At 44.7% G+C, this 144,179-nt stretch overlaps 2 protein-coding genes and 1 long non-coding RNA gene across 4 annotated transcripts; all 3 read left to right on the forward strand.

Annotated features, from left to right (window-relative positions):
• Window positions 1-1,670: 1,670 nt before the first annotated feature.
• Window positions 1,671-66,156, forward strand: LOC143768888 (uncharacterized). The gene is made up of 3 exons (XR_013214099.1): window positions 1,671-1,760; window positions 64,347-64,473; window positions 64,576-66,156. It is a non-coding gene; the product is annotated as an uncharacterized LOC143768888 (long non-coding RNA).
• Window positions 66,157-109,729: 43,573 nt separating this feature from the next.
• Window positions 109,730-112,726, forward strand: LOC143768886 (zinc finger MYM-type protein 1-like). Of its 2 annotated transcripts, none has more exons than XM_077257504.1 (2): window positions 109,730-112,492; window positions 112,577-112,726. In XM_077257504.1, exon 1 carries the CDS (start codon window positions 109,845-109,847, stop codon window positions 111,582-111,584), a length of 1,740 nt encoding a protein of 579 aa, XP_077113619.1. In that variant the 5' UTR covers window positions 109,730-109,844; the 3' UTR covers window positions 111,585-112,492; window positions 112,577-112,726. The 2 variants fall into 2 exon arrangements, with proteins under 2 accessions (XP_077113619.1, XP_077113620.1); XM_077257505.1 differs by having other exon boundaries at window positions 109,730-112,488.
• Window positions 112,727-114,302: 1,576 nt separating this feature from the next.
• On the forward strand, window positions 114,303-119,386 carry LOC143764618 (transcription factor HES-5-like). Its single transcript, XM_077250379.1, has 3 exons — window positions 114,303-114,510; window positions 114,905-115,085; window positions 117,591-119,386. The coding sequence occupies exons 1-3, from the start codon at window positions 114,442-114,444 to the stop codon at window positions 117,818-117,820; spliced, it is 480 nt and encodes a 159-aa protein (XP_077106494.1). The 5' UTR covers window positions 114,303-114,441; the 3' UTR covers window positions 117,821-119,386.
• Window positions 119,387-144,179: the final 24,793 nt, after the last annotated feature.

The raw sequence follows: 144,179 nt of genomic DNA on the forward strand, positions 1-144,179 counted from the left end.
CTAAGTGGCTACCAAGTGGCTGAAGTGGCTACCAAGGTGCCGTGCCGAATGTGCTAAAGTGGCTACCAAGTGGCCAAAGTGGCTACCAAGTGGCTGAAGTGGCTACCGAGGTGCCGTGCCAAAGTGGATACCAAGTGGCCACAGTGGCTACCGAGGGGCTTTGTGCACCAAAATGCCTACCAAGGATTCCTGCATGCCAAAATGGCTACCAAGGGGCCAAAGTGGCTAACAAGGGGCCCCGCACATCAAAGTGGCTACCAAGGGGCCAAAATGGCTACCCAGGGGCAGGGCCCTGCATGCCAGACTTGCTCCTGAGGTTCGTTGGCACCAAAGTGGTTTCTGAGGGGCCCTGGGAACCAGACTGTCTCCTGAGGGGGCCCGCACAACAAAGTGGGTCTTGGACTTCACATACTAAAGTGGCCCCTGAGAGGCCTTGCATGCCAGACTGGCTCCTGAAAGGCCCCGACATCATAGTGGCTGTTGAGGGGCCACACCATGCCAAAGTGGCTTGTGAGGGGCTACACTATGCAGTCACTCTGGCTTTTACCAACCTAAGATGATTCGCACCACAAGAATGTCCACAAAATATTTCCATGAAAATGCGATATGCGCCTTTGTCCATTTTTATTTTTCAGGGGTACAGCTGCAATTAAATGGTTGCTATCATTACTAAGGTCCCCATCACACTGAACGAGCATCCGATCCATAACGTTTCAGCGATACACCGCTGTGACGGCGGCAATTGCTGCGTGTGACGGTAGGCTACAACATCGCAAGGGGCATTCCCGAGCATGGCAGATCCCAGTCCCGGCCGTTTTCATCGCTGGGGTGTTATGCATCATACACTCCCAGTGAAGAAAATTGTTTACTGTGACCGCTGCGCTTGCAACGCTGCGATGTCGGGTTAGGCTACTTTCACACTAGCGTTAACTGCATTCCGTCACAAAGCGTCGTTTTGCCGAAAAAACGCATCCTGCAAAAGTGTTTGCAGGATGCGTTTTTTCACCATTGATTAACATGAAGCGACGCATTGTGACGGATTGCCACACGTCGCACCCATCGTGCGACGGATGCGTCGTGCAGTGGCGGACAGTCGGGAGCAAAAAACGCTACATGTAACGTTTTTTGCTCACGACGGTCCGCTTTTTCCGACCGCGCATGCGCGGCCGGAACTCCGCCCCCACCTCCCCGCACTTCCCTGCACCTCACAATGGGGCAGCGGATGCGCTGGAAAAATGCATCCGCTGCCCCCGTTGTGCGGCGGAGACAACGCTAGCGTCGGGAACGTCGGCCCGACGCACAGCGACGGGCCGAGCCCGACGCTAGTGTGAAAGTAGCCTAAGCGACGTTGCAGCGTCGCAATCGTCAGCGGTATCATTCCGTGTGATGGGACCTTAAGGACTTACTAGTCCACTAATTGTACAATTTTATTGAGTAAATAGGGACCACTGCACTGCTATAAGAAATGTATGTGACAAGGTTCCCTGATTTCTATAAAAAATGTTAGTGGCCTAATTAATGAAAATTGCCTCAGAATAAAACCATTTTGGTTGTCCATAGCAACCAGAGGTCAGCTTTCATATTTGAAACTGCTGAGGTAAAATGAAAGCTGACCTCTGATTGGTTGTCGGGGCAACTACAGCTGTCTGTCAGGCAGTTTCACTGTTTGAGGCCTGTTCTTCCTAATCTGCTAGTCACCTTCTAATTTCTGTGTTCGGTGAACAACATAAAGCAGAATTTCTGAAGGAATTTCCACTGAGGTAAATCTGCCCCATAATCTGCCCCTAAGTGTGTATTCACACGTGTGAGAGGAGCAGTTAACAATTCGCTGCCATTTTTTTCTCACAGCAAATTTTGCCATACAGTATTATGTAAGGGCTGGGAGCCAAAAAATAGGGCATGTCATTGTTTCTTTCCCGCAGCCCTAAAATACAGTATTTCACCTATGTTATTAATTTCCATGGGGGGGAACTATGCCCTGCTTATTCCAGCAGATTTGCTACAGGTTTTGTGGCAATAAGGTCGTTTCACACAGGAGATTCTTTGGCGCGAATATTGCCGGACATTTTAGCTCTACAAATCACAACCTATTATTATCAATGGCCGTATTCACATGGCCACATGACATCACATGGCCACATGTGAATATGCCCATTAATAACAATGGGTCATGATTTTTAGCGAGAAAATTGTCCGTAATTCTCATGCCAAAAAATCGCCCCTGTGAAACGGCCCTAATGCTGTGGATTTGCTGCGTGTCTGCAAAAATTTTGCAGTCTGCAGTAAATTTGGGAAAACATCCATAGGTCTCAGACATACAGCAGAGTTTGATCATTGATTTTTCAATGACGTTTGGAGGTGAAAACCAGGAATGAAACTCAAAGACAAAATTTATACTAGAAAGATTTGCAGCAATTTTGTATTTTGCACCTACTCCTGATGCTTTTCTAGGGCTTTTCATGGCCCCTGCAAAAATGCCCAGCCAGATGTATTTGCAAGTGATTTTCAAGGCTCCCATAGGTTATAATGGGCAATTTCCCAGCACTAACGCGCTTAAACGGGCTTAAGCACATTAGTGATTGTGATACTTGGTCGACTTTTTGCTTGCAACCTTCATTTGACTTTGCAACTTTTGACACTAATCCCATGATTTGACAGGTGTCGCACTGCCCATTGAAATCAACGAGAGAAGGGGGAAAAAAATCACCAGCAGTCGCACAACCCCTGGCATGTTTTTGGCAATTTTTTTTTTTTCCCATTCATTTGAATGAAGTGTTTTTGCAGGCAATTTTGCACTCTCTATAGGAGATAATGGGTGATTTGTCAACGCTAAACGCTGGATAATAGCTCATGTTGCTATAATTTAAGCACTTTAAAAAAAAAAAAAGTACCTTTTAAGGCTAGTTTCACATTTGCGTTTAAAAACGCGTTTTTAACGCAAACGCAGGTGGTGAAAAAATGCATGTAAACGCGTGCAAACGCTGCGTTTTTTAGACGCATGCGTTTTTGCATGCTGTAAAAAAAACGCGTTTACATGCGTTTTTTCCTGCGTTTGCGTTTTTGAAACGCATGCTGAGAAGTGTGTGACAGCTGCCAATCATCAAAATCAACAAGAAAACCCACTATAAATAGAAATAGCTAGGGTTAGGATCCCTAGGGTTAGGGGTAGGGTTTGGATCCCTTTATCACCTTGATGGTGGGGGGTGGCTTATCAGGGTTAGGGGTAGGGATAGGATCCCTAGGGTTAGGGTTAGGATCCCTAGGGTTAGGGTTATGGGTAGGGTTAGGATCCCTAGGATTAGGGGTAGGGTTAGGATCCCTTTATCTCCTTGATGGTGGGGGGTGGCTTATCAGTGTGTATTCTTGTTTTTTTCTATAAAAACGCATGCGTTTTAAATGCAAACAAACGCATGTGCTTAAAGGGCCTCTGTCACCCCCCTCCAGCCGTTATAAACTAAAAGAGCCACCTTGTGCAGCAGTAATGCTGCATTCTAACAAGGTGGCTCTTTTAGTTTTTGGTTCAAGTATTCCCAAAATAAAGCGTTTTGAAACTTATCCAAAATACCTGTCTTTAGCCAGGGAGGTGGGTCCTCACTCCCCATCTTGAACCGCTACTCTGCCGTCACTCAAATCTTCAGGGGCTTTCGGCACCGCCCCTCCGTGCTTTTTTCGCTTCAAAACCGGTGCCTGCGATGTGTTTAAGCTCTGGCCGTCTGACGTCCTAGCCAGGCTTGCAGACTGGGCCTGTGCGGGCAGTGCGGCCACCCTGCTACTGAATCCCCACCCCGCAGTGTGTTATGCATTATGCACAGAGCAGGGCTGGGATTCCTAAGCACGGCACAGGCACAGTCCGGAACCTGGCATCTGAGCTGACGGCCAATGCTCAATGCGCCTGCCCCAGGCAGAAGAGCACAGCGCAGGCGCCGGATTTCAGAGGTAAACATCGCTGAGGGGGCGGCGACAAGCGCCCCAGAAGAGATGACTGACGGCAGTTGGGCGCTTCAAAGAGGGGGGTTCAGACCCGCCTCCCTGGATAAAGACAGGTATGTTGGATAAGTTTCAAAACGCTTTATTTTGGGAATACTTGAACCAAAAACTAAAAGAGCCACCTTGTTAGAATGCAGCATTACTGCTGCACAAGGTGGCTCTTTTAGTTTATAACGGCTGGAGGGGGGTGACAGTGGCCCTTTAAAAACGCATGCGTTTACATAGACAGCAATACGTTTTTTTGCCGCAAAAAAAGCATGCGTTTTTTTGCGGCAAAAAAACGCCTCTAGAAATTACATGTTGAAAAAAACGCCTCTAGAAATTACTACATGTTGCATTTCTGCAAAAAAACGCAAGCATAGAAACGACGCATGCGTCGTCAAACGTGGCAAAACGCATGCAAAAAAACGCATGCGTTTTTAATGTTAAGTATAGAAAAAAAAAAGCATGCGTTTTTTTGCGGTAAAACGCAGCGGCAAAAAACGCAAATGTGAAACCAGCCTAACACATGCTTTTCTGGCACATAGAGTTCTATGTAGCAATGCTCACGTTTTTCAGGCACTATATGTGATTAAAAAAGGTGCGAGTTTAAAAAAGTTCACGTTGGGGGACTTTCGGGAGGCGGAGTCTGACGATGGCCGCGTTTTAACAGAGCTCCTGGACCGAGGGCGTTTTACAAGCGGTTAAACGCCAAACTAACCCACGAAAAGGCCAGGATAAGGACCGGACAAGGGTCAGCAATCGCGGGTCCAGCTCTCCGGTCCCCCCGAAGTCACAAGGCGCAGACAGCGCTGCAGGCAGCGCCGCACATAACCTACGGCCAGAGGCTAGAAGCGGGAGAAGGAGCCGGTGGGGGAAGGGCGAGCCGAGCGCCCCATCAGTAAGCCGAACAGACTCACCGGATTGCTTCAGGAGGAAGGTGAGAGGCATCGCTGAAAGTCCGCAACATCCCCGGCCCACAGGTGACAAAAGCGGTGAAGGAAGAAGACGGCGTGGGAGGAGGCGGTCAGACGCCATCTTGCCGGAAAGCGCACCAGGCCTCACTTCGCAGGCTGCGCCACACCGGAGGCCAGGAGCAGGAGAAGGAGCCGAACTGTAACTGCTGCTGGAGGAAGGTGAGCGGCGTCGGAGAGAGACTGCGGCATCCCTGCCCCCAGGTGGCAGCAGCGGAAACAGAGGGAGAAGGTGTGGGAGCAGGAGGCGGTCCGGCGCTATCTTGCAGGGAAGCGCGGCGGGCATTGGTAAGTCTCTGCCAGGCGGATTGTACAGCCACTCAGACCTAGACCTGCACCGGTTCTGATCACTGCTACATACTGGCTGGAGATTGCTACAACTTTAAGAAGGGCACCATAAATTCTTTTGGCACAGTAACTACGGGAGGTTGATGGGAAGGCCCACCTAGAGTGGAGGATGGCAGCAAAGCTGTAATAATTCATAAGACTCCTCAATTTATCTTCAGATGTAGTTGACACATCTAGCGATATCACTGACAACTACACTTAAACTTCAGGCATCTATCTCATCATGGACAAATTTGTGGGTAAAAATGCCAATCCTGGCAGAAGTTCCACACGTAACCAGGCAGGCACATCTCCTAAATCACAAAACGCTGATGTTAAAACAGAGAACCCACAGTCTATTGCAAATGCTATCATAGAACGGTTAATGCCTGAGATTGACAACCGGTTAGCAGCTTTCCAAACTTCTTTGGACACAATTGTCTCACAAGTCAATACTCAGGGAGCGCGCATAGCAGAAGCTGAACAAAGAATCTCAGATTTAGAGGACTCTGCTAAAGCCCTTAAGGACAAACTGGATGGCAAAGAAAAGGACATCTCAGACCTTCTGGACAAGGTGGATGACCTTGAAAATAGGTCTCGACGCAATAACTTGAGACTCATAGGTCTCCCAGAATCTATCCTCCCCTCGGAGTTGGTCAAAATAACATCAGAATGGCTACCAAAATCTCTTGGGTTCTACCGACGTCTGGTGCAATGGCCATTGAGAGAGCACACAGGTTGGGACCCCCGAGGGGAGGGGAAGGTGACAGATCAAGACCAGTCATCTTTAAAGTCCTGGACTTTCAAGATAAAGTTTGCATTTTGTCAGCATACAGAAAACAACGTTCCCTGTTATATGAGAATCACAAACTACTCTTGTTTCAGGATTATTCAGCCTCCCTGGCTGCTAGACGCAAAGCTTTCAACCCTGCCTGCAAACTCTTGGTGGATAAAAACATTCGCTTTGGCTTGCAGTATCCTTCAATTTTGCACTTTGGTATGGCGGGGAAAAATTTGTCCTTCAGCGACCCAGAAAGGGCTTTGAAATTTCTTTTGGAAGAATCCCGGGCACATACTAACTCTGACAACACCTGAACGAGTAGAGCTGCTCCAACTTGTCATTCTTCAGTGATGTCGTGTTAATGTTGATATTCCTTTGCCCTTAGGCGGCATGTTTATTTTCTATGTAGTGCTCACTCTGTGGTTGAGCACATTTGTTACAGTTATAAAGTTTAAATGGTGTGAGGGTATGGGTGGGGGGGAGAGTCTCTGCATGCGCAAACATAATACTCTGGTCCTGGGAGATCTCACGCTCACTCGCTGGGATGGGTGGGGGTCTCACTCACAGTATTTGTACATAGGTTATATGGTCGTTCGCAAAGGTGTGGGTTGATGGCTGATCAGGTCAGCTCTAAAGATGCTACGATCCGCTCCCTACAATGGTGCTCGTGGAATGTTAATGGGTTAAATACTCCAATTAAGAGGAAAAAGGTTTTAAATTTTTTACAAAAACAAAATTTCCACGTCATTTTCCTACAGGAAACACATTGGATTAAAAATAATCACCCCTCTCTGCTTAGCAGGAAATATACGCTCTGCGCCGAGGCTTCATACTCAAAAAAACAGCGAGGTGTAGCCATAGTAATACACAATGGCCTTAAATATGAGATACTTGATACACTGGAAGACCCACAGGGTAGATTTCTCTTGGTCAATATCGTGATTGAGGGAATGCATTTCAGCCTGGTCAATATCTATGCCCCTAATGCGCCTGAGGCACAGTTTCAAGTTAAATTGTTGGAGAGCTTACCAGGGTGGGATACATCTCGGTTGGTCATAGGTGGGGACTTTAACGAGGTGGCAGACGTTTCCATGGACAGATCTAGATCTAATGTTGCTCATCGACTGGTACAGGGAAATGGCATTCACTGTCAGACCACCTTGACCTAGTCAACATATGGAGAATGCAACATCCCTTGAAAAGGGACTATTCTCACTACTCCCATGTACACGACTCCCACGCTAGGATTGACTGTTGGTTATTGCACTCGTCACTAATACCCCTAATAATACAGACAAATATACAAGATATTCATATATCGGATCATGCCCCAGTAACATTCAATTCTAAACTAACAACCCCAATACATCAAGAGAGGAGGTGGCGTTTCCCTTCATACCTCTATCAATCGGATAATTTTAAAAAGCATCTGCAGATGTCATGGGAGGTCTATAAGAATGACAATCGCACTCATTGTGAAGACGAACACTTGTTTTGGATGGCCTCTAAGGCCATGTTAAGGGGTCAGGTTATCTCCTATGTTAGTCATAAAAGAAAAGATATAATGAAAAGGTTGGTGGATACACAAAAATCACTAACCCAAGCTTACAAAGATTTTAAACTAAACAACATTCCACCGACAAGGGAATAGTTCTTGAGGGCTAAGGAGGAGGCGGATGCTCTGGCACATGAGACGGCCATGCTCAATTTGGACTACCAAAAACATAAATATTTTAAATGGGGCAACAAGCCGGGGAGGGTGCTGGCTTCCCTTACACGTCCATACAGAAAGGCGACGAAAATACATAAAATACAACAACGCAACGGTCACATTCTAACAAACAACGAGGAGATAGCAAATGAATTTAGATCATTCTTTAGCGAGTTGTGTAGATCAGAGTCGGGGGGGGGGGGGGGAAGGCGAGCGAGGAGGTCCTCAGGGATCACCTGGCCCCGACACTCACAGAGGATGAGAGAGAGGCCATCGATTCCCCCATAACACCCTCGGAGATTTTACAGGTCATAAATAAACTTAAACTGTCCAAAGCACCGGGCCTAGATGGTTTCAGCAACGAGCACTATAAAATTCTGGGGGCCTGCCAGGCTTCTCACCTGTGTGAGTCGTATAACAATATAGTTAAATATGGCCACCTTCCTGATCGGTTCAATGAGGCGGTTGTCATTGTTCTTCCAAAGCCAGGCAAAGATCACATGCAGGTTGAGAGCTATAGACCAATATCATTACTTAATTCGGACTTTAAGATCTTTTCAAAAATTCTGGCTGACAGAGTACAAAGAATCATCCCAAATTTAATTTCATCACAGCAAACTGGATTCATACATGGGAAATCCATTACATACAACATCAGAACGGCTCTGGGAGCCATATCCTACAGCAGAGCACAAACACATGAAAACTATCGTGGTTAGCCTAGATGCCAATAAAGCGTTCGATAGGGTGGCGTGGGGTTACCTATATGATCTGCTATCATTTAGAGAATTTGTCTCGTGGTTCTGTGAGGCAGTCAAATCAATTTATAAAAACCCGATATCTAGGATATCTGTAAATAACACTCTATTTAGGCCCTTTGAAATCCAACGGGGGACGCGTCAGGGTTGCCCTTTGTCTCCCCTCTTGTTTAATTTAGCATTAGATCCATTCCTGAGGACGCTGCAGAATGAGGTGACAATTGAAGGGGTGAGAGTGGGAGCTGCATCTATAAAGATCTCAGCCTTTGCTGATGAAGTTCTTTTATTCATTGCCAACCCAACTCAGGCAATCCCGACTATCATGAATATTTTAGAGAAATTTAGCAATTGCTCTGGTTTTAAGGTCAACTATGGTAAATCCGAGGCCCTGGTGGTTTTCAGGTCTGGGAGGTTGGATGATCCCTTGTTTCCATTTCATTGGAGCCAGGAATCTATTAAATATTTGGGGATACGGTTGCCTGCGAACCCATCTATTCTATATAGAGTCAATTATAAACCACTAATCTCCTCCATAATTAGTCTCCTCCATTCGTGGAAACATTTCACACTATCATTCTCCGGTAGATGTCATTTAATTAAAATGATAGTGTTCCCTAAATTGCTATATGCCTTTCAGACGTTGCCCCTTCTCCTGTCTAGAACAGATCTTGGTTTATTGAACTCAAATTTTCGTAAATTTATCTGGGGGGTTGGAGGTAGAACGCGCATAGGCCTTGTAAAATTGCAAGCGACAAGGGCAGAGGGTGGAATCAATTTTCCCGACTTGGGAAGATATAACTTGGCAGCTAATTTTAGATATGCCATTGATTGGATAAGGGGTATCTCTCATTTCGCTAATGTCGGCCTGGAACAACAATTCTACCCACATATCTTGTTGTCGGCTTTGTTACATCTGAATGGGGAGGATCTTCCAACGGAGATACAGGAACACCCGTCATTGTGGCAAACGATACTGACTTGGAGACGCTGTAGAAGGATTTGTAAACTAAGGACTGATCTATCCCCATTTCAACCTTTCCTGGACAACCTGGGATTCTTGAGGGGCACTGCACCATCTTTCTATAAACACCTAGCCTCCCAGGGTTGTAGACAAGTAATAGATCTACTAGATCTTAATTTCTCGGTGTTAGCCTTTGAAACAGTTTTGCTAACAGTAGTTCCATAAGCCTTCCACTTCCGGATGATGCTCCCAACAGTGGAGACAGGTAGGCCCAACTCCTTGGAAAGGGTTTTGTACCCCTTGCCAGCCTTGTGACCCTCCACGGTCTTGTCTCTGATGGCCTTGGAATGCTCCTATTGTCTTTCCCATGTTGACCATGTTTGAGTGCTGTTCACAAGTTTGGGGAGGGTCTTAAATAGTCAGAAAAGGCTGGAAAAAGAGATAATTAATCTAAACATGTGAAGCTCATTGTTCTTTGTGCCTGAACTACTTCTTAATACTTTAGGGGAACCAAACAGAATTCTGGTGGGTTGAGGGTTTGAATAATAAATGACCCTCTGAAAATACTTTTCCCAATTTTAAAAAAAAAAATAAACAAAGAAATAACATTCTTTTTTGCTGCAGTGCATTTCACACTTCCAGGCTGATCTACAGTCCAAATGTCACAATGCCAAGTTAATTCCAAATGTGTAAACCTGCTAAATCTGCAGGGGGTTGAATACTACTTGTAGGCACTATATATATATATATATATATATATATATAATGTCATTGAGACATATATATATATACTGTATTTATATTTAATTCAGCGCGAGATAGCTTAAAAGCCGGTAATTCAATTGCCGGCTTTTGCTATCTCCTTCCCAAACCCGACAGGATATGAGACATGGTTTACATACAGTAAACCATCTCATATCCCTTTTTTTTTGCATATTCCACACTACTAATGTTGGTAGTGTGTATGTGCAAAATTTGGGCCCTCTAGCTATTAAATTAAAGGGTTAAATCGCGGAAAAAATTGGTGTGGGCTCCCGCGCAATTCTCTCCGCCAGAGTGGTAAAGCCAGTGACTGAGGGCAGATATTAATAGCCTAGAGAGGGTCCATGATTATTGCCCCCCCGGCTAAAAACATCTGCCCCCAGCCACCCCAGTAAAGGCACATCTGGAAGATGTGCCTATTCTGGCACTTGGCCACTCTCTTCCCACTCCCGTGTAGCTGTGGGATATGGGGTAATGAAGGGTTAATGTCACCTTGCTATTGTAAGGTGACGTTAAGCCAGGTTAATAATGGAGAGGCGTCAATTATGACACCTATCCATTATTAATCCAATAGTAAGAAATGGTTAATAAAATGCTTTCTATTCATTCCCCGGGGTTTTACAGCCACAAGCACTGCATTAGCAGAGCTCCTGGGTGTAAAATGATTTAACCCCTTCAGATGGATTTACATCGTGGGACGTGACCAGAACGACGGAAGGTATGGGATATTGTTGATTTTTTATTTTTCCTCTTTTACAGAACGAGGGGGTCTTTAGGTGGATTAACCCCTTAATCCCGTATGACGTACTATCCCGTCAAGGTGACCCGGGACTTCATTCCCGGTGACGGGATAGTACGTCATACGCGATCGGCCGCGCTCACGGGGGGAGCGCGGCCGATCGCGGCCGGGTGTCAGCTGACTATCGCAGCTGACATCCGGCACTATGTGCCAGGAGCGGTCACGGACCGCCCCCGGCACATTAACCCCCGGCACACCGCGATCAAACATGATCGCGATGTGCCGGCGGTGCAGGGAAGCATCGCGCAGGGAGAGGGCTCCCTGCGGGCTTCCCTGAGCCCCCCGCAGCAACGCGATGTGATCGCGTTGCTGCGAGGGTCTTACCTCCCTCCCTGCCTGCTCCAGACCCGGATCCAAGATGGCCGCGGATCCGGGTCCTGCAGGGAGGGAGGTGGCTTCACAGAAGCCTGCTCAGAGCAGGCACTGTGAAGCAGCCTGCACTTCTCTCAGATCGGTGATCTGTCAGAGTGCTATGCAAACTGGCAGATCACCGATCTGTATTGTCCCCCCCTGGGGCAAAGTAAAAAAAAAAAATGTCCAAATGTGTAAAAAAAAATAAAAAAAAATATTCGAAAATAATGAAAAAAAAATATATATATTATTCCCATAAATACATTTCTTTATCTAAATAATAAAAAAAAACAATAAAAGTACACATATTTAGTATCGCCGCGTCCGTAACGACCCGACCTATAAAACTGGCCCACTAGTTAACCCCTTCAGTAAACACCGTAAGGAAAAAAAAAAAAAAACGAGGCAAAAAACAACGCTTTATTATCATACCGCTGAACAAAAAGTGGAATAACACACGATCAAAAAGACAGATATAAATAACCATGGTACCGCTGAAAGCGTCATCTTGTCCCGCAAATAACGAGCCGCCATACAGCATGATCAGCAAAAAAATTAAAAAGTTATAGTCCTGAGAATAAAGCGATGCAAAAATAATTATTTTTTCCATAAAATAGTTTTTATCGTATAAAAGCGCCAAAACCTAAAAAAATAATATAAATGAGATATCGCTGTAATCGTACTGACCCGAAGAATAAAACTGCTTGATCAATTTTACCAAACGCGGAACGGTATAAACGCCTCCCCCAAAAGAAATTCATGAATAGCTGGTTTTTCGTCATTCTGCCTCACAAAAATCGGAATAAAAAGCGATCAAAAAATGTGACGTGCCCAAAAATGTTACCAATAAAAACGTCAACTCGTCCCTCAAAAAACAAGACCTCACATGACTCTGTGGACCAAAATATGGAAAATTTATAGCTCTCAAAATGTGGTAACGCAAAAAATATTTTTTGCAATAAAAAGCGTCTTTCAGTGTGTGACGGCTGCCAATCATAAAAATCCGCTAAAAAACTCGCTATAAAAGTAAATCAAACCCCCCTTCATCACCCCCAAAGTTAGGGAAAAATAAAAAAAATGTATTTTTTTCCATTTTCCCATTAGGGCTAGGGTTAGTGCTAGGGTTAGGGCTAGGGTTAGGGCTAGGGTTAGGGCTAGGGTTGGGGCTAGGGTTAAGGCTACAGTTAGGGTTGGGGCTAAAGTTAGGGTTAGGGTTGGGGCTAAAGTTACGGTTAGGGTTTGGATTACATCTACGGTTGGGAATAGGGTTGGGATTAGAGTTAGGGGTGTCAGGGTTAGAGGTGTGGTTAGGGTTACTGTTGGGATTAGGGGTGTGTTTGGATTAGGGTTTCAGTTATAATTGGGGGGTTTCCAATTCATACGGCCAGAGGCTAGAAGCGGGAGAAGGAGCCGGTGGGGGAAGGGCGAGCCGAGCGCCCCATCAGTAAGCCGAACAGACTCACCGGATTGCTTCAGGAGGAAGGTGAGAGGCATCGCTGAAAGTCCGCAACATCCCCGGCCCACAGGTGACAAAAGCGGTGAAGGAAGAAGACGGCGTGGGAGGAGGCGGTCAGACGCCATCTTGCCGGAAAGCGCACCAGGCCTCACTTCGCAGGCTGCGCCACACCGGAGGCCAGGAGCAGGAGAAGGAGCCGAACTGTAACTGCTGCTGGAGGAAGGTGAGCGGCGTCGGAGAGAGACTGCGGCATCCCTGCCCCCAGGTGGCAGCAGCGGAAACAGAGGGAGAAGGTGTGGGAGCAGGAGGCGGTCCGGCGCTATCTTGCAGGGAAGCGCGGCGGGCATTGGTAAGTCTCTGCCAGGCGGATTGTACAGCCACTCAGACCTAGACCTGCACCGGTTCTGATCACTGCTACATACTGGCTGGAGATTGCTACAACTTTAAGAAGGGCACCATAAATTCTTTTGGCACAGTAACTACGGGAGGTTGATGGGAAGGCCCACCTAGAGTGGAGGATGGCAGCAAAGCTGTAATAATTCATAAGACTCCTCAATTTATCTTCAGATGTAGTTGACACATCTAGCGATATCACTGACAACTACACTTAAACTTCAGGCATCTATCTCATCATGGACAAATTTGTGGGTAAAAATGCCAATCCTGGCAGAAGTTCCACACGTAACCAGGCAGGCACATCTCCTAAATCACAAAACGCTGATGTTAAAACAGAGAACCCACAGTCTATTGCAAATGCTATCATAGAACGGTTAATGCCTGAGATTGACAACCGGTTAGCAGCTTTCCAAACTTCTTTGGACACAATTGTCTCACAAGTCAATACTCAGGGAGCGCGCATAGCAGAAGCTGAACAAAGAATCTCAGATTTAGAGGACTCTGCTAAAGCCCTTAAGGACAAACTGGATGGCAAAGAAAAGGACATCTCAGACCTTCTGGACAAGGTGGATGACCTTGAAAATAGGTCTCGACGCAATAACTTGAGACTCATAGGTCTCCCAGAATCTATCCTCCCCTCGGAGTTGGTCAAAATAACATCAGAATGGCTACCAAAATCTCTTGGGTTCTACCGACGTCTGGTGCAATGGCCATTGAGAGAGCACACAGGTTGGGACCCCCGAGGGGAGGGGAAGGTGACAGATCAAGACCAGTCATCTTTAAAGTCCTGGACTTTCAAGATAAAGTTTGCATTTTGTCAGCATACAGAAAACAACGTTCCCTGTTATATGAGAATCACAAACTACTCTTGTTTCAGGATTATTCAGCCTCCCTGGCTGCTAGACGCAAAGCTTTCAACCCTGCCTGCAAACTCTTGGTGGATAAAAACATTCGCTTTGGCTTGCAGTATCCTTCAATTTTGCACTTTGGTATGGCGGGGAAAAATTTGTCCTTCAGCGACCCAGAAAGGGCTTTGAAATTTCTTTTGGAAGAATCCCGGGCACATACTAACTCTGACAACACCTGAACGAGTAGAGCTGCTCCAACTTGTCATTCTTCAGTGATGTCGTGTTAATGTTGATATTCCTTTGCCCTTAGGCGGCATGTTTATTTTCTATGTAGTGCTCACTCTGTGGTTGAGCACATTTGTTACAGTTATAAAGTTTAAATGGTGTGAGGGTATGGGTGGGGGGGAGAGTCTCTGCATGCGCAAACATAATACTCTGGTCCTGGGAGATCTCACGCTCACTCGCTGGGATGGGTGGGGGTCTCACTCACAGTATTTGTACATAGGTTATATGGTCGTTCGCAAAGGTGTGGGTTGATGGCTGATCAGGTCAGCTCTAAAGATGCTACGATCCGCTCCCTACAATGGTGCTCGTGGAATGTTAATGGGTTAAATACTCCAATTAAGAGGAAAAAGGTTTTAAATTTTTTACAAAAACAAAATTTCCACGTCATTTTCCTACAGGAAACACATTGGATTAAAAATAATCACCCCTCTCTGCTTAGCAGGAAATATACGCTCTGCGCCGAGGCTTCATACTCAAAAAAACAGCGAGGTGTAGCCATAGTAATACACAATGGCCTTAAATATGAGATACTTGATACACTGGAAGACCCACAGGGTAGATTTCTCTTGGTCAATATCGTGATTGAGGGAATGCATTTCAGCCTGGTCAATATCTATGCCCCTAATGCGCCTGAGGCACAGTTTCAAGTTAAATTGTTGGAGAGCTTACCAGGGTGGGATACATCTCGGTTGGTCATAGGTGGGGACTTTAACGAGGTGGCAGACGTTTCCATGGACATATCTAGATCTAATGTTGCTCATCGACTGGTACAGGGAAATGGCATTCACTGTCAGACCACCTTGACCTAGTCAACATATGGAGAATGCAACATCCCTTGAAAAGGGACTATTCTCACTACTCCCATGTACACGACTCCCACGCTAGGATTGACTGTTGGTTATTGCACTCGTCACTAATACCCCTAATAATACAGACAAATATACAAGATATTCATATATCGGATCATGCCCCAGTAACATTCAATTCTAAACTAACAACCCCAATACATCAAGAGAGGAGGTGGCGTTTCCCTTCATACCTCTATCAATCGGATAATTTTAAAAAGCATCTGCAGATGTCATGGGAGGTCTATAAGAATGACAATCGCACTCATTGTGAAGACGAACACTTGTTTTGGATGGCCTCTAAGGCCATGTTAAGGGGTCAGGTTATCTCCTATGTTAGTCATAAAAGAAAAGATATAATGAAAAGGTTGGTGGATACACAAAAATCACTAACCCAAGCTTACAAAGATTTTAAACTAAACAACATTCCACCGACAAGGGAATAGTTCTTGAGGGCTAAGGAGGAGGCGGATGCTCTGGCACATGAGACGGCCATGCTCAATTTGGACTACCAAAAACATAAATATTTTAAATGGGGCAACAAGCCGGGGAGGGTGCTGGCTTCCCTTACACGTCCATACAGAAAGGCGACGAAAATACATAAAATACAACAACGCAACGGTCACATTCTAACAAACAACGAGGAGATAGCAAATGAATTTAGATCATTCTTTAGCGAGTTGTGTAGATCAGAGTCGGGGGGGGGGGGGGGGAAGGCGAGCGAGGAGGTCCTCAGGGATCACCTGGCCCCGACACTCACAGAGGATGAGAGAGAGGCCATCGATTCCCCCATAACACCCTCGGAGATTTTACAGGTCATAAATAAACTTAAACTGTCCAAAGCACCGGGCCTAGATGGTTTCAGCAACGAGCACTATAAAATTCTGGGGGCCTGCCAGGCTTCTCACCTGTGTGAGTCGTATAACAATATAGTTAAATATGGCCACCTTCCTGATCGGTTCAATGAGGCGGTTGTCATTGTTCTTCCAAAGCCAGGCAAAGATCACATGCAGGTTGAGAGCTATAGACCAATATCATTACTTAATTCGGACTTTAAGATCTTTTCAAAAATTCTGGCTGACAGAGTACAAAGAATCATCCCAAATTTAATTTCATCACAGCAAACTGGATTCATACATGGGAAATCCATTACATACAACATCAGAACGGCTCTGGGAGCCATATCCTACAGCAGAGCACAAACACATGAAAACTATCGTGGTTAGCCTAGATGCCAATAAAGCGTTCGATAGGGTGGCGTGGGGTTACCTATATGATCTGCTATCATTTAGAGAATTTGTCTCGTGGTTCTGTGAGGCAGTCAAATCAATTTATAAAAACCCGATATCTAGGATATCTGTAAATAACACTCTATTTAGGCCCTTTGAAATCCAACGGGGGACGCGTCAGGGTTGCCCTTTGTCTCCCCTCTTGTTTAATTTAGCATTAGATCCATTCCTGAGGACGCTGCAGAATGAGGTGACAATTGAAGGGGTGAGAGTGGGAGCTGCATCTATAAAGATCTCAGCCTTTGCTGATGAAGTTCTTTTATTCATTGCCAACCCAACTCAGGCAATCCCGACTATCATGAATATTTTAGAGAAATTTAGCAATTGCTCTGGTTTTAAGGTCAACTATGGTAAATCCGAGGCCCTGGTGGTTTTCAGGTCTGGGAGGTTGGATGATCCCTTGTTTCCATTTCATTGGAGCCAGGAATCTATTAAATATTTGGGGATACGGTTGCCTGCGAACCCATCTATTCTATATAGAGTCAATTATAAACCACTAATCTCCTCCATAATTAGTCTCCTCCATTCGTGGAAACATTTCACACTATCATTCTCCGGTAGATGTCATTTAATTAAAATGATAGTGTTCCCTAAATTGCTATATGCCTTTCAGACGTTGCCCCTTCTCCTGTCTAGAACAGATCTTGGTTTATTGAACTCAAATTTTCGTAAATTTATCTGGGGGGTTGGAGGTAGAACGCGCATAGGCCTTGTAAAATTGCAAGCGACAAGGGCAGAGGGTGGAATCAATTTTCCCGACTTGGGAAGATATAACTTGGCAGCTAATTTTAGATATGCCATTGATTGGATAAGGGGTATCTCTCATTTCGCTAATGTCGGCCTGGAACAACAATTCTACCCACATATCTTGTTGTCGGCTTTGTTACATCTGAATGGGGAGGATCTTCCAACGGAGATACAGGAACACCCGTCATTGTGGCAAACGATACTGACTTGGAGACGCTGTAGAAGGATTTGTAAACTAAGGACTGATCTATCCCCATTTCAACCTTTCCTGGACAACCTGGGATTCTTGAGGGGCACTGCACCATCTTTCTATAAACACCTAGCCTCCCAGGGTTGTAGACAAGTAATAGATCTACTAGATCTTAATTTCTCGGTGTTAGCCTTTGAAACAGTTTTGCTAACAGTAGTTCCATAAGCCTTCCACTTCCGGATGATGCTCCCAACAGTGGAGACAGGTAGGCCCAACTCCTTGGAAAGGGTTTTGTACCCCTTGCCAGCCTTGTGACCCTCCACGGTCTTGTCTCTGATGGCCTTGGAATGCTCCTATTGTCTTTCCCATGTTGACCATGTTTGAGTGCTGTTCACAAGTTTGGGGAGGGTCTTAAATAGTCAGAAAAGGCTGGAAAAAGAGATAATTAATCTAAACATGTGAAGCTCATTGTTCTTTGTGCCTGAACTACTTCTTAATACTTTAGGGGAACCAAACAGAATTCTGGTGGGTTGAGGGTTTGAATAATAAATGACCCTCTGAAAATACTTTTCCCAATTTAAAAAAAAAAAATAAACAAAGAAATAACATTCTTTTTTGCTGCAGTGCATTTCACACTTCCAGGCTGATCTACAGTCCAAATGTCACAATGCCAAGTTAATTCCAAATGTGTAAACCTGCTAAATCTGCAGGGGGTTGAATACTACTTGTAGGCACTATATATATATATATATATATATATATATATATAATGTCATTGAGACATATATATATATACTGTATTTATATTTAATTCAGCGCGAGATAGCTTAAAAGCCGGTAATTCAATTGCCGGCTTTTGCTATCTCCTTCCCAAACCCGACAGGATATGAGACATGGTTTACATACAGTAAACCATCTCATATCCCTTTTTTTTTGCATATTCCACACTACTAATGTTGGTAGTGTGTATGTGCAAAATTTGGGCCCTCTAGCTATTAAATTAAAGGGTTAAATCGCGGAAAAAATTGGTGTGGGCTCCCGCGCAATTCTCTCCGCCAGAGTGGTAAAGCCAGTGACTGAGGGCAGATATTAATAGCCTAGAGAGGGTCCATGATTATTGCCCCCCCGGCTAAAAACATCTGCCCCCAGCCACCCCAGTAAAGGCACATCTGGAAGATGTGCCTATTCTGGCACTTGGCCACTCTCTTCCCACTCCCGTGTAGCTGTGGGATATGGGGTAATGAAGGGTTAATGTCACCTTGCTATTGTAAGGTGACGTTAAGCCAGGTTAATAATGGAGAGGCGTCAATTATGACACCTATCCATTATTAATCCAATAGTAAGAAATGGTTAATAAAATGCTTTCTATTCATTCCCCGGGGTTTTACAGCCACAAGCACTGCATTAGCAGAGCTCCTGGGTGTAAAATGATTTAACCCCTTCAGATGGATTTACATCGTGGGACGTGACCAGAACGACGGAAGGTATGGGATATTGTTGATTTTTTATTTTTCCTCTTTTACAGAACGAGGGGGTCTTTAGGTGGATTAACCCCTTAATCCCGTATGACGTACTATCCCGTCAAGGTGACCCGGGACTTCATTCCCGGTGACGGGATAGTACGTCATACGCGATCGGCCGCGCTCACGGGGGGAGCGCGGCCGATCGCGGCCGGGTGTCAGCTGACTATCGCAGCTGACATCCGGCACTATGTGCCAGGAGCGGTCACGGACCGCCCCCGGCACATTAACCCCCGGCACACCGCGATCAAACATGATCGCGATGTGCCGGCGGTGCAGGGAAGCATCGCGCAGGGAGAGGGCTCCCTGCGGGCTTCCCTGAGCCCCCCGCAGCAACGCGATGTGATCGCGTTGCTGCGAGGGTCTTACCTCCCTCCCTGCCTGCTCCAGACCCGGATCCAAGATGGCCGCGGATCCGGGTCCTGCAGGGAGGGAGGTGGCTTCACAGAAGCCTGCTCAGAGCAGGCACTGTGAAGCAGCCTGCACTTCTCTCAGATCGGTGATCTGTCAGAGTGCTATGCAAACTGGCAGATCACCGATCTGTATTGTCCCCCCCTGGGGCAAAGTAAAAAAAAAAAATGTCCAAATGTGTAAAAAAAAATAAAAAAAAATATTCGAAAATAATGAAAAAAAAATATATATATTATTCCCATAAATACATTTCTTTATCTAAATAATAAAAAAAAACAATAAAAGTACACATATTTAGTATCGCCGCGTCCGTAACGACCCGACCTATAAAACTGGCCCACTAGTTAACCCCTTCAGTAAACACCGTAAGGAAAAAAAAAAAAAAACGAGGCAAAAAACAACGCTTTATTATCATACCGCTGAACAAAAAGTGGAATAACACACGATCAAAAAGACAGATATAAATAACCATGGTACCGCTGAAAGCGTCATCTTGTCCCGCAAATAACGAGCCGCCATACAGCATGATCAGCAAAAAAATTAAAAAGTTATAGTCCTGAGAATAAAGCGATGCAAAAATAATTATTTTTTCCATAAAATAGTTTTTATCGTATAAAAGCGCCAAAACCTAAAAAAATAATATAAATGAGATATCGCTGTAATCGTACTGACCCGAAGAATAAAACTGCTTGATCAATTTTACCAAACGCGGAACGGTATAAACGCCTCCCCCAAAAGAAATTCATGAATAGCTGGTTTTTCGTCATTCTGCCTCACAAAAATCGGAATAAAAAGCGATCAAAAAATGTGACGTGCCCAAAAATGTTACCAATAAAAACGTCAACTCGTCCCTCAAAAAACAAGACCTCACATGACTCTGTGGACCAAAATATGGAAAATTTATAGCTCTCAAAATGTGGTAACGCAAAAAATATTTTTTGCAATAAAAAGCGTCTTTCAGTGTGTGACGGCTGCCAATCATAAAAATCCGCTAAAAAACTCGCTATAAAAGTAAATCAAACCCCCCTTCATCACCCCCAAAGTTAGGGAAAAATAAAAAAAATGTATTTTTTTCCATTTTCCCATTAGGGCTAGGGTTAGTGCTAGGGTTAGGGCTAGGGTTAGGGCTAGGGTTGGGGCTAGGGTTAAGGCTACAGTTAGGGTTGGGGCTAAAGTTAGGGTTAGGGTTGGGGCTAAAGTTACGGTTAGGGTTTGGATTACATCTACGGTTGGGAATAGGGTTGGGATTAGAGTTAGGGGTGTCAGGGTTAGAGGTGTGGTTAGGGTTACTGTTGGGATTAGGGTTAGGGGTGTGTTTGGATTAGGGTTTCAGTTATAATTGGGGGGTTTCCACTGTTTCGGCACATCAGGGGCTCTCCAAACGCGACATGGCGTCCGATCTCAATTCCAGCCAATTCTGCGTTGAAAAAGTAAAACAGTGCTCCTTCCCTTCCGAGCTCTCCCGTGTGCCCAAACAGGGGTTTACCCCAACATATGGGGTATCAGCGTACTCAGGACAAATAGGACAACAACCTTTGGGGTCCAATTTCTCCTGTTACCCCTGGGAAAATACAAAACTGGGGGCTAAAAAATAATTTTTGTGGGAAAAAAAAGGATTTTTTATTTTCACGGCTCTGCGTTATAAACTGTAGTGAAACACTTGGGGGTTCAAAGTTCTTACAACACATCTAGATAAGTTCCTTGGGGGGTCTAGTTTCCAAAATGGGGTCACTTGTGCGGGGCTTCTACTGTTTAGGTACATTAGGGGCTCTGCAAACGCAATGTGACGCCTGCAGACCATTCCATCTAAGTCTGCATTCCAAATGGCGCTCCTTCCCTTCCGAGCCCTCCCATGCATCCAAACGGTGGTTCCCCCCACATATGGGGTATCAGCGCACTCAGGACAAATTGGACAACAACTTTTGGGGTCAAATTTCTCCTGTTACCCTCGGGAAAATACAAAACTGGGGGCTAAAAAATAATTTTTGTGGGAAAAAATTTTGGTTTTATTTTTATGGCTCTGCATTATAAACTTCTGTGAAGCCCTTGGTGGGTCAAAGCGCTCACCACACATCTAGATAAGTTCCTTAGGGGGTCTACTTTCCAACATGGTGTCACTTGTGGGGGGTTTCTACTGTTTAGGGGCTCTGCAAACGCAATGTGACGCCTGCAGACCATTCCATCTAAGTCTGCATTCCAAATGGCGCTCCTTCACTTCCGAGCCCGTCCATGCGTCCAAACGGTGGTTCCCCCCCACATATGGGGTATCAGCGCACTCAGGACAAATTGGACAACAACTTTTGGGGTCCAATTTCTCCTGTTACCCTCGGGAAAATAAAAAACTGGGGGCTAAAAAATAATTTTTGTGGGAAAAAAATTTTTGTTTTATTTTTATGGCTCTGCATTATAAACTTCTGTGAAGCCCTTGGTGGGTCAAAGCGCTCACCACACATCTAGATAAGTTCCTTAGGGGGTCTACTTTCCAACATGGTGTCAATTGTGAGGGGTTTCTACTGTTTAGGTACATTAGGGGCTCTGCAAACGCAATGTGACGCCTGCAGACCATTCCATCTAAGTCTGCATTCCAAATGGCGCTCCTTCCTTTCCGAGCCCTGCCATGCACCCAAACAGTGGTTCTCCCCACATATGGTGTATCATCGCACTCAGGACAACTTGGACAACAAATTTTGGGGTCCAATTTCTCCTGCTACCCTCGGGAAAATGCATTATAAACTTCTGTGAAGCCCTTGGTGGGTCAAAGCGCTCAAAACACATCTAGATAAGTTCCTTAGGGGGTCTACTTTCCAAAATGGTGTCACTTGTGGGGGGTTTCAATGTTTAGGCACATCAGTGGCTCTCCAAACGCAACATGGCGTCCCATCTCAATTCCTGTCAATTTTGCATTGAAAAGTCAAACGGTGATACTTCCCTTCCAAGCTCTCCCATGCGCCCAAACAGTGGTTTACCCCCACATATGGGGTATCAGCGTACTCAGGACAAATTGTACAACAACTTTTGGGGTCCAATTTCTTCTCTTACCCTTGGGAAAATAAAAAATTGGCGGTGAAAAGATAATTTTTGTGAAAAAATATGATTTTTTATTTTTACGGTTCTGCATTATAAACTTCTGTGAAGCACTTGGTGGGTCAAAGTGCTCACCACACCTCTAGATAAGTTCCTTAGGGGGTCTACTTTCCAAAATGGTGTCACTTTTGGGGGGTTTCAATGTTTAGGCACATCAGTGGCTCTCCAAACGCAACATGACGTCCCATCTCAATTCCTGTCAATTTTGCATTGAAAAGTCAAACGGCGCTCCTTCCCTTCCGAAGTCTCCCATGCGCCCAAACAGTGGTTTAACCCCACATATGGGGTATCAGCGTACTCAGGACAAATTGTACAACAACTTTTGGGGTCCAATTTCTTCTCTTACCCTTGGGAAAATAAAAAATTGGGGGCGAAAAATAATTTTTGTGAAAAAATATGATTTTTTATTTTTACGGTTCTGCATTATAAACTTCTGTGAAGCACTTGGTGGGTCAAAGTGCTCACCACACCTCTAGATAAGTTCCTTAGTGGGTCTACTTTCCAAAATGGTGTCACTTGTGGGGGGTTTCAATGTTTAGGCACATCAGGGGCTCCCCAAACGCAACATGGCGTCGCATCTCAATTCCAGTCAATTTTGTATTGAAAAGTCAAATGGCGCTCCTTCGCTTCCGAGCTCTGTCATGCGCCCAAACAGTGGTTTACTCCCACATATGGGGTATCGGCGTACTCAGGACAAATTGTACAACAACTTTTGGGGTCCATTTTCTCCTGTTACCCTTGGTAAAATAAAACAAATTGGAGCTGAAGTAAATTTTTTGTGAAAAAAAGTTAAATGTTCATTTTTATTTAAACATTCCAAAAATTCCTGTGAAGCACCTGAGGGGTTAATAAACTTCTTGAATATGGTTTTGAGCACCTTGAGGGGTGCAGTTTTTGAATGGTGTCACACTTGGGTATTTTCTATCATATAGACCCCTCAAAATGACTTCAAATGAGATGTGGTCCCTAAAAAAAAATGGTGTAAAAATGAGAAATTGCTGGTCAACTTTTAACCCTTATAACTCCCTAACAAAAAAAAATGTTGGTTCCAAAATTGTGCTGATGTAAAGTAGACATGTGGGAAATGTTACTTATTAAGTATTTTGTGTGACATATCTCTGTGATTTAAGGGCATAAAAATTCAAAGTTGGAAAATTGCAAAATTTTCTAAATTTTCGCCAAATTTCCATTTTTTTTGCAAATAAACGCAGGTAATATCAAAGAAATTTTACCACTATCATGAAGTACAATATGTCACGAGAAAACAAGGTCAGAATCGCCAAGACCCGTTGAAGCGTTCCAGAGTTATAACCTCATAAAGGGACAGTGGTCAGAATTGTAAAAATTGGCCCGGTCATTAACGTGCAAACCACCCTCGGGGCTTAAGGGGTTAAGAGTCTAATAAATTATTACAACACCCTGTGTCTTTATTTCATTACTTTGTAATAATGTGTGTGTTTTATTAACCATTTCGTACTATACCTAAGAGTAAAGACCTAGACTACATTTTGAAAGAGGGCATCTTCTTGCACACTAGCATAAAGGAAAAGCTAATTGCTGAAGGGAAGTTTGTCCATGACTATTTAAGTTTTGATGATCTTCCAGACACTGTCTTAATAAGGATACATACAGTGTTAATAAACTTCCCTCACTTTATGGATATTTGAGGGCTCCTCCACCTGATGGTGGTACCGACCTCTTGACACTTTCCGAAAGACTGCAGTGTTTGACATCAAAGGTTAAAAAATATGCATTACTCTTAATGCGCAGTTTAACTATTGCTGTGATGCTGACTTGTGAACATCTAAGTGATATGATTGAAAGACTTCTATTGTTTCATGCATTAATAGAAACATCTGATGACTGCCTATATGAGTTCATGCCAATCAAATATTTCAATCAGGATAAAACTTAACAAATGTAGGAGACGCAGAATAGCAATGACAAAAGCAGAAAAGAAAATATTACAGAAAGAGGCTACCAAGCTTAGAAAGCATAGATCTTATGATAAAAACAAGACAAACAAGTTAAATTACCAAGGAGACAAGTATTTCAATTGTTCTCAACATAGGATTAAAAAAAAGTATATAACAAAGACCACTATTCCCGTGATGCTGACTATAGATTGAGAAAAATATCATATATAAAATTGCGTTACTCCCATGATGCTGACTATAGATTGAGAAAAAATTCATATATAAATGTGCGTTATTCCCATGATGCTGACTATAGATACAAAAAAAAATTATATATACACTCGCGTTATTCCTGTGATGGTGACTACAGATTGAGACAAAAATCATATGTACACTCGCGTTATTCCTGTGGTGCTGACTACAAATTGAGACAAAAATCATATGTACACTTGCGTTATTTATGTGATTCCAACTACAGATTACGACAGATGACATACATAAAACAACATTATCTCAAGGACCCTGAATTTCAATAAAAAAATGGAGTCTATGTGCAATCACGTTATACATCTGACCTTAAATACCAACAGAAAAAGAGACAAAAATACAGTCAAAAAACTTATTTTAAAATGCTTCACAAAATACAATGTGCTTTACACATACAATGCAAATGCAGCGCCCCAGGGTCCTGGTCGTTGCAGTAATGTCATTCTTCCACCAGTGAGTGATGTTACGTCTGAAGGCAATAAAGGAAATCTCTTTACCAGGTATCACAAACCATACAACACACTTCATACTCCAGTCCACCAGGGGGAGCTATGCTCATATTAGGGAACTCTTCACAATTAGGTAAAACTGGTGGTCTGGATAGGAAGTTAGTCAGAAGCTGACTGGGCTTCACCCAGGCAGTACCTGTCAGGCAGACAGAGGGAAAGGAGGAACATCTAATAGCTGCTGACAGGGTGGTCCCTGACAGGGGTGGGATCCTGTCAGAGGCCTAAACAGAAGGCCACGGAGCTGCACCTGCCCGACGTGCGGCAGCATCCTAAGGCTATGTGCACACTTTGTGTGTGACCTCTGCGGGTTCTCCCGCAGCGGATTTGATAAATCTGCAGGGCAAACCCGCTGCGGTTATCCCTGCAGATTTATCACGGTTTGTTCCGCGGTTTCCGCTGCGGAATTACTCCTATACTATTGATGCTGCATATGCAGCAATATGCAGCATCAATAGTAATGTTAAAAATAATAAAAATTGGCTATACTCACCCTCTGACGTCGCGATCTCCTCGGCGCTGCACTCGGCGGTCTGGTTCCAAAGATGCTGTGCCGAGAAGGACCTTCGTGACGTCACGGTCATGTGAAAGCGGCGTCATCACGGTCATGTGACCGTGACGTCACCGCAGGTCCTGTTCGCACAGCAACTGAGACCGGGGACGGCCGCATGCAGCGCTGAGAGGTGAGTATAGCATCATTTTTTATTTTATTTCTTTTTTTTTTACACTATTTATGCTTCCCAGGGCCTGGAGGAGAGTCTCCTCTCCTCCACCCCGGGTAGCAACCGCGCATTATCCGCTTACTTCCCGCAACGTGGGCACAGCCCCATGCGGGAAGTAAGCGGATCAATGCATTCCTATGGGTGCAGAATCGCAGCGATTCTGCACAAAGAAGTGACATGCTGCGGGTTGTAAACCGCTGCGTTTCTGCGCGTTTTTTCCCGCAGCATGTGCACTGCTGTTTGCGGTTTCCATAGGGTTTACATGTTAATGTAAACGCTATGGAAACTGCTGCGGACCCGCAGCATCAAAATCGCCGCGGATCCGCAGTAAAAACCGCAAAGTGTGAACATGGCCTAAGAAAGAGACACGAATAGCGAATTGTATTGTAGAGGGTGAGAAACGAAGTCAAAAGGAGAGGAAACCAGAAGGAGTTCTGCCCTGCAAAAGGCTGCCTCCTTTCTGAGGTGCAGGATCTGGTAGCCGGAACACTGAGGGAGCAACCGTCTCCTTGCCTTGCTCCAGAGACCGGCAGGACAGCTAATTTCAAGTTACTGATCCGCCCTATACTCAGGAGGCACGGTGGCAACTTGTGGGGGCTGGGGCGTGCTAGAGTCCCTGTAAAAAGCCTCAGGCCATCAGTCATACGGGTTTGTTCCTATCCATCTGGGGGACAGAGAGAGAGAGACATAACATCTGGAACACCATCATCAGTTGTGAGGACCTTACCGAGAAGCTCAGCAGGAAGGTACTACAACACCCAGGCGCTAGAGGAAGGCTACAGATTTCCACCTGGATAAGGGGACTCTGGATTTGCCTTCGGACCGGCTGGACTCTGCCTGCCCTGTGATCTGGGGCTCTGGACTGTGGATGCTGAAGCCTTCAGTAGAAAGGTAAAGAGACTGCACCCTTGTGTCCTTCACTGCGCCTCACACCATCCACCATCTACACACTGGGAAGCCCTGGGGATACACTTCACCTGTGGGAAGGTATACCATCTAGCTGCCATAACATCACCCCAGCGGACCCCTTAAAGCAGTGTCGGTCACCCTGACCGAATACCACAGGTGGCGTCACGAACATTTTCCCTTTAAAGACCTTTCCCCCATTTACAACGGACGTCCCTAGGGCCACGGACCGGGTCAGCCACCGTGACCTTCCCCTTATGAACCCAAGGACCCGGTACCGAGTACCCCACTGCCCTACGGGGGCGATCCACAAATATAAGCAGTTAAATCTTCTTCAGATTCAAAGACAATACAAAGCAGTTCAGTCCCATTTAGCTGACACAGATAATGCTGTCATTCAACAAGCTATTAACGCATTTCAGCCGGAAATACAGTCTGGACCTACATTTGCACAAGCTGTCACAGATCCCTGTTTCCCAATCAGGTGAAAGTCTGCAAACATGAAAGTTATAAAAAGAACCCAGTCATGGTATCAAATTGTTTCACAGGGAAATATGTTCATGTTTGCAGCGATGACTGTCAATGTGTTGGATTATGTGTAGTTCCTGAAAGGTTAATAGAATGGATTTGCCATAGCTGTCATGAAAACCTGATGACAGGAAACATTCCCTCCATTGCCATTTTTAATAAGCTAGAATTGGCTCCAATTCCATCTGAGCTTATTAACTTGAAAGACACCTGATAACCCGATATATACCATTCGCAAAAATTATTACTCTTCCTAAAGGACAGCAGAGAGCAATACATGGTTCTGTTGTGTGTGTTCCATCAGAGGTGGAGACAACAGTCAATTCTCTACCTAGGCCTAGTAGTCAGTATCAGCTGATGAAAGTGAAATTGAAAAGACGAATGAATTATAAAGGACATTACCAGTTTTGAACATTAGATATGTGCAAAGTATACTGTCTAAACTGAAAGAAGTCCACTCTGAATATATGAACATAACCATTATAGATAATGCCTCTCACTTTGATCAGTTAGTTAATGACGTAACAAATGAACATGATGGGACAAATAGTAACAACACATTTGATATTGGAGAGGATATTCAACAGGCAATTGATCTAATGGAAACAGACAAATGGAATGACATTGCAGTGAATGATGCAACAAACTGCCGCAGAGAAAGACAATTCCTGAGTTCTCAGAGGAAACCAATGCTCAGGACTCACATGCTTTAGAGCAGGAGGTTAATGAACAGAATGATGCTTGCTACTTAGATACCTGCTTACAGCCGGCTGATTTTGCATGAGAACTTATAACATTTGGTGAGAGTATATTTTGTGTTGCTCCATCGGAAGGACACAAACCAGTGAGTTTTTTTAGGGTGCCAAAACTAGAGGCTATGGCTTTTCCAGTTCAGTTCCCTACTGCTGCTAACACTTTGAGATGAAATGCATAGATTGAGGAAAGTAAGTCCAAGCAGATACTTTAATGTACGGCTCCTTTCTGTGGACAATCGCTTTGCTATGGATTCAAATTATATTTTCTTTGCACAGTTTGTCACTGATATGCATTTAGCAACATTCAGTATGTCTATTCAGCTCCGTAAAGGAAAACCAATGACCAAAGATGGACGTAAAATAAGTTAGAATGCTGCAAGATAAGGCTGAAGTGGAAAGACTGGTAAAGAACAAAGATGCAACAAGATTTATGCAGCCTTATGGAGGCACTCCAGCTTACTGGGAGAAAACCTTAAAAGACCTTTTTGCTATGCTTCGTCAGTTGGGCTCTCCACCTTTCTTCTGTACATTTAGTGCTGCAGAAATGAGATGGCCAGAAGTAATTCAAATTATAAAGGCACAGCAAAATGAGCAAGTGAATTTTTCAGTTATGGATTGGGCCTCAAAATGTGAGGTTTTACGTAGTAACCCTGTTACAACTATGCGTGTGTTTGAAAAACGAGTACGGTAGATGCATTACTGAAGCATCTGCTTTTGTCACCTGCGCAAATTATTGGAGAGGTCACTGACTACTTTTTAAAGTAGAATATCAAGCGAGAGGGTCTCCACATCTTTTGGCTTGGTGTCAGAATGCACCTGTATTTGAAGAAGACCCTGATAAAACTGTATGCGACTTTGTGGATAGATATGTAACATGTCAGCTACCTGATCCGAATGCAGACCCAGAACTTTACAAAATAGTAATGGAAGTACAAACTCACAGTAAAAGACATTCAAAGTCATGTAAGAAAGGGAATAAACTGTAGATTTGGATTTCCTAAGCCACCAGTAGAACATACTTATATAACAAGACCAGTTCCAGCACAGAACAGTGAAGAAAAAGAAGCTGACTTAGACGGTGCTGATGAGTCTTTGATGTCTCCTGAAAATGCAAAAAAGAAACTTAAATTCCTTTGGTAATTATTACATGAAGATGAGGCATCATCTGCAAGTATTCCACAGCTACTTGCACAAGCTAAATTAGCAGGGAGGCATACAAGAACTGTGTCAATTCCTTATCGAGATCCAGTGTGGTAATGATGAAACGACATCTAAAGGATGTCTGGGTGAATGGTTATAACAAGCATTTGTTAAAAGCATGGAATGCTTCAGTACATATTCAGTACATACTGAATCCATACTCCTGTATAATGTATATTTTATCATACATTTCGAAAGCTGAACGTGAAATGAGCGATTACCTTAAAAGGATTGTGGCTGAAACAAAACAAACAAACATGACTGATCGGGATGAAATGAAACAGATCATGCAGGCTTACTCAAAAAACAGAGAGGTCAGTGTTCAAGAAGCTGTTGCTCGTGTATGCAGTCTGAAGCTTAAATCCTGTTCTCGTAGTGTTGTGTTTATACCCACTGATGATAATGCCTTAAAAATGAGTTTGCCCTTGAAGTCTTTAAATGACAAAAGTTCCGAATTCGAAAATGTCTGGATGACAGGATTAACAGAAAAATATAAAAACAGACCAGAACATCAGACTTTGAAACAATGTGCATGGCTGACTTTGTTTCCACTTACAGAATAGTCTACGGTATGCAGAAAAAAGGTAATAATGTCCTGTTACTTCTAAATGGTTCTGGATTCATTCAGAAATGAACAAAAGGTAAACCTGCCATTATTAGATATGCTCGATTTTCAGAAAAAAATTGTTCTGAGAAATTTTATGTCACATTACTAAAATTATATCTACCATACCACTCAGATACACAGCTCAAACCAAAACCCTTTATATCATACCAATCTTTCTATGGCTGTGGATCTGTAAACCTTTCTGGAAGTAATTGTATTCAAAGAGTCTTTGAAATCATCAAGAAGAATAGAGTACAGTATGAAAAAACTCTAAGGTAATAGAAAAGGTAATTGAAGATCTGATAAAAAATGGACCGATGGAGGATGCTTGGACTACACTTGCCCCTGAGACTGAACTTATTCGACTAGAGTGTATTTCAGAATGTGAGAAAATAAACCCAGAGGAACTAAATGAACTAGATGATGTTCCTGAATACAGCAAAAGTTCCACAAACAGATGTAGCACACTAGCAAAATTTGAAGGCCCTGTTGTAGACCCTGTTGTGTTGAGACAGATGTATCAGAATTTGAATCAAACTCATGCATCTATTTTCTACACAGTGCGTAACTGGTGTGTAAGATGTGTATGGGGACAAAATCCTGAACAGTTCTTTCTGTTTGTGACTGTTGGAGCTGGGACTGGTAAATCTCATGTCATTAAAAGTATTTACTTGGAGGCATCAAGGATACTTCAGACACTTCCCAGGATTTCAGAGGAATGTGATATTTCCATGCCTACTGTCCTTCTCTCAGCCTTCACTGGTACAGCAGCCTTCAATAGTGCAGGAAGAACTTTACACTCTATTTTGAAACTTCCAAGAAGCCTTAAACCTCCATATCAGGGCCTAGGAAATTGTCTTGATGAAGTGAGAGCAACACTGTCAAATGCTGAAATAATTGTTCTTGATGAGGTGTCCATGATCTCCAAGCCATTGTTTGCTTATATCAACTGGAGTCTACAAGACATTAAAGGTAGCAAAAAAACTTTTGGAGGCATGTCTGTTTTAGCAGTGGGAGACTTCTACCAGTTACCACCTCCAGGTAAAGCTAAACCTCTCTGTGTTTATGAAGATCATGTGCTTGATCTATGGCAAGACCTGTTTCAGATGGTTACCCTCACAGAAATCATGCGCCAAAAGGAGGATGTAGCATTTGCAGAACTCCTAAATAGAATTCGATTGAAAGGCAAGGGAGAGGCATTATCTAAAGCTGACAGAGTTTTAGGCCATGTGCACACGTTCAGGATTTTTAGCGTTTTTTCGCTATAAAAACGTGATAAAAACGCGAAAAAAACGCTAACATATGCCTCCTATTATTTACAAGGTATTCCGCATTTTTTGTGCAAATGTTGCGATTTTTTCCGCGAAAAAATCGCATAGCGGAAAAAAAAGCAACATGTTCATTAAAAATGCGGAATTGCAGGGATTCCGCACACCTAGGAGTCCATTGATCTGCTTACTTCCCGCACAGGGCTGTGCACACCATGCGGGAAGTAAGCAGATTATGTGCGGTTGGTACCCAGGGTGGAGGAGAGGAGACTCTCCTCCACGCACTGGGCACCATATAACTGGTCAAAAAATAAGAAATAAAATAAAAAATAGTCCTATACTCACCCTCGATGTCCCGCGCAGTGTTCCCGCCTCACCGCTGCACGCTGCCGTTCGGTTCCTGTAGCTGGTGTGCGGCGAAGGACCTTGCCGATGACGTCACTGTCCTGTGATTGGTCGTGAGCGGTCATGTGACCGCTCACGTGACCGTGACGTCACGGAAGGCCCTGTGCGCACAGACCAGCTATAGGAAGACGAACGGACGCCGCTTATGAGATGTCTGGGTGAGTATAAGCATTTTTTTATTTTTTTTATTATTTTTAAACATTCTATCTTTTACTATAGATGCTGCATAAGCTGCATCTATAGTAAAAAGTTGGTCACACTTGTCAAACGCTATGTTTGACAAGTGTGACCAACCTGTCAGTCAGTTTTCCAAGCGATGCTACAGATCGCTTGGAAAACTTTAGCATTCTGCAAGCTAATTACGCTTGCAGAATGCTAAAAAAACGCGAAAAAAACGGAAAAAAAACGCAAAAAAAAAAATGCGGATTTCTTGCAGAAAATTTCCGGTTTTCTTCAGGAAATTTCTGCAAGAAATCCTGAACGTGTGCACATACCCTTACTTTCTCAGGCTATGACTCAACTTGCAGATTGTCCAAAGGACGCCCTCCATGTGTTTGCCACAAATAAAGAGGTAGAACAGCACAACACAACCATCATATCTGCTTTACATTCTAATATAATTAACATTCAAGCACATGACTATAAAAAGATCTCAAAACAGGGCAGATGGAAAAACAGAAAATACCTTTTAATGGTCATAAAGGGGATTTACCAGATAGGTTGCAAGTTGCAAAGGATGCTCGTGTGATGCTGATTAGAAACATAGATATGGAGGATGGACTCGTAAATGGTTCATTTGGAAAAATTGTTAAAATCATTTCCCAGCTTCAACATGGTAATACAGTTGTAAGCATGCTAGGTGTTCAGTTGAATAATCCAAATGCTGGGCAAAGGAATTGCAACAGGACATGTACACCAGCAGGTAGTGTAGTGTATATAGAAAGAGTAGAAGAACCCTTGACAAAAAAGGGAGTTGTTCATCACCAGTTTCCCATTAAACTTGCTTTTGCCTGTACAGCACATAAGGTGCAAGGCATGACTACACCTTCTGCTGTAATCTCACTACAGAGTATTTTTGAGCCAGGTATGGCATATGTTGCTCTTAGCAGAACTACATCACTTTCCGGACTACACATAATTCATTTCACTGAAGATAAAATATACTCAAATCAAGAAATCAAAAGGTCTTTGGTAAATATGAAAGAAGCAGAAGTCAATAATGCTATGCCCTTACTTAATTATCTCCCATGGCCAAGTTCTCCTTTACTGAAAGTAATTTATCATAATATAGACTGTCAGCCCACATTGATGATGTAAGAAGTCATCATGAAATGTGTCTAGCAGACATTTTATGTTTTACTGAATCTCATCTGTCTGGCCAATTTGTCCCTGAAAAATACAGTTGCAAATCTATCGACTATATAAACACAACAGACACGTTTCATACTCTACCTACTCTCATCTGTCCAACAAAAATGGTGGCGGAGTAGCCATCTACGTGAAACATGATGTTCAAGTAAGTCAAATGCAGTATATACATGGCGTCACTGACCTGGAATTCCTGGTTTTGAAAGTTGCAGTACCAATTCAAGCAATAATTTCAGTTATTTACAGGCCTCCCGACTACAATACTAATCTATTTTTACCACAGTTTTGTAGCCTGATGAATTCGTTACACATCTTAGAACATGGTCCAGTTGTTATTTGTGGTGACTTTAATGAGGATCTACTGTCAGATAGGAAGAAGCCAATATATGAATTGCTGCAGTCTAGAGGTTACACACAGCTAATTACAGCAGCTACCACAGAGAAGAATACCCTTCTAGATCATTTCTACATTTCCAGGCAAGAGTGTTGTGCCACTTCGGGTGTTCTTCAGACATATTACAGTTATCACAATCCAGTTTATTGTATTTTAACTTAAAAGGGTATTCTGGAACTAATTCCGATGCTTAAATCATCTACCCACAGTCCCAGTCCTTGTACAGGCAAGAGTTTGTCTTTGTGTCTGTCATTGAAAAAGAGTTTTGAATGCACTCCTGGTTGTTTAGACCGTGATCATAGGGACTGTGTGTGGAGCTGATAATGGGGATTAGCTCGCTATCCTTGCATGCTTTTCCTTTAATTTAAATTTAATTGGTATGGCTAGCTTACCTCCTACTGTCATGGCCTGGTATATTCCCTTACAGTACCTTCACACTTGTCAATTGACAGCTGCTCAGCCGTGGTCGATCGCTGCTGTGGCTGAGTCGCTGTCAATTGAAAGCCGCCCTTAGGCCAGTCCCACACGTCCAGATAATTCCGGTACCGGAAAAATCGGTACCGGAATTATCCGTGTCCGTGTGCCCGTGCGTTTCTGTGGCACATCAGTGTGGCATACGTGCGGCACACATGTGCCGCCCGTGTGCCGACTGGGTACCACACGCACCGTGCAGGAGACAGCGCTAGAGATAAGCGCTGTCCCCCCCACGTGGTGCTGAAGCCGCCATTCATATCTTCTCTGCAGCAGCGTTTGCTGTAGAGAAGATATGAATAATCCTTTTTTTCATTTCTCGTGTTTAACATAAAGATCCCTGTCCCCACCCCCCTCCTACCCCCTGTGCGCCGCCCGCTGTTATTAAAATACTCACCCGGCTCCCTCGCAGTGTCCTGTCCTGGCCGCACCTTCTACTGTATGAGCGGTCACGTGGGGCCGCCGATTACAGTCATGAATATGCAGCTCCACCTCCCATAGGGGTGGAGCCGCATATTCATTTCTGTAATGGGCGGCCCCACGTGACCGCATACAGGAGAAGCTGCGGCCAGGACAGGACACTGCGAGGGAGGCGGGTGAGTATTTTAATAACAGCGGGCGGGCGCACAGGGGGTGGGAGGGGGGTGGGGACATGGATCTTTATGTTAAACCCGAGAAACAAAAAAAAAAAAAAGGATTATTCATATCTTCTCTACAGCAAACGCTGCTGCAGAGAAGATATGAATGGCGGCTTCAGCACCATGTGGGGGGGACAGCGCTTACTGTAGCGCTGTCTCCTGCACGGCACACGGACTGCACACGGAGAACGTCCGTGTGCGGTGCGTGTTTTACACGGACCCATTGACTTTAATGGGTCCGTGTAATCCGTGCGCTCCCACGAACACTGACATGTCTCCGTGTTTGGCACACGGAGACACGGTCCGCAAAAAATCAATGACATCTGCACAGATGCATTGATTTCAATGTGTCTACGTGTGTCAGTGGCTCCGGTATGTGAGGAAACTGACACCTCACGTACCGGAATCACTGACGTGTGAAACCGGCCTTACAGTGAGCGGCTGCTGCGTCCACCTGCTCGACCGAGTGGGTGGCCATGGACATAGACCTTCATTACCGCGGTTGAGTGCTAGCGTCAATGAATGGCCGAGCACGGTACTGAAATGACTAATTTACAGTGGTGCAGTATCTCTCCAACTGACCTAGCACTTGTTCAGTGCCCGGTCTATCAGGGTTTAGACATGTACAGCAACTGCTCGGCCGAGTATCTGCAGACTGCTGATGTGTGTGAGAGTACCCTTAAGGACTAATCAGATCTTGTCACGCCCTTTAACACCGCTCCCGACATTGGATATAGCGTGTACAGCATAATAATTCTTCTCTTCCCACCAGGTGTGTTTTCTGTCCTGCCCTCCAACCCATGCATTGTTATAAACTCTGTATTTATGGATTTTATTGTAAACCCCTTTATAAAAAAAAAGAAAAAAAAAGTGTATATTATATAAAAAATATATGATAATATAAAAAAGAAAATAAGTATATCTATCTATCTATCTATCTGGTTTACATGTTGTTTCATTTTGGGTGTTTATTCTTGATGTATTGTTATTAAGTCACACCTGACGGTATATTTTAACGGAGTGGATAAACTTATATGGGAAGGCACTAGTGCACGCCAAAAGTCTGTGTGGCACCCTGCTTCCTGTTCCATTTCAATGGTTTAAATTTTTAAAATGTGAGAGTTTCTGATTTATTAAAAGCTGTCGCCACCACCACCCATTTACAATTTACAAAGTTGTTTGTGGTTTTACTTCATATTGTCAAAGGGGCATGAAGCGTAAGAGCATCTGGTGTGTGTGGTGCAGTACTAGCACAGGCTTCCTGTTCTCTGACTTGGCATAAAACATTTTAAATCGCTTTCCGTTGATTTTAATGCTATATGTAAGTAATCATCCTGTAGTATGTGTACACTTATACACTGCTTTATAAGGGCTAGTACACACAGTCCGATTTTAACATCCAAATTCGACCGATTATTTATTCTGACTGTGTGTACTAGCCCTAAATGTGACTTCATTAGCTACATAAAAATAGTTTGTTTCCATTATGGCCGTCCCTATTAAAATCTGCCAAAAGCAGACAGACTTTACATTAGCAGAGTCTACCTGTGAGAACTTGCTGCTAGAGACATTATTTGTTGCAATCAGAATTTCTAGTGAAATCAATAAATCAAACTGAGCAGCCACAATTTCTTACATACAGACTCTGCCTAGGACAGTCTGCCTGTTCTTCACAAGTGTCCGGACCCTGTTCATTTCATCATTGTGGGTCCCAGCGTCCCCTTGAAGCAAATGGTGGTCCTTTAGCCTGCACCCAATATTATATGATGGTGACATCACTACATCACTCCCATTGGCTGCATATACAACCCATTCCAGGTTGTGCCATCGCTATACACAACATTCATATTCTAACTTTACTTTCTTACAGTCGACACCTGATACACTGCTGTAAAGCTGGCAGCGTTGATCAAGCACCATGTATTTCCTTCAGGAAATGCCCATCTAGTTTATATTGATTTTTCTTGGGCTGGGATGGGGGAGGTGGGGTTGATCTATGGTCACTGCAAATCTGGCTTTTTGATTTATTTATTTTTTTAATTTCAATGCTCAACGTATGTTTTAGATAATTTCATAGTTTAATAGACTGAACTTTTATGGACACTGTGGTACCAAATATGTTTATTATTGATTTTATATTTCATTTTTTTTTAATTAAAAAAAATTGAGTGATTTGAATTTTTAGATTTTTTTGTTATTAGATATGTTTTTAAAACATTTTCAGCAGGCACCCAGCAATCACCTTGCGGGGGTTGATGGGCATCACTGAGCATGTATACCTTATCGATTGCACTGTTTAAATGTCATTGTCAGAGATTGACAGAGGCATCTAAATAGTTTAACAGCATCAATCATGGCTAGTGCCAATTGCTGTAGCTTTGAGCAGATGCCGGACATTTATTACAGCCGACAAATGTCCTGTATGGAGCGGGCACAACTTCTGAGCCTGTTCCATACAAGCGCACCCTGACCAGGATGTACATTTACAGCAGGGAGCACGAGGGGTTAAATCATAGCTTCAGTACCTGATTTGAACCCATTCTCTTGCAGCAGGGAAACAGCTGTCAATGATATATAGGGTAGGTGGTAAATGTTGGATTAGTGGGGGTCCTATATCTGGGATTACCACTGATCACTAGAATGGGGGACCCGATTCTCTGTTCCTCCTCTACGATACTGACGGTCTAGTAATCAGTGGGGACCCCAGCAGATCTGACGTTTACCACCAGTCCTGTGGATAAATGTCTTTTGTGGGAAAACCCATTTAAGGAGTCATAATGGAAATCCACATAGCATTTAGACATGACAATAAATATCGTCCAATATCAGTATAAAAAAAATAAAACCAGCTATTCTCTCATTTCCAATGCTTTATTAACAAAACTCCCAATATTTAGATGTTTCCGTCTGGTTGATCAATAACTGTATCCACTTGCATTGCCTGTGAAGGTGCACTAGAGGGCACTGTGCAGAGTCTAGTGAATACATAAAATAAACCCTCTAATGTGTAATTGTACAGAAATATTTACATAGGTTAATGTGTAAGGAGGTGTCAGACCCAGATTACCTTGTTACAACCCATCAGACTAAGGCTACTTTCACACTAGCGTTTTTCTGCAGACGTCAAAATGCGTCGTTTTGTGGAAAAAACGCATCCTGCAAAATGTCCCGCAGGATGCGTTTTTTTCCTATAGACTTGTATTGGCGACGCATTGTGACGGATTGTCATACGTCGTACGACGGATGCGTCGAAATTTAGCGACATGTCATCTGGAAAAAACGTTGATTGTAACGTTTTTTGTCTCCGCCTAAAAAACGTGTCGCGACGCTTCCTGCGGCATGCGTCGTTGGCTACAATGGAAGCCGCCGAGACACGTCGTACGACGCAATGCAGCGCTGCAATACGTTTTTTTACACTGAGCATGCTCAGATTCAGGATTTTGTAGCAAATTCACCAGACACCCCCAAATCTATATAAACCTGGCCTGGGCCTTCAAACACAATTGTGCCCAAGAAGAAGCCTACATGGAAGAAGCCTGCAAACAAGACTCCAGCCTGCCAGCAAGACTCCAGCCTGCCAGCTAGACTCCTGCCACACCCAGACTCCAGCCACCATAGAGCCAGTGTGAGTATTGCCATTTTTGTGTGTTTCTGTGTGCATGTGTCTGCATGTCTGTGTGTGCGTGTGCATTTGTGTCTGTATGACGTACTGACTACAGCAAGAGCTAAAAACCTGAATATAGCCAGAGGCCTGCCATTGTCCTGCAACAGCCAGTGTCCTGCCAGAGTCCAGATGCACCCTGAGGCCTGCCACTGTGAAGACACCCAGCTCCAGCCGGAGGCCTGCCAGCCTCCCAGATGGTGTGATTCATGCCTTTTTTACGTGTGTATGTGTGAGTTTCTGTATGCGTCTTGTGTTTGGGTCCGCCTGTGTGCTTTTGTGCATCTGTGTGTGTTTGCATAAAGCCTGTGTGCTTTTGTGTGTGTGCATCTGTGTATTTGCGTAGAGCTGTGTGCTTTTGTATGTATGCCTTCACATGCCTTCACCTGCCTGCACCTTATGCCTGCGCCAATGTTATGCCTGCGCCTGTGTGCTTTTTTGCGTGTGCATGCACCTGTGTGCTTTCAGGCATGTTTGTGTGCGTCTTGGTGATTGCATGTGCATGCGTCCATGCCTTTTGGTTAATTCCCTTTTTCTGATGTATTTACCAAGTAGAGTGGTCTTTGTAGCATGTGGTTTCAATGTGTGAGCGTGTGTCTTGCGTGTGTTTTTTTCTCTTTAACCCCTTTCTGACATCTGACGTACTATCCCGTCGAGGTGGGGTGGGCCCGTATGACCACCGACGGGATAGTACGTCATACGCGATCGGCCGCCCTCACGGGGGGAGCGCGGCCGATCGCCAGCTGCATATCGCAGCTGACATCCGGCACTATGTGCCAGGAGCGGTCACGGACCGCCCCCGGCACATTAACCCCCAGCACACCACGATCAAACATGATCGCGGTGTACCGGCGGTATAGGGAAGCATCGCGCAGGGAGGGGGCTCCCTGCGGGCTTCCCTGAGACCCCTGGAGCAACGCTCCTACTTCCCTCCTCGCCGCAGGTCCCGGATCCAAGATGGCCGCGGCATCCGGGTCCTGCAGGGAGGGAGGTGGCTTACCGAGTGCCTGCTCAGAGCAGGCGCTTGGTAAGCCTGCAGCCCTGCACAGCAGATCGCCGATCGGACAGAGTGCTGTGCACACTGTCAGATTACCGATCTGTGATGTCCCCCCCGGGACAAAGTAAAAAAGTAAAAAAAAAAATTTCCACATGTGTAAAAAAATAAATAAAAAATAAATTCCTAAATAAAGAAAAAAAAAAAAAATTATTCCCATAAATACATTTCTTTATCTAAATAAAAAAAACAAACAATAAAAGTACACATATTTAGTATCGCCGCGTCCGTAACGACCCAACCTATAAAACTGCCCCACTAGTTAACCCCTTCAGTAAACACCGTGAGAAAAAAACAAACAAAAACGAGGCAACAAACGACGCTTTATTATCATACCGCCGAACAAAAAGTGGAATAACACGCGATCAAAAAGACAGATATAAATAACCATGGTACCGCTGAAAACGTCATCTTGTTCCGCAAAAAACAAGCCGCTATACAGCATCATCAGCAAAAAAATAAAAAAGTTATAGTCCTGAGAATAAAGCGATACCAAAATAATTATTTTTTCTATAAAATAGCTTTTATCGTATAAAAGCGACAAAACATAAAAAAAATGATATAAATGAGGTATCGCTGTAATCGTACTGACCCGAAGAATAAAACTGCTTTATCAATTTTACCAAACGCGGAACGGTATAAACGCCTCCCCCAAAAGAAATTCATGAATAGCTGGTTTTTGATCATTCTGCCTCACAAAAATCGGAATAAAAAGCGATCAAAAAATGTCATGTGCCCGAAAATGTTACCAATAAAAACGTCAACTCGTCCCGCAAAAAACAAGACCTCACTTGACTCTGTGGACTCAAATATGGAAAAATTATAGCTCTCAAAATGTGGTAACGCAAAAAATATTTTTTGCAATAAAAAGCGTCTTTCAGTGTGTGACGGCTGCCAATCATAAAAATCCGCTAAATAACCCGCTATAAAAGTAAATCGAACCCCCCTTCATCACCCCCTTAGTTAGGGAAAAATAAAAAAAATGTATTTATTTCCATTTTCCCATTAGGGTTAGGGCTAGGGTTAGGGCTAGGGTAAGGGCTAGGGTTATTGCTAGGGTTAGGGTTAGGGATAGGGTTATTGCTAGGGCTAGGGTTAGGGTTATTGCTAGGGTTAGGGCTAGGGTTAGGGCTAGGGTTAAGGCTACAGTTAGGGTTGGGGCTAAAGTTAGGGTTTGGATAACATTTACGGTTGGGAATAGGGTTGGGATTAGGGTTAGGGGTGTGTCAGGGTTAGGGGTGTGGTTAGGGTTACCTTTGGGATTAGGGTAAGGAGTGTGTTTGGATTAGGGTTTCAGTTATAATTGGGGGGTTTCCACTGTTTAGGCACATCACGGGCTCTCCAAACGGGACATGGCATCCGATCTCAATTCCAGACAATTCTGCGTTGAAAAAGTAAAACAGTGCTCCTTCCCTTCAGAGCTCTCCCGTGTACCCAAACAGGGGTTTACCCCAACATATGGGGTATCGGCGTACTCAGGACAAATTGGACAACATCTTTTGGGGTCCAATTTATCCTGTTACCTTGTGAAAATACAAAACTGGGGGCTAAAAAACTCATTTTTGTGAAAAAAAAAAATAATTTTTATTTTCACGGCTCTGCATTATAAACTGTAGTGAAACACTTGGGGGTTCAAAGTTCTCACAACACATCTAGATAAGTTCCTTGGGAGGTCTCGTTTCCAATTTGTGGTCACTTGTGGGGGGTTTCTACTGTTTGGGTACATCAGGGGCTCTGCAAATGCAACGTGACGCCTGCAGACCAATCCATTTAAGTCTGCATTCCAAATGGCGCTCCTTCCCTTCCGAGCTCTGTCATGCGCCCAAACAGTGGTTCCCCCCCACATATGGGGTATCAGCGTACTTAGGACAAATTGGACAACAACTTTTGGGGTCCAATTTATTATGTTACCCTTGTAAAAATACAAAGCTGGGGGCTAAAAAATCATTTCCGTGAAAAAAAAGAGGAATTTTTATTTTCATGGCTCTGCGTTATAAACTGTAGTGAAACACTTGGGGGTTCAAAGCTCTCAAACCACATCTAGATAAGTTCCTTAGGGGGTCACTTTCCAAAATGGTGTCACTTGTGGGGGGTTTTAATGTTTAGGCACATCAGGGGTTCTCCAAACGCAACATGGAGTCCCATCTTAATTCCAGTCAATTTTGCATTGAAAAGTAAAATAGCGCTCCTTCCCTTCCGAGCTCTGCTATGCGCCCAAACAGTGGTTTACCCCCACATATGGGGTATCGTCGTACTCAGGACAAATTGCACAACAACTTTTGTGGTCTAATTTCTTTTCTTACCCTTGGGAAAATAAAAAAATGGGGGCGAAAGGTCATTTTTGTGAAAAAATATGATTTTTTATTTTTACGGCTCTGCATTATAAACTTCTGTGAAGCACTTGTTGGGTCAAAGTGCTCAACACACATCTAGATAAGTTCCTTAAGGGGTCTACTTTCCAAAATGGTGTCACTTGTGGGGGGTTTCAATGTTTAGGCACATCAGAAGCTCTCCAAACGCAACATGGCGTCCCATCTCAATTCCAGTCAATTTTGCATTGAAAAGTCAAATGGCGCTCCTTCCCTTCCGAGCTCTGCCCTGCGCCCAAACAATGGTTTACACCCACATATGGGGTATCGTCATACTCAGGACAAATTGCACAACAACTTTTGTGGTCTAATTTCTTCTCTTACCCTTGGGAAAATAAAAAAATGGGGGCGAAAAGATCATTTTTGTGAAAAAATATGATTTTTTATTTTTACGGCTCTGCATTATAAACTTCTGTGAAGCACTTGTTGGGTCAAAGTGCTCACCACACATCTAGATAAGTTCCTTAGGGGGTCTACTTTCCAAAATGGTGTCACTTGTGGGGGGTTTCAATGTTTAGGCACATCAGGGGCTCTCCAAACGCAACATTGCGTCCCATGTCAATTCCAGTCAATTTTGCATTGAAAAGTCAAATGGCGCTCCTTTTCTTCCGAGCTCTGCCCTGCGCCCAAACAATGGTTTACACCCACATATGGGGTATCGTCATACTCAGGACAAATTGCACAACAACTTTTGTGGTCTAATTTCTTCTCTTACCCTTGGGGAAATAAAAAAATGGGGGCGAAAAGATCATTTTTGTGAAAAAATATGATTTTTTATTTTTACGGCTCTGCATTATAAACTTCTGTGAAGCACTTGTTGGGTCAAAGTGCTCACCACACATCTAGATAAGTTCCTTAGGGGGTCTACTTTCCAAAATGGTGTCACTTGTGGGGGGTTTCAATGTTTAGGCACATCAGGGGCTCTCCAAACGCAACATTGCGTCCCATGTCAATTCCAGTCAATTTTGCATTGAAAAGTCAAATGGCGCTCCTTTCCTTCCGAGCTCTGCCATGCGCCCAAACAGTGGTTTACCCCCACATATGGGGTATCAGCGTACTCAGGACAAATTGTACAACAACTTTTGGGGTCCATTTTCTCCTGTTACCCTTGGTAAAATAAAACAAATTGGAGCTGAAATAAATTTTGTGTGAAAAAAAGTTAAATGTTCATTTTTATTTATACATTCCAAAAATTCCTGTGAAACACTTGAAGGGTTAATAAATTTCTTGAATGTGGTTTTGAGCACCTTGAGTGGTGCAGTTTTTAGAATGGTGTCACACTTGGGTATTTTCTGTCATATAGACCCCTCAAAATGACTTCAAATGAGATGTGGTCCCTAAAAAAAAATGGTGTTGTAAAAATGAGAAATTTCTGGTCAACTTTTAACCCTTATAACTCCCTAACAAAAAAAAAATTTGGTTCCAAAATTGTGCTGATGTAAAGTAGACATGTGGGAAATGTTACTTATTAAGTATTTTGCGTGACAAATGTCTGTGATTTAAGGGCATAAAAATTCAAAGTTGGAAAATTGCGAAATTTTCAAAATTTTCACCAAATATCCGTTTTTTTCACAAATAAACGCAAGTTATATCGAAGAAATTTTACCACTATCATGAAGTACAATATGTCACGAGAAAACAGTGTCAGAATCGCCAAGATCCGTTGAAGCGTTCCAGAGTTATAACCTCATAAAGGGACATAAAACTGGTGTATGTACAAATGGTAACACATGCAATACAAAGTTGGTTGAGGGTTTATTTTTTAATAAAGGTAATATTTTAAAGGTTTTTTTTTTGGGAGGGGAATTTTACAAGGGATATTTGAAAATCAAATATGTGGTAAATATCTTTTAACATGGTGGGTTCACATTTCAATTTTTTTTTTTTTGGCGTGGAAATGGTTAGGTGCATCGGGTGTATTTGTTTTTGGGTTTGGGTGTTCGCCTGCATGAACATTGCTCACATCATATAAGCAGGGTGGTTATCGTTAAACATTACCTAGTTCGGGGGGTGGTCTAACTATAAACTCTTTATACCTACAGATCCACCATGTACCAAAGCCATCCCACAGAAACCACCCAGATGTGCACACATCCGGAATTTTTCCTTAAGTAAGTTTTGAAGACCCTAAATCTGCCAATTCAATGTGTATAGCATATTGCAAGTGTCTTTTTACTTACAGATCCACCAGGGACCACAGCCACCTCTGCCATCCCACAGGGACCACCCAGACACCACAGCCACCTCTGCCATCCCACAGGAAACACCCAGACATGCACACATCCAGAATTGTTCCTTAAGTAAGTTTTGAAGACCCTAAATCTGCCAATTCAATGTGTATAGCAGATTGCAAGTGTCTTTTTTCTTACAGGGACCACAGCCACAATGTCCTCTTCTGACAGCCCTCCTCCAGAGCAACAGCGTGTATCGGTAAGTTACCAAAAATGTTAAAATGGTATTGTTTTTATACTTTACATTTTTGTTAATCACTACATGCATTAATTATGTTTAAACAGGAAGCTGAATCAGATGAGGACCTATCAGAAGGGGACGAGATGGGTGGAGAGATGCAAGTAGCGGAGGGACCGAGTGTAAGTTGTGGCGAAACAGTTGCTTCACACATCACACTGCACCCAACACAAAACAGATCTTCATACATGACTGAACACATAAAACATATGCCTACATTAAAGATAATTATTTTCCTTTTTTTCAGTCTCCTGCTGCTGCACATTCTCAACAACACCGTAAAGGTCCTCCCAGCCGCTCCCAGAGTCGGCGTAATGGTGGCCGCGGTCGGCCAGCAGTGAGTTGTAATTTTTTTTTTCTTCTCTTGGTAGTTTTGTATTTCAGTGTACTAATTTTTTTTTTCTTTATTTTCACAGTCTTCACAGCGTGCTCCCAACGCAGATATGCATGAAGGCGTTGATGTGGACCGCCTCATTGAGGAGGTTCGCGATCGGAAGCCGCTGTGGAACATGGCTGACCGCAGGCATGCTGATACCCATGTGACCCGTCGGCTCTGGGAGGAAGTATGCCAGAACGTATTGCCGAGATGGGAGGACCTTCATCCAAAGCAGCAGAGTAAAGAATGTAAGTATTCACTTTTCAGTGATGTTTTGAGCTGAATGTAATGTATTGTAATTAACAATTTTTTTTTTTTCATTCTTGTCTTCACAGGTGTAAAGCTTAGGAAGCGGTGGCGGTCACTGAGGGATCGCTTCAAGAGCGAGTTTAACCTGGAGATGCAGGCCCCGAGTGGCTCAGCAGGAAGGAGAAGTACCAAATACAAATATGGCACGGCCCTGTCCTTCCTCAGGGAAACTATGCTGAGTAGAACGTAAGTATTCAACAACCCATTGAATAAATCACCATGTTTACCTGTCTAACTTTTTTGGTTTCAGTCAGGGCTTTTTCCTATCAATATATAGTTTTTTTTTCCTATTTCACAGCACTGTCTGCAGCCATCGGGCGCCTGCATCTACCTCGGAGCCCTCTGGAGTGATCTCTCAGGAGTCCGCCACCGAGGGCCACGTCGGTAGGCTCCACACCTCTGACCCCTTGTCTGACCCCTCTGTCCCATCCACTTCTGCCGCCCCAAGCACTGGAGCATCATTGCAGCCTTCCTTACTTGAATCTGATGCTCAACAGTTAGCATTCCCTTTACCCCACCCCTCTGATCCTGCCACCTCTAGACCACCATTAGGTTTGTGGCGGCAGCGACAGAGGGGTCAGGAAAGGAGCTATGCTCCTGAGTTCTTACATCTGAATGCATCCTTCCAAAGCTCTTTCAAAATTTTGGGAGAGCAAGTGACTGCTGGGTTCAACATGATGCAAACACGCACAAGTGAATACAGCAGTCGCTTGGATAGGATGCATTCAGATGTAAGTCAATCTCCAGGCAACCTTTTTTTTCAATCCATGCTCAGGAGCATGGAAAAGCTTTCTTTTGAGCAGCAGATGCAGGTAATGAATAGCTGCCATGATGCTCTAATTAAGGTCCTGTCAGAACCCCAAACTACCCCCATACCTCCCCACACAGCCACTACAACATTTCCACCCCATTTCCACCCCAGGTCCCATCCCAGGCCCCTTTTCAACACCAGGCCCCCCATTACCAAACCCAGTCCCAATATCCACCCCAGTCCCAATACCCAACCCAGTGTTAGGGGTTGAGTTCCCACCTCTGTACAGGGGGAATCTCGGGCCATCTCCGCTGCAGTCTCCCATTCTTCTCCTGCCACAGTGGAGCCTACTCAGCGGAGACGTCAGTCCCAGCGTCTCGCTCAGGCTGACTCTGTGCAAAGAGTTGCTGCTGCCTTTCCTGCTTCTATCATTGAGGCCAGTGTTGAGCAGCGGCGAGCAGACGCTTCTGGGACTAAGTCCTGCTTTCCTCGTTCTGAGCATGCCCAGAGTAAGATCTCTCAGTGGAGATCGAGGGTCACATGTTCAGATACTGCTGTCAATTCTATTGGTCCTTCTAGGAAGGTCCTGTAGGTGCGCAGGCTCTGTAGCAGCCTCTCATTGGTCCTTCTGGGAAGGTCCTGTACGTGCTGCAACTATTTAAGGCTCGCATGGCCGCACGGCCATGCGCTAGTGTCTTTTCAAGTTATGTGCTTTGCGCCAGTGTGGTCATGTGGTTCTATGTGTTCAGGGACCCGGCTGAAATAAGCCCCTAGAATGCTGGCACCTCCGGCGAGGAGATTGTGTTTGAATGTATTCAGGGACCCGGCTGGAATAAGCCCCTAGTATGCTGGCACCTCCGGCGAGGAGTTTTGTATGCATGCATGACCACTGACTGCTCTCATTTGGGTAGTTAGCCTGTGCCTCTGTGAAAGTCTAACAGGGCACAGAGCTTTGCTTTCTCAGCTGCTCTGTGAAGCTAACAGAGCTGGTTCATACCGCCATATAGTGCCGCCGTTTCCTAGCAGCAGGTTCTCCTGCACGGTGGACCCCGGGCTGCGAACGCATCTGTTTCAATAAAACATTTATATTTACTCAGTGCGTTCCGCTAGCCCTAACACCCAGTCCCAATACCCAACCCAGTCCCAATTCCCATCCCGGCACCCAAACCAAATGTCTTCCCCACTGTTTTCTTCCTTGCCCAGCTTTCCTTCTCCATTAACCCCTTCACCCCCAAGGGTGGTTTGCACGTTAATGACCGGGCCAATTTTTACAATTCTGACCACTGTCCTTTTATGAGGGTATAACTCTGGAACGCTTCAACGGGTCTTGGCGATTCTGACATTGTTTTCTTGTGACATATTGTACTTCATGATAGTGGTAAAATTTATTCAATATAACTTGCGTTTATTTGTGAAAAAAACGGAAATTTTCCAACTTTGAATTTTTATGCCCTTAAATCACAGAGATATGTCACACAAAATACTTAATAGGTAACATTTCCCACATGTCTACTTTACATCAGTACAATTTAGGAACTAAAATTTTTTTTTATGTTAGGGAGTTATAAGGGTTAAAAGTTGACCAGCAATTTCTCATTTTTACAACACCATTTTTTTTTAGGGACCACATCTCATTTGAAGTTATTTTGAGGGGTCTATATGACAGAAAATACCCAAGTGTGACACCATTCTAAAAACTGCACCACTCAAGGTGCTCAAAACCACATTCAAGAAATGTATTAACCCTTCAGGTGTTTCACAGGAATTTTTGGAATGTTTAAATAAAAATTAACATTTTAAACTTTTTTTTACACAAAATTTATATCAGCTCCAATTTGTTTTATTTTACCAATGGTAACAGGAGAAAATGGACCCCAAAAGTTGTTGTCCAATTTGTCCCGAGTACGCTGATACCTGATATGTTGTGGTAAACCCCTGTTTGGGCGCACGGGAGAGCTCAGAAGGGAAGGAACACTGTTTTACTTTTTCAACACAGAATTGGCTGGAATTGAGATCGGACGCCATGTCGCGTTTGGAGAGCCCCTGATGTGCCTGAACAGTGGAAACTCCCCAATTCTACTTGAAACCCTAATCCAAACACACCCCTAACCCTAATCCCAACGGTAACCCTAACCACACCCCTAACCCTGACACACCCCTAACTCTAATCCCAACCCTAATGCCAACCGTAAATGTAATCCAAACCCTAACTTTAGCCCCAACCCTAACCCTATCTTTAGCCCCAACCCTAACTTTATCTCCAACCCTAACCCTAGCCCTAACCCTAGCCCTAACCCTAATGGGAAAATGGAAATAAATACATTTTTTTTTAATTTTATTATTTTTCCCTAACTAAGAGGGTGATGAAGGGGGGTTTGATTTACTTTCATAGCATTTTTTATAGCAGATTTTTATGATTGGCAGCCGTCACACACTAAAAGACGCTTTTTATAGCAAAAAAGTTTTTGCATCTCCACATTTTGAGACCTATAATTTTTCCATATTTTGGTCCACAGAGTCATGTGAGGTCTTGTTTTTTGCGGGACGAGTTGACGTTTTTATTGGTAACATTTTCAGACATGTGACGGTTTTTGATCGCTTTTTATTCCGATTTTTGTGAGGCAGAATGACAAAAAAACAGCTATTCATGAATTTCTTTTGGGGGAGGCGTGTATACCATTCCACGTTTGGTAAAATTGATAAAGCAATTTTATTCTTCGGGTCAGTACGATTACAGCGATACACCATTTATATAATTTTTTTGTGTTTTGGCGCTTTTATACGATAAAAACTATTTTATAGAATAAATATTTATTTGGCATCGCTTTATTCTGAGGACTATAACTTTTTTTGTTTTTACTTTGATGACGCTGTATGGCGGCTCGTTTTTTGCGGGACAAGATGACGTTTTCAGCGGTACCATGGTTATTTATATCCGTCGTTTTGATCGCGTGTTATTCCACTTTTTGTTCTGCGGTATGATAATAAAGCGTCGTTTTTTGCCTCGTGTTTTTTTCCCTACGGTGTTTACTTAAGGGGTTAACTAATGATATAGTTTTATAGGTGGGGTCGTTACGGACGCGGCGATACTAAATATGTGCACTTTTATTGTTTTTTTTTATTTAGATAAAGAAATGTATTTATGGGAATAATATATATATATTTTTTTCTTTAGTTAGGAATTTTTTTTTTTTTTACACATGTGGAATTTTTTTTTTTTACTTTTTTACTTTGTCCCAGGGGGGGACATCACAGATTGGTGATCTGACAGTTTACATAGCACTCTGTCAGATCACCGATCTGACTTAGAGCACTGCAGGCTTACCAGCGCCTGCTCTGAGCAGGCACTCGGTAAGCCACCTCCCTCCCTGCAGGACCCGGATGCTGCGGCCATCTTGGATCCGGGACCTGCAGCGAGGAAGGAGGTAGGAGACCCTTGGAGCACGGCAACACATCGCGTTGCTTCGGGGGTCTCAGGGAAGCACGCAGGGAGCCCCCTCCCTGCGCAATGCTTCCCTGTACCGCCGGTGTGCCAGGTGTTAATGTGCCGGGGGCGGTCCGTGACGGCTCCTGGCACATAGTGCCGGATGTCAGCTGCGATAGTCAGCTGACACCCGGCCGCGATCGGCGCGCTCCCCCCGAGAGCGCCGCCGATCGCGCTGGACGTACTATTCCGTCGGTGGTCATACGGGCCCACCCCACGGGATAGTACATCTAATGTCAGAAAGGGGTTAAGTATGCCACCTACCCCAACACCACTCCCCTCTGGTCATCTTTCTGCTTTCCCCCTCCCCTTCCACTGCACCCCAACCCAGTAGGCTTTCCCCTCCTATCGACGTGGTCCAACCTTCCAGCCCCTCCGCTAGTATCTCCACCCCACACTTTGAAGACCTCTAATTTCTTGTTTTGTACAAATGTAAATGTTTCTAACAGGTTTTTTTTTTTTTTTTTTTTAAAAAGGTGTAAAGAAATGATAATTTGAAAAAGAAGTTTATTTTTTACAAAAAGGATAATGATTTGAAAAAAAAAGAGAATTTAAATAAAATTCATTTTGATTTAAACTCTACTCTTTGTGTCTGTGCCTTCATTTAGGTAATATGGTATCTAAAAAAAAAAGGTAAAAAAAATTTAAACACCACACGTTTAAAGGTATAACATATTGGGTTTATTACCAAGAAAACCACACTTTTGGAAACTGATTTTTCTTTGGGAAACACAATTTGTACATAAACATAAATCCATGAAACATGAAATAAAGATGTCACACAATGTTGTCTTGCCATGGAACCCGGCCTACAGGTGACACAAAATACTCCGCAAAGTGGTCCCTCATTCTGGTAACAGAACCTGCGGAGCGAACAGAGCTGCTGTGGTAATCCCACAAGGTTGTCTCCGATTCTTCATCATCAACGGAAACAGGCTCCTTGGAAAGTACAAAGTTATGGAGCACCACACAGGCCTTAACAACCTCGTCTACTGTTTGGGTGTGCAGTCTTATTGCAGTCAGCAGAACTCTCCACTGTGCCGTTAATATTCCAAAAGCACACTCGACCACTCCTCTGGCTCGAGTAAGGCGGTAATTAAATACCCTTTTTGTTCTGTTTAAAGGGACTCTGTCACCTGAATTTGGAGGGAACAATCTTCAGCCATAGGGGCAGGGTTTTCGGGTGTTTGATTCACCCTTTCCTTACCCGCTGGCTGCATGCTGGCTGCAATATTGGATTGAAGTTCATTCTCTGTACTCCGTAGTACATGCCTGCACAAGGCAATCTTGCCTTACGCAGGCATGTACTATGGAGGACAGAGAATGAACTTCAATCCAATATTGCAGCCAGCATGCAGCCAGCAGGTAAAGAAAGGGTGAATCAAACACCCGAAAACCCCGCCCCTATGGCTGAAGATTGTTCCCTCCAAATTCAGGTGACAGAGTCCCTTTAAGTCTCGGCTACCATATGGTTTAAGTAGGTGTGGCGATAACTGGAAAGCCTCATCACCAACACATACATATGGCATGGGTGGTCCACTTGTTCCCGGGAGTGGTCAGGCTGGCGGGAAATCATATGTATCTCCATACAAGCAACGGCCCATCGGAGAGTTTTTGAATACTTGGGAGTCGTTGGACCGGCCATAGGCTCCTATGTCCACAGCCAGGAATTTGCAGTTGGCGTCTGCTATAGCCATGAGTACTATGGAAAAGTATTTCTTATAGTTGTAGTACTCAGAGCCAGATACTGCCGGTTTAGCAATGCGGATGTGTTTCCCATCGACGGCACCAACACAATTTGGGAAATGGCACAGTTCCTCAAACAGTTCTGCACTTGTCAGCCAGATGTCCATTGTCGGTTGGAGGATATACTCCTGCTGCAAAGTATCCCAGATAGCCCGACAGGTCTCTTTCACTATTCCGGAAATTGTAAAAATTCCAAGCCGGAACTGATAATGGAGTGAAGTCAGGGATTCACCTGTAGCAAGGAAGCTGTGAAAAACAAATAAATATGTTAGAAAAAATTGCACAGACCAACAACATTTAAACATTTTTTTTTCATGGTAAAGTTTCAATAAATGGCACTGTGGAAATTTTTGTTCTGACGGGACGCACAATAAAAACTGCATGAAACAGGTGTAAAACTGTGTAATGGCCACAAACAATAAAAAAAATTACATGCTGCTGAAAATGCAACGCAATGTTTCAGCGCAGTATTTTCTGCAGCATGTTACATGACATTAAATATGAGCAATGACATAAAAAAAGAGGCTTACCGCAGTGTAACCATCAGCCGCTCCGCCGGTGTGATGGCAAGCCTCATCCGTGTGTCCTGCCTTTGGATGACATCCCCAACTTGTTCCAGCAAATAATTAAAATGCTCCTGCCTCATCCGAACATAATTGAAAAATTTGGGTTCTGCCCCAACTCCAGGTAGAGAGTTGACTGGACGCCCGGGTCATCCGCAGTTCATTTATAGGATGTATCCATAGTCGTCTCCGTCGACGTTGCTGCAGAAGCATCCTCCGTCTTTCTGCTGTCGCCTCCTTCTCCCGCACTATAATATCTAGCCGATTTGTCTCAAATATCAGTTACCACACTCGCAATCCTACCATGTACTCCTTCCATCTCTGCCACTAATCTAAACCCTTTCAAAGATGGGCTGTAAAAACAGTCAGTATATAGTTTTCCCTATTTTCCAGTAGCCAATCACATTTGGGAGACTCCCATTTTAGAAATGGATCCGTCGTAAAAACGGATGCAACGGATGGTAAAAACGGATGCAACGGATGCAACGCGTACAGTATTTCGACGGAACCGTTTAGCGGATTTGCGACGGATCCGTCGAAATGCTGCATGCGTTGCATCCGTTTTCACTGTTTTTGACGCATCCGTTTTTTCCACAAAACGACGCATTTCGACGTCTGCAGAAAAACGCTAGTGTGAAAGTAGCCTAACACAAACATACACTTAAGGCCACATTCACACGTTCAGTGTTTGGTGAGTTTTTCTATATCAGTTATTTGTAAGCCAAAACCAGGAGAGGAACAATCAGAGGAAAAGTATAATAGAAACACGTCACTACATCTGTATTTATAACCCACTCCTGGTTTTGGCTCACAAATAGTGTTGAGCGACACCTTCCGATATCGGAAAGTATCGGTATCGGATTGGATCGGCCGATACCGGCAAAATATCGGATCTCGCCGATACGCTAGTGTGAAAGTAGCCTAACACAAACATACACTTAAGGCCACATTCACACGTTCAGTGTTTGGTGAGTTTTTCTATATCAGTTATTTGTAAGCCAAAACCAGGAGAGGAACAATCAGAGGAAAAGTATAATAGAAACACGTCACTACATCTGTATTTATAACCCACTCCTGGTTTTGGCTCACAAATAGTGTTGAGCGACACCTTCCGATATCGGAAAGTATCGGTATCGGATTGGATCGGCCGATACCGGCAAAATATCGGATCTCGCCGATACCAATACCCGATACCAATGCAAGTCAATGGGACGAAAATATCGGAATTAAAATAAACTTTCTTTCCTTGTAGGTTCATTCTATATGAAGGAAAACAAATAAGAATAATGTAGGATGTAATGGGGGAGGTGGCGGAGACATTAAAGGCATAAAGGTTTAGCCCAGTCAAATAGAATAGCAGGAATTTTAATTTTTTTTTTAAGACGTTCGGAGTTACAAAGATATTGACTATGTTAAGATTTTTTTTATTTTGTCAGATATTGATGTTTCACGCACTTCACCCTCTTTTTTACTTCTCCCACACTTTCTTCTTCATCATCATCAGCATCTTTGACATCAACTTCTTCTTTACCTTATTCATCTTCTTCATCTTCTACCTATTATTTTTTTTTGTTACATTGTTCATATTTTTTTTATTTAACTATTATTCTTCTTCATATTCAACTTTTTCATCATATTCTTATTTGTGACAGGCATTCCCGTAGTTGTTATCTATAAAAGTTTGAAGATTACACCTTTCGTTCTGCCTGTCACAAAAGAGTTACATTTGTCCGCGTTCAGTTTGGCCTGCAGCATCAGGCATTATCCAGGGGCACCACGAGGAGGAACGGACTCACCCCCATACACTGCTTAGTCTTCTTCTGCTTATAATTTAGATAATATCTTTTGCTCTGATATTTAGTGTTATGCTTAATGTTCTTCTGCTATTTGTTCTGCAGCCTCTTGTTCTTCTGCTTCTCGGTCTTCCATGTCGTCGTCGTCTCCAGGGTCGTCGTCTCGGGGGTCGTCATCGTCATCGGGGTGGTCTTCAGGGTCATCGTCTTTAGGGTCTTGAACTTGGAAATGTAGCAGAAGGTACAAGAAGGCTGAGAAAATGCCGAGAACCAGCTGATGGAACTGGAACTCGGATGGCTACCCGAAGGTCCAAGAGCCAATGGAACTACCGAGGACCAGCTGACGTTACTGGAACCCGGTTACTAAGCAGGAGGTACCTGTGCCTGAAAGCACTACCAAGGACCACCTGACGTTGGTGGAACTCAGATACCCAGAAGGAGGCACCTAAGCCAAAGGCTCTGCCCGGAACCAGCTGACGGTACTGGAACCAGGATGGGGAGCAGAAGGTACAAGAGCAAAAGACACTGCCGAGAACCAGCTGACGGTACTGGAACCCGGATGGGTAGCCGAAGGTCCAAGAGCCAATGGAACTACCGAGGACCAGCTGACGTTACTGGAACCCGGTTACTAAGCAGGAGGTACCCGTGCCTGAAAGCACTACCAAGGACCACCTGACGTTGGTGGAACTCGGATACCCCAAAGGAGGCACCTAAGCCAAAGGCTCTGCCCGGAACCAGCTGATGGTACTGGAACCAGGATGGGGAGCAGAAGGTACAAGAGCAAAAGACACTGCCGAGAACCAGCTGACGGTACTGGAACTAGGATGGGTAGCCGAAGGTCCAAGAGCCAATGAAACTACCGAGGACCAGATGATGTTACTGGAACCCGGTTGCTAAGCAGGAGGTACCCGTGCCTGAAAGCACTACCAAGGACCACCTGACGTTGGTGGAACTCGGATACCCCGAAGGAGGCACCTAAGCCAAAGGCTCTACCCGGAACCAGCTGACGGTACTGGAACCAGGATGGGGACCTATTCAAGATTGTCTTCCTAGAGACCCAACTAGCGGTGTTGGAGCAAAGGGTCAGCAGGGAGAGCAGAGTGTAGGCCAAAGCCTGCACTGGCGGCAGCTTTGTGTCTGCATGGCGTTTGCAGGACACGATGCCGGCTACACAGCAGGGGAACAGCTGGCGTTGCTGAACCCCACTGACACATTGGCGGGTGTTTTTCTCTGTGCAGCCAGCACTTCTGGGCACCAACTGGCGGTGTTAGAGCCCAGGGTCAGCAAGAGGAGCAGAGGGAGCAGAGTGTAGGCCGAAGCCTGCACTGGCGGCAGCTTTGTGTCTGCGTGCCGTTTGCAGGACACGATGCCGGCTACACAGCAGGGGAACAGCTGGCGTTGCTGAACCCCACTGACACATTGGCGTGTGTTTTTCTCTGTGCAGCCAGCACTTCCGGGCACCAACTGGCGGTGTTAGAGCCCAGAGTCAGCAGAGTGTAGGCTGAAGCCTGCACTGGAGGCAGTTTTCGGTCTGTTGTGTCTGCGTGGCGTTTGCAGGACACGATGCCGGCTACACAGCAGGGGAACAGCTGGCGTTGCTGAACCGCACTGACACATTGGCGTGTTTTTCTCTGTGCAGCCAGCACTTCCGGGCACCAACTGGCGGTGTTAGAGCCCAGGGTCTGCAGGAGGAGCGAGTGTAGGCCGAAGCCTAATTGAACCAATTTTAAAGGTAACCTTTAACCCCCCCTCAGGTGTTACAAACTAGAAGAGCCACACCTTTTGCAGCAGTAGTGCTGCACATGTCAAAGGTTGCTCTTTTAATTTTGTTCCTTGCACACGCTGAATGAAACACGTATAACATTTAGCCCCTTATACAGTCAAACTGTCTTGGAGGCGGGAGTTCCCTTCGTAATGAGATGCAGCACAGCTGTCAAAAATACCACCTTGGTGCTGGGCGCGGCCTCCTGAGCGTCGCATTTTGCTGTACGGGAGTCTGCGCTGTCGTGTTATCCCTTGGCCCTGCGCTGTTAGCGCTGCCTGTCTTCTGACATCATTTCATGTCGGCCGCTGCGGTTCGCGATGCCCATGAATCCCAGCCCCGCAGTGTCTTTTCATTAATTCACACTGCGGGGCTGGGATTCATGGCCTTGCGCAGTCAACATGTTCGCCTCTCACACTCGTGTCCTTACACCTGCTTCAGACTGTGCGGCGTCAGCTGATCCCTTATCGCATGCCACGGCCATGAAGCTGTATAGTCTGAAGAAGGCGGAAGGAGATGAGTGACAGGCGAAGATATCCACTGCTCATGCCCATCAATCACACCCTCGCAGTCAAAAAAAATAAGACACCGAGGGGCGTTGTGTCGGGCAGGGCGGCCGCAGAGGCGCAGCCAGCCAACCAATGATGTCAGAAGACGGGCAGCACTACCAAGGGGGTTGCTGCATGTCATTACAAAGGAAAGTCACAACTCAGGGACGGTTTAATGGTCTCAGGGGACACATTTTATACATGTTGAGTTCGACGTGTGCAAGGACAATAACTGAATGAGCTCCCGATGAAGGTCTTCTTCCACCCGGCCTCAGTGCTCAGCTGCGTCCGCCGGAGTTGGTCGCCGAGCTCATCCACTCCGGCCTGCAGGAAGTCAATATCAGCGGTGGAGGCCTGGTTGCAGTGCCCCTCCGGGTAGCTGGGGGAGTCCTCTGCTCCTACCCCACGCTCCGGCTCCGGGTGGCTCGCCATGGCGTCCTCCATGTCGCTGACTTCTTCTTCCTGGTCCTTTTCCCGCTCTCTCCTTCGTGGGCGGTTTCGCTTTCGTTGTCTCCGCCCCCCATTGAGGATCAGTAGGCGGATCTCGGCTGCTGACGGACACGTCCTCAAGGGGCAGAAATATTTAGACTGGGCGGCCATTGTCTTTCGCGCTCTCCAGCTTGTCTACGCCCACTCCACGCCCTTCTTCTTCTCCTGCGCTCTCCTTAGCGCTGTAATGACGGGAACTTCTGGCGGCAAGTGGCAATACACAGTCTTTGCAATAAGTCACAGTGCAAGCACAATAACTCACAGTTCCAAGGCACACATGACCTGATTCTTCAGGCTTAAGTAGATCCTGTTTGTGACGCCAAGTTGTAGTGCCCCCACTGCCGCAGGGCCGAAGGGTACCCGGTACTGGGCCTCTGAGTCTCTGCTCTGGGGTTGTCACGGTGGCTAGATCTGGTCCGTGACCCTGCTGAGGGGCGCCCAATGAAAGGTGTGGGTGGTGATGCTGTAGTGGTGCGGTGCAGGTCGCAGTAAATAACGAGGACACCAGGTTGCAGTCTCTTTACCTCTTTACTGAAGGCTTCAGGATCCTCGGTCCGGAATACGGTTAACCGGGCTGTGGGAGTCCGGCCGGTCCGATGGCACCTCCAGAGTTCCCTTTGCAGGTGGAAATCTGTGCCTACCTTCTAGCGCTTGTGTGTTGTGGTCCTCCCCTGCTGTGCTTACGGGATAGTCCCCACAACTGTTGTGTCTGTTTCTGAAGTTCCCTCACAACTCGATTATGATGTTCTTCTTCGTCCCCCAGATGATATGGCTAGGACGCAGCCGTATGACGGGTAGGCTCGGAGCTCTTCCTGGACCCTAGTGTCGCCCCTGTCCTGTTGTTGCCCCCTATGTCTTCTTAGGTGATTTGGGTGAGACAGCCCGCCTATAACTGACTGTCCTGCCGTAGGTTTGAAGTTAGGCCTGGAGCTCTATACTTCCTCGGCGTTCCGGCCACCGGCTGCGCGCCTCAGTAGGATGTTGCCTCGTCTTACAGCACGACTCCTACTGGTGTTTCTCCTTGTTGCGTTGATCTCGTTTCTCACTCAGCACAATAAACCTCGCTTCTTGTCCTTTCTTAGGGTACCGCCGCGATCAGGTGCAGGTGCGGTCCCGTAACGTTCTCTCAGTTCGCTAGGCCTCTGTCAGGATCCCACCCGACAGGGACCCCCCTGAATCTTCCCCTGCAACACCCTCTGCCACAGGATGTTGCCTGGTTCCAACCCAGTCAGCTTCTCTCTAACTTCCTATCCAACCCCCAGTTTTACCAGATTGTGAGGAGTGGCCTAATACATAGCACCCTTAGCTCCCCCTGGAGGCCAGACTGTGAAGTGTATTGGTGTCTGTGATACCTGGTCAGGTGAACTCCTTCAGTGCCATCAGACGTACCATAGCCCCCCTTAGCGGCGGAGCATCAGTACTGCAACGACCAGGACTCTGGGGCACTGCAGAGCCACCTTGTACAAATGCAGCATTACTGCTGTACAAGGTGGCTGTTATACATACAAACGCCTGGGGGGGGACAGGTTCCCTTCAATTTCAGTTGTTGTGTCTGCATGGCGTTTGCAGGACACGATGCCGGCTACACAGCAGGGGAACAGCTGGCGTTGCTGAACTCCACTGACACATTGGCTGGTGTTTTTCTCTGTGCAGCCAGCACTTCCGGGCACCAACTGGCGGTGTTAGAGCCCAGGGTCTGCAGGAGGAGCAGAGTGTAGGCCGAAGCCTGCACTGGAGCAAGTTGAAAGGGAACCTTTAACCCCCAGCCCAGGCAATTGTTGCTGAAAGAGCCATCTTGTACAGCACTAATGCTGCAAAAGGAAAAGGTGGCTCTTTTAATTATGCTCCTTTCAAAGGCTGAACTAGACACTTAAGAAATGTGTCCCCTCACACCATTAAACTGTCCCTCGCAGTGTCGTCTAATGTAATCCCACTGCGGGCCTGGGATCCGTGGCCATGCGCAGTGCATATCCTCGCCTCTCACTCCCCTCCCTCCGGCTTCTTCAGACTGTGCGGCGTCATGGCCGTGGCATGCTATTAGGGATCAGCTGACAGCACAGTCTGAAGAAGGCGGAGGGAGATGAGTGACTGCCTGAGGTGAAGATATGCACTGCCCATGCCCATGGATCCCAGGCCCACAGTGTGATTAGAAGACACTGCGAGGCGGGATCTCGGCCAGCATGGCCGCACAGGCGCAGCCAGCCTGACACCAAATGATGTCAGAAGACGGGCAGCGCTAAGTGTGCCTGGCCAAGGGATAACATAACAGCGCAGGCTCCGGGACAGAATCAAACAACGCTGAGGAGGCGGCGCATGGCGCCAAGGGGGTAGGAATGACGGCTGTGCTGCGTCACATTTCAAAGGAAAGTCCCACCTCCGGGACGGTTAAACGGTGTGAGGAGACACATTTCATAAGTGTTAGGTTCAGCGTGTGCAAGGAGCACAACGAAAATAGGCACCTTTTCCTTGTGCAGCATTATTGCTGCACAAGGTGGCTCTTTCAGTAATAAACGCCTGGGGGGGACAGGTTCCCTTAAATTTTAGTTGTGCCAGCGTGGCGGTCGAATGACATGTTGCCGGATGCACAGCAGGGGAGCAGCAGGCGTTACTGAACCCCACTAACACATTGGCGAGGTGTTTGGCTCTGTGCAAACAGCACTTCCGGGCAGCAACCAGCAGTGTTGGAGCTCAGGGACAGCAGGAGGAGCAGAGTGTAGGCCGAAGCCTGCACTGGAGGCATGTAAATGTCTGTTGGTGTGCCAGCGTGGCGGTCGCATGACACGTTGCCGGCTACACAGCAGGGGAGCAGCTGACGTTACTGAACCCCAATAACACGGCAGCAAGTGTTAACTGTGCATCCAGCACTTCCGGGCACCAACTGGTGGTGTTAGAGCCCAGGGACAGCAGGAGGAGCAGATTGGAGGTATTGCCGCACACACAGCTGGGGAACAGCTGACAATACTGAACCCCAATAACAGAGGAGCGACTGTTGACTGTGCGGACAGCACTTCCAGGCACCAACTGGCGGTGTTAGAGCCCAGGGACAGCAGGAGGAGCAGATTGGAGGTATTGCCGCACACACAGCTGGGGAACAGCTGATGTTACTGAACCCCAATAACAGAGGAGCGACTGTTGACTGTGCGGACAGCACTTCCAGGCACCAACTGGCGGTGTTAGAGCCCAGGGTCAGCAGGAGGAGCAGGTTGGAGGTATTGCCGCACACACAGCTGGGGAACAGCTGACGTTACTGAACCCCAATAACACAGCAGCAAGTGTTAACTGTGCGGACAGCACTTCCAGGCTCCAACTGGCGGTGTTAGAGCCCAGGGACAGCAGGAGGAGCAGATTGGAGGTATTGCCGCACACACAGCTGGGGAACAGCTGACGTTACTGAACCCCAATAACAGAGGAGCGACTGTTGACTGTGCGGACAGCACTTCCAGGCACCAACTAGCGGTGTTAGAGCCCAGGGACAGCAGGAGGAGCCGAGGAACACCGTTTAGGCTGAAGCCTGATTGGAGCAAGTCGAAAGGGAACCTTTAACCCCCCCCAAGGCGTTTGTAGCTGAAAGAGCCAGCTTGTGCAGCACAAAGTATGCAAAAGGAAAAGGTGGCTCTTTTCATTATGCTTCTTGCAAACACAGAACTAAACACTTATAAAATGTGTCCCCTGATACCGTGAGACCGTCCCGGAGGTGGGACTTTCCTTCATAATGGGACGCAGCACAGCCGTCATTCCTACCCCCTTGGTGCCGTGCACCGCCTCCTCAGCGTTGTTTGATTCTGTCCCGGAGCCTGCGCTGTTATGTTATCCCTTGGCCAGGCGTACTTAGCGCTGCCCGTCTTCTGACATCATTTAGTGTCAGGCTGGCTGCGCCTGTGCGGCCGCGCTGGCCGAGATCCCGCCTCGCAGTGTCGTCTAATGTAATCCCACTGCGGGCCTGGGATCCGTGGCCATGCGCAGTGCATATCCTCGCCTCTCACTCCCCTCCCTCTGGCTTTTTTAGACTGTGCGCCGTCACGGCCGTGGCATGCTATTAGGGATCAGCTGACGGCGCACAGTCTGAAGAAGGCGGAGGGAGATGAGTGACAGCCTGAGGTGAAGATATGCACTGCGCATGCCCATGGATGCCCCTGTCCATGGTGACTGGTCCACGCATCGGTGGTGAGGTGGACCTTGCTACTGATGGCGTTCAGTAGCGCATGTTTTATGTGTCCCTCCACATGCTTGTGCAGGGCAGGGACAGCTCGCCTGCTGAAATAAAAAGCGGCTGGGCACATTGTACTGTGGGACTGCCAATGCCATCAAGTCACGGAAGCTGTCAGTCTCTACCAGCCTGAATGACAGCATTTCCAGTGACAGAAGTTTGGCAATGCCTGCATTCAGAGCCTGTGCTCGTGGGTGATTTGCCGAGAATGGCCGCCTTTTCTCCCATGCCTGTACTACCGATGGCTGTAGACTGGGCTGGGAGTGTGAGGATGACTGGGAACGTGGTGCTGCGGGTGGAATTACAGTGGGTCTCTGGACAACAGTGCCAGGGGTTCTTCCATGGCGATCCTGGGAGGAAGCCGAACCAGCTGTGTGTGAGCTGGAGGAAGAGGCAACACAAGCTGAAGTGGTGGTAGCTGCCGCTGTTGGTTGGCCTAGCTCTTCAGTGTGCTTTTGTAACTCCGCCGCGTGCCTGGTCCGCACATGTTTCCACATATTTGAGGTATTGAGGCTGCTGACATTTCTCCCTCTTTTGATTTTCTGATGACACACCTTGCATTTGACAAAGCAAATGTCATCTGCAACTGTGTCAAAAAAGGCCCAGGCACTGCAAGTCTTGGGAGCGCCCTTTTTGGCTTTTGGAAGAGACATGCTCCTAACGGGTGCCGAAGTGGAGGCTACAGGCTCCGCAGTCTTCCCCCTCCCTCTTTGGCCCCTTCGGGGAATCTCTTCCTCAGAGCTGCTCCCACCACCTTCCTGTCCCTCACGCCACGATGAGTCAAGGACCTCATCATCTACACTACCCTCTGCCACCAACTGCTCCTCCTGGGTAGTCTCAGCAGCACAGCACGCACCAGAAAGTGGCACCTGAGTGTCATCAGCGGATGCGTACTGCGGTGTGGTGACCGGAGGCACTGGCCCACCCGCCTCTTCAGACTTAGAGAGACAAAGCTGTTGGGCATCACTGCACACTGCCTCTTCTTCCATTTCTCCAATGCTGCTTGGCTGGCCCCGTTTCCAAGCCAAGAGATTCAGAGAACAGAAGTAGAGACGGCTCCTGTCCTGGGCTCTCTGACTGCCTGGGCAATTTGACAGGTGGTGAAGATACAGATGGGTGCTCTCCAGTGCTCTGTGCCTGAGAGGATGTGGCACTAATTGAAGTCGATGCGTTAGCTGCCATCCATCCAACAACGGCTTCAATTTGGTCTTCACGCAGCAGCGGTGTACGGCGCTCTCCGACAAAGCTGCGCATGAAGGACTGTTCCCTGCTGAAACTGGGTGATGATGAGTCACTGGTGCCCGCAGCAGGCACAGAATCCCCATGTCCTCTCCCTGCTCCACGCCCACGTGTCTTACTCCCTGCCTTCTTCATCTTGGTTGACTGATAAAGATAAGCAGAAAATAACGGCTTAGTGTGCTTATTCCTGAACAGCTCCCAACAGGTATAAGAAACACTAATTTTCTAAAGTGTGGACTAGACTTTAATATGAGCTAATGTGGCCTACACAACTGTAAAGTGGTGTGTTTGGTGAACTTTATTATTTATTTATTTTTTTGGGGCTGAACTGACTACAGGGCGAGCTGCACTCACGGAGACCGTGCAGACAGCCGTAAACGGCACTGCAAGGCCCAAAAAACCTCCTCTACGTTATCCTATGTAGTGTTTTTCCACAATTTAGCTGGATACGGGTGGAAAGCCACTAATAGGAATTATTTGAAAAAATGTGCAGCGGGCTGCACTATTTGCAAAAAAGGACAATGTATTTTACGGTATGAGGCAGTGACGCACCCTGAGCTGGATACAACCGGCTGTGGCTGCACACAGACTACAGGCTGAGCTGCACTCACACGGAGACCGTGCAGACAGCCGTAAATGGCGCTGCAAGGCCCAAAAAACCTCCTGTACGTTATCCTATGTAGTGTTTTTCCACAATTTAGCTGGATACGGGTGGAAAGCCACTAATAGGAATTATTAGAAAAAATGTGCAGCGGGCTGCACTATTTGCAAAAAAGTACAATGTATTTTACGGTATGAGGCAGTGACGCACCCTGAGCTGGATACAACCGGCTGTGGCTGCACACAGACTACAGGGCGAGCTGCACTCACACGGAGACCGTGCAGACAGCCCTAAACGGAGCTGCAAGGCCCAAAAAACCTCCTCTACGTTATCCTATGTAGTGTTTTTCCACAATTTAGCTGGATACCGGTGGAAAGCCACTAATAGGAATTATTTGAAAAAATGTGCAGCGGGCTGCACTATTTGCAAAAAAGGACAATGTAGTTTACGGTATGAGGCAGTGACGCACCCTGAGCTGGATACAACCGGCTGTGGCTGCACACAGACTACAGGGCGAGCTGCACTCACACGGAGACCGTGCAGACAGCTGTAAACGGCGCTGCAAGGCCCAAAAAACCTCCTCTACGTTATCCTATGTAGTGTTTTTCCACAATTTAGCTGGATACGGGTGGAAAGCCACTAATAGGAATTATTTGAAAAAATGTGCAGCGGGCTGCACTATTTGCAAAAAAGGACAATGTAGTTTACGGTATGAGGCAGTGACGCACCCTGAGCTGGATACAACCGGCTGTGGCTGCACACAGACTACAGGGCGAGCTGCACTCACACGGAGACCGTGCAGACAGCCGTAAACGGCGCTGCAAGGCCCAAAAAACCTCCTCTGTTATCCTATGTAGTGTTTTTCCACAATTTAGCTGGATACGGGTGGAAAGCCACTAATAGGAATTATTTGAAAAAATGTGCAGCGGGCTGCACTATTTGCAAAAAAGGACAATGGAATGGATAGAACAGTATGAGACAGTGAACCACCCTGAGCTGAATACAACCGGCTATGGCTGCACACAGACTACAGTGGGCTGCACTCACACACACACACAGAGACCTTGCAGATCGCTGTGAAAACAGCGCTGCAAGGCAAAAGCAAGGTGAACACACAGCGGTTTCTAAATTAGCCTGGGAAAAGCACAAAGAAGCAAATCGCTATCTCAACTGGCCCTCAGTCAGAACACAGCGTCCTATGCCTAATTGAATTCACAGCAGAGTGAGCCCGAAATGGCGGCAGCGTTTTTTATAGTGCATCATGACATCATTTCAGCAGCCAATCACAGCCTTGCCAGTAGTTACATGCCCACCATGCTGAACAGGATGTGCCCACACTTGTAATCATTCCTCATTGGCTGAATTCGTGCAGTTAGAATTCTGGGAACTTCCGATTCCGGTATCCGATATGCGGTAAATATCGGATCTCGGTATTGGAATTCCGATACCGCAAATATCGGCCGATACTTGCGGTATCGGAATGCTCAACACTACTCACAAATGCTCAGGTAAAATACTGATCGAATACTGATAGTGTGAGTGTGACCTTATATTCAGCAGGGGGTGATAAGCAGCTGAGTATCGATTCATCAATCAGATCTGCAAATATATTCGAATGTACAGGGAAGTAGTAAAGATGGCCATACATGTTAGACTTCTGATGACCAAACCCACCAACATCGACAGGTTCGACCGGTGGTCTAATGTGTATGGGTGGGCCGGCTGACTGATGCGCAATCAGAGATGTAGATCAGGCATGTCCGATTGCGCACTGCTGATTGCATTGTTCTCTGAGATAAGTCGCCGGTCGACGTATCGGTCGCAGTTCCTGTGTTTGGAGGGGTTGGCTGAGATGACTCTCAGCTGATAGATCTTTCCGTAGACAGCTATCTAATGTGTATGGCCAGCTTCAGGCTCGGGGTACAACATGAAACTGCACAAATTGCATTCAGAAAGTTACTTTAAAGTGTTCCTTAAGCTCCATTTACACGGACTGACAGGTGGCACCGAACAAATACCGATCATTTAATATACCATTTGGTGGTCATTTAGTAGTATGTTTACACAGGTAGGCTGCGGCGAATGATGTGCACTGAACAATCTGTAGTAGATCGGTCGGAGCACACAGGCTGCAGCTGGTCTCGACAGCGCGAATCCTGCTTACACAGAACAATGGTCTTCCAAGAATGATTATCCTTTGTGCTGCACAAAAAATATCATTTCACCTGACGATCGACTGTTTTGCTTGTTGATTGAGTGATCGGCAGCCTGTTTACACTGAAAGATTATATTTCACAGGAAACGCACTTTCAGGGAAACAAAAGTCACGCGCGATCCAGTGACTAGTAATGAATGTACTATTTTTGCATTTTTAAATTATATTATGCAGGCCTATTGCTAAAAGCATGTTTTATTTGTGTGTTTCATACAGTACTTTTTATCCTTTAATTTAATTGGGGTCTTCAGGATGCTTTTTTTTTAGCATTGACCATTTAAAATATAACTTTTTTTAGTGGCTGATGTAACAAGAAGATGGAGAAGCTGTAGAGACCAGTACAGAAGGGAGAGGCTGGAGCTACAACATGGCCATCTATATATGCCACAATTAAATTTCCTTGCACCCATAATGGTTTTCAGACCGTAAGTGTGTTTTCAAGTTTTTTGTTGTTGGAAATATTTCTAACAATTATTAATTTTTACGCAAAATTAATATTAAAATATAGAACTGAATCCAACTTGCAGGAATGGGAGACAGCGTCTGAGGCGAAGCCTGGCCCATCTGAAGAGGACATTGCCGGCCCATCTGAAGAGGAGGCTCCTGGCCCAACGGCAGAACACCAGTTAGCCACAGAACAAGAAGAGCAGAACAGCAGTAGTGGCCTGACCTTGGCCCTTGATACATCCCCACAGGCAGCACACGTACCACAGCGACTGAGAAGGAGGGAGGCCCTCACAAACACCACATGAAGACAGATAGCCGAGTAATGGACTATATTTCAAGAACTATATGTGATGATGGTGAGGAGGCAGTTTGTCGTAGTTTGGCCCAACATAGTCGCCAAATTCTCTCTGATTTAAGGCTTCAAACCAAAACATTTATTCTTCACCTCATACATGCAGCAATACCAGCAAATAACCCCCAACATATTTTCCAATATATTGAAAGAAGTCACCAGACACAGACACAGTGCCACTAATCATCTAGCAACATCTCTGCTAGGGGGCAAACCACATCTGACTCAGGCCATCCTCCTTCTACTGTCCCTCCCCCAGACTCAGGCCATCCTCCTGCCACTGGTCCACCACCATACTCAGGCCATCCTCCTTCCACTGTCCCTCCTCCAGACTCAAGCCATCATCCTACCACTAGTCAACCACCATACTCTGGCTATCCTCCTACCGCTGGTCTACACCATACTCTGGCCATCCTCCTACCACTGTCCCTCCTTCAGACTCAGGCCATCCTCCTACCACTGGTCTACCACCATAATCAGGCCATCCTCCTACCACTGTGCCTCCTTCAGACTCAGGCCATCCTCCTACCACTGTTCCACCACCATACTTCGGCCATCCTCCTACCACTGTCGGTCCTCCAGCAACAGGACCTCATGTAGTAGCTAGAGCACACACTTCCACCAGACATACTCTAGACACAGGAGCTACTGAAGCATGTAGCACAGCAGCAACCCATTCTGTCCAGCATGAATACTATGCTGCCCATTCCAACCAACCCCAGTTAGCTCATCAAGCAGAAGGCTGGCATTATGGCCCTTTGACCACAACCATATAATATTGGCCATCGCAGGCAAAGAAAGATCCTCCTGACCACCACACCAGGATCCGGGATTTTATTATTCTGATCTGTTGACTATGTTCCCAGTCAACAATACCAACTCCCCCATAACAACCCACCGCAAACCATTTTTTCCATTTTAACCAACCCCCAGCTGACAACCCAACCATGAGCATCTTCCAATCCACCCTCTTCCTCCACATCCCCTCATTCATTTTTCCATTTGTAAATGTCTCTAATAATTTTTTTTTGTTTTTGTTAATATGCAATTTTATAAATGTGCCGGAATTAATGCTTTATTTAATTTATTATTATGCGAAGAATAAAACTTTTTTTTGTTTGTAGCAAAATAATTGAAAAATTTATTAATGAGTCATCTCTACATTGTGAAAACTAAAAATCAAGGTTACACATATTTTGGATATTTGAACAGTCAAAACCAAATAAATGTATAATAAAAAGTTTCGTACAGTTCGGCATTAGTTCCAAGTAACACACATGTTATTCCACTCACCGCGGCAGTCTTTTTCTACGATCTTTTTATGTTCTGTGCTCTTTGCTCTCATCAGCATTTTTAGATCTACATACATTTCACTCTCTTTTTCCGATGCCATTTCCATTTGTAATGTTCTTTTAAAGCACACTAATTTGCTGGCTTTGAAGATTTTTTGTATATATAGTGCATATACACTCACTGGCCACTTTATTAGGTACACCTGTCCAACTTCTTGTTAACACTTAATTTCTAATCAGCCAATCACATGGCGGCAACTCAGTGCATTTAGGCATGTAGACATGGTCAAGACAATCTCCTGCAGTTCAAACCGAGCATCAGTATGGGGAAGAAAGGTGATTTGAGTGCCTTTGAACGTGGCATGGTTGTTGGTGCCAGAAGGGCTGGTCTGAGTATTTCAGAAACTGCTGATCTACTGGGATTTTCACGCACAACCATCTCTAGGGTTTACAGAGAATGGCCCGAAAAAGAAAAAAAATCCAGTGAGCGGCAGTTCTGTGGGCGGAAATGCCTTGTTGATGCCAGAGGTCAGAGGAGAATGGGCAGACTGGTTCGAGCTGATAGAAAGGCAACAGTGACTCAAATCGCCACCCGTTACAACCAATTTAGGCCTAAGAGCATCTCTGAACGCACAGTGCGTCGAACTTTGAGGCAGATGGGCTACAGCAGCAGAAGACCACACCGGGTACCACTCCTTTCAGCTAAGAACAGGAAACTGAGGCTACAATTTGCACAAGCTCATCGAAATTGGACAGTAGAAGATTGGAAAAACGTTGCTTGGTCTGATGAGTCTCGATTTCTGCTGCGACATTCGGATGGTAGGGTCAGAATTTGGCGTAAACAACATGAAAGCATGGATCCATCCTGCCTTGTATGGAGCATCTTTGGGATGTGCAGCCGACAAATCTGCGGCAACTGTGTGATGCCATCATGTCAATATGGACCAAAATCTCTGAGGAATGCTTCCAGCACCTTGTTGAATCTATGCCACGAAGAATTGAGGCAGTTCTGAAGGCAAAAGGGGTCCAACCCGTTACTAGCATGGTGTACCTAATAAAGTGGCCGGTGAGTGTATATATATATATATACTGTATATATATATAGTCCTCTTTCTTTCTCGCATTGAGTTACTCTCTACAGTCAATCATCATTCTTTCTTCTCCTGTCAGCAACACTGTAATCAGACACTCGTGCAGTGGCTCATAAAGCTATTCCCTGGTTTTTCACAATGTCAAAGACCCTTACTGATCCGGATTGATCCCCTTCTGGCATCATTCTTTTTAGATATTTCCCCTCATCTTTTCGTTTTTTATTTCTTTGTTTTATTCTTTTTAATATTTTATCAGTTTTATGGTATTTATTGGTAATAAAAATGTTTAAAACTTTTAATAATATCCAAATGTTACAAATCATTCAAATGTCTTAACATCAACACGTATCTTATCTAGAGTCACTATTTGAATTTTGACACAGTCATGTGCCCGGTTTGACGGATTTTGCAAAAAAAAAAGTCCGCTTATAAGTAGGGTTGAGCGACTTTTACTTTTTTGGGATCGAGTCTGGTTTTGCGAAACCCGACTTTGTCAAAAGTCGAGTCGTGTGAAGTCGGCCGATTATCGCGAAAAGTCGGGGATCAACCGAAACATGAAACCCAATGCAAGTCAATGGGGAAGCATAGTCGGCAGTGAGTGGAGGGCAGGAAAACACCTACAGTGCCCATTTTAATGGCAAAAACATCCATTCTTGTTACTGAAGCTTGTCAATCTTAATTTACTTTATAATAATAGATAGGCATTGGAAATTGGGGGTCATTTGGCTAAAGTTGTGGGGGGTAGGGCTGGTTCAAGTTTTTAGTGGGCCCAGGAAACGTGAACTACGTCACGGCGGTGGAGCCGTGAGAGGTAAGTATGTCAAGTTTGCAAGTGATGTGATCCTGAGCAAGCAGGGGGGCCCACTCGGCATTGGCACTGGCACAGGGCCCCTCAAAGTACAGCGGTGTGTTTGAACGGCGGGGGCGCCTCCCACCGGCAGCGTCACTTTTGCGTACTCTGAGGGGCCCTGTGCCAGTGACATCGCCAACGAGTATGCCCCCCCACCTGTTGAAGGAACCTGCACTTTCATCTGCACCTTCCTCTTTGTCCCTGTGTAAGGTGGTATAGCATGCGGGAAGGGGAACCTTACTTTCAGCAGGGTCAGATTCTGGCTGTGTAGAGTGCAAGGGGAATGTAGTGGTCTGGGTCAATGTACCAGCGGACTCATCTAGCAGTGGCTGGGCAATGGGCAGGATGAGGAGGAAACACAGACCTAGGCCCAAATAATAAAGTGGGCTAAATGCAGTTCAAAATTGGTAACAGGACTATCCAGGCGGCATTGCTTTGTTCAGTGGAGGACAACTGTAATGAGAGGCTGACAGTGAGTAGGGCCAAATAAGTAACTAGGCTAAATGCAGTTCTAAATTGGTAACAGTAGGAAACAGGCGGCACTGCTTTGTTCAGAGGAGGAGAACACCAAGCAGCGGCAGACACCGTTACTAGGCCCCAACCAAACTAGTAGGCCAACTGCAGTGTTACATTAAAAAATACTTAATGAGAGCCTGAAGGTTGAAGCTCAGACAAGGAAACCTGGAGAACACCAAGGAGGAGGAGAACACCAAGGAGGAGGAGAACACCAAGGAGCGGCAGACACCGTTACTAGGCCCCAACCAAAGTAGTAGGGCAACTGCAGTGTGACATTAAAAAATACTGAATGAGAGCCTGAAGGTTGAAGCTCAGACAAGGAAACCTGGAGGAGAACACCAAGGAGCGGCAGACACCGTTACTAGGCCCCAACCAAAGTAGTAGGGCAACTGCAGTGTGACATTAAAAAATACTGAATGAGAGCCTGAAGGTTGAAGCTCAGACAAGGAAACCTGGAGGAGAACACCAAGGAGGAGGAGAACACCAAGGAGTGGCAGACACCGTTACTAGGCTCCAACCAAAGTAGTAGGGCAACTGCAGTGTTACATTAAAAAATACTTAATGAGAGCCTGAAGGTTGAAGCTCAGACAAGGAAACCTGGAGAACACCAAGGAGCGGCAGACACCGTTACTAGGCCCCAACCAAAGTACTAGGGCAACTGCAGTGTGACATTAAAAAATACTGAATGAGAGCCTGAAGGTTGAAGCTCAGACAAGGAAACCTGGAGAACACCAAGGAGCGGCAGACACTGTTACTAGGCCCCAACCAAAGTAGTAGGGCAACTGCAGTGTTACATTAAAAAATACTTAATGAGAGCCTGAAGGTTGAAGCTCAGACAAGGAAACCTGGAGGAGAACACCAAGGAGCAGCAGACACCGTTACTAGGCCCCAGCCAAAGTAGTAGGGCAACTGCTGTCTTATATAAACAACTACTTAATGAGAGCCTGAAGGTTGAAGTTCAGCTTTTTCAGTGGAGGACAGCGTGATTGAGTGGCGCCGTAGACAGACAAAGGTAGTATGTGTTAACTTAAAAAGTTGGCTCTATGCATTATTAAATTAGTTACAGGGGTACACAGGCAGCATTGGTGTGGTCAGTGGAGGACAATTGGAAGGAGGGACCGCAGACAGACTTCCTAGGCCTAAAATAATAAAATAGGCTCTATGCAGCTTCCATTAGGTGGCAGGGGTACACAGGCAACATTGGTGTGGTCAGCGGAGGACAATTGGAATGAGGGTCCGCAGACAGACTTCCTAGGCCTAAAATAGTAAAATAGGCTCTATGCAGCTTCCATTAGGTGGCAGGGGTACACAGGTAGCATTGGTGTGGTCAGCGGAGGACAATTGGAAGGAGGGACCGCAGACAGACTTCCTAGGCCCAAAATAATAAAATAGGCTCTATGCAGCTTCCATTATGTGACAGGGGTACACAGGCAGCATTGGTGTGGTCAGCGGAGGACAATTGGAAGGAGGGACCGCAGACAGACTTCCTAGGCCCAAAATAATAAAATAGGCTCTATGCAGCTTCCATTATGTGACAGGGGTACACAGGCAGCATTGGTGTGGTCAACGTAGGACAATTGGAAGGAGGGACCGCAGACAGACTTTCTAGGCCCAAAATAATAAAATAAGCTCTGTGCAGCTTCCATTATGTGACAGGGGTACACAGGCAGCATTGGTGTGGTCAGCGGAGGACAATTGGAAGGAGTGTCTGACACAGTAAGTACTCCGAGTCCCAAAACCTAAATTGATGTTAATGTATCCCAAACAAAAACAACCCCCCCCCCAAAAAAAAAGGGTGGCATACTTAGGTACAGGGGTGTGCTCCTATGCTGACTTTCAGACATTGTAATTTGGCGCAAAGTATTTACTGGTGCAAATGTAGGACAGGGCCCCTGAGTATTTTAACTAGCATCATACATGTCAACAAATTGTTATTGTCTGTGCCAGGCATGGAAGGATTTCAGCGCATAGACTAAACAGTGGTGGAGCAGCGACAGATAATTTTGCAAGTGGTAGTGCACTGTTTGACCTTGGGGGGGGACACTCTCTCCTGGCCGGCGGTACAAGCCCAGGGCCCCTCATGTTACAACGGTGTGTCTGACGTTGGGTGCGCGCCACCACCGCCAGAGACACTTCATTGTACTATGAGGGACCCAGTGCCATCGTCCAAAAGTGGGCACACCCACCTCTTCGGACAAACGGCACTCTGACGGGTGCTTGCGACAAGTGGCGAGACCACGGCCCCGTGGGCGGAGTTAGGCCATTTAGGGAGGTGTAAACATGTCGTATGCTGGACAAACAGCAGCTGCAAATTAAGAGATTGGAATAGTCAGTAACACCAGTCCCAAAGCAAGACCTTTTTACAGGAAAGCTAGGTGTCAGCCGGGAAAGGTGGGGCAAAATAATTTGAAATCCATGAGTGGTTCATTTTAATGAAGGTTAGATCATCAACATTTTGGGTAGCCAGACGAGTCCTTTTTTCGGTCAGTATTGAACCAGCAGCACTGAATACTCTTTCTGATAGCACACTAGCTGCTGGGCAAGCAAGCTCCTGCAATGCATATTCAGCCAATTCAGGCCAGGTGTCTATTTTGGATGCCCAGTAATCAAAGGGGAATGACGGTTGAGGGAGAACATCGGTAATGGAGGAAAAATAGTTAGTAACCATACTGGACAAATGTTGTCTCCTGTCACTTTGAATGGATGCTGCTGTACCTGTCGTGTCTGCGGTCATTGCGAAATCACTCCACAGCCTGGTCAGAAAACCCCTCTGTCCTACGCCACTTCTGATTTGTGCACCTCTAACACCTCTGCCCTGTTGCCCCCTGCAGCTCGTGTGAGAACCATCACCGGCGCTGTGTGCTGGGAATGCCTGAATCAAACGCTCTACAAGAGTAGTTTGTTTGGTTGCCAATATCTGTTCGAGGTTCTCATGTGGCATGATATTTTGCAATTTGCCTTTATAGCGAGGATCAAGGAGGCAGGCCAACCAGTAATCGTCATCTGTCATCATTTTTATAATGCGTGGGTCCCTTTTGAGGATACGCAAGGCATAATCCGCCATGTGGGCCAATGTTCCAGTTGTCAAGTCAGTGCATATGCTGGGTTGAGGAGCACTTTCTGGCAAATCAACGTCACTTGTCTCCCTCAAAAACCCTGAACCCAGCCTTGCACCGCCAGCAGTTTCTATTGCCCCCTGAGAAGCTTCCTCATCCAAAAAATACTCATCCCCATCATCCTCCTCGTCCTCTTCGCCCGCCACCTCGTCCTGTAGACTTCCCTGAGCAGACAATGGCTGACTGTCATCAAGGCTTCCCTAATCCTCGGCTTCAGACGCCTGTTCCTTTATGTGCGTCAAACTTTGCATCAGCAGACGCATTAGGGGGATGCTCATGCTTATTACGGCGTTGTCTGCACTAACCAGCCGTGTGCATTCCTCAAAACACTGAAGGACTTGACACAGGTATTGGAGCTTCGACCACTGCACAGCTGACAACTCCATGTCTGCCATCCAACTGCCTGCCCGTGTATGTGTATCCTCCCACAAATACATAACAGCACGCCTCTGTTCGCACAGTCTATGAAGCATGTGCAGTGTGGAGTTCCACCTTGTTGCAACGTCGATGATTAGGCAATGCTGGGGAAGGTTCAAAGACCGCTGATGGTTCTGCATACGGCTGGAGTGTACGGGCGAACGGCGGATGTGAGAGCAAAGTCTGCGAACTTTCAGCAGCAGGTCGGGTAACCCCGGATAACTGTCACGATTCACACCGTGACTGTCAAGATCCCTTAGCCGCGACCAGCAGTTTGTCACAAAATCCCCAGGGATTCCTGACCACTGCCACCAATATGTCACGGATTGGGGTGACTTTAGACCAACAGACGGCTATCACATGTGCAGGGGGGCTTATCTTAGTTATCCCTCCACTGCCACAATGTGATTAAAAAAAAACACACACAAGGCTATTGACCTCTTAGTTTACAGCAGGGGCTTATTTTAGGTATCCCACTGCTCTTCAATATACCATGAACTGCAGGGATTTGTGTATATCCCGCTTACAGTTCCACTTAACACTTGCAGCTCTCTGGCGCCCCCCTTACCGTCAGGTCAGATTAGGTACTGCACCTAGGGTAATTAGTCGCCAGAAAGGCTGCCTGCTATGTACTGGCTATTGGGCACGCTGCAGCGACGCGATAACTACTCCCACTCAGGCAGGAACAATAATTATTAACGCCGCAGTCGCTACAACACCACCCAAAAGCCTGCACGGTATCGCTGCCACCAGCTTCGATTAAACGGGTCCGAAGCTAACCCAAAACAGTAGTGTAATTTCCCTTCAAGAGACAGGGTACGTTTTTAGAGCAGGGAGGAAGAACTGGCATGAAATAATATACCCCACAAAATGTAGGCAGTGCTTTATCAAAATATTTTACAAAGATGTTACAAATGAGACAATTGCAAATATGTACATGGTAATTATGAAAATAAAAGGATTAAATGAAGAAAAGATAACACTCACATTTCTCAGATCATTGCATTGCAGGCAACCATACGTCCCAGCTCATTGGACGTGCTCAGGGCTCTCAGGAAAATCACAAGAAGACGACCGAGCTGGGGATCCTGCCACAAACTTAAAACCTGCAGCTAGTGACATCACAGAAAGGCTGGCTTATCCAGACCCTCCTCTCTCTAAGTATAAGCTAAATCTTTCTAAGACTTGTAATTCCGCTACTGAACATATCATAGTTGTGACAAACCCAGCATTCATCTCAGATTACCGTGGGCTTTCTAATGAGATCAAATATGTCCTATTATTTACAGAGCAATCCCTACTTCTTCACCCGATGGAGTTAGACGCCCGTGTTTAGAGTGATGCGTAGATCCACCGAGGGAGAATAAGAAGATATATCTACCATTTTCCTATCTTACATCGTCTGCCTAATATCTTACAAAAATGGAACAAAAGACTTCCATGATTCCGGAATCTTCTCTAACAGTTCCAGCTAGAGCAGTTGGGAGGGGGCGAGTAACTTTCTTCAGAGCCTGGAATTTATGGCACGGCCATAAAACCCCCTTCTGCCTTAGATTCAGAAACTCACAGAGAAGCAAAGAGAACCAGAGAGAGGGGGGGGTTTTAACCCCCGCAGGCTAGCAAGAAAACTAACTTATGATATTTCATACCATATCGTGACACCTCCCCCTTTTAGCGTGCGCTACGGTGGCAGAACCTCTCGGTATGCCTCCATGCGCACCTCCGTGGGTTCACCCTGGTGGGAGAGTCCATCTGCATTCCCATGTTCTTTGCCCACTTTGTGTTTAATGGTGAAGTCAAATTGCTGAAGGGCAAGGCTCCAGCGTAGCAACCTGCCATTGGTTCCACACATGGTGCTTAGCCAGCGCAGAGGGTCGTGGTCGGTCACCACAGTGAAGGTGCGACCGTACAGGTAGGGCTGCAAGCGCTGCAGGGCCCAGACTATGGCCAGGCACTCCTTCTCAATGGTGGAGTAGGCCACTCCCCTCGGCAAAAGTTTCCGGCTCAGGTACAACACGGGGTGCTCTTGGTCCTCCGAGTCAACCTGGCTGAGCACAGCACCAAGGCCAAACTCACTGGCGTCGGTCTGTACCAAGAATGGTCGACTGCTGTCGACTGCTTTCAACACAGGGGCGTTGCACAGTGCTGTTTTCAACGCCTGGAAGGCCCCCTCACAGCCATCTGTCCAGTTGACGATGTGGGGTAGCTTCTTCCTGGTGAGGTCTGTCAAAGGTTTTGCCAGGATACTATAGTGCTGCACAAAGCGCCTATAGTACCCTGCAGTGCCCAGGAAGGACATCACCTGTTTCTTGGTCCCAGGAGTGGGCCAGTTCACGATCGCGCCCACCTTCTCAGGCTCTGGTTTCAGGGTGCCTTTGCCTACCCGGTGCCCCAGGTAGTGGACCTCCCTCATGCCCATCTGGCACTTTCCCGGCTTGATAGTCAGTCCTGCTCGGTGAATTCACCCGAGCACCTCCTCGAGATGCTGCAGGTGTTCATCCCAGGAGGGACTGAAGATGGCAATGTCATCTAAGTACGCCACAGCGTACTTCTCCAGTCCCTGAAGCAGGAGATTGACCATCCGCTGGAAAGTGGCAATGGCATTCTTCATGCCAAAGGGCATGACCGTGGACTCGTACAGTCCAAAGGGTGTGATAAAGGCGGACCTCCTGCGCCTCGGGGCTCAGGGGAATCTGCCAGTATCCGCGACTCAGATCCATTATTGTCAGGTATTTTGCACCAGCTAACTTCTCAAGCAGCTGCGGCAGATGCGCGGCATTGGGTGCGCGTCAGAGGCTGTGATGGCGTTGAGCCCCCTGTAGTCCACGCAGAACCGGGTGGTCCGGTCCTTCTTTGGCACAAGAACTACCGGTGAGGCCCACGCGCTCTTTGACCGTCGAATCACCCCCAGCTGTAACATCTCATCGATCTCCTGGCGCATAATCTGCTGCACCTGGTCAGAGATTCGATAGGGTGTTCGCCGTAGTGGGGCATGATTCCCGGTGTCCACCTCGTGGACGGCTAACTCAGTCCATCCAGGCCGGTTGGAGAACACGACCCGGAAGGGTTCCAGTGTGGTTTGCAACTGCAACCGCTGTGGTTCATGTAGCGAGGCGCTTACCTCCACGTCCTCAATGGACCAATTGGCCTTGGCTTGGGCCAGCATGTCCAGGAGGGTGTCTTCCTCCCCGTCTTCGGGTGCGCTGCAGACCGGTAGGACGAAAGGTTCACGTTCGTGATGAGCCTTCATCATGTTGACGTGAAAGGCCTTTCGCCTACCCCGAGCGTGGTCAAGCGTGACCACATAGGTGACCGGGTTGAGCTGTTGGTGGACGACGTACGGGCCCTCCCAGGCTGCCTTAAGCTTATCCGTTGGTATGGGGACCAGCACCCACACCTTTTGACCCACGTGGTAGGTCCGCTCCCGGGCGTTCTGGTCATACCAGTGCTTCTGATCAGCCTGAGCCTGCGTCATGTTGTCATGCACCAACTGCGTCAAGGTCTGCATCTTGTCACGGAAGCGCATGACATACTCCACTATGGACACTTCAGAAGGGTTCGGCTCCTCTTCCCAGGATTCTCTTACCAACCCAAGGGGTCCCCGGACTCGCCTGCCATACAGGAGCTCGAAGGGAGAGAACCCATCGAGGCCTGAGGAACCTCTCGGTAACCGAACAGCAGGTGTGGGAGGTACCGCTCCCAGTCGCGCCCTTGAGTCTCAACCAGCATGCGTAGCATCTGTTTGAGGGTACCATTGAAGCGTTCACACAAGCCATTGGTCTGTGGGTGATACGCACTGGATACCTGGTGCTTCACCTGCATTTTCTTACAGAGAGCCTCCATTAGGCGTGATATAAATTGGGTCCCTTGATCAGTAAGCATTTCCCTGGGAAATCCTACACGTGAAAAGATGGCCAACAGGGCATCCGCCACCTTATCTGCCCTAGTTGACGACAGAGCTACTGCCTCTGGGTACCGGGTAGCGTAGTCTACCACAGTAAGAATAAATCGCTTTCCAGAGCTGCTGGGGACGGCCAGCGGGCCCACAATGTCCACCGCGATCCTCTGGAAAGGCTCCTCTATCACTGGCAAAGGGATCAGGGGAGCCTTAAGAGCAGGCCCCGCCTTCCCCACTCTTTGACAGGTGACACAGGAGCGGCAGTAGATTGACACATCTGTCCCCATCTTAGGCCAATAGAAGTGTTGAGACAGCCGGGCCTTAGTTTTGCTGATCCCCAAGTGTCCAGCTAGCGGGATCTCATGGGCAATCCGCAACAACTCACCCCGGAATTGCTGCGGGACGACCAGCTGTCTTTCCCTCGACCACTCTTTTTGCGATTTTCCAGGTACTGTCTCCCGGTACAACCTTCCTCCTTCCCAGAACACCTTCTCCTTATCAGTCTCGGAGAAGCGTGTCCCGGCGAGTTGTCTCAAACTCTCTAGGCTCGCATCTGTGTGCAGAGCAGCCTGAAACTCCTGGCTAGGGGAAGCCAGAAGCGATGTCAGGGTCCCTTCCCCACGGGAACCCTCTGGGACCTGCTCTGGGTCCACCTCTGGTTCAGTCATACGGATAACTGAGGAGGGTCCGGGAGGCAGACAGTTATCTGCGTTCTGGGCACTCTGACTGCGGGTGACAGCAGCTACGTAGGCTGTCTCCCCGGGGGTTTCTACAGACCCATCAGCCGACGCTGCTATGGGCTCTACCTCCCCATCCACCCCCATTACCTTAGGAGCATTGCTACTTATGGGCCAGTTACCTTTCTCGGTGGCACTGGTCAAATGCATGGCATCACCTTCTTCACGGTTCCCATGTATCTCCCCATTTCCGGTAGCACCGACACTAGGGGTTCCTCAGCCGTCTCACTCCGCAGAGCGACGTGGCTGAGCACTCCTGTACCTATGGACACATCAACTTTCACAGAAAAATCATTATCAGGTTCGGCTGGCACAGGTACAACATTTTCACCATCAATCCTAGGGAAAAAATGGTTAACAGATGCATCATTACAAGATAAAGCATGGTCAGGTAACACATGCGATTTCCCATCATCATCATTGTCAGGGTTAACGTTACCCTCATTAGTAGATTGGGGAGGAGGGTCATCGACGAAGTATGCAACCAACCTCCCCAAATCAGTCCCAAACAAAACATCAGTGGGCAAATTATCAGACAGCCCCACTTCCTTCACCCCGCTCCCAGCACCCCAATCAATATAAACCCGGGCCATCGGTAAGGGACAGCTGATGCCCCCAATCCCAGTGACAGTTAGGGTTTTCCCCGGAATGATTTCTTCAGGGGCCGTCAGTTCGGGTCGGATGAGGGTTCGTTCAGCCCCGGTGTCCTTGAGGCCTGTAGCAACATGACCTCCCACAGTGACGCGCTGTACGTTGTCACACACCCTCCCAACCACACCACCCACCAAAAGAACTGCTGCATTAGGCCCTGGGGCCTTGGCTGGGAGGTTCTTCTGCTTGACTGGACACTGGGGACTGATATGACCAGGCTGCCTGCAGTGGTAACACTGGCGAAGTTCGGTGGTAGGTCTGGTGCAGTTGGCCACGGGGACAGGACCTCTGGTGTGTTGGCTGGCAGGGGTACTGGCGTTGGCTGCAGGCTTACCCCCTCTCCAGCTGGTGGTGACGGGCTTCCGCACTTCCGATCTACGGTTGGCCTCATAGGCATCGGCAATCTGCGCTGCTTTCGTTACGTCTTTGGGTTCTCTGTCCATCACGAACTGTCGCACCTCAGCTGGGCAAAGATGGAAGAACTGGTCTTTGATCATCAGGTCTCGCAGCTGTGCAAAGGTGGTCACTGACAGTCCTTGGGTCCACTGGTCAAAGTGGGTCCCCAGTCTATGCACCACATCACTGTAACTGTCGTGTGGGCCACGTTGGAGGGTCCGGAACTTCTTACGGTACACCTCGGGTGTAAGCTGGTACTTGGCTATGAGGGCCTGCTTGATAGCCTCATAGTCACCATCTTGTTCTTGAGGGAGTGCAGCAAACGCCTCCAGAGCTTTGCCTCTCAGCCCTGGTGTCAGGTATCGTGCCCATTCATGTGTAGGCAGCTGGTACTGTCTGCAGGCTTTCTCAAAGGCCCGCAGAAAAGTGTCCAAGTCCCCATCCTTTTCCATAACAGGGAAGTGGTCAGGCCGGGGCTTCGGTATCTGAGCGCTGCTGGGCTCACGGCTGGACTGGGACGACCCCTGCATTTGCAGTTGGGCCATCTGCAGCTGGTACTCCCGCTGCGCTTGGGCCTCTCGCTCGGCTCTCTGGGCCTGGGCCTCTCGCTCGGCTCTCTGGGCCTGGGCCTCTCGCTCGGCTCTCTCTGCCTCTCGCTCGGCTCGCTCCTGGTATTGCTGGATCAGCTGCAGGCGTCTCTCTAGGTCATCTGCGGAGCATTGTTGCAGAGCCAGCTGCAGGAGGAGGTCTGCGCCCGCCTGGTTGCCAGTAGGGCCCGTATTCAGTGGTTGGGCCTCTGCTGCAGCACCATGTTCGCTTGAGCCGGCTTCTGCGGCCTCTGGGCTCTGTGGCCTGGCTTGGTCTTCTTCAAATTGCACCAGTTCAGTGACCATTTGAGTCTTGGTCTTGCTCTGGGGGTTCAGGCCATGGTACGTGCATATCCCAGCAAGAGCGTCTTTCTTCTGCTGGGTGTACCAGGCTTCTCCTTTCGCACCCATGGTTGCCAAATAAAAGATAGGATAGAAAAACGAAGAGAAAGGGAGGGGATAATTACCAGTACACAATTGTCTCACAACTAATAAGCACTGAGTTCGTTCTCCAAACGTATTTGCGCAGAGTCCTCGCAAGAACCTTCTGCACGTTTTTAGTGAGAGGAATGATTGCTCAAACCAAATCACTAATGCTCTAATATCCCACCGCCTTGCCACCAATTGTCACGATTCACACCGTGACTGTCAAGATCCCTTAGCCGCGGCCAGCAGTTTGTCACAAAATCCCCAGGGATTCCTGACCACTGCCACCAATATGTCACGGATTGGGGTGACTTTAGACCAACAGACGGCTATCACATGTGCAGGGGGGCTTATCTTAGTTATCCCTCCACTGCCACAATGTGATAAAAAAAAAACACACACAAGGCTATTGACCTCTTAGTTTGCAGCAGGGGCTTATTTTAGGTATCCCACTGCTCTTCAATATACCATGAACTGCAGGGATTTGTGTATATCCCGCTTACAGTTCCACTTAACACTTGCAGCTCTCTGGCGCCCCCCTTACCGTCAGGTCAGATTGGGTACTGCACCTAGGGTAATTAGTCGCCAGAAAGGCTGCCTGCTATGTACTGGCTATTGGGCACGCTGCAGCGACGCGATAACTACTCCCACTCAGGCAGGAACAATAATTATTAACGCCGCAGTCGCTACAACATCACCCAAAAGCCTGCACGGTATCGCTGCCACCAGCTTCGATTAAACGGGTCCGAAGCTAACCCAAAACAGTAGTGTAATTTCCCTTCAAGAGACAGGGTACGTTTTTAGAGCAGGGAGGAAGAACTGGCATGAAATAATATACCCCACAAAATGTAGGCAGTGCTTTATCAAAATATTTTACAAAGATGTTACAAATGAGACAATTGCAAATATGTACAAGGTAATTATGAAAATAAAAGGATTAAATGAAGAAAAGATAACACTCACATTTCTCAGATCATTGCATTGCAGGCAACCATACGTCCCAGCTCATTGGACGTGCTCAGGGCTCTCAGGAAAATCACAAGAAGACGACCGAGCTGGGGATCCTGCCACAAACTTAAAACCTGCAGCTAGTGACATCACAGAAAGGCTGGCTTATCCAGACCCTCCTCTCTCTACATTCTGACTAAGTATAAGCTAAATCTTTCTAAGACTTGTAATTCGGCTACTGAACATATCATAGTTGTGACAAACCCAGCATTCATCTCAGATTACCGTGGGCTTTCTAATGAGATCAAATATGTCCTATTATTTACAGAGCAATCCCTACTTCTTCACCCGATGGAGTTAGACGCCCGTGTTTAGAGTGATGCGTAGATCCACCGAGGGAGAATAAGAAGATATATCTACCATTTTCCTATCTTACATCTTCTGCCTAATATCTTACAAAAATGGAACAAAAGACTTCCATGATTCCGGAATCTTCTCTAACAGTTCCAGCTAGAGCAGTTGGGAGGGGGCGAGTAACTTTCTTCAGAGCCTGGAATTTATGGCACGGCCATAAAACCCCCTTCTGCCTTAGATTCAGAAACTCACAGGGAAGCAAAGAGAACCAGAGAGAGGGGGGTTTAGCCCCCGCAGGCTAGCAAGAAAACTAACTTATGATATTTCATACCATATCGCGACAATAACTTTTCAGGAAGCACTGCACCACCAGGTTTAAGGTGTGAGCCAGGCAAGGAATGTGTTTCAGTTGTGAAAGGGCTATGGCAGCCATAAAATTCCTTCCGTTATCACTCACTACCTTGCCTGCCTCAAGATGTACAGTGCCCAGCCATGACTGAGTTTCTTGCTGCAAGAACTCGGACAGAACTTCCGCGGTGTGTCTGTTGTCGCCCAAACACTTCATTGCCAATACAGCCTGCTGACGCTTGCCACTAGCTGTTCCATAATTGGACACCTTGTGTGCTACAGTGGCAGCTGTGGATGGAGTGGTCGTGCGACTGCGGTCTGTGGACGAGCTCTCGCTTCTACTGGAGGACGAGGAGGAGGAGGGGCGACGAACGCTTACAGCCAACTGTTTCCTAGACCGTGGGCTAGGCAGAACTGTCCCAATATTACTGTCCCCTGTGGACCCTGCATCCACCACATTAACCCAGTGTGCCGTGAAGGAGACGTAACGCCCCTGGCCATGCCTACTGGTCCATGCATCTGTTGTCAGGTGCACCTTTCTACTGACAGATTGCCTGAGTGCATGGACAATGCGGTCTTTTACATGCTGGTGGAGGGCTGGGATGGCTTTTCTGGAAAAAAAGTGTCGACTGGGTAGCTCGTAGCGTGGTACAGCGTAGTCCATCAGGGCTTTGAAAGCTTCGCTTTCAACTAACCGGTAGGGCATCATCTCTAACGAGATTAGTCTAACAATGTGGGCGTTCAAACCCTGTGTACGCGGATGCGAGGATGAGTACTTCCTTTTCCTAACAAGAGTCTCATGTAGGGTGAGCTGGACTGGAAAGCTGCATAGGGTTGAACTAGCGGGGGTGCCGGTGGACATGGGTGACTGAGAGAGGGTTGGTGATGGTATTCTTGCTGTTGCCCTACATACAGTTTTTCCTACCACGAACCTGGTGATTCCATGACTGCTTTGGCCTTGCGACGAAACCGCCACATTACCTGCAGGTGGTGTGGTAAACGGTGGGCTTACATTGAGGGAAGGGATGTCGCGTTGCTGACTAGCTTCATTGTGAGAGGGTGCTACAACGTTAAGGGACGTTTGGTAGTTTGTCCAGGCTTGCAAGTGCATGGTGGTTAAATGTCTACGCATGCAACTTGTATTTAGATTTTTTACATTCTGACCTCTGCTGAAGGTCCTTGAGCATTTCTTACAGATGACTTTGCACTGATCATTGGGATCTTGGTTAAAAAAATGCCAGACTGCACTCTTCCTACTATCGGATACCTTTTCAGGCATTGCACACTGAGCTACTTTAACCGGACGGCCACGCTGTCCTACAACTGGTTTTGCCACACGTTTTTGCCCAGATACGGGCCTGCCAGATGGAACCTGTTGCGATGTTGATGACTGCTGCGGCTCCTCCTCCTGCGCTTCAGAGCTAGTGCCGCCTGCACCCTGTTCCCCCAATGGCTGCCAATCGGGGTCAACAACTGGGTCATCTATGACCTCCTCTTCTATGTCCTGTGCACCTTCCTCTGGGTCACCGTGTAAGCCGGTGCTATAGCATTCGTGACGGGGCTCCATTGTCTCATCGGGGTCAGATTCTGGATCAGTACACTGCGAGGGCAATGTTCTGATCTGAGTGAAAGGAACCGCATAATAATCTGGCTGTGGCTGTGCATCTGTGCACTCCATGTCCGATTCATCTTGTAATGGGCATGGCCTGTTAACAATTTCCCTTTCTAACCCAGGCAGGGTATGTGTAAAGAGCTCCATGGAGTAACCTGTTGTGTCGCCTGACGCATCCTTTACTGTTGTTCTGGGTGAAGGACACAAGGAAGCGACTTGTTCCTGACCGGGAGCATCCACTGACGATGCACTGCTCTGACATTTGGCACTTTCCGAGGAGGCGAAAGAGCTAGAGGCAGAGTCAGCAATGAAAGCCAATACTTGTTCCTCCTGCTCCGGCTTCAAAAGCGGTTTTCCAACTCCCAGAAAAGGGAGCCTTCGAGGCCTTGTGTAGCCAGACGATGACGCTGGCTCAACAACTCAAGACTTAGGGGCTATATTGCTTTTCCCACGACCACCTGATGCTCCACGACCACCACCACTACCATCATTACCAGCTGGCAATGAACGCCCACGGCCACGACCTCTTCCACCAGACTTCTTCATTCTTGGAAAAATGTTACCAAACTAACAACCGTTATGTGGTCCTGTAAAACCAGGTAGAAGGTGTACGTGAACTTGTTGTGAATGTAAATCTCCCTTTTTTGTGTGTGGGAGAATGCAGTGAAAAATCAGGCCCACTGTATTACACTACACAGTTTGATTGGCAGAAAGAGGCTGGCAGATATGACACTGACAGGACTGACGCAGGTGCACACACTGGCAATAGAAATGTAACTTTTTTTGTATGGGAGAATGCAGTGAAAAATCTGGCCCACTGTATTACACTACACAGTTTGATTGGCAGAAAGAGGCTGGCAGATATGACACTGACAGGACTGACGCAGATGCACACACTGGCAATAGAAATGTAACTTTTTTTGTGTGGGAGAATGCAGTGAAAAATCAGGCCCACTGTATTACACTACACTGTTTGATTGGCAGAAAGAGGCTGGCAGATATGGCACTAACAGGAGTGACGCAGATAAAAACACTGGCAATAGAAATGTCCCTCTTTATGTGTGGGAGAAGGCAGTGAAAAATCAGGCCCACTGTATTACACTACACAGTTTGATTGGCAGAAAGAGGCTGGCAGATATGGCACTAGCAGGAGTGATGCAGATAAACACACTGGCAATAGAAATGTCCCTCTTTATGTGTGGGAGAATGCAGTGAAAAATCAGGGCCACTGTATTACACTACACAGTTTGATTGGCAGAAAGAGGCTGGCAGATATGACACTGACAGGACTGACGCAGATGCACACACTGGCAATAGAAGTGTAATCTTAATCTCCCACTTTTTTTTTTCTGGGAGTATTGTGAAGAAATCAGGCCCACTGTTATACAGTAGGTTTTCTGTGGCAGAAAAACAAAGACAGATGCCACACACAGGACTGGCACTAATGCAGATTTGCCAAACTTAATCTCCCACTTTTATTTTTTTTTCTGGGAGAATTGTGAAGAAATCAGGCCCACTGTTATACAGTAGGTTTTCTGTGGCAGAAAAAAAAAAAAAAGATGCCACACACAGGACTGGCACTAATGCAGATTTGCCAATCTTAATCTCCCACTTTTATTTTTTTTTCTGGGAGAATTGTGAAGAAATCAGGCCCACTGTTATACAGTAGGTTTTCTGTGACAGAAAAAAAAAAAAAAAAGATGCCACACACAGGACTGGCACTAATGCAGATTTACCAATCTTAATCTCCCACTTTTATTTTTTTTTCTGGGAGAATTGTGAAGAAATCAGGCCCACTGTTATACAGTAGGTTTTCTGTGACAGAAAAAAAAAAAAAAAGATGCCACACACAGGACTGGCACTAATGCAGATTTACCAATCTTAATCTCCCACTTTTATTTTTTTTTCTGGGAGAATTGTGAAGAAATCAGGCCCACTGTTATACAGTAGGTTATCTGTGACAGAAAAAAAAAAAAAGATGCCACACACAGGACTGGCACTAATGCAGATTTGCCAATCTTAATCTCCCACTTTTTTTTTTTCTGGGAGTATTGTGAAGAAATCAGGCCCACTGTTATACAGTAGGTTTTCTGTGGCAGAAAAACAAAGACAGATGCCACACACAGGACTGGCACTAATGCAGATTTGCCAATCTTAATCTCCCACTTTTATTTTTTTTTCTGGGAGAATTGTGAAGAAATCAGGCCCACTGTTATACAGTAGGTTTTCTGTGGCAGAAAAAAAAGATGCCACACACAGGACTGGCACTAATGCAGATTTGCCAATCTTAATCTCCCACTTTTTTTTTTTTCTGGGAGAATTGTAAAGAAATCAAGCCCACTGTTATACAGTAGGTTTTCTGTGGCAGAAAAACAAAGACATGCCACACACAGGACTGGCACTAATGCAGATTTGCCAATCTTAATCTCCCATTTTTATTTTTTTTTCTGGGAGAATTGGGAAGAAATCAGGCCCACTGTCATACAGTAGGTTTTCTGTGGCAGAAAAAAAAAAAAAGATGCCACACACAGGACTGGCACTAATGCAGATTTGCCAATCTTAATCTCCCACTTTTATTTTTTTTCTGGGAGAATTGTGAAGAAATCAGGCCCACTGTTATACAGTAGGTTTTCTGTGGCAGAAAAACAAAGACAGATGCCACACACAGGACTGGCACTAATGCAGATTTGCCAATCTTAATCTCCCACTTTTATTTTTTTTCTGGGAGAATTGTGAATAAATCTGGGCCACTGTATTAGAGTATATTTTCTGTGGCAAAAAGTAGCTTGAAGAGATATAACACAAAAAAAAAGGGACTGTACAATTACTATCTCCGTACAGTTATCTCAGAAAAGTATGTCAAGCAGCAATAAAAAGGACTGCTGCACACAAAAGTCAAAAGTGTGGACAAACAAACAAGATAGCTGTGCAGAAAGGAAGGAGCAACAGGATTTGTGCTTTGAAAAAAGCAGTTGGTTTGCACAGCGGGGTACACACAGCAACGCAGCTATCAGGGAGCCTTATAACCTACAGAGCTGTTGTACAGAAATCGAGCCTCCACTGTCCCAAAAAGAAAAGGTGGTGTTGGACAGTGGAAATCGCTACAGCACAAGCGGTTTGGGGGTTAGTGTACCCTGCCTAATGCTATCCCTGCTTCTGACGAAGCGGCAGCAACCTCTCCCTATGCTCAGATCAGCAGCAGTAAGATGGCGGTCGGCGGGAACGCCCCTTTATAGCCCCTGTGACGCCGCAGAAAGCAAGCCAATCACTGCCATGCCCTTCTCTAACATGGTGGGGACCAGGACCTATGTCATCACGCTGCCCACACTCTGCGTGCACCTTCATTGGCTGAGAAATGGCGCTTTAAGCGTCATAGGAAACACAACTTTGGCGCGAAGATTGTGTACCGCATGGCCGATCCCACGCAGGGATCGGATCCATGAAACCCGACTTTGCCAAAAGTCGGCGACTTATGAAAATGACCGATCCATTTCACTCAACCCTACTTATAAGACAAAGACTCTTGATAGTCACTCATAGGCTTTCGTCCTGATGAAGAGGTTGTGTGTGACCTTGAAACGCGTTGACATGTAAACCTTATAATAAAATCCATTGATTTTATCCTGCAACTCAGTCCTTATCAGCCTCTCTCCTACTTTCCATTTACCCTGGGTACATTCGTGACCGGTGTCTTGCAGCAGCTGCTTTACGTGCCTATCTCAGGTTGCGATTTGCAACCACATCTGGCGAGTGGTCTCACATTAATATTCTCCCGTTATCATCAGATAAAACCCTATTGCGCTCCTTTCTGTCTCCCAGTCCTTTTTCTTCCATAACCAAATAAAATCATAGTGTAATCATCATAAACCAACATTTTCTTGCCATGGTCTGGACCCCTCAGGTGTCAGAAAATAATACGCAAGAAGTTCACAGACTCTGAAGCCTGAAAGATCTCTGTGTCGGGCAAAAGCTTGTACAACTGACCAGAATTTTTAGCCAATCCTCCCTCACATTCACAGTTGAATCGCGGATACAGGTAAAATTGTGTAGAATTACACAAACCTTAATGACACCATTGACATTTTGCTCACTTAATTGGAGGGCATTAAGTAATACCCTCCATTTAGCAGTCAAGCCGTGCCCTAGATAGCCTGTAATTGAAAATCTGACGTCGTCGGTCAAGACTACGCAGAAGGTAAGGCCTCATCAAATGGCATGTGAGTTGAAAAGCTTCATCAGTCACAGTAGAAAACTGAACTGGTTCCTCATTTTAGCCAGGGAGTATCCTTGGGGGTGGTACACCCATTTGTTGGCCATAAGCCGTTGATCCTTTAAGGAAGAATTGAAGATTCTGGAATATCGAGTTCTTCCATAGTCCCCAATATCTACTATCACAAACTGGCAGTTGCTGTCAACTAACGCCATGGAGTATTGCGACCCTGAGTTCAAAGGCTTCTTTACCTCGATGTATTTGCCGTCCAAAGCACCCAAACAATTTGTAAACTGGCAGATAAGATACATCCTTCTTGAGACGCGCTCCCAGTCTTCAGGGGTTGGCTCTGGCTTTACTTTCTCATCTAGACAAGTTCATAGTTCTGAACAAGTATGTTTCAGTATTTCTTTTTTTAAAAGTATATGTTTTATTTAAACAGCAATGAATGAAAAAAAATTAATTAAAAAACATACACAACACAAAACTACCGATGAGAGACTATCTGGAAATAAAGATATGCCCTTCAAAGTCCATACAGTCAGTAGGGCTGTCATGCAGAAGATAAATACAAGGCAATGCAACCCAATATCTAAGTGTTACTGACGTACACCGATATTAGAGAGACATCATCATAAAATGGTAAAAGTATACATTGATGACAATAAAACAAGTTACAAATAATATAGGTATAGATTAGAGAGTAAGGCACAGTGGCATATATAATACAACGTGTCACGGGTCCATAGAGAAACGCACCCTTTATATATATCTACCCAAGTCCTTCAGAACATCCCGAAGGTCTTCTTGCTTCTGGATGTCATCTTCTTTCTCCATCATCAGCAGTTTTTTGGCGTCTTTTGAAGAGATCAGAATCAGTTTTCTCTTCTTGACACATTTTTTCCCATTGTCACATCTTCATCCACTAGAATGATGTTTTGGTTGGAAGACATCTTCTTTGAGGAGCTGGATGTTATCTGTCTCTGTGTCCCCTTTTTGCTCTTGTTCTTGGGAATGTCGTCTTCATCAGATGAGGTGTGGATGGCATGTCGTCGCTTTGGTCCTTTACTCTTTAAGGTGACCTCTTTTTCCTCCATCACATTCTGCTCACCGGCCGGTGAGTCAGAAATTGGTCTTCACCTCTTCTCTCTTCTCCTCCTCACAACAACATCTTCTTCATCCTCCATCATATCCTGCTCATCAGCCGATGAGTAAGAAATTGGACATCTTTTCTGTCCTCTTCTATTCTACAAAATCTCATCTTCGTCACAATCCATTTTAGCGCTTTGTTTGGGGTTAGCAGAGTTCTGCACCATCTCCAGTCGCCGACCAACTTCCAACTCGTTTCACTATATTTAAGGTAGTTGTTCTTTCAAGTAGGAAATCTAACTGGAGGCCAGCATATGACTCTCTAGTGGAAAGGAACCGAAAATGGAAAAAATAACACATGAAGCAAAACAATTATTTAGACAAAAACAAACAAATGTCATTAAGCCAGTAGTCTATTTTTTATGAGAATATTTCAGGCTAAGTATCATACATCTGCTTTTTACAACATTTATGCAAACATTGATCCACCAAATAAAGGCCTACAGTCCACAATATTTTTAATATATAGAGACAATGTGGAAAGCACAATGATGGAGGCTGCTGTTTTGGAATTGAAATTAAAAAGCACTTATGAGTCCGCAGCTGTCTGCTTACAGTTTTTAGTTACATAAAAGAGTCTATAAAGCAAGGCAATTTAATAATAAAAAAATATATATACAGGTTACCTCAGGGTAAGTAGTAGCCGTTCTTCGGCAAAAATGCATCGGCGAAAGAGGGTGTTTTGACAAGTCAATCCTGGGCAAAGCTCCTCCAGTAGCAGGTCAGAGGTACGTAGTGACATTCGAGAGTATCCAAACGAAGAGGAAAGCAGGAACACTTCCGTTTTGTGATGAAGAAACCTTAGTCCTTTATTTCCAATATAAATTCATGGACAAGGTAAACAGGGCAGGGACAGTGCAAGTAAAACAGACGACGGCCGTTTCGTGTTAACCACGCTTCCACGGGTCCAGGACCCATAATTTTGCCCGGATACATCCATGGATGTCCATACAACCATGCAAAATGACTCACGGCATAACAACCAGTGTAAAATTTGCTGCTCAGTAGTATCTAGAGACAAGTTTCTAGCCGCCATAGCTGCATGGTTTTGTTGGCAACCCAAAAAATAAATTATTCTGTGAGGTATTTCCCAAAAAAATATTTATCTGCTCAGCATCAGACATGTTGAAAATGAGGTTTGTATAGGGCTAGCAACCTAACATGCCCTACAATAAGATGCTGATTTCAAATTGAAAACTAATGCAAAAAAGCATTGCATACGGATGTCATACATCTGTATGACATCCGTATGCAATGTGCTTTTTGCAGGATTTTTGGAAAAAATCCTTTTACACTCGCAGGAACAATATCTGACCGATTCTATTAACACTGATGGGTATGAGCCCTAAGAGGAATTGTGGAACCACACAAAGCTCAATAAAACTTTATTTAAAAGTGAAAATATTAAAAATAAATTAAAACAAATATAAATTAATATATCCAAATATAATCAACAGTAAATACTGATGCCTCTGTTAACTGAAATGATGAATGTAAAATTTGCACCTCATTTATGCATAAAAAATTCATTAAGAACACAAATTACTGGTGGAACCGATAACCTCTGTCAATGCTGCCTAGGGGCACAGAGCATGACATTCCTTCCTGCTGTCCAGGGTCTTTAACATTGGTATACTGTAGGCCATTACATTGATTAGTGTCCCGCACCCTCTTGGAGCCTGCCCATCAGATATTGATAATGAGTGGGTGCACATGAATAGCTCTCTAGGGTGTGCAATAAAGTGCACATGGCTGTCTTCTCACAATTATTGCTCTCCTACTTTATCTGCCATCTAAAATGACTTGTACACTGCACCTGATCCATGGAGGACAGGTTATCAGAGAGTGCAGCTCTGCTCAGACAAGATAGCACACTCTCTATTGTCTCTTATGCTAATGAGACGAGGGGGCCGTGTGGGAAACTGCAACAAATGCAAACTCACGGATTTTCAGATCTCTATGTGCGTGTACACATTCCTGCGAAGGCATATGGGTTCACAGTTTGTAATTGCAGAAAAATAACGTCATACACACTGTAGATCCGTGTTGTCCTAATGAGGGAGTATGCTTTGTTGAGTGGGAGACTGGCAGCTCTTTATAGGTCTTCTCAGACAAGGTTTGTACTAGTCATTCAATCTAGCAGAACCTAGTTGGTGCCCTGGTCTTCTCCCTTTAACACCTAAACAGTCGTGGTCGAAAGTTTTACAAATGACACAAATTTTGGTTTTCGCAAAGTTTGCTTCTTCAGTGATACTAAATGATTTAGTCAGACGTTTTTCATGCTTACTGAAGTACAATTATTATTTCCTAAGTTTTTAAACTTACACTACAAGTTTTTGTAAAGACTCAATAGTTACCGTGTTGACCCTTATTTTTCAAGAATTCTACCCTTTGCCCGGCAGCTGGATATCAGCTTCTGGACCAAATTCTGGCTGATGACCACCCATTCTTGTTTATTTAGTGCTTGGAGTTTATCACAATTTCTGTGTTTTTGTTTGTCCACCCTCTTTTTGAGCATTGATCTCAGATTCTCAATGAGATTGAGATCTGGGGAGTTTCCTGGCCATGGATCCAAAATGTCAGTGTTTATTCGCCAAACCTTTTAGTTATCAATTTTGCCTTGTGACATGATCTCTCCATTATGCTGGAAAAAAAAATTGTCTATCACCACATTGCTGCTGGATCACTGGGGGAAGTTGCTCTTGGAGGATGTTTCGATCCCATTCTTTATTCATGGCAGTTTTCTTAGTCAAAATTGTGAATCAGACCACTCCATGTTTGAAAAGTCCCCATGTGAATGGACTCATGGTAGCACTCACCTTGTATCAGTCAGGCCCCTCTAGTGGTGGCTTATCTACTTTGAGACAGTGCATGTTGAAATCAAACTACCCAATTTTTTTTACCATCTGACAATAGAGGAAGTGTTTCGGAGTTGATTTTTTTTCTCCTTAAGATTAGTGATGAATGAGCGTGCTCATCACTGCACGATATTCGATCGAGAATCGAGGTGCTCAAGTTACTCGATCGAGTATCACGGGTGCTCGAGCCCCCACCCTGCATGTTTCAGCCAATGAACAAGCCGGAATTGTCTGCCATACACGGTAATGCTGTAGCCATGTTGGTTTCTGGCATTACTGTGATTGGCCAGCCGCATCAGGTCATTGGGTCTTAGGGCACAGACAGACGGCCGTACAACTCGTGAGATGATCGCATCGCACTGCACATACTGTCCCGGCACCTCTCCTGACCTGAGCATGACAGCGTGATGTATTTCTATGCAGCTGTCAACTCAGGTCAGGAGAGCAGATAGCCAGTACAAGGATTAAGATGCAATCCTAGCACGAGTTATACGGCCGTCTGTCTGCACCCTAATATAAGGGTATGTTCCAACAATCAATGTTTGTTCAGACTTTCACACGATACTTGGCACACTCTCCTCTGGAAGCAGTTCAGGGAGAGTTCTTATAGGAGCAAGAGCTTATTTTAGAGCAGGCATATACTGTAGGCAGTGTTCAATATTGCTATTGCAGTACTTGTATACCGCTGCTGCACCATTAAAATAAAAGTCCTTTTCAGGCTACATACTGTCCTATCTCTAGTAAAGCAGATGTTACCTGCACTCAGTGTAGCTGGTGAAGGAGGGATAGTTTTGGATTTGAGGCATATAGGCAAGGTTTATTGCCTTACAATCCTTCTATAGGTATAGTGCTGCTACAACCTAAAATAAAAAAGTCCTTTTCAGGGCTACATATTTTCTTTTCCCTGTTAATACCGGAAAGTTTGAAGGCATATATTTTATACCTAATTTAAAATGTGCAGGGCGTGTGGTAAGAGATCAGGAAGTGAATGTGCTGCTGATGGTGCACACAGAGGCTGAGGCCATGGGCCAGGTGAAACTGTGCCTGCTGCAGGAACATAACAAACACACTCATCCACGAGACCTGGTTTCTTGTCTCACTTTGTATAGAGGTGCAGGAAAGATAATGCTTCCAGTATGTTTCCCAGCACCACCCTGTGTTCCACTAACAAGAGTCTGGACCACATAATCCTAACCTTGATTGTCATTCCTCCCACCATGGCGACTTCCAGGAGACAACTGATCCCACACTAGGACACTCAAGGAGCTCTTTACATTTCCATTTATTAATTCTGGCCTCTCGCCCTGCATGTTTCAAGAGGGACATGAGGAGATTGTGTGTAGTGATGCCCAAAATATTTGAGCAGTCACAGTCAAAAGATGACGACGGTGGGTAACAGCAATTAGTGTCTCAAGAGGTAGATGTGTCATGAATGTGTCACGTCCTCCTGGGAGATCTGGGGTTATGTGATCCTTATGTGCTGTGAATCACAGGTCTTCCATTTAGCCTGTGTGTTTTGTTCCTCATTAAATGGACTTTGTTTCCTTTGGCACTGTAGAGGTTAACGACTTTTTGTATGCTGGTTAGAGACATGCAACTCCATCTGACAGATGCTCCTAACCTGCTCATTTTCTCTTTCTATAAAACCTGGCTAGACCTTCTCATCCCAGCATGCGAAAGTCTTGCTTCCTGGCTTGCTGGAGTTGGTGTGATGAAGTTGAAGTTCGTAGTTACTGCAGGAGATTGATGTTTGCTGTTTTTGGGTATATGCTTTCTCCATTATCCTATACCCATTTGGTTTGTACCTTCCTATTCTTCCCTTTATTCCTCTCTACCCTGGGTGAGTGTTTTTGTATGTAAGTTGCTTTTTGTAATCCCTGTTTGTCTTATGTGTATATACACTAATAAATCTGTCCTGGGCCTCCTGGGGAGATGGAGTAAACAACTTAAGACATTGCAGGAGTATAGTAAGGTTGGAGACTCAGGCCTCTGTACCTTTAAGAGTACCCCCGGGACAGGGATAGTTAGGGTCCCAGTTCCACGAACATTTTTAGGCCCCCCCCCTTCCTTACTGAAGACTAATGCTCTTAATTCTTCCATGGTGTGTATGATGCCCTCCTTCATAATTTTTACAGGATTTATAGGATTTACTAGTCAAGGAGCCCTATTCTTTAAAAATGTGAAAAAAATGTTTTCTGAAGCCCTCCTCTACGTGTTTTCCAAGGTGTATTACAGTCGCGCCTTCTAATTTTTGGCAACCCTTACACTAAGTGCATAGGCTTTATAAGTCTAGGAGTCCTACTATCTAACAATTTTAAAATAATGTGTATGAGGCCCTCCTTTATGTCTAATACAGGGTGTATCGGAGACCCTCTTCCTTCTAATTTTTGGTAGTTCTTGCATGGTCCACATAGGCTTTGTGAGTTTCAGAGTCCCTTCTTCAAAAACTAAACAGGATGTGTCTGACCATGTCACACACACCACATGCCTAGATAAGGTAGTAAAATCTATGGATTCAAATCGTGTGGATTTACATCCTAAAAAGAAGAAAATGGTACATTTTGAAGAGCCTGCCGTTTTTACATTTATGGATTCAAATCGTGTGGAGTTACATCCTAAAAAGAAGAAAATGGTACATTTTGAAGAGCCTGCTGTTTTTACATTTATGGATTCAAATCGTGTGGATATACATCCTAAAAAGAAGAAAATGGTACATTTTGAAGAGCCTGACGTTTTTACATGTATACAACAACTAGAGGAAAAAGATGATCAGAAAGGCCAAGTATTATATACAAAAAATATACTGTACAAAAAACTTTATTCAAATTATATTAGATACAAACAACAGCTAGCGAGGTGGATACAACCACAGTGCGAAATAGACAACTTTTGTAAAAATGGGACGTGGAGAAACTGGCAATCATAGTACAAATAAATCTTAGTCAAAGAGTAGTAGACCGGAATAATATTTTATATAATATATAATAGAGCCCCCCAAGAAAACGGGTATAAATACACCCAATATCCAAACTGGATCCCCCAGAGCACAGTCACTCATAGGCATATATATAAAGGGTAGCAATCAAATCAACGGTACGGTGCATAATAAGGGATATACCTGTACTCAAGTCCAGCGGGTCACCCAGAAAATAGAGAGGGGGGGTTGAGGTAGTGCCAGTCGTCCCCACGTCACCCCTATTTTTATATTGTTTTTACATGTATGTATATTATCATTCCACCTTTTATCATTGGGGCCTGTCTGCATTCAGCTGTGAATTGCTTAGAATCTATGCATGTATATTATGTATAGCTCTGGCAAAAATTAAGAGACCACTGCAAAATGTTCAGTTTGTCTGATTTTTATCCTTCTAGGTATATTTTTGAGTAAAATGTAAATTGTTCTTTTATTCTATAAACTTCTGACATGTCTCTGAATTTCCAAGCAATAAATTTAGTTTTTTGTCTGACAAAATAAAATGGAGCACGGTCAGTCTATTTAAAAAAATGTTAAAATTAAATTTACCGGTGGGGGATAGTTTTATTCCCCCCCTTTACTATGTCATCTACTACAGTCATAAGCCGACGGGGGAAATATGGTGAGAGATGGCCCAGCTATTAAGGGGTGGAAGAGGCAGAGTTTTTTTTTCTCTTTTTAATTTTGCCTTATATATACAAGTCATTATACAGGAAATAATGTTTCCTAACATTTTTTGTCCTGTAAGATCCACTTTATCTTCGGTTTTGTATGTTTTATTGTCACTCCGCAAAAGTGGAGTAACATTGTTTACAGCGGCAACCTGGGAGTCAGAGATGCATCCAGGCAAGTTTCCCCATGCTGTTCCTATTTCATTTGAGCATTGTTTCCATCCATTTTAGGAATTTTCTTGCCCCCCCCCAGCCCTCCTGTTAGGGTGTTCCAGAAAAATGCTCATGTTCTCATTGACATACACTAACGTTCAAAAGTTTAGGGTCACTTAGAAATTTCCTTACTTTTGAAAGAAAAGCACAGTTTTTCCAATGACGCTAACATTAAATGATTCAGAAATACACTCTATACATTGCTAATGTGATAAATGACTATTCTAGCAGCACCTGTCTGGTTTGGAATGCAATATCTTCATAGGTGTATAGAGGCCCATTTCCAACAACCATCAAATCCAGTGTTCTTATGGTACTTTGTGTTTGCTAACTGTGTAAGAAGGCTAATGGATGGTTAGAATACCCTTGAAAACCCTTGTGCAAGTATGTTAGCACAGCTGAAAAGTTTGGCTGATTAGAGAACCTATAAACCTGACCTTCCTTTGAGCTAGTTGAGAATCTGGAGCATTACATTTGTTGGTTCCATTAAACTCTCAAAATGGCCAGAAAAAAAGAACTTTCATGTGAAACTCGACAGTCTATTCTTGTTCTTAGAAATGAAGGCTATTCCATGCGAGAAATTGCCAAGAAACTGAAGATTTCCTACAACGGTGTGTACTACTCCCTTCAGAGGAAAGCACAAACAGGCAGTAACCAGAGTAGAAAGAGAAGTGGGAGGCCTCGCTGCACAACTGAGCAACAAGACAAGTACATTAGAGTCTGTAGTTTGAGAAATTGATGCCTCACAGGTCCTCAACTGGCAGCTTCATTAAATAGTACACGCAAAACGCCAGTGTCAACGTCTACAGTGAAGAGGCGACTCCTGGATGCTGGCGTTCAGGGCAGAGTGGCAAAGAAAAAGCCATATCTGAGACTGGCTAATAAAAGGAAAAGATTAATATGGGCAAAAGAACACAGACATTGGACAGAGGAAGATTGGAAAAACGTGTTATGGACAGACGAATCCAAGTTTGAGGTGTTTGGATCACACAGAAGAACACTTGTGAGATGCAGAACAACTGAAAAGATGCTGGAAGACTGCCAGACGCCATCTGTCAAGCATGGTGGAGGTAATGTGATGGTCTGGGGTTGCTTTGGTGCTGGTAAAGTGGGAGATTTGTACAAGGTAAAAGGGATTTTGATTAAGGAAGGCTATCACTCCATTTTGCAACGCCATGCCATACCTTGTGGACAGCGCTTGATTGGAGCCAATTTCATCCTGCAACAGGACAATGACCCAAAGCACACCTACAAATTATACAAGAAATATTTAGGGAAGAAGCAGGCAGCTGGTATTCTCTCTATAATGGAGTGGCCGGCGCAGTCACCAGATCTCAACCCATTGAGCTGTTGTAGGAGCAGCTTGACCGTATGGTGCAAAAAGTGCCCATCAAGCCAAACCAACTTGTGGGAGGGGCTTCTAGAAGCATGGGGTGAAATTTCTCCAGATTACCTCAGCAAAATAACTGCTAGAATGCCAAAGGTCTGCAATGTTGTAATTGCTGCAAAGGAGTTTGAAGGAGAAAATTATTATTTCAACTAAAAATCTTTTTTTCGAACCTTGTCAATGTCTGGACTAGATTTTCAATTCATTTGGCAACTCATTTGATTAATAAAAGTATGAGTTTTTATGGAAAACACAAAATTGGCTGGGTTACCCAAACATTTGAACGGTAGTGTACATTATACCTGTTACTGGAGACAAGCCCGTCCGAGCGTCCACCCTGCTCGATTCGAGTACTGAGCACTTGAGCATTTTCGTGCTAGCTCATCACTACTAAAGATGAAATTTCTCAACTTTGTCGACAATATAAATGTTGCTGATTTGAAAGTTCCCTCATGATAGATTGCCATTTTGGATTTTGACAAGGTCAGATCTTTGCTCTCTTAGGTGCTGCTACCAGAGGTGTCGGCTTGTGCGATTTTACATGTTTATGTAATCCATCAGTTCTGCCAACGACAGTAACATTATACTTTCTGTTGGAGTTTCTGGAGCCTTTTGTAATCTGTGAATACTAATTGTAGAGGTGACAGAAACTGCTACTAGCTGTGTAAGCCATAGATTAGATGATCCTTGTATAAAGACCAGTACAATACTCCAACAACATTTACATATGAAATCATTGAAACTACCGAGAGAAGAATATTTCAAGCATTTGTTAAGAGAGTCTTCAGGTTTTTTTTAAGTGGACCTCTCTAAAAACTCTATGTGTGCATACTCTTTAGAGTGTGTTCACACTGAGTTTACTAAGCAGAAACTCTCCGACTTTCAAATCAAAACTTTTTGCTGTTTACAACAAGTCAATCAAACATGACCAATTTAAAAAGCTCAACACAACTCATATAACAAGTAGTTTCTCCAAGTTCAACATAAGATGCCACTTTTTCTGATTACTGCAGTCGCAAATGATTTGAATATAGTTGCACCAAACCCAACAGTACTAGAGACCTAAAGGTCATTGTCCATGAGGAATGGGCTAAGTTTCTTATGAAACATTTGCAGAAAGCTGGTGTCTGATTATGCATCTTGTTCCTAGAAGCAAACCATCAGCCAAAGAGGAGCTTCTAAAATATTAAAGACGCTTGTCATATTTTTTCAAAGCCTTTCCCTTGTTTATACAAGGCAATCACCTCTTCTACACTTTTTGGACCACTCACAACTCAAGGATATTAGTGAAATGGAGGCAAGTGCAGATGAAGAATGGGCTAACATTCCTCAGGAATGCTGTCAGAAGCTGCTCCGCTTTGCAGCAGGTCATAACAGCCAGAGGGACTCTACTGAGTTATATTAGTTGCATTGATTACATTTAAGTTGTTCTTGTTTGATCGGTTTATTAACAAAATGTATAAACTTTCTGCTGTTTGAAATAAACCAAATTTACAATGGGGGTTGAATAATTTTGATTGCAACTGTAGCTATAAGTGAAATGAGATTTCAGTCAACAGCTGTCTATTATGGGTGCCTTTGCCCATTTAAGATGTTTAAAATTAAATTACAAAAATAAGACTTTACTTTATGTGGCAATCCAGAATGTCAACTTTAGATTCACAGAATAAAACACCATAGTATCTTGACTTCAAAGAAATGAAAAATGATTTTGTTTTTCTTTTTAATTATCGATCCATCACAATACCTTCTTTAAGATCAAAATCATGTCTTGAGTCTTGACACATGATTCAGCAGACTCTGCAGACAGCAGACTCTGTTTTGTCATATTACTGTACGCTGAGAATTATTTCTTATTTTTTCCCCAATATTTAATGCTAAGTCAACATACACAGCAAGCCTCAACTTGTATGCCTGCCACACAAAGGAAAGATTGTATCAGTTTCTGCGTATTGAGCAATGATTGAAGGGTATGCTTTTCTGCAGACATATGATTTTAGTTGTGAATGCACTATTAAAAGGGTAGTCTGGTGGAGAGGTGTTAACTCATTGATCGGTGGACGTCAGACTACTGGGACTCGCACCAATCGGCCGAACTGGGCACTTTTATCACCTATTATAGAATAGAGTGGCAAGTCGGATGCTTGACTGTGACTTCATTCACTCTTTATGGGGTTTCTGGAAAAAGTTGAGTGCAGACTGATAGAGATTGAATGGAGCATGTACAATGCCGCTCCAATCTATAACAGAGATTTTTGTTACATGATAGTAGACTGACTTTTTTTTCTTTAAATTAATTAAGGTCACTTTCTGACAAATGTAGTATAAATTCCTAACACGGATCCACAATATGGGCTTATAATGAAACAGGATACATTAGTATTCCATCACTTTTTGCATTTATTGCTATATTTTACTGGTAAACCCTGGTCTGTTTTTGCCCAATAGAAAATAATATCAATTAAAGCAAATATGTATGGAATTCTGATCAAATGAGGATCATAATGGAGCAGTGATCAAATGCGGGTAGAATACTGATGCATCTGGACCTCATTTCCGGACCGCCCGCAGACTTTAAGCGCACAGACGGTCCACATATTACTCTGAAATACTATTCTAAAATGCAGCTGCAGAAACAGAGAACTGGCTTTCGGACACAGAAGGATGATAATTGTATACACAGTAACAAACAAGTGTTGTGTTCACAGTATAGGAAACTTCATCCTCCGGACCCAGCGATCAAGTGATCACCAGGTTCCAGAAGGGAGGGAGTAAGAATGATTTAAAAAATAGAAGTGTTAATCATATATTTGTGTCAATTAAGAAAATGCAAAGTAAATGAATAAAAGGGAACTCTAAATCAAATCAATATTTGGTGGGACCATCAAACAGCATCTAAGTGCTAACTTTCCTACGTACACTTGCACACAAGCTTTAAACCCTTAACCACCATGGCATTTTCCCTTTTTTGCGTTTCCATTTTTTTGCTCCCCTTCTTCTCAGAGCCATAACTTTTTTTAATTTTTCTATCAATATTGCCATGTGGGGGATTGTTTTAAGCGAGACGAGTTGTACTTTTGAACGACACCATTGTTTTCACCATATAATGTACTGAAAAATGGGAAAAAATTCCAAGTGCGGTGAAATTGCAAAAAAGTGCGATTCCAATTTTTTTTTTTTACCATATCACCAAATGCTAAAATTGACCTGTCACCATGATTTTCCAGGTCATTACAAGTTTGTAGATACCAAACGTATAGGTTTTTTATTTAAGTGGAGAAAAAAAATCCAAACTTTGTTAAAAAAAAAAATAGCACTATTATCAAGATCCGTAGTGTCTCCATTTTTCGTGATATGAGACTGGGTGAGGGCTTATTTTTTGTATGCCGAGCTGACATTTTTATCAATACCATTTTGGGATAGAAACAACATTCTGATGGGGGGGCGTGGCCTAGCTCTTGCTATGTGAAGAAGCAAGAGCTGTGAGCTCCAGTCTGCAACCCTATACAAAGCGACTTAAATCGACTATAGGGACCAAGAAAAGCCTTATTTGGAGCCAATCTGGATATTATAGCTGCTGGGAACAAAATGAGCCCTAAAACCTGTCTCTAGCCTCAGGGGATCCTGAGATCTGTATCCTGAACAGCGTGCAGCTCTCTCCCTCCTGAGGAAGACGGGCGCCATCTTGGAGCTGCAGGGCGGGAGATTTGGCCCCTGTATACTGCTGCCTAATCGGAGGAAAGAAGATATTGCCTCATCGGGCTCTCAGGCAATTCAGCGCAGAGGATTTATAACTCATCCTCACTTTCACTACAGCAGAGACCATCGCTCATACTGGAGGAGAAGCCTTCCTAAGCCGCACTTGGATCTGTGGTAGGCGGCAGAAGACTCTTCCCCTGGAGTGCCGGTGACCTGCTGCCGGACTGACACAAAGACCGGAGGTGCCAGGAAGCACTGAGACAAGCCCCCCTTCACAGACATCGCTGACCGAGGACAGCGGCTGCAAGACCCGGTCACAGAGAAGCAGCGGCGCCGCCTCTTCAAGCAGGAAGTGAAGAGCCCAGCTGCTGCGTGAGACAAGAGGAGAGACAGACGCGGCAGCTAGCGGTGAGTGATTCCTATTACAGCAGCTGCTCGCGCTCTCATCCCCTCACCGCCTCCGACGCTGCTCCCCTGTGGGTTCCTGTAGGCGGCCGCCGGACCTGTGCCGTAAGTGAAAGAGCCGACGAGGAGCGCAGGAGCAACACCCCTTCAAGCAGGGACCAAGACATCAGCTGAGACTACAGCGACGCAGCCTCACAGCATCGCCCGTACGGGCACAGGTAACTCTCCCAGCGGGAGCCGCATAGTGGAACATAACTGATTTAGACAGCGGGAGCCATATTGTGGAACTTGATTGACTGTACTGGCGGGAGCCGCTCTGTGGAATCAAGCCATAATTGTGGAGGGGAGCCGCAAGGTGGAACTTTAATGCTGTTTTCTGCGGGAGCCGCGCTGTGGAATATTATTTAAGCTACTTTTAAGAGACACACCGAAGATCAGTGCTTAATAGTGGGCGGGAATCGCGCAGTGGTCCACTTTCACTTTCAGATTACATGCGGGAGCCGTGCTGTGGAATCTATTGAGAGTTTTGTGCTAAGCAGTGGTGTGGGACTCCTCTGATGCGCACAGGGGAATCTTCTTATCCCCTTATATGTAATACCGCAATAAATGTCAAATTGTGCAAAAACACTGTGACTGCCTATCTAAAACTGTGCTGCAACAAATCCCAGGCAAGACATATTGAACTTGATTTGTGTTCTAAACATTTCACAGGCATAGAAGCAGCGTAATAATATTACTGGGGTTAAATTTTACATTGGAAATCATCACTCATATTGCCTGTAAAAAATTGCATGGTGGATTACTGCTGCTTTTTCTCTTCTTGCCTGAGATAACTGTGCTATAGAATATCACATTTCAAGGCTACCGTGGAGGTTATACCACAGAACTCTGCCTTTACTGTTGTTATCTTGAAATTTGGTCGGCCCTAGATTGTAAACTCCTATAATACTGTATAAGCTATACTGCGGGTGATCATTGATACTAATATGGCACAAAGAGGTGAAACTAAAAAATTTCCCCCAAGAGGCAAAAGCTCACAACATACAACCTTTTCCAGATCTACGGAAGACATTTCTAATACTCATAAACGCAACAATTCTAGATCGCCCATTAAACCTTTATCTCTTCCTGCAGACAGAAACAAGATATCCGGATCCGCTTCTAGTGGTATCCCTAAATTAGGGTCACAAAAGTCAGGGCCCCCACTTTCTCCTAAAAGCAGTTCACACATCTCTCAGAATACTAAAGAGATTAAAAAACAAACACCTGCTAACCTCAACATTGCCTTCTCTGAACATATGGATACTTCCAAATCATCAAAAAGAGATATGGCAACTAGGGATCTGTTAGGAGGTTCTGAGTCTGAAGACTCAGATTCATATAGAGATTACTCTCCCAATGAAAGTCCTGCCGTACGTAGGAAAATGGACGATCAGCGTCCACTAGAGGAGGAAAAACTGATCCCTAACGAAAGCTTCTTTCAAAAAATGTCAGACCTTATTGACAGAAGACTTGAAACAGGCCTGAGTAAATTTCAGATCTCATTTTCTGAGATTTGCGAGGGATTTACCAAAAAACTAGAACTGAGTGAAAAGAAGGTTAAACAGTTAGAGAACAAGACAGAGGCCCTCGAAAAACAAAATTCGGACATGAAAACTGATATAATCAATCTACAATTCAAACTAGCAGACCTCGAGGATAGAAATATGAGAAATAATATAAAGATTAGAGGTATTCCTGAAGACGTTAACCAACCAGACCTTTCTGATTACACCAAAAACCTATTCAAATCCGCCATCCCTGAACTAACTGACCTTGAACTATCTATTGATAGGATTCACAGACTACCCAGACCTTCCAAAATTTCCCCTGACAAGCCAAGAGATACTCTGCTAAGAATCCATTTCTTTGAGACCAAAAATAAGATTCAAAATTTTTTGAGAGAAAAAGGTACATTCCCAGACCCATACTCACATATTAAAATATTCGCAGACTTATCAAAACACACCATTGATGTCCGTAGATCTTTCAGAGAAATTACAGCTAAATTAAGGGACAAGAGGATTGAATATAAATGGGGTTTCCCCACTAAGCTCCTAGTCTCTTATAGAGGCAAAGTCATCCCTCTGATAAGTCCGGATGAGGGTTGGGACTTTCTTAAATTCCTGTCTGGCTGATGGATTTGTCTGAAATTTTTTGATACCTAAATTGGTCTCTCACACCTATTACGGGTGTAGCTGGGGTTCATTACACGAGTTTTTTCCCCTTTTTGATAGAAGAGATCTCATCAAGAGTGAGATCCTTCAAGAGGACTTTAGAAAGTTCTCATATACCAGGTTTCAAGTTTATTGGTTACTGTTATTGCTAATTTCATTGTTTATAACAAAATTTTTCTTTTGTGTCAATTTTCTTAGAAATAAAGTTGTCCTGTGTTCGATGTCTCTGAGGAGCCTGTCATACAATGTCAGAGGTCTCAACAGTCCTTGGAAAAGATTCACAATATGGAAGGAGATCAGACAGAGCAAGGCAGACATCATATGCCTTCAGGAGGTAAAGCTGATCGAAAACAACCATCCTCCCTTTTCACATAAGAATTACCCGCACATCTTTTCCTCCCTACAACAACAAAAAAAAGCCGGTGTGATTACCATAATTAAAGATTCTGTCCCTTTTCAGTTGACCGAGGAAATCAAAGATCCTCTAGGCAGATTCCATATTCTGGTCTGCTTAATTAATAATACTCCTTACACTATTGTCAATGTATACGCTCCACATCGTAGACAAATAAGCTTCCTTAACAAGATTCTAAAGAAAATCAAGACCCACCTAAAAGGAATTCTGCTAGTGGTAGGAGATTTTAATATAGTCCCAAATGGGCATATTGACTCATCCTCAACCACCCGCCACCTTGCACCATCTATCAATAACTGGCTCAAAGAAAACGACCTTTACGATGTTTTCAGGTGCATTAACTCCTCTTCCCGGGAGTACACACACTACTCTTCCGTATACAAGACCTCCTCAAGGATTGACTTAGTCCTGATGGACATTTTTTCTCTGAACAAATTTGAGAGTGTGGATATTCTTAACAGGTCATTTTCTGACCACTCCCCAGTATTATCAAAACTTAATCTCTCACAAATGCCCCAAAATACCTTTTCATGGAAATGCAATGCCACTCTCCTCAATATCCCTGAATACAAATCTGAAATAGAAGAGACTATTAGAAACTATTTCAACGAAAACTCCACAGAGGGTATCAGCCCTTTCTCTCTGTGGAACGCCCATAAAGCGGTTTTGAGGGGTAAAATCATGCAGATTTCAGCTAGGTACAATAAAAAGAAAAGGGAGAATATAAAAAACCAGCAAGAACAAATCAGAGCTAAAGAAGAAATACAAAATACCCTACACCCACCCTCATCAGATATCCACTTAGATATACTCAAACTTAGACAAAAACTAAAAACAGCCATCCTTTCTGAATACAATTCTGCAATAAAAATATCAAAATATAAGGTATATTCTTCGCTTAACAAACCGACGAAATTCATGCTAAACAGACTAAAAAAAGAAAGAGTTAGAAATAGAATTTCCAAAATTAAAAATGAACAAGGCGAGACAAAATTTCACCCAAAGGAAATTGCCGACACCTTCGCCGAATACTATCATAGTCTCTACAATTTAAATATAGATCCTAATACCCAACGCCCAGACAAATCAATTATAAATTTTTTTCTGGAGAATATATAGATCCCTGAAATAGACCCGGTAAATTTGGAGGTTCTGACCTCACCGTTTCATGTAGAAGAAATAAAAAACGTAATACATAATCTCAAATTACAGAAATCCCCTGGACCCGACGGTTTTGTCGGCGAGTACTATAAAGCTTTCTCTGACGTTTTATCCCCGTGCTTGGAACAGGTCTTTAACACTGCATCTATGTGTGGCTCCTTTCCAAAGGAAATGTTAGAGGCTACGATAGTCATGATTCCTAAGGGACAGAACGGCTCTGATAGGGTTCAAAATTATAGACCTATTTCACTTATCAATTGCGATCTGAAAATCTATGCAAAAATTTTAGCTGAAAGACTGAAGGAGGTTCTCCCTGGTCTGATTCACAACGACCAGTTAGGTTTTGTTATGGGAAGACAGACCTCAGACGGAACTAGGAGGCTTCTAAACATAATAAATAAAATTAAAGCAAACCAATCCCCTTCATTATTGATTACGCTAGACGCGGAAAAAGCGTTTGATCGCATAAACTGGGACTACCTTAGGGCCGTTCTGGATCGCTTTGGCTTTGGTAGAGGACTGACCACATCTATATTTGCTTTGTATTCCTCTCCTAGCTTGCGGATATATGTCAATAACCAATTTTCCAAAACATTTTCAATAAATAACGGCACCAGGCAAGGGTGCCCATTGTCTCCACTCTTATTTGCATTGGCAATAGAGCCGTTGGCAATCCAAATTAGGAATAACATACTGATCAGGGGTATTGATACTGCTCGCCGACAACACAAAATTAGTTTGTTCGCAGATGACCTGCTGCTGTCTCTTTCTGACCCAATCATATCTACTACTACTTTGCTTGAAATTTTGGAATCCTTCTCTGAGGTTTCCTATTTCAAAATTAATAGAAAAAAATCCAAAATTCTCCAATTTAACTTAGATAAACAATCTGAAAAAATCTTGAGAGAGAGGACTGGTTTCATATGGGAAGAGACTGAAATATCCTACTTGGGAATAACCTTCTCTAAAAATTTCATGTCAACAGTCAAAAATAATATTGAAAGGGTATTACAAGTTATCTCACAAGATTTTCAAACTTGGAGTAAAACAGAGCTGTCTTGGACAGGAAGAGTACTCGCAGTCAAAACTATAGTTCTACCTAAAATTTTTTACCTATTTCGGTCGCTCCCTCTACTGATCCCTACTCTCCTTTTAAGCAAGCTACAAACATCAATAAATTCATTTATTTGGGGTAGTAGAAGAGCGAGAGTGGCTTGCAGCGTTCTTTACAAACATAAATCTAGAGGTGGTTTGGGCCTGCCTAATGTCCAAGCCTACTATTATAGTAATCTTATAAAACAAAGTCTAAATTGGTTTAAACACTCTGATGTGCCAGCCCGGGTAGACTTGGAAGCTTCACATAATAAATACCGTCCCCTAAAATTTTGTGTATATAATAGAATATTCAAACCCAGATCCTCAATTTCATCCTCTTCTCATCCCATCATCGAAGCTATCTCTGTCTCATGGATCAAGCTAGCAAGAGTAAAAAGGGGCAACAAAGACTCAGAATTTCTATATAACTTTCCACTTAAATTACTAACATACTCAACTCACAACTCCCAACAAAATGGTCGGAACTGGGTATCAGAACAATTAGGGATATTTACAATGGCGAGTTCATCACCTTTCAAAATTTCAGAAGAAAATTCAATCTTCAATCCTCAGACTTTATGGAATATATTATGATAAAAGAGCAAATAGGTAAATTCTTAAAAGGCTCACATTCAAAAACAGAAATGGTGGTCAGGCTTCTAAACAACATCAATCACAAAACTTTTTGGAGCATAAGGTACATTTACGACTTTTTCAATAATGATAATAGCTTTACCAAGAATTCTTATATGAAACGCTGGGAGAAAGATTTAAGAACCTCCTTCAGCGATGAGTCCTGGGAAAGGGCCTTGATTAACTCTTACGCTTCTAATATTTCCTTAACCCTTCACGAATCTTTCTTTAAAATACTGGCTAGGTGGTATTTGACCCCTGTGAGGATTTCCCACTTTAACAAATCACAGTCTTCTCTCTGTTGGAGAGATTGTGGGTACCCCGGGAGCTTGCTCCATATTTTCTGGAGCTGTCCAAAAATTAAGACACTGTGGACTCCGGTTTCTGATTACATCAGTAACACACTTGGCAAAGAATTCCAACTTACTCCTCAAGCTGCCTTGCTCTCTATGGATCTGGATGATATACATCCTTCGATGAGATATGTGATTATACACCTACTATTAGTAACTAAAAGTATGATTGCTTTCTACTGGAAGAAGACGGTGATTCCGGGACTCTCTGACATTGTTGACAGGCTTCATCTTCATAGTTCTATGGAATACAGATTTGCTGTCATAAAAGGAAGTTTACCTAAATACGGATTGAAGTGGGATAAATGGAATACTAGACATCTTCAAACTTAGTTCCATTCCATACTATAACTGATGTTGATACACTTAACACACCAAATGTTTTTCTTTTTCTTTTTTAGGTTTGTCCATACTTCTTGGACCTCTGAATGAGGTTTCGGGTTAAAAATTAATATTTAGAGTCTTGTCTATTTGTTTATTCAGAAATAAGTTATGATTTATACCATTAACAAATATTTGTACTAAAGTTCTCAAGTTCTCCTCTCCCTGGATCCCCTTCCATTCCCATCTCCTTTTCCTTTCCCTTCTATTCCCCTCCCTTTCCCTGCATTGCCCCTATACCTTCCCTCCCTTCCATACAAAATTTAAAATGTTTTTCGTATATGTTATCTGCCTCTTATAACATCAATAAAATTATTTGAACAAGAAACAACATTCTGATCGTCCATTATTGCATTTTATTGCAATGTTGTGACGACAAAATAACCATAATTCTGGCGCTTTTAATTTTCTTCTCATTATGCTGTTTATCAATCTGATTAATTCTTTTTATATTTTGCTAGATTGGCGTTTCTGAATATGGCGATACAAAATATCTGCATTTTATTTATTTTATTCTTCTGTTTTGAATGGGGCAAAGGGGGGGTGATTTGAACATTTGCATTTTTTTTAAAAAAACAAACCTTTTTTTCCCCACTTTTTACATGTTTCAATAATCTCCGTGGGAGACTTGAAGCTCCAATCATCTGATCGCTTGTGCTACACTGAGCAGTTCTGCAGCCCTGCTCCATGAAGCAGAAATGCTCATCTGCTATGAACCCCAAACACTGGGTGGCGCTCACAGCAGATCGGCTATAACAACCACAGGGGTCTCCTACAGACCCCGGGTTGTAATGCCAACCCATCGGCAACCCACAGTCATGTGACATGGGTGCTGATGGGTTGGGGTTTTGACACGCTTCCGACGTGTGCATGTTAAATGCCACTGTCAGAGATTGACAGCGGCATTAAACATGTTAGCAGCTGTGCGTGGATCGTGATTCCACCCAAGGATGTTAGGGGCACATGTCAGCTGATCAAATCAGCTGACATGTGCCGGAAAAGTGGATGTGGATGTGGACTCAGCGCAGAAGCCCACATCAAAGGGGGAGACATGACATACGCCGTACATATACGGCGCATGTTGTGAAGGGGTTAAAAGGAACCTGTCAACTGATTCATGCTGCCCAAGCAAGAGACTATAGGGAAAGGACTGACTAGTCCATTTATAGTCCATGTATTTTTTGTACATTGAGGCTATAAGTCTTTAAAACTTGGACATTATTTTGCATTGCCTAAGGATTAAAGGATTTGTAAATGGAGACGGAGTTTCACATCCTATCACCAAAAAAAAACTCCCAGATCTTGTAGAACAAGATAACTGACAACTGACAACTTTTATCAAAAATAAAAAAAGCTTACGAGCTATCCACTGCAAGGTGAGTTGATCGATACTAGACAGGAGTTACCGAGCAGGCTTCCAGGATCTCTACAATTAGGGGCAGTCTTGGCGGATTCTTCTGCAAGCAGTAGGCACTTCAACTAGTAAAAGTTCAGCGAAACTCATTTATGTTCAAGAAATTGCTCCTCAGAAAACTTTTTCAGGGCTTGTCGTTATAGGAATCAGCTTATCAAAAGGGTTGTAAAAAGTTATATAAGTCACATAAATGTATATAAATGTAGCTATAAATTCTTCAAAGTGGAAAAAAAAAGTCCACAAATTTCAGCAGGTTCTGAATGAACAGCGGTCGTTCAATAGACTTACTTGACAGTCCATCCGCACTTACAATCCTAACCAAACGATTGATAATAGATCAGTCAGAGAGCACAGGCTGTCATTGTTCTCGGCAGCACATTTCGTGTTCATACAGGACCTTGTGCTGTTAAGAATGAATAAAAATCTTTTCACCCTAAGGGTACCGTCACACAGTGGCATTTTTATCGCTACGACGGCACGATTCGTGACGTTCTAGCGATATCGTTACGATCTCGCAGTGTCTGACACGCTACTGCGATCAGGCACCCAGCTGAGAATCGTACGTCGTAGCACATCGTTTTAAACTTTCTTTCGTCGCTGGATATCCCGCTGTCATCGCTGGATCATTGTGTGTGACAGCGATCCAGCGATGCGTTCGCTGGTAACCAGGGTAAACATCGGGTTACTAAGCGCAGGGCCGCGCTTAGTAACCCGATGTTTACCGTGGTTACCAGCGTAAAAGTAAAAAAAAAAAAAAACGTACATACTCACATTCCAGTGTCCTTCAGGTCCCTTGCCGTCTGCTTTCCGCTCTGACTGTCTGCCGGCCGGAAAGTGAGAGAAGATCACAGCGGTGACGTCGCCGCTGTGATCTGCTTTCACTTTACGGCGGCACTCAGTCAGAGCGGGAAGCAGACGGCAAGGGACCTGAAGGACATCAGATGGTATGTACGGTTTGTTTTTTTTTTACTTTTACGCTGGTAACCACGGTAAACATCGGGTTACTAAGCGCCAGGGGCGGAACTACCGGGGTCGCAGAGGTCGCGGCTGCACCAGGGACCGGGCCCAAAAGAGGGCCCGGTGCCGCCGCGACCTCTGCGACCTCGGTAGTCCGCCGTGGGCGCAGCTTACCGGGCCGCCGCCAGGATGAATTGCAGGCTGAGCGGCCGGTCACTGTGGGGGCAGGCCGTGCGGCGTCACGTTCCTCAGCTCCTCCTCCTCCTTTTCGCGGGGCTGCCAGGCGCGCGCGCGCTGCCTGGGGGACTTCGAGCGGTGAAGGTACGTGCAGCAACAGGACATGTGGGGGGTGCGACATGTGGGTGCGCCATGCTCTTCCCAGGTCCCGGGCTGCCTGGCGATGCCGATCGCCGGGCCCACGGCCCAGGTATGTCCGGGCGGCAGGAGCCGGTGCCATTATCGTTTAGCTGGGGGGGGGTGCCCTGCAATCCCCCCTACAAGTGCTCAAACCGCCCTGTGAAACTGTATTGGGGAGCCATGGGATGCATTCCCCCCCCCCCCCACCACATACATTGGTTTTGTGTATCTGCAATTCTTTTAAATGTAATGGCTGCAGTTATTGCGTGGTATATACAATTGCTCTGTTTGAACTTTCTTTGTGTCTATATTTAGGGTTTAACACCTGGATTTATTTTTCAAATTTCATTTTCAGATTGTTTAACTTTTATAACAGTTTATATCCACCATGTCCTCTTACCATCATTTGAGTGGCTCACAAAAACGTAAAAAAAAAAGGGAAGATGAACATAAAGTTCAAAAATTCCCAAAAATAAGCATTTTCTTCTCGCAGACAGCTACTGCTTCTGCATCTGCTGCTACAGACACTGTAACTGGTCAACGTGAGGAGATGATTGACAGCCCTAGCACTTCTACAGTTGCTGAAAGCTCTCAATCACCTTTAGGGGTGGAAAGTGCCCACACTGAAGCATGTAGCAACCAAACAAGCAGCACATCTGATGTGCAAGAAACAATAAAGGATACAGGCACCAGCTCTGCCTCCATAGAACATTCTTTAATTGAAGAAAAGTATGTTACAGATAGGGGACATTATCCTGTAACAATTACAGATTACAATATCAAACGTTTTATTCTTGCCAATGGTCCCTGCAGGCCTAAAGGGCCATTTCCTAGAGACAATGATGAACATCGTAGATGTTTCTCTGAAGCCTACTATGAAAGGACCACAAAAGCAGGGCACAGACTTCCAGTCACATGGCTTTGTTATTCTCCAAAGTTAAATGCTGCATATTGTGAGCCGTGCTGGTTATTTGGTGACCGTAACAAGTTAGGCTTTGAACCAGTATGGGCTAAGGGAATTTGTAAGTGGCAACGACTTTCTGCTAAAATAAAGATTCATGAAGCTTCCCAAGCTCACATGAACGCATGTGTTGTATATGATACCTGGAGGAGAAACAAATTAATAGATAAAGAGACTGAAGTACAAATTTTAAAAGAAAAAAATTTTTGGCGACAAGTCTTGCACAGAATAACTAGTGTGACACTCACTATGGCTATGGCCAATCTATCCTTCCGTGGGCATAGAGAAAAGATAGGCGAGATTAGTAATGGAAACTTTCTTTCTATAATAGAACTCCTAGCAGAATATGATCATGTATTGAAGGAGCTCCTCCAGTTACCTTTAGGAACAACAAAATATCTAAGCCCCAAAATTCAAAACGAAGTTATAGATATTCTTGCAAAACAACTTCAAGATGTCATTGTAGGTGAAATTAAAGCTTCTCAGTTTTTTTCCATAATTATGGACACTACTCAAGACATATCCAAAGTTGACCAGTTAAGTCAAATATTCCGGTATGTGACTGTATGCAGGGATGAGAGTGAAAGGGCAACTGCTATAAACATACAAGAGGTGTTTTTAGGCTATCATGCAGTTGAAGACCCTAGTGCTGCAGGACTTGAGAATGATATTCTCAAGTGCATAGAAAGTAAGGGCCTACAGCTGTCAAAATGTCGGGGCCAGGGTTATGATGGGGCTGCCACAATGAGAGGAGTTTATACAGGAGTTCAGGCTCGCATTCTAAAGCGAGAAAAGAATGCCTTGTATGTTCACTGTGCAGCCCATAACCTTAACTTGGTTATACAGGATGCTGTGAGCAATGTTCCTGAGACTTCACGATTTTTTGAGGTGTTGCAGAGTTTGTATGTCTTTTTTGGAGAAAGCATCACTCGGTGGTCTGTTTTACAATCCTTCACCACTGAATCCTCTCTCACCCTAAAAACCTTATGCCCTACACGATGGTCATCCCGTTACGACTCACTAATTGCACTTCGCTTTCGGTTTGTTGATGTCCTTAAGGCACTCTCTAAGTTGATATTGACATCCACCAAAGCTAAAGAGAGGGAAGAGGCTATGGCCCTTAGGACAAAAATTGAATCTTTTGAGTTTGTCCTCCTTATTGTTGTGCAGAGCAAAATTCTGGACAAGATAAATACTATCTCAAAGGTTCTTCAGTCAGACCATATGGATCTATCCAATGCTGCCCACTTAATTCAGAGTACCATAGAACATCTTAGCAGCTATAGAGACCAATTTGAGGATAGCAAAAAAACTGCCATCACACTTGCTGAAAAGTGGGGAATTTCTGCAGTGTTTGCAAATAAAAGGATTGCAAAAGTAAAGAGATACAGTGATGAGCTGAGCTTGGATGAGAGACTGCAGGATCCGGAGCGGAGATTTAAAACTGCTGTTTTTTATGCCACTTTAGACATAATCGTGTCTCAGTTAACAAGTAGGTTTAGTAGCATGAGCACAATAGTTGAAAGATTTAAGATCGTTCAGCCATCTGTATTGGCTACTGAATCAGATGATGACCTATTTCAAGCTGCAGTGCGATTTCAGCAGTATTATGAGGAGGATATATCCTGCGATTTTCCTGGGCAGCTACTTGGCTTCCGTGCAACACTTCAAAATGAGATAGTCAAGTCCCCCACAGTCAAAGATCTGGCTCATCTACTTATTATAGACAATGCTGCTTTGTCATCTACACTCCCAGATGTGTGTACAGCATTGTTGCTTTTTCTCACATTGCCAGTTACAGTTGCCTCAGCAGAAAGGGCATTTTCTAAATTGGCCTTGATTAAAAATTACCTAAGAAGCACCATGTCACAACAAAGGCTTTCTGGGCTTGCCCTGTTAAGCATTGAAAACGAAAGAGCCAGAAAACTGGACATTCCGGCAATTGTTGATAAATTTGCTGATTTGAAAGCAAGGCGGCGCAAGTTCTAACTATGTATTTTGCGTAAGTGTGCAGTTTGTTAGAACAAAGAGTTCCTACTTTGAAAAAGTTCATACTAACACAAAGTTCATACTAACACAAAGTTCATACTAACCAAAGTTCGTACTAACACAAAGTTCAATTTGTTACCTGGTTTGGTTTCACTAGTATTTTGCCTGCCTTCTTTTGGTAAAACATGCTTGCTTGTGACGCAGTAACATAGTAACGATAAAGTACCCATAAAGTCAAAATCAAAGCATATCTGTTATATTACCTCCCAAATAGTGTATATTTTTGTAAGTGTGTTCTCAGAAAAGAATTTTTAGGATGATTTCTTGCCTACTGTTCTTGAGCCACCTATGCAATTTATGTAGGTCTCTGTGAAGCAGTGACTGTAATTGGAATAATTGTTTGTGAATGGAGGGGTTAAGGTGGCTCTTTCTGCAAACCTGCAGAAAACTACTAAATAGCTGTTCATTGAAAATTCAAAGAATATGCAAAGTGTAGTTAAAAACAGAGGCAGGAACAGCCATCACCCCACAGACACATTGAATGCTTTGTCCCATACAGTGTGATGCAGGAGGGCTGGCATTTCAGCAAGCATCAATCTATTTAATAAAGCATTTAAGCTTGTTAATCAAAAAAAAAATACCTTTACCATTTGAGAATGGTACCACAAAAGCATCATACAAAGAAGGCAGGCAATCAACAATTGCAAAAAGCATTTAAATTAATAAATGTTCCCATTTCCTTTTCTACAGTGACAAGAATATTCATATTGCGTTTTATTACGTTCCTGTTTGAACACAGTTTGCCGTTTTAAGCATTTGTTCGAGTTGATTCTTTGAAACCGTTTTTATGTTGTTCCGCTTTGGTTAAGAAGCATGACCAGCACTGACTGAAAAACCAATTTCTGTAGGTAAAAATTCTTAACATGTAAACTTAATTTCCAGGTAATGTATTAGACTGTCAGCTAATTTTCCTTACAATCTTTTCTTTTTAGGGGATGCAACATGAAAGTTCATCTTTTGAGGGTAAGCTGTTGTTTACAACACTTTTTTCTTATCTTTCGGAAATGTTTTTTTTGCAATAGATATTTACTTCTTAGTTTAACATTGTATGCGTGTGTCTGTATATCATTTTTTTTTTTTTTGGGGGGGGGGGGGGGGGGCCCCATTCAAAAGTTCGCACCGGGGCCCGCAGGACTGTTGTTACGCCCCTGCTAAGCGCGGCCCTGCGCTTAGTAACCCGATGTTTACCCTGGTTACCAGCGAACCTCGGCATCGTTGGTCGCTGGAGAGCGGTCTGTGTGACAGCTCCCCAGCGACCACACAACGACTTACCAACGATCACGGCCAGGTCGTATCGCTGGTCGTGATCGTTGGTAAATCGTTATGTGAGACGGTACCCTAAGAACAAGCGTTTTCTTTGTTCATTGGGTGATCACCAGCCTGTTTACACTACAGTATCATCTTGAATAGATTCCTAGGAACTTGCTCATGATTTTTAGCCAGTGGAGATCTTTTGTGCAAGAGGGGTTGTATTTTTTTAGGCACCATCCTGCCATCTTATATCTAAGGGTTACATTTATATATAGTTTTATAATGTGTTAAGTCCAGAAAAAAAATGTTTTTATTTGTGCCACTTACTGAACACTAAAAATAATAAATTCACTGAAGTATCCAGGTTGTTACAATTGCAAGGATAGCAAATATGTCTATGATATTTACTGGTTTACTGCATTTATTATTGCTTATTTTACACCATTATTTGTTACTTTTACTTTGCAGCATTGTTTGGATTTAATTTATGTACCTATCTGCTGGAATAAAGAAATATATCTGTGAATATACCAGTGAATTAGTCCTGAAAAAAAAAAGTTGAGGATTTTCGGTAGAGAATATTCTATCATTCAACACAGTACAGACTTTGGCTCGCTGTCAGTCTTTGCCTTCCATGCCACAGATCCTGAGTTTCAATCCCAGCAGTTACAAGCTGGAAGATAAAGACGAGAATTATTGATTTGAATGGGCCATCATTATTATATCATTGACATAACGAGAGCAGTAGATGCCGGAGACCGCTCTTCCCAATGTTTTGCCTTGAAGGAAAGTACTGTCCTTGTAAGAAAATTCTACTTGTACAGAGCAGCCGTGCAGAAAAATGGTCAGCTGGTGAATGTGCGACACTTCTCCGCTCCAAAGCTCAGCAGAGCAGGAGTGAAAGTTTTTGGCATTATTACAGGATGAGGGACATTGACACATGGAGGTGGACACGTATGTCTTCACAGGATCTGGAACGCTACAATGGCCCATACATCTGAAGAACATACAGGTGTGGGCCCAGGTCCAAATTTTGCACCAGACTTTAGTTACGCCACTGAGTATAAAGCTGTTGAGATGTCTCATTGACCATCAACGTGGGTATCTCTCCATCAAGGAAGCATCCGTGCCACCATAAAGTAACCCTACAGGGGTTAATTGTTTTGTATTTGTATATTGTTTGCCTGTGTGTATACAGTAATTTCAGAAAACAGGTGCCGCAGGAATGTAATCTTCTGGTGGAATCAAGACATGCTGTGGTTTCTCTGAGATTGAAGCTTTCCCACGGTGAAGTCTCATTTGAGTCATGATAGAAATTGAGCTACGCCCAGTCCACCTGTTGATCTATAGAGGAGGGGAGATCATCTTCCCCCCCTGGGATTCGGTCAAACCTCTTAGGCACACTTCCATTATCTGCATTGTTCTCTTCATTGGTTTACACATGTGAGAAAATATAAGATGCAAAACGACTTGTCTACCAGCATGAGCTAGAGTATAAATACCTTGCACTGGTTGTCACACCAGTAACACTTCACTGTACACAATAATGGCATCGGCGTTCAAGACTTTGCAAGAAGCCAAAAAAGAAAAGATGAACGAGCTGAAAAAAAATAAGGTAAAGCCAAATACTATGTTATATTCTATTTCATTTATTATTATAGCTTCTATTATGTTATTATTAGAATCTAGTATACTTTATTGTATTTTTTATTATATTCTGATTTATTCTATTTTAACATAGATCGATAGACTGCTAAATCATACTATATATTATTTATTTATTATATTTATTTTTATGTATTTTTTATTTCATAAAATGTTTAAAATAGTAACTAAATGTGTTATTATATGTGCTGCAGATATATGATCAAAGAAAAGGGAAGACGAGAAAAAAATACTACAAAAATTAATAGAATGTTTTTTTTAAAAAAATGCCTTTATTACCATATAGGTTATGCAAACATAAAATGTTAAATTAATTTTGCACATTTGGTACATTTTTTCTTTAGATCAGGAAGCCGGTTATTGAAAAGATGAGGAGAGATCGTATAAATCACAGCATTGAGCAGCTCAGAATTTTACTGGAGAAAGACATCCAGAACCATCACCAGCACTCAAAATTAGAAAAGGCTGACATTTTAGAGATGGCCGTAAAATATTTGCAGCGTCAGAGGCAGCGTTGCATAAATGGTAAGACAATCCGCAAGGTCTAAGAGTAAGAAAAACAAAATGTATTTGTATTTTATAATTATGAATATGAGGGATGTAGCCTTACAGGATGCAAATATACTCTTGGTCCCCACTATCTTACATAGATAAAATATATTTATTTCCAAAGTGTTTCTAGGTGAAACAGACTTCTTCCTCAGGGGAACCAAAATAGTAGTGGTTCCCCTGAGGAAGAGGTCCATTTGACATAGAAATGTGTTGGGAATAAACTACAATCTATTTATGTTCACCTGTTAAAGTTATAATAGTTTCCCTGAGGAAGAGGTCGGTTCAGCCTTGAAACGCGTTGGAAAAAAACTACAATCTATTTCTTCCTTTGCGACATATTGACATTGACATTGCTTAATCCAACCAGAGGAGCAGCCACAGCTGGGGTATTGCTATCTAAGGCTATTCAATTGCTGTGGTTTCACAGCATCACAAGGTGAGCAAAAAAATGCAATAAATCGGCATGCTATTTTGTTAAAGCCCTATATGCGCTTTTTGTCAATTCCTAGTCTATTAAATCTGATTTTCAACCATTTTTTGGCCCTTAGTTTTTACCATAAGTGCGGCATTAGTTTTTTGCATATGTAAAAAAAAAAGATTCCAAATTTATACTTCCCATTAGAGCAAATTTAGACAGTCATAGTAAAACTCGGGTCAGTTATGTGAGCAAATTGCGCACTTGACTGTCACTGAATACAGCTCTGTGTGCTTATCCACTTAACGGACAGGTACTTGAGCTGACAGCTATTTAAATGACGCAGTCTGATCAGTAAAATGGACATAATTTCGTACAAAACCTCAAAAATGGGTGGGACAAACTTGTTGGCACCTTTCCAAAATTGTGGATAAACAACTGTTTCAAGCATGTGATGCTTGTTCAAACTCACCTGTGGCAAGTTAGCAGGTGTTGGCAATATGAAAACAACACCTGAAACCAGATATAAAAGGTAGAGGTTGACTCAATCTTTGCAATGTGTGTGTCTGTGTGCTACACTAAGCATGGAGAACAGGATGAGGAGGAGAGAACTGTCTGAGGACTTGAGAACCAAAATTGTTGAAAAATATCAACAATCTTTAGGTTACAAGTCCATCTACAGAGTTCTTGATTTTCCTTTGTCCACGGTGCGCAACATAATCAAGAAGTTTACAACCAATGGCACTGTGGCTTATCTCCCTGGACGGTAAAGAAAAATTGATGAAAGGTTGCAACGTACGATAGTCTGGATGCAGGATAAGCAGCCCCAATTAAGTTCCAAAGAAATTCAAGCTGTTCTGCAGGCTAAGGGTGCATTAGTGTCAGGGCGAATTATCCGTCGAAATTTGAGTGAAAGCAAATTATATTGCAGGAGACCCAGGAGGACCCCACTGCTGACACAGAGACATACAAAAGCAAGACTGCAGTTTGCCAAAATGTATGTGAGTAAGTCAAAATCTTTCTGGGATAGTCTTCTGAATAGATGAGACCAAAATAGACCTTTTTTGTAAAGAACTTCATTCTACTGTTTACCGAAAACAGAATGAGGTCTACAAAGAAAAGGACACAGTACCTACAGTCAAATATGGTGGAGGTTCAAAGATGTTTTGGGGTTGTTTTGTTGCCTCTGGAACTTGGTGCCTTGAGTGTGTGCAAGGCATCATGAAATCTGAAGATTACCAAAGGATTTGGCAGTGTAATGCCCAGTGTCAGAAAGTTGGGTTTGCATCTTTGGTCTTCCAGCAGGACAATGACCCCAAATATACTTCAAGACGCATCCAGAAATGGATGGAAACAAAGCGCTGGAGAGTTCTGAAGTGGCCAGCAGGGAGTCTGGATCTAAGTTGCATTTAACACCTGTGGAGAGATCTTAAAATTGCTGTTGGGAGAAGGTGCCTTCAAATATGAGAGACCTGGAGCAGATTGCAAAAGAAGAATGATCCGAAATTCCAGATGAGAGATGATGGTCGTAGGAAGCAATTGATTGCAGTTATTTATTCCAGAGGTGTGCAACCAAATATTAAGTTGAGGGTGCCAACAATTTTGTCCTGCCCAACTTTGGGGTTTTGTGTGAAATTATGTCCAATTTTCCTTTTTCTGTTTTTTGTTGTTGTTTCAATACACAGAAAGGAAATAAACATGTGTATAACAAATCATGTGTAATTGCAATCATTTTCTGGGAGAAATACTGTTTTCTGGAACAATTTAAAGGGTGCCAACGTTTTCGGTGATGACTGTAAGTTGGGGTGGAGGGGGCATAAAATAACAATATTTAATATTAATTATTTAAACATATGTATTAAAAAGAGAGAAAATATGATATGCAATACTTTCTAATTCTTAATTGTTTCCTTGAATGACAATAATAATAATAATAATTAGAAGAAACATTTGTTTTTTCATTATGATACATGGAATTTTTATTTCTTAAAAAGTTGTATATTATACAGAGAAAACCTCTTCACCTAATAATATTTATTTTTCATTATCATTTTTATATTCAGAGTCTCAGAATGCTCAAGACTTGTATTACCAAGGATATTACATGTGCCTCAAAGAGACAGTGGGATTTCTGCATAACCAGGAGAACTCACCAGGGAAAATATTAAGGCACATCTGTATGCAACAAAGTCAAGCAATTGTTGAACACACCTTCCCGTATGCAGCTGCCCCAGTAGAGAGATACCCCTATAATGCCTCGGAAGGTAATGGAAAAATATGGAGACCTTGGTAGGACAATATTAGAACATGAAAAATAACTGTAATCAGTGGTGGACACAGACAGAAGAGGCCCCTGTGCAAGAACAATATCTGGGCCATATGAAGTCCCAGATATTGTGCTCAATAGAATTCACAATTCCACCTGCTTTGGAGATGGTATTGGCCCCCTTAGCTCCTGGGCCCCTGTGCGGCTGGACAGGTTGCACCTATGGTATGTCCGCCCCTGCCTCCAATATCTGAACTGTAAATAATAGGATGGTAATTGTAAATAGTAGGATGGCAATTGTATAGGAAATCAATAAGTGTTGGTGATATTGAAATCTCAGTGGTGCCCCTAGTGGCAATATGGTATAACTACAGGCAATGTAAGGACTCCACCGCCAGACTTCTTGAATCATTTACTCACTTTGGTCCAATACCTGTAAACGACTATGGGTACATTCACACTTGGGTAAATTTTGTGGCACTTTGTTTCTGAAACGGAATCAGTTTACTGATGTGTTTGAAACACTTTCCACTAAAGGAAACAAATCCTATCATTAGTAGTGGTCAGTTTTCCTTAATTCGTGTTTATGATTGCTGTTACCCTGCTTCAGCCCTACTACGCACTTCCGTTTTTACATAGCAAGTCATTTTATTGAGGCATTCTCCCCAGCGAGCATTAGAGAGCTTTCTGATTTATGCAGGCGACAGATATCAGTGCACAGAGTACCTGTGGGTCCTTAATACTGAGCTGTAGGGGATCATGGAATCATAGAATGGTAGAGATGGAATGGACCTCCAGGATCATTGTGTCCAACCCCCTGCTCAATGCAGGAGTCACTAAACCATCTCAGACAGATGTCTGTCCAGCCCCTGTTTGAAGACTTCCATTGAAGGAGAACTCGCCACCTCTCGTGGCAGCCTGTTTCACTCATTGATCACCCTCATTGCCAAAAAGTTGTGTATCTTCTCCGTCAGTTCCATTCCATTGCTTTTTGTGTTTCCATGGAATGGCGTTGGTTTTATCTGATTGAATAAGACCTAATACACATGGACATATTAATTTGTAGCAGACAATGGGGACCCAAACTGTACCTCTATTTTCAGATGAATGTTTTGTGCGATCTTCCAAAAATTGTGGCTTGCTTCACTAAATGCCGTATGTACGTATTTTCCCCTAAAAGCACTATGTATGTTTGAGAGAATATCTCCAAATCATGGCGACCACAAATAGAGAGAAGGCATCAGCGACGATTGCACAGATGTTACTTGTCTTTTATAAAGACGTTACATAAACTTCCTTTCTCTCTCACAGGCAATATTTGCGCTGGAAAGATTCTATAGGTCTCATGTATAAAAACTGGTGCACACAACAACAGGAGCTGTGACCGACCAGATTTCAGCTTCTCTTTTTTTCCCAGCAGGACTGATGATCCAGCTGGGTGCTCTAGTTTTTACACATGAGGCCACTTATGTGCTATTCAGGGACATAAATGGTTCCAAACTCTGATTTTTTTTCTGTGTTTTGTTATAATCATTATTTTAAACGTTTAATGTAAGAGAAAATAAATAAATAACTATTTTCAGAAGAACTCAATTGTGTCTCATTCTTGCATATGTATCAACAATTGAAAACCTAATGGGGACAGGGGGCATTTGGAATTCTACTGTCCTCTTACTAAGCATTTATTTGTTTTGCATTTGGGGGGTCCTTACACAGCCATATGATAGAAATACACTTGCCAACAATTAATACTTTTAGAAAAGAATAACTTAAAGGGAATATGTCACCTGTTTTTTGCTACGTAATCTGAGAGCACTATAATGTAGGGGTAGAGACCATGATTCCATGGATGTGTCACTTACTAGACTGCTTCTTGTAGTTTTAACAAAATCAATGTTTTATCAGGAGGAGATTATCACTAGTGGAATAGTTGTCTCTAGTCATGTAGTCCTCCTGCCCTGTATAACCCCGCCCCCATCACTGATTGGTAGCTTTCTGCCTATGAACAGTGTACCCAGAAAGTTGCCAATCAGTGGTGGGGGTGGGATTATACATAGCTCAGTAGAGAACTGGTAGATCTTCAGCAGATAAAAACATTGTTTTATTAAAACTGGGGCAAGCAGCCCAGTAAGTGATAAATCACTGGAATTAGGGTCTCTGACCCTACATCATGCTGCTCTCAGATGGGGTAGAAAAAAACTTGACAGATTCACTTTAATATTCCCAATTGAAAATGCCATGTTAACTTGATGACAACCTGTAGTCAATATCCTGATCACAAGATACAGGATACCATAAATAGCAGCATGCATTCTGAAAGTGGATTTGGAGATAAAACAGAAGGAAATTAATTCCTCACAACAAATATACTAATTATACTAATGCTAATATTTTAGGCTATTTATGCGACTCTGAGCCATATTATTGTTAACCCTTCTGCAACATCAGTTCTATTCACTGCATGCCAAAATGACTACCCCCCCCCCCCCCAGTCACCCACACGGAGGACATGACTGATCTTTACAGATTGCAGCACGTCCCTCAGGAAATCAGAAATCAAAGTAATGACTACACATTATTAATGCAGTTGTATGCAGGCAGAATTCCCAAGAGGCCTTGTGCAGGGCAGTGATATCACCGAGGACACATAGGCACTTATATGAATAACCATAAATGTCCAAACATCAATTCTTTTTTTTACGTTAGAGATTTTATTTTGTAACAATTTATTCATGTCATTTTGGATATAATCAAGTGATTCCTGACAACTATAAGTAGCAGATATTACCAATACTTTGCATGCACCAGGTTGCGCTGGATGAACGGTTCTACAGAGAGGCTGCACTAAATACACTTTTTAGACATAGAATTGGATTTCACTGATCAAGGGACTCTTTTTTGAAAATAAATATGATCTGTAGTTTATATAGGCTTTCATAATTTGCTGAAAGTTCTCTATTAGGCTCCTTTTGGGGGGTTTCACTGACTTTTTTTTAGTCAAATTCACCAAAAGGCACACGTGATTTTACACATTTTATACATTTTGCACAAAATTTGCACCCCAAATCGTCTTTTTCTTCTGCCTTTAATCGTCTTTGGAACTTTTTATTGCAAAGTCGCATGTTTTCTAAAATTTTGCAAACTGTTTTACCGGCATGTATAAAATTATTTTGGGGGAGGAATGTAGTAGACTTTCACCAAATCGTGTGACTTTTTTAAAAAAAGGTCTAATTTTATGAATTTGTCTAAAACATCTGGAAAAGACACGTAGACTCAAAAAATCAGAAAACTAACTAAACAACATAAGACAACTTGAAAAAAAGTGCAAATTATTTGATGAATTTGTCGCAAATCACAAAGTCACTAACTTGAGCTATTCACGCCAAAAAAAAATGAAATGCAATGATGAATTGGACCGTTAGGCTATGTTCACAAGTTGCGTTTTTGCTGCATTTTACATTTTAAAAGCTGCTTTTTACAGTATCAACAAATGAGATTTCAGAAATCTTATGCACACGCAAGCTTTTTTTCCTGATTGAATTGGAACACTGCTACATGTCAATTCTTTCAGCATTTTTGCAACATTTTTTCATCCACAGAAAGCAAAAATGCAGCAAAAAATGTTATCATCAGTTTTTGTAGTGTTTTTAGAGAACACAAATGCAGGTACAGCAGGATGTGAGCACATTAATTTTTGTGATTTTCCCAAGTTTAAACCAAAATGTCTTGGTCTCCCCACATGAGCATGGCTGTTTGTATTAGTATAGTTTAATAAAATTAACGATATGTGTTAAAGTAAACAATGCCCGACCAACTTAATGCCTGACCAATGTGTAACAGTAAGCATTGCCTGACCAACTCAATGCCCCACCAATCTGTAAAAGTAAGCAGTGCCTGACCAACTCAATGCCCCACCAATGTGTAAAAATAAACAGTGCCTGACCAATGTGTGAAATTGAACAATGCATGACCATGAATGTGGAAAAGTAAACAGTGCCCTACCAACTCAATGTACTGCAAATGTCTTAGGTAAAATATGCCCAACCAATTCCCCCCAGTTTTTACATTTGCGATTGTGTATTTTTTCATGAACTCATATGAACCCTTTTTGTTCAGAATAGTCACTGTTTTTTCAGACATAGAATAATTTTTCCACAAAATAATTTGACCAATTTTCTTTCTTCAAACAATATTTTAGAATTTCACCCATGTCTTGCATTGGTGGCCTAACACCTTGCATTGTTCATGCTTATATCATGGAAGGAAAGCTTAACTCTGGCAACCCGAACAACGCAGAAAAAAATGCAGCAATATAAGCAGCAAATAGCCAGCAAAGTCTGCTTTTTGTCTGCACCTTTACTTACAGCCAAGAGAAAAGGATTTGGCTGCAGAAAAAAACCCTCAAAAAAAGCAACGTGTGAACACGCCTTAGCCTTAGTAGTGTCATAATTCATTAACTCGATTCATCTCTCCCCTGATATCATCTGTAGGGGAAGTGGCGGGAGGCCTCCATATACATTGGATAATGGTCCCGTTCCACCAAAATTAGCGGTTTCGGATAACTCTAATGTGTATGGACACCTTTAGAAGATAATTGGTGGCAAATTCATCAAGACTGACATAGAGCACACTCACACTACGCTACGCCACTCTTGCTGGAGTACAACGTTCCAAATTCATTAAGAGACAACATATTGAATTTGGCACCTTCTGACTGCTGTGCGCTTCCGTGGGCAAAGCCAGAAGTGCTACTCCAGTCAGGGACTGAAGTAGCATTTCTGGTGTACAAAATTCTGACACTTTTGCATAATTGAATGACGGACGTGATCGTACCCTATCCCGCCCCAGCTCTTCCCCAGCTAATCACCAGCTCCATCCGCTTCAGCGAAACTGATTCAAACTGGCGTGAAAATGCCAAAAATTGCAAAATGTTTGAATGAACAAAAAGACAAAGAAGTGTGTAAACTGGGGCAAGGATCACGTTAAGGCTGCCGTCACACTAACAGTATCTGGTCAGTATTTTACATCAGTATTTGTAAGCCAAAACCAGGAGTGGGTGATAAATGCAGAAGTGGTGCATATGTTTCTATTATACTTTTCCTCTATTTGTTCCACTCCTGGTTTTTTGGCTTACAAATACTGATGTAAAATACTGACCAAATACTGCTAGTGTGACGGCAGCATAATACATAAAAAAATACATAAGGTTTATTGAAATTCAAAAATACAAGACAGACAAAAACACACATTTTAAAAAAAATTATTAAAAAGCCAAAAATAACTGCAGGAGGACCATGTAAGGTCCAACCCAACTCCTCCACTGAGTGCACTTAAGATATTGCACTAATAAAAAATGTCCTAAAAAGGTTGCTGATCAGAGATAAAAACAATCTATAAAGTACAGTTCATAAATAATAAACATGAACAGTAAAAGATGGAAAAATGCTACAAGGTCCAGTGTTAATAGCTCCCCAAGCAATAATAACTCCTAATGGTTGAAAAATAGGGTAGAGGCAATTCTTGTAGTATCCAAACTGTAAGGGATACAGCAAAACACCATAGAGGGAAACAAAGGTCCAGGAAAATAAAGCCTGCGGGTAGAAATACAGCTCTGGCAAAAATTAAGAGACCAAACCGTGTCATGGGCAGCCCATTTTCCAAACCAGAACCCCACTGAAAAACTCTGGAATGCAATCAAGAGGATGATGGACCAGCCATCAAACAAACTGCAGTCCCGGGAGCAGCGCGACCCCTGCATCACGGCGCCGGTGTCCTCTGGGGTTACAGCGCTACTGCCCCTGCAAATACCTCGCCTCTCTACAGCGCTTACCCCCCAGACCTCCAGACTGACCAAGGCGCTATCTTCTCCCGGTCTCCATTTTGCCGTTGGCACCTATATGGGCCCATATACACAGTTGTGGTCTCCAGTATTCAAAAAGTGTTTCTGATGAAGGTCTTGTGACCGAAAACGTTTAAATTTTGAACTGGATGCACCAAATAAATGAACTTCTTGTTTTGCAAAGATGATCCTCTGAGTGCCAAGTACTTTATTGCTTACATTTTACGGGTTGGATACTCAACTTGTGCACCACCAAGAAGCCTTGAGTGCCGTGTCTACTATTACTATGTAAATGATAGAAATCACACGGTCACTTCACGGTGTGTGGAAGAAAAGGAACCCATGTTGCGCAAAATATTTCTGACTTTTCTAAGCTTATGACACAGTTCTCTACAGCAAAAGCTGTGATGAATGTGTTGAAGAGAGCCATAAGATCAAATACTTAATTAACCTCAAGACATAAGAGATTGAGAGAAGCAACCCATAACATGTATTGTTTAACCTTACATAAGTTTTCCTCAGATCAAAGTGAGACCCTAAAGATGGCTGCCATTTCCTGTATCAGAACCATGTGCTGGTATCCAAGATGATCAATGAGACCCTAAAGATGGCTGCCATTTCCTGTATCAGCATGCCATGTGCTCTGGTATCCAAGATGACGCCCACCCTGATGACCTCATGGATCCACCCACAGTGACGCCAACAATGATGACCTCATGAACCAACCCACCCTGATGACCTCATGGATCCGCCCATGGACTTGCTCATTGCCCAACCCACTAACCAATGAAATACATCCGATCAATCCCATTTTAGAGCTTACCGAGCCCCCTTACAGAAAATATATAAGCTTGTGTTTTGACTAATAAAGGTCCTTCTTGGAGCTGAGCCACAGATTGATCAAGGAGTATACATCTGACTGTGTCTGTCTGGTGTATTTCTTTAGTGCGCACATGATCAATATCCATTAGGCCAGGAGTAGGCAACTAGAGAATTGAACATTTTATTAATTGTTCAACCCAACAAATGGGCCAATTATGTTTATTTTGCATTTATTTCTTTTTCCTTATATGTCACTGCGACCTCAGTAGAGTCAGTACAGATAGTGATCCATATATTTATACCTTCTCAATTCAGCTGAAAGATATAAGCATTACATGTACGCAGGGGATTAAACCAGATAATCACTTAAAAAGAAGTTATACCTAGGATATTCGGCTGCCAGGACAGAGCATGCGTCTATCAAAATGTATTTAAAAAAACTGAAAAGCAGAATGTACTGCTACATCCCTACCAAGTGTATAACATTGGACTGATACAACCAGATGTACCACACACTCACTGTGTGAACACGGAGCACAGAGCAGACCAATGCCACCTCTAGTGGTGAAAGAAAGAAAAGACAAATAAAATACACTTAAAATAGAGAAACATTATTTTACATCCATCATCCTATTCGAAGTGACAGAATACAACTATATTTCAACCAGTCACCTGCAAAGATAATTTTATTGTGACCAGATCCTTGTCCTGATACACAGACACTCAATGCTAAAATACTGACAGAGATTTGTTCCCATGCATAATGGGAAAAGCAGTTCATAGACCCCAGTGTAATGTAAAGTACGTAATCAGTAATCACAATGCAACATGTACTAGTGATCTGGAAACACAGTGAAATTTTGCATGATTAGCTAGAAATATGAAGCTATAGTGGCTGCAGAGTGGCATAAAAGGTTTTTGATAATAACTCACGTAAGGAGAAGTGCACGACCCCAGTGATAACAACTCATACAGGGAGAAGTGCTCGCCCCCAGAGATAACAACTCATATAGGGAGAAGAAGTGCTCGCCCCCAGTGATAACAACTCATATAGGGAGAAGTGCTCACCTCCAGTGATAACAACTCATATAGGGAGAAGTGCTCGCCCCCAGAGATAACAACTCATATAGGAAGAAGTGCTCACCCCCAGTGAAAACAACTCATATAGGGAGAAGTGCTCACCCCCAGTGATAACAACTCATGTAGGGAGAAGAAGTGCTCACTCCCAGTGATAACAACTCATGTAGGGAGAAGTGCTCACCCCCAGTGATAACAACTCATACAGGGAGAAGAAGTGCTCGCCCCCAGAGATAACAACTCATATAGGGAGAAGTGCTCACCCCCAGTGATAACTCATACAGGGAGAAGAAGTGCTCGCCCCAGTGATAACAACTCATATAGGGAGAAGTGCTCGCCCCCAGTGACAACAACTCATATAGGGAGAAGTGCTCGCCCCCAGTGACAACAACTCATATAGGGAGAAGAAGTGCACACCCCAGTGATAACAACTCATATAGGAAGAAGTGCTCACCCCCAGTGATAACAACTCATACAGGGAGAAGTGCTCGCCCCCAGTGATAACAACTCATATAGGGAGAAGTGCTCGCCCCCAGTGATAACAACTCATATAGGGAGAAGTGCTCGCCCCCAGTGACAACAACTCATATAGGGAGAAGAAGTGCTCGCCCCCAGTGATAACAACTCATATAGGGAGAAGAAGTGTTCACCCCCAGTGATAACAACTCATATAGGGAGAAGAAGTGCTCACCCCCAGTGATAACAACTCATATAGGGAGAAGAAGTGCTCGCCCCTAGTGATAACTCATATAGGTAGAAGAAGTGCTCGCCCCCAGTGATAACAACTCATATAGGGAGAAGAAGTGCTCGCCCCCAGTGATAACTCATACAGGGAGAAGTGCTCGCCCCCAGTGATAACAACTCATATAGGGAGTAGAAGTGCTCGCCCCCAGTGATAACAACTCATATAGGGAGAAGAAGTGTTCACCCCCAGTGATAACAACTCATATAGGGAGAAGAAGTGCTCGCCCCCAGTGATAATAACTCATATAGGGAGAAGAAGTGCTCACCCCCAGAGATAACAACTCATATAGGGAGAAGTGCTCGAAACAGTGATAACAACTCAGATAGGGAGAAGAAGTACTCGCCTCCAGTAATAACAACTCATATAGGGAGTAGAAGTGCTCGAGCCCAGTGATAATAACTCATATAGGGAGAAGTGCTCACCCCCAGTGATTATAACTCATATAGGGAGAAGTGCTCGCACCAGTGATAACAACTCATATAGGGAGAAGAAGTGCTCGCCTCCAGTGATAATAACTCATATAGGGAGAAGAAGTGCTCGCCCCCAGTGATTATAACTCATATAGGGAGAAGTGCTCGCCCCAGTGATAACAACTCATATAGGGAGAAGTGCTCACCCCAGTGATAACAACTCATATAGGGAGAAGTGCTCGCCCCCAGTGAAAACTCATATAGGGAGAAGTGCTCGCCCCCAGTGATAATAACTCATATAGGGAGAAGTGCTCGCTCCAGTGATAACAACTCATATAGGGAGAAGAAGTGCTCACCCACAGTGACAACAACTCATATAGGGAGAAGAAGTGCTCGCCCCCAGTGACAACACCTCATATAGGGAGAAGAAGTGCTCGCCCCCAGTGTTAACAACTCATATAGGGAGAAGTGCTCACCCCCAGTGACAACAACTCATATAGGGAAAAGAAGTGCTCACCCCCAGTGACAACACCTCATATAGGGAGAAGAAGTGCTCACCCGCAGTGACAACAACTCATATAAGGAGAAGTGCTCACCCCCAGTGACAACACCTCATATAGGGAGAAGAAGTTCTCGCCTCCAGTGTTAACAACTCATATAGGGAGAAGTGCTCGCCCCCAGTGACAACACCTCATATAGGGAGAAGAAGTGCTCGCCCCAGTGATAACAACTCATATAGGGAGAAGTGCTCGCCCCCAGTGATAACAACTCAAATAGGGAGAAGTGCTCACCTCCAGTGATAACAACTCATATAGGGAGAAGAAGTGCTCGTCCCCAGTGATAACAACTCATATAGGGAGAAGAAGTGCTCACCCCAGTGATAACAACTCATATAGGGAGAAGAAGTGCTCGCCCCAGTGATAACAACTCATATAGGGAGAAGTGCTCGCCCCCAGTGATAACTCATATAGGGAGAAGAAGTGCTCGCCCCCAGTGATAATAACTCATATAGGGAGAAGAAATACTCGCCCCAAGTGATAACTCATATAGGGAGAAGTGCTCACCCCAGTGACAACACCTCATATAGGGAGAAGAAGTGCTCACCCCCAGTGACAACACCTCATATAGGAAGAAGAAGTGCTCACCCCCAGTGACAACAACTCATATAGGGAGAAGAAGTGCTCGCCCCAGTGATAACAACTCATATAGGGAGAAGTGCTCGCCCCCAGTGATAACAACTCAAATAGGTAGAAGCGCTCGCCCCAGTGATAACAACTCATATAGGGAGAAGTGCTCACCCCCTGAGATAACAACTCATATAGGGAGAAGAAGTGCTCGTCCCCTGAGATAACAACTCATATAGGGAGAAGAAGTGCTCACCCCCAGTGATAACAACTCATATAGGGAGAAGTGCTCGCCCCCAGTGATAACAACTCATATAGGGAGAAGAAGTGCTCACCCCAGTGATAACAACTCATATAGGGAGAAGTGCTCGCCCCCAGTGATAACAACTCATATATGGAGAAATGCTCTACGCCAGTGATAACTCATATACGGAGAAGTGCTCGCCCCCAGTGATTATAACTCATATAGGGAGAAGTGCTCGCCCCAGTGATAACAACTCATATAGGGAGAAGTGCTCGCCCCCAGTGAAAACTCATATAGGGAGAAGTGCTCGCCCCCAGTGATAATAACTCATATAGGGAGAAGTGCTCGCTCCAGTGATAACAACTCATATAGGGAGAAGAAGTGCTCACCCCCAGTGACAACACCTCATATAGGGAGAAGAAGTTCTCGCCCCCAGTGTTAACAACTCATATAGGGAGAAGTGCTCGCCCCCAGTGACAACACCTCATATAGGGAGAAGAAGTGCTCGCCCCAGTGATAACAACTCATATAGGGAGAAGTGCTCGCCCCCAGTGATAACAACTCAAATAGGGAGAAGTGCTCACCCCCAGTGATAACAAGTCATATAGGGAGAAGTGCTCGTCCCCAGTGATAACAACTCATATAGGGAGAAGAAGTGCTCGCCCCAGTGATAACAACTCATATAGGGAGAAGTGCTCGCCCCAGTGATAACAACTCATATAGGGAGAAGTGCTCGCCCCCAGTGATAACTCATATAGGGAGAAGAAGTGCTCGCCCCCAGTGATAATAACTCATATAGGGAGAAGAAATACTCGCCCCAAGTGATAACTCATATAGGGAGAAGAAGTGCTCACCCCCAGTGACATCACCTCATATAGGGAGAAGAAGTGCTCACCCCCAGTGACAACAACTCATATAGGGAGAAGTGCTCACCCCCAGTGACAACACCTCATATAGGGAGAAGAAGTGCTCGCCAAAGTGATAACAACTCATATAGGGAGAAGTGCTCGCCCCCAGTGATAGCAACTCAAATAGGGAGAAGTGCTCGCCCCAGTGATAACAACTCATATAGGGAGAAGAAGTGCTCGTCCCCTGAGATAACAACTCATAAAGGGAGAAGAAGTGCTCGCCCCCAGTGATAACAACTCATATAGGGAGAAGAAGTGCTCACCCCCAGTGATAACAACTCATATAGGGAGAAGTGCTCGCCCCCCCCAGTGATAACAACTCATATAGGAAGAAGTGCTCGCCCCCAGTGATAACAACTCATATAGGGAGAAGAAGTGCTCACCCCCAGTGATAACAACTCATATAGGGAGAAGTGCTCGCCCCCCCCAGTGATAACAACTCATATAGGAAGAAGTGCTCGCCCCCAGTGATAACAACTCATACAGGGAGAAGTGCACGCCCCCAGTGATAATAACTCATATAGGGAGAAGAAGTTGTCGCCCCCAGTGATAACAACTCATATAGGGAGTAGAAGTGCTCAACCCCAGTGATAACAACTCATATAGGGAGCAGAAGTGCTCGCCCCCAGTGATAACAACTCATACAGGGAGAAGTGCTCGCCCCAGTGATAACTCATATAGGACGAAGTGCTCGCCCCCAGTGATAACAAGTCATACAGGGAGAAGGGCTCGCCCACAGTGATAACTCATACAGGGAGAAGAAGTGCTCGCCCCCAGTGATAACAACTCATATAGGGAGAAGTGCTCGCCCCCAGTGATAACAACTCATATAGGGAGAAGAAGTGCTCGCCCCCAGTGATAACAACTCATATAGGAAGAAGTGCTCGTCCCCAGCGATAACAACTCATGTAGGGAGAAGAAGTGCTCACGCCCAGTTATAACAACTCATATAGGGAGAACAAGTCCTCGTCCCCCGTGATAACAACTCATATAGGGAGAAGAAGTGCTCACAACCAGTGATAACAACTCCACTAGGGAGAAGTGCTCTACCCCAGTGATAACAACTCATATAGGGAGAAGAAGTGCTCGTCCCCAGTGATAACAACTCATAAAGGGAGAAGTGCTCACCCCCAGAGATAACAACTCATATAGGGAAAAGGACTCACCCCCAGTGATAACAACTCATACAGGGAGAAGAAGTGCTCGCCCCCAGTGATAACAACTCATAGGGAGAAGTGTTCACCCCCAGAGATAACAACTCATATAGGGAAAAGGACTCACCCCCAGTGATAACAACTCATACAGGGAGAAGAAGTGCTCGCCCCCAGTGATAATAACTCATATAGGGAGAAGAAATACTCGCCCCAAGTGATAACTCATATAGGGAGAAGTGCTCACCCCCAGTGACAACACCTCATATAGGGAGAAGAAGTGCTCACCCCCAGTGACAACACCTCATATAGGAAGAAGAAGTGCTCACCCCCAGTGACAACAACTCATATAGGGAGAAGAAGTGCTCGCCCCAGTGATAACAACTCATATAGGGAGAAGTGCTCGCCCCCAGTGATAACAACTCAAATAGGTAGAAGTGCTCGCCCCAGTGATAACAACTCATATAGGGAGAAGTGCTCACCCCCTGAGATAACAACTCATATAGGGAGAAGAAGTGCTCGTCCCCTGAGATAACAACTCATATAGGGAGAAGAAGTGCTCACCCCCAGTGATAACAACTCATATAGGGAGAAGTGCTCGCCCCCAGTGATAACAACTCATATAGGGAGAAGAAGTGCTCACCCCAGTGATAACAACTCATATAGGGAGAAGTGCTCGCCCCCAGTGATAACAACTCATATATGGAGAAATGCTCTACGCCAGTGATAACTCATATACGGAGAAGTGCTCGCCCCCAGTGATTATAACTCATATAGGGAGAAGTGCTCGCCCCAGTGATAACAACTCATATAGGGAGAAGTGCTCGCCCCCAGTGAAAACTCATATAGGGAGAAGTGCTCGCCCCCAGTGATAATAACTCATATAGGGAGAAGTGCTCGCTCCAGTGATAACAACTCATATAGGGAGAAGAAGTGCTCACCCCCAGTGACAACACCTCATATAGGGAGAAGAAGTTCTCGCCCCCAGTGTTAACAACTCATATAGGGAGAAGTGCTCGCCCCCAGTGACAACACCTCATATAGGGAGAAGAAGTGCTCGCCCCAGTGATAACAACTCATATAGGGAGAAGTGCTCGCCCCCAGTGATAACAACTCAAATAGGGAGAAGTGCTCACCCCCAGTGATAACAAGTCATATAGGGAGAAGTGCTCGTCCCCAGTGATAACAACTCATATAGGGAGAAGAAGTGCTCGCCCCAGTGATAACAACTCATATAGGGAGAAGAAGTGCTCGCCCCAGTGATAACAACTCATATAGGGAGAAGTGCTCGCCCCCAGTGATAACTCATATAGGGAGAAGAAGTGCTCGCCCCCAGTGATAATAACTCATATAGGGAGAAGAAATACTCGCCCCAAGTGATAACTCATATAGGGAGAAGAAGTGCTCACCCCCAGTGACAACAACTCATATAGGGAGAAGTGCTCACCCCCAGTGACAACACCTCATATAGGGAGAAGAAGTGCTCGCCAAAGTGATAACAACTCATATAGGGAGAAGTGCTCGCCCCCAGTGATAGCAACTCAAATAGGGAGAAGTGCTCGCCCCAGTGATAACAACTCATATAGGGAGAAGAAGTGCTCGTCCCCTGAGATAACAACTCATAAAGGGAGAAGAAGTGCTCGCCCCCAGTGATAACAACTCATATAGGGAGAAGAAGTGCTCACCCCCAGTGATAACAACTCATATAGGGAGAAGTGCTCGCCCCCCCCAGTGATAACAACTCATATAGGAAGAAGTGCTCGCCCCCAGTGATAACAACTCATATAGGGAGAAGAAGTGCTCACCCCCAGTGATAACAACTCATATAGGGAGAAGTGCTCGCCCCCCCCAGTGATAACAACTCATATAGGAAGAAGTGCTCGCCCCCAGTGATAACAACTCATACAGGGAGAAGTGCACGCCCCCAGTGATAATAACTCATATAGGGAGAAGAAGTTGTCGCCCCCAGTGATAACAACTCATATAGGGAGTAGAAGTGCTCAACCCCAGTGATAACAACTCATATAGGGAGCAGAAGTGCTCGCCCCCAGTGATAACAACTCATACAGGGAGAAGTGCTCGCCCCAGTGATAACTCATATAGGACGAAGTGCTCGCCCCCAGTGATAACAAGTCATACAGGGAGAAGGGCTCGCCCACAGTGATAACTCATACAGGGAGAAGAAGTGCTCGCCCCCAGTGATAACAACTCATATAGGGAGAAGTGCTCGCCCCCAGTGATAACAACTCATATAGGGAGAAGAAGTGCTCGCCCCCAGTGATAACAACTCATACAGGGAGAAGTGCTCGTCCCCAGCGATAACAACTCATGTAGGGAGAAGAAGTGCTCACGCCCAGTTATAACAACTCATATAGGGAGAACAAGTCCTCGTCCCCCGTGATAACAACTCATATAGGGAGAAGAAGTGCTCACAACCAGTGATAACAACTCCACTAGGGAGAAGTGCTCTACCCCAGTGATAACAACTCATATAGGGAGAAGAAGTGCTCGTCCCCAGTGATAACAACTCATAAAGGGAGAAGTGCTCACCCCCAGAGATAACAACTCATATAGGGAAAAGGACTCACCCCCAGTGATAACAACTCATACAGGGAGAAGAAGTGCTCGCCCCCAGTGATAATAACTCATATAGGGAGAAGAAATACTCGCCCCAAGTGATAACTCATATAGGGAGAAGTGCTCACCCCCAGTGACAACACCTCATATAGGGAGAAGAAGTGCTCACCCCCAGTGACAACACCTCATATAGGAAGAAGAAGTGCTCACCCCCAGTGACAACAACTCATATAGGGAGAAGAAGTGCTCGCCCCAGTGATAACAACTCATATAGGGAGAAGTGCTCGCCCCCAGTGATAACAACTCAAATAGGTAGAAGTGCTCGCCCCAGTGATAACAACTCATATAGGGAGAAGTGCTCACCCCCTGAGATAACAACTCATATAGGGAGAAGAAGTGCTCGTCCCCTGAGATAACAACTCATATAGGGAGAAGAAGTGCTCACCCCCAGTGATAACAACTCATATAGGGAGAAGTGCTCGCCCCCAGTGATAACAACTCATATAGGGAGAAGAAGTGCTCACCCCAGTGATAACAACTCATATAGGGAGAAGTGCTCGCCCCCAGTGATAACAACTCATATATGGAGAAATGCTCTACGCCAGTGATAACTCATATACGGAGAAGTGCTCGCCCCCAGTGATTATAACTCATATAGGGAGAAGTGCTCGCCCCAGTGATAACAACTCATATAGGGAGAAGTGCTCGCCCCCAGTGAAAACTCATATAGGGAGAAGAAGTGCTCGCCCCCAGTGATAATAACTCATATAGGGAGAAGAAATACTCGCCCCAAGTGATAACTCATATAGGGAGAAGAAGTGCTCACCCCCAGTGACAACAACTCATATAGGGAGAAGTGCTCACCCCCAGTGACAACACCTCATATAGGGAGAAGAAGTGCTCGCCAAAGTGATAACAACTCATATAGGGAGAAGTGCTCGCCCCCAGTGATAGCAACTCAAATAGGGAGAAGTGCTCGCCCCAGTGATAACAACTCATATAGGGAGAAGAAGTGCTCGTCCCCTGAGATAACAACTCATAAAGGGAGAAGAAGTGCTCGCCCCCAGTGATAACAACTCATATAGGGAGAAGAAGTGCTCACCCCCAGTGATAACAACTCATATAGGGAGAAGTGCTCGCCCCCCCCAGTGATAACAACTCATATAGGAAGAAGTGCTCGCCCCCAGTGATAACAACTCATATAGGGAGAAGAAGTGCTCACCCCCAGTGATAACAACTCATATAGGGAGAAGTGCTCGCCCCCCCCAGTGATAACAACTCATATAGGAAGAAGTGCTCGCCCCCAGTGATAACAACTCATACAGGGAGAAGTGCACGCCCCCAGTGATAATAACTCATATAGGGAGAAGAAGTTGTCGCCCCCAGTGATAACAACTCATATAGGGAGTAGAAGTGCTCAACCCCAGTGATAACAACTCATATAGGGAGCAGAAGTGCTCGCCCCCAGTGATAACAACTCATACAGGGAGAAGTGCTCGCCCCAGTGATAACTCATATAGGACGAAGTGCTCGCCCCCAGTGATAACAAGTCATACAGGGAGAAGGGCTCGCCCACAGTGATAACTCATACAGGGAGAAGAAGTGCTCGCCCCCAGTGATAACAACTCATATAGGGAGAAGTGCTCGCCCCCAGTGATAACAACTCATATAGGGAGAAGAAGTGCTCGCCCCCAGTGATAACAACTCATACAGGGAGAAGTGCTCGTCCCCAGCGATAACAACTCATGTAGGGAGAAGAAGTGCTCACGCCCAGTTATAACAACTCATATAGGGAGAACAAGTCCTCGTCCCCCGTGATAACAACTCATATAGGGAGAAGAAGTGCTCACAACCAGTGATAACAACTCCACTAGGGAGAAGTGCTCTACCCCAGTGATAACAACTCATATAGGGAGAAGAAGTGCTCACCCCCAGTGACAACACCTCATATAGGGAGAAGAAGTTCTCGCCCCCAGTGTTAACAACTCATATAGGGAGAAGTGCTCGCCCCCAGTGACAACACCTCATATAGGGAGAAGAAGTGCTCGCCCCAGTGATAACAACTCATATAGGGAGAAGTGCTCGCCCCCAGTGATAACAACTCAAATAGGGAGAAGTGCTCACCCCCAGTGATAACAAGTCATATAGGGAGAAGTGCTCGTCCCCAGTGATAACAACTCATATAGGGAGAAGAAGTGCTCGCCCCAGTGATAACAACTCATATAGGGAGAAGTGCTCGCCCCAGTGATAACAACTCATATAGGGAGAAGTGCTCGCCCCCAGTGATAACTCATATAGGGAGAAGAAGTGCTCGCCCCCAGTGATAATAACTCATATAGGGAGAAGAAATACTCGCCCCAAGTGATAACTCATATAGGGAGAAGAAGTGCTCACCCCCAGTGACATCACCTCATATAGGGAGAAGAAGTGCTCACCCCCAGTGACAACAACTCATATAGGGAGAAGTGCTCACCCCCAGTGACAACACCTCATATAGGGAGAAGAAGTGCTCGCCAAAGTGATAACAACTCATATAGGGAGAAGTGCTCGCCCCCAGTGATAGCAACTCAAATAGGGAGAAGTGCTCGCCCCAGTGATAACAACTCATATAGGGAGAAGAAGTGCTCGTCCCCTGAGATAACAACTCATAAAGGGAGAAGAAGTGCTCGCCCCCAGTGATAACAACTCATATAGGGAGAAGAAGTGCTCACCCCCAGTGATAACAACTCATATAGGGAGAAGTGCTCGCCCCCCCCAGTGATAACAACTCATATAGGAAGAAGTGCTCGCCCCCAGTGATAACAACTCATATAGGGAGAAGAAGTGCTCACCCCCAGTGATAACAACTCATATAGGGAGAAGTGCTCGCCCCCCCCAGTGATAACAACTCATATAGGAAGAAGTGCTCGCCCCCAGTGATAACAACTCATACAGGGAGAAGTGCACGCCCCCAGTGATAATAACTCATATAGGGAGAAGAAGTTGTCGCCCCCAGTGATAACAACTCATATAGGGAGTAGAAGTGCTCAACCCCAGTGATAACAACTCATATAGGGAGCAGAAGTGCTCGCCCCCAGTGATAACAACTCATACAGGGAGAAGTGCTCGCCCCAGTGATAACTCATATAGGACGAAGTGCTCGCCCCCAGTGATAACAAGTCATACAGGGAGAAGGGCTCGCCCACAGTGATAACTCATACAGGGAGAAGAAGTGCTCGCCCCCAGTGATAACAACTCATATAGGGAGAAGTGCTCGCCCCCAGTGATAACAACTCATATAGGGAGAAGAAGTGCTCGCCCCCAGTGATAACAACTCATATAGGAAGAAGTGCTCGTCCCCAGCGATAACAACTCATGTAGGGAGAAGAAGTGCTCACGCCCAGTTATAACAACTCATATAGGGAGAACAAGTCCTCGTCCCCCGTGATAACAACTCATATAGGGAGAAGAAGTGCTCACAACCAGTGATAACAACTCCACTAGGGAGAAGTGCTCTACCCCAGTGATAACAACTCATATAGGGAGAAGAAGTGCTCGTCCCCAGTGATAACAACTCATAAAGGGAGAAGTGCTCACCCCCAGAGATAACAACTCATATAGGGAAAAGGACTCACCCCCAGTGATAACAACTCATACAGGGAGAAGAAGTGCTCGCCCCCAGTGATAACAACTCATAGGGAGAAGTGTTCACCCCCAGAGATAACAACTCATATAGGGAAAAGGACTCACCCCCAGTGATAACAACTCATACAGGGAGAAGAAGTGCTCGCCCCCAGTGATAATAACTCATATAGGGAGAAGAAATACTCGCCCCAAGTGATAACTCATATAGGGAGAAGTGCTCACCCCCAGTGACAACACCTCATATAGGGAGAAGAAGTGCTCACCCCCAGTGACAACACCTCATATAGGAAGAAGAAGTGCTCACCCCCAGTGACAACAACTCATATAGGGAGAAGAAGTGCTCGCCCCAGTGATAACAACTCATATAGGGAGAAGTGCTCGCCCCCAGTGATAACAACTCAAATAGGTAGAAGTGCTCGCCCCAGTGATAACAACTCATATAGGGAGAAGTGCTCACCCCCTGAGATAACAACTCATATAGGGAGAAGAAGTGCTCGTCCCCTGAGATAACAACTCATATAGGGAGAAGAAGTGCTCACCCCCAGTGATAACAACTCATATAGGGAGAAGTGCTCGCCCCCAGTGATAACAACTCATATAGGGAGAAGAAGTGCTCACCCCAGTGATAACAACTCATATAGGGAGAAGTGCTCGCCCCCAGTGATAACAACTCATATATGGAGAAATGCTCTACGCCAGTGATAACTCATATACGGAGAAGTGCTCGCCCCCAGTGATTATAACTCATATAGGGAGAAGTGCTCGCCCCAGTGATAACAACTCATATAGGGAGAAGTGCTCGCCCCCAGTGAAAACTCATATAGGGAGAAGTGCTCGCCCCCAGTGATAATAACTCATATAGGGAGAAGTGCTCGCTCCAGTGATAACAACTCATATAGGGAGAAGAAGTGCTCACCCCCAGTGACAACACCTCATATAGGGAGAAGAAGTTCTCGCCCCCAGTGTTAACAACTCATATAGGGAGAAGTGCTCGCCCCCAGTGACAACACCTCATATAGGGAGAAGAAGTGCTCGCCCCAGTGATAACAACTCATATAGGGAGAAGTGCTCGCCCCCAGTGATAACAACTCAAATAGGGAGAAGTGCTCACCCCCAGTGATAACAAGTCATATAGGGAGAAGTGCTCGTCCCCAGTGATAACAACTCATATAGGGAGAAGAAGTGCTCGCCCCAGTGATAACAACTCATATAGGGAGAAGAAGTGCTCGCCCCAGTGATAACAACTCATATAGGGAGAAGTGCTCGCCCCCAGTGATAACTCATATAGGGAGAAGAAGTGCTCGCCCCCAGTGATAATAACTCATATAGGGAGAAGAAATACTCGCCCCAAGTGATAACTCATATAGGGAGAAGAAGTGCTCACCCCCAGTGACAACAACTCATATAGGGAGAAGTGCTCACCCCCAGTGACAACACCTCATATAGGGAGAAGAAGTGCTCGCCAAAGTGATAACAACTCATATAGGGAGAAGTGCTCGCCCCCAGTGATAGCAACTCAAATAGGGAGAAGTGCTCGCCCCAGTGATAACAACTCATATAGGGAGAAGAAGTGCTCGTCCCCTGAGATAACAACTCATAAAGGGAGAAGAAGTGCTCGCCCCCAGTGATAACAACTCATATAGGGAGAAGAAGTGCTCACCCCCAGTGATAACAACTCATATAGGGAGAAGTGCTCGCCCCCCCCAGTGATAACAACTCATATAGGAAGAAGTGCTCGCCCCCAGTGATAACAACTCATATAGGGAGAAGAAGTGCTCACCCCCAGTGATAACAACTCATATAGGGAGAAGTGCTCGCCCCCCCCAGTGATAACAACTCATATAGGAAGAAGTGCTCGCCCCCAGTGATAACAACTCATACAGGGAGAAGTGCACGCCCCCAGTGATAATAACTCATATAGGGAGAAGAAGTTGTCGCCCCCAGTGATAACAACTCATATAGGGAGTAGAAGTGCTCAACCCCAGTGATAACAACTCATATAGGGAGCAGAAGTGCTCGCCCCCAGTGATAACAACTCATACAGGGAGAAGTGCTCGCCCCAGTGATAACTCATATAGGACGAAGTGCTCGCCCCCAGTGATAACAAGTCATACAGGGAGAAGGGCTCGCCCACAGTGATAACTCATACAGGGAGAAGAAGTGCTCGCCCCCAGTGATAACAACTCATATAGGGAGAAGTGCTCGCCCCCAGTGATAACAACTCATATAGGGAGAAGAAGTGCTCGCCCCCAGTGATAACAACTCATACAGGGAGAAGTGCTCGTCCCCAGCGATAACAACTCATGTAGGGAGAAGAAGTGCTCACGCCCAGTTATAACAACTCATATAGGGAGAACAAGTCCTCGTCCCCCGTGATAACAACTCATATAGGGAGAAGAAGTGCTCACAACCAGTGATAACAACTCCACTAGGGAGAAGTGCTCTACCCCAGTGATAACAACTCATATAGGGAGAAGAAGTGCTCGTCCCCAGTGATAACAACTCATAAAGGGAGAAGTGCTCACCCCCAGAGATAACAACTCATATAGGGAAAAGGACTCACCCCCAGTGATAACAACTCATACAGGGAGAAGAAGTGCTCGCCCCCAGTGATAATAACTCATATAGGGAGAAGAAATACTCGCCCCAAGTGATAACTCATATAGGGAGAAGTGCTCACCCCCAGTGACAACACCTCATATAGGGAGAAGAAGTGCTCACCCCCAGTGACAACACCTCATATAGGAAGAAGAAGTGCTCACCCCCAGTGACAACAACTCATATAGGGAGAAGAAGTGCTCGCCCCAGTGATAACAACTCATATAGGGAGAAGTGCTCGCCCCCAGTGATAACAACTCAAATAGGTAGAAGTGCTCGCCCCAGTGATAACAACTCATATAGGGAGAAGTGCTCACCCCCTGAGATAACAACTCATATAGGGAGAAGAAGTGCTCGTCCCCTGAGATAACAACTCATATAGGGAGAAGAAGTGCTCACCCCCAGTGATAACAACTCATATAGGGAGAAGTGCTCGCCCCCAGTGATAACAACTCATATAGGGAGAAGAAGTGCTCACCCCAGTGATAACAACTCATATAGGGAGAAGTGCTCGCCCCCAGTGATAACAACTCATATATGGAGAAATGCTCTACGCCAGTGATAACTCATATACGGAGAAGTGCTCGCCCCCAGTGATTATAACTCATATAGGGAGAAGTGCTCGCCCCAGTGATAACAACTCATATAGGGAGAAGTGCTCGCCCCCAGTGAAAACTCATATAGGGAGAAGAAGTGCTCGCCCCCAGTGATAATAACTCATATAGGGAGAAGAAATACTCGCCCCAAGTGATAACTCATATAGGGAGAAGAAGTGCTCACCCCCAGTGACAACAACTCATATAGGGAGAAGTGCTCACCCCCAGTGACAACACCTCATATAGGGAGAAGAAGTGCTCGCCAAAGTGATAACAACTCATATAGGGAGAAGTGCTCGCCCCCAGTGATAGCAACTCAAATAGGGAGAAGTGCTCGCCCCAGTGATAACAACTCATATAGGGAGAAGAAGTGCTCGTCCCCTGAGATAACAACTCATAAAGGGAGAAGAAGTGCTCGCCCCCAGTGATAACAACTCATATAGGGAGAAGAAGTGCTCACCCCCAGTGATAACAACTCATATAGGGAGAAGTGCTCGCCCCCCCCAGTGATAACAACTCATATAGGAAGAAGTGCTCGCCCCCAGTGATAACAACTCATATAGGGAGAAGAAGTGCTCACCCCCAGTGATAACAACTCATATAGGGAGAAGTGCTCGCCCCCCCCAGTGATAACAACTCATATAGGAAGAAGTGCTCGCCCCCAGTGATAACAACTCATACAGGGAGAAGTGCACGCCCCCAGTGATAATAACTCATATAGGGAGAAGAAGTTGTCGCCCCCAGTGATAACAACTCATATAGGGAGTAGAAGTGCTCAACCCCAGTGATAACAACTCATATAGGGAGCAGAAGTGCTCGCCCCCAGTGATAACAACTCATACAGGGAGAAGTGCTCGCCCCAGTGATAACTCATATAGGACGAAGTGCTCGCCCCCAGTGATAACAAGTCATACAGGGAGAAGGGCTCGCCCACAGTGATAACTCATACAGGGAGAAGAAGTGCTCGCCCCCAGTGATAACAACTCATATAGGGAGAAGTGCTCGCCCCCAGTGATAACAACTCATATAGGGAGAAGAAGTGCTCGCCCCCAGTGATAACAACTCATACAGGGAGAAGTGCTCGTCCCCAGCGATAACAACTCATGTAGGGAGAAGAAGTGCTCACGCCCAGTTATAACAACTCATATAGGGAGAACAAGTCCTCGTCCCCCGTGATAACAACTCATATAGGGAGAAGAAGTGCTCACAACCAGTGATAACAACTCCACTAGGGAGAAGTGCTCTACCCCAGTGATAACAACTCATATAGGGAGAAGAAGTGCTCGTCCCCAGTGATAACAACTCATAAAGGGAGAAGTGCTCACCCCCAGAGATAACAACTCATATAGGGAAAAGGACTCACCCCCAGTGATAACAACTCATACAGGGAGAAGAAGTGCTCGCCCCCAGTGATAATAACTCATATAGGGAGAAGAAATACTCGCCCCAAGTGATAACTCATATAGGGAGAAGTGCTCACCCCCAGTGACAACACCTCATATAGGGAGAAGAAGTGCTCACCCCCAGTGACAACACCTCATATAGGAAGAAGAAGTGCTCACCCCCAGTGACAACAACTCATATAGGGAGAAGAAGTGCTCGCCCCAGTGATAACAACTCATATAGGGAGAAGTGCTCGCCCCCAGTGATAACAACTCAAATAGGTAGAAGTGCTCGCCCCAGTGATAACAACTCATATAGGGAGAAGTGCTCACCCCCTGAGATAACAACTCATATAGGGAGAAGAAGTGCTCGTCCCCTGAGATAACAACTCATATAGGGAGAAGAAGTGCTCACCCCCAGTGATAACAACTCATATAGGGAGAAGTGCTCGCCCCCAGTGATAACAACTCATATAGGGAGAAGAAGTGCTCACCCCAGTGATAACAACTCATATAGGGAGAAGTGCTCGCCCCCAGTGATAACAACTCATATATGGAGAAATGCTCTACGCCAGTGATAACTCATATACGGAGAAGTGCTCGCCCCCAGTGATTATAACTCATATAGGGAGAAGTGCTCGCCCCAGTGATAACAACTCATATAGGGAGAAGTGCTCGCCCCCAGTGAAAACTCATATAGGGAGAAGTGCTCGCCCCCAGTGATAATAACTCATATAGGGAGAAGTGCTCGCTCCAGTGATAACAACTCATATAGGGAGAAGAAGTGCTCACCCCCAGTGACAACACCTCATATAGGGAGAAGAAGTTCTCGCCCCCAGTGTTAACAACTCATATAGGGAGAAGTGCTCGCCCCCAGTGACAACACCTCATATAGGGAGAAGAAGTGCTCGCCCCAGTGATAACAACTCATATAGGGAGAAGTGCTCGCCCCCAGTGATAACAACTCAAATAGGGAGAAGTGCTCACCCCCAGTGATAACAAGTCATATAGGGAGAAGTGCTCGTCCCCAGTGATAACAACTCATATAGGGAGAAGAAGTGCTCGCCCCAGTGATAACAACTCATATAGGGAGAAGAAGTGCTCGCCCCAGTGATAACAACTCATATAGGGAGAAGTGCTCGCCCCCAGTGATAACTCATATAGGGAGAAGAAATACTCGCCCCAAGTGATAACTCATATAGGGAGAAGAAGTGCTCACCCCCAGTGACAACAACTCATATAGGGAGAAGTGCTCACCCCCAGTGACAACACCTCATATAGGGAGAAGAAGTGCTCGCCAAAGTGATAACAACTCATATAGGGAGAAGTGCTCGCCCCCAGTGATAGCAACTCAAATAGGGAGAAGTGCTCGCCCCAGTGATAACAACTCATATAGGGAGAAGAAGTGCTCGTCCCCTGAGATAACAACTCATAAAGGGAGAAGAAGTGCTCGCCCCCAGTGATAACAACTCATATAGGGAGAAGAAGTGCTCACCCCCAGTGATAACAACTCATATAGGGAGAAGTGCTCGCCCCCCCCAGTGATAACAACTCATATAGGAAGAAGTGCTCGCCCCCAGTGATAACAACTCATATAGGGAGAAGAAGTGCTCACCCCCAGTGATAACAACTCATATAGGGAGAAGTGCTCGCCCCCCCCAGTGATAACAACTCATATAGGAAGAAGTGCTCGCCCCCAGTGATAACAACTCATACAGGGAGAAGTGCACGCCCCCAGTGATAATAACTCATATAGGGAGAAGAAGTTGTCGCCCCCAGTGATAACAACTCATATAGGGAGTAGAAGTGCTCAACCCCAGTGATAACAACTCATATAGGGAGCAGAAGTGCTCGCCCCCAGTGATAACAACTCATACAGGGAGAAGTGCTCGCCCCAGTGATAACTCATATAGGACGAAGTGCTCGCCCCCAGTGATAACAAGTCATACAGGGAGAAGGGCTCGCCCACAGTGATAACTCATACAGGGAGAAGAAGTGCTCGCCCCCAGTGATAACAACTCATATAGGGAGAAGTGCTCGCCCCCAGTGATAACAACTCATATAGGGAGAAGAAGTGCTCGCCCCCAGTGATAACAACTCATACAGGGAGAAGTGCTCGTCCCCAGCGATAACAACTCATGTAGGGAGAAGAAGTGCTCACGCCCAGTTATAACAACTCATATAGGGAGAACAAGTCCTCGTCCCCCGTGATAACAACTCATATAGGGAGAAGAAGTGCTCACAACCAGTGATAACAACTCCACTAGGGAGAAGTGCTCTACCCCAGTGATAACAACTCATATAGGGAGAAGAAGTGCTCGTCCCCAGTGATAACAACTCATAAAGGGAGAAGTGCTCACCCCCAGAGATAACAACTCATATAGGGAAAAGGACTCACCCCCAGTGATAACAACTCATACAGGGAGAAGAAGTGCTCGCCCCCAGTGATAACAACTCATAGGGAGAAGTGTTCACCCCCAGTGATAACAACTCATATAGGGAGAAGAAGTGTTCACTCCCAGTGATAACAACTCATATAGGGAGAAGAAGTGCTCGCCCCAGTGATAACAACTCATATAGGGAGTAGAAGTGCTCGCCCCCAGTGATAACTCATATAGGGAGAAGTGCTCACCCCAGTGATAACTCAGATAGGGAGAAGAAGTACTCACCCCCAGTGATAACAACTCATATAGGGAGAAGAAGTGCTCGCCCCCAGTGATAATAACTCATATAGGGAGAAGTGCTCGCCCCAGTGATTATAACTCATATAGCGAGAAGTGCTCACCCCAGTGATAACAACTCATATAGGGAGAAGTGCTCACCCCAGTGATAACAACTCATATAGGGAGAAGTGCTCGCCCCCAGTGATAACAATTCATATAGGGAGAAGTGCTCACCCCCAGTGATAACAACTCATATAGGGAGAAGAAATTCTGGCCCCAAGTGATAACTCATATAGGGAGAAGTGCTCGCCCCCAGTGATAATAACTCATATAGGGAGAAGTGCTAGCTCCAGTGATAACAACTCATATAGGAGAAGAAGTGCTCACCCCCAGTGACAACAACTCATATAGGGAGAAGAAGTGCTCACCCCCAGTGACAACACCTCATATAGGGAGAAGAAGTGCTCACCCCCAGTGATAATAACTCATATAGGGAGAAGTGCTCGCCCCAGTGATAACAACTCATATAGGGAGAAGAAGTGCTCACCCCCAGTGACAACAACTCATATAGGGAGAAGAAGTGCTCACCCCCAGTGACAACACCTCAGATAGGGAGAAGAAGTGCT

This window comes from Ranitomeya variabilis, chromosome 4, assembly GCF_051348905.1.
Source record: "Ranitomeya variabilis isolate aRanVar5 chromosome 4, aRanVar5.hap1, whole genome shotgun sequence".
Lineage (NCBI taxonomy): Eukaryota > Metazoa > Chordata > Amphibia > Anura > Dendrobatidae > Ranitomeya > Ranitomeya variabilis.

Bases quoted from the DNA above. Each gene is read 5' to 3' on its own strand.
- LOC143768886 (XM_077257504.1), top strand. From the start codon at position 109,845: ATGGCTATGGCCAATCTATCCTTCCGTGGGCATAGAGAAAAGATAGGC.
- LOC143764618 (XM_077250379.1), top strand. From the start codon at position 114,442: ATGGCATCGGCGTTCAAGACTTTGCAAGAAGCCAAAAAAGAAAAGATG. The intron at 114,511-114,904 runs GTAAAGCCAAAT...TTTTTTCTTTAG, and splicing joins ACGAGCTGAAAAAAAATAAG to ATCAGGAAGCCGGTTATTGA. The intron at 115,086-117,590 runs GTAAGACAATCC...TTTTATATTCAG, and splicing joins GAGGCAGCGTTGCATAAATG to AGTCTCAGAATGCTCAAGAC.